The 121,896-nt window shown below is 41.4% G+C and overlaps 1 protein-coding gene across 1 annotated transcript; it reads left to right on the forward strand.

Moving 5' to 3' along the window:
- Window positions 1-23,738: 23,738 nt before the first annotated feature.
- Window positions 23,739-118,247, forward strand: slc6a2 (solute carrier family 6 member 2). The gene is made up of 14 exons (XM_034186346.1): window positions 23,739-24,665; window positions 31,325-31,456; window positions 36,761-36,998; window positions 58,100-58,238; window positions 71,386-71,520; window positions 75,375-75,478; window positions 81,374-81,498; window positions 81,716-81,828; window positions 93,614-93,742; window positions 94,813-94,912; window positions 96,040-96,140; window positions 111,040-111,207; window positions 116,130-116,201; window positions 117,624-118,247. Exons 1-14 carry the CDS (start codon window positions 24,365-24,367, stop codon window positions 117,645-117,647), a joined length of 1,881 nt encoding a protein of 626 aa, XP_034042237.1. The 5' UTR covers window positions 23,739-24,364; the 3' UTR covers window positions 117,648-118,247.
- The last annotated feature ends 3,649 nt before the right edge of the window (window positions 118,248-121,896 follow it).

The raw sequence follows: 121,896 nt of genomic DNA on the forward strand, positions 1-121,896 counted from the left end.
CAATGAACCAATGCAGCTTGGCAGGACCAAGTTAATCCCCGAGGTTAGACAGTGCAGGATCTAGGCCGGGGAGTGTATCTATTGTGGCGCCAGGGGGTCATATCATATGTGATTGTCCAATTTGGCCAAAACCCAACACTCACCTGTAGGTCCCAGGCTATGGGTGAGCCAAATCAGATTCATGGGTGAAAATTCAGTGCACACACAAATCCTGGCCACCGTTCAATTTCAGCATCATTCCATTTCCATACTGGCACTCATAGACTCAGGGACAGAGTGTAACTTTCTGGACACTAGGGTGGTCACTGAAGCACACATCTTGGTGGTGGAACTCAGCATTCCTCTCACGATTCACGCCATTGATGGCACAGGTTGCCTGTTATCACAATATATAGTAATAATAAAAATAATGATAATAATGTCACACATCAAACTGAACCAGTCACGTTAGTACTGTCAGGTAATCACCGGTAGACCATTCAGTTCTTTGTTTATTCGTCTTCCTCTCCATTGGTGTTGGGGCATATGTGGCTCACCCTCCATAATCCAGATTTTGACTGGCCATCCGGTACAGTCACATGGTGGAGCGAAGCCTTCCACTGCTGATGTTTACAGTCCTCCGTGCCACCTAGTTTAGATGTCAGAGAGTTTGTGAGTTCACCTGCGGATCTAACCACCATCCCTGATTGTTATCATGACCTAGGTGAAGTATTCAGTAAAGCATGTGTATTATCACTTCCACCTGACAGACTGTATGATTGCTCCATTCATTTATTTCCCGGCGTGTCCCTCCCCTCCAGTTGGTTATACAATCTGTCGTGTCCGGAAAGGGAATCAATGGAGCACTACATCAAGGACTATCTGGCCACAAGTCTTTTTCATCCTTCATCCTCACTGTTGGGGTAGGCTTTTTCTTTGTAGGCAAGAAGCATGGGACGCTGCGCCTGTGCTAGGGATGGGTATTGATATCAATACCATTATCAATTCTGCTTATCGATCCGATTCCTTATTGATACCTCTTGTGAATTTTTGTGTACTAAAAGTAGGCTTTACAGGTTTTCTATGTCAGAGGGTCAAAGAGCTTTTGCTTATCGTGCACCCACTCTGTGGAACGATCTTCTTGCGACCATGAGGCAGTCAGAGTCCGTGGACATTTTTAAGTCAAGACTTAAAGCCTATTTTTATTCTCTTTCTTATGAATAGTGTTGTGTGGGCCGCTGAAGAGGAGGTACTGCTGGCCCACCACCACCAGATGGTGCCCTGCTTGAAGTGCGGGCTTCAAGCATGAGAGGGTGTCATAGCAACCGGGAGTGACAGCTGTCACTCGTAATCAGCACTAGCTGTCACTCATTCACACCACCACCACCATAAAGGCCGGCCTGCAACTCCACCTCCCCGCCGAGAAATCAGCTACCATTCAGGTAACTTCTCTGCTGACTTAAAACTGAATAATAGTCTGAACTCTTTTGCAGCCGTTTTCCTGTGGTGTTTGCCTTATCTGTGGGATTGGCGTTTGGTGTGATCAGCGACGGCTTCGCTTCACACCCCAACCAGATAAGTGGTTAGACAGGAGCTGCACGAGTGTGTGATTGGAGGTGGAGGTGCTCCCTCCTACCTCAACACAGACTGTGGGATTACTGAGTGTGCGAACCCGCACTCATCAATACTGTTTCTGTTCTCTGCCAGCAGTACCGGGTCTGACTGCTGAAGACAGTGGCCACCTGGGGCGCAGGGCTTGGCGACTCCGGTGTTCTTCAGATCCGTTGGTGGTGGAAGCTGTGTGGGATCCGGCTCTTCTCTCGCCAGACGTCTTCTATCTTCGAGCCTGCCCACACGTCACCTTGTGTATAATTGACATTCCACCATATTGTTACTGTCTGTACTTCGTTGTGCGATTCACAACATTAAATTGTTACTTTTTGGCTTATCCATTGTCCGTTCATTACCGCCCCCTGTTGTGGGTCCATGTCACGACACTTTCACAACAAATAGTTTTTATTTTTAGCTGTTTTATTCTCTTACTTCTGCTTTTAATTATGTAATTTAATTTTTAAATTTAATTTATTTATTTTAATTTTTTATGTTGAACTGTTCTATGTGAGGTGCCTTGAGACGGCTTTTGTTGTTATTTGGTGCTTTATAAGCCGATAAATTGAAACTGAATTGAACAAGATTTTATTGAGTCTTAAAGTAAATAAATATGAAATTGGCTACTGGATCCTTAAACTTTGGACATAATAAACTCTACATGGTGGATGGATCCTTGATCTCTGGACATAAATCGAAATAAACAAAATCTGGAGTTTTTGCCAAAAGCATTTCCTTTAAGACATTATTGGCATGAATGTCTTTCCATACATCTGAGCTGAGCTCTTGCAGCTGGCTGCACTGCATGTCAGGATGTAATTTCTAAAGAACGCAGCACGTCTCATTTTGGGAGGAAAAAAATGTTTTAGTCAATTGTAGTTTCTTCTTTGTATTACAACGTTTGTAAGCTGTGTCATTTTATTCAAAGCGGCAATTCGTTTTGAAGTTCTTAATTCCAACTGGACTCTGTCTCAGCAGAGAGCTGCGCAGCGTTTGGAGCTGTGCCAACAGAACGGAGGACGACTGTTGTTTCTTGACTGCAACAAGACATGAGTCCCAGTTAGTGACTTTAATCCACACAAAGTGACTCACGATATTTTAATGGCTTTGAGAGGGGTTAAGAAACGGTCTTGCTGTTTCTGAAGAGCAGTGAATCAAAGAACCACAAGCCAGTGGATCAAAGCATTGCTTCATTGGTTCATGCTTCAAAGTGGTGTCGTATTGCAGAAACAGTTGATTACAGAGCCGCTGCAGGGTCTGTAAACAACATAGAGGAATGATCATTTTCCCAACAAACACCCTCAAAAACAACGGGCACTCTGAAGGACCGATAAGGGAATCGTTAAGCAAAAAGGCTATTGATATCGGTGGATCGAATCATTTCTTAACGATACTCGAAAAGAACCGGTTCTCGATACCCAACGGGGCAGCTATTTTCACTAAGTTGGATCTCCGGAACACCTACCATCTTGTCCAAGTCAAGGAAGGTGATGAGTGGAATACTGTGTTTAACAGCCCTCTCAGCCACATTGAATATCTATTCATGCCCTGCAGTCTCACCAACACTCCACACTCCAACATTTGCTGGAGAACCGTTTGTACGTCAAAGCAGAGAAGTGTGATTTCGACAGAGACACCATCTACTTGTTCAGTTTTGTCTTCTCTAAGAATCACACTTAAACACTGTTTCTCTTTAGCTTCTATTTTAATCCAGCCAAACCTGGACTGCATTTCATTATGGAGGTCGATGCCTCCCACATCAGGATTGGAGCCACTTGAGGCACTGGAGAAGTGGAGACACTGGCTGGAAGGTACTGCAGTTCCATTCATCATATGAACCGACCATAAAAACTTGGCATACATCCAGTCAGTAACATATTAACTCCAGAGAGGACAGGTGGTCACTCTTTTTTGGAAGGTTTACCTTCACCATCACCTACCAACCTGGTTCCAAAAATACAAAACTCAATGAACTTTCCAGACATTTCAATCCCGCAGACCAGCCCTCACCTCTTGATCAGATTTTGTCCACAGACCTAGTGATGGATGTCCTCAGATGGGACATTGAGAGAGTCATCAGAGAGGCACAATGCCACCACCCCAATCCCATAGGAGGACCTTCCAGATGGCTGTTTGATCCTCCTGAAGCCAACTCGAAGATCCTACAATTCTGTCACAACTCCAAGATCTCCTGCCACCCTAGAATTCATAGAACATTAGACATCATTTGTTGATGCAGCTGTGGCAGCAATTACAACCTTATGTGTTCTTGAATGTGATGCCACAAGCGTGGCACATCTATCCTGGCAGTTCTGCCCATTCCTCTTTGCAGCACCTCTCAAGCTCCGTCAGGTTGGATGGGGAACGTCGGTGCACAGCCATTTTCAGAACTTTCCAGAGATGTTCAAGTGGATTCAGGTCTGGGCTCTGGCTGGGCCACTCAAGGACATTCACAGAGTTGTCCTGAAGCCACTCCTTTGATATATTGTGGCTGTGTGTTTAGGGTCATTGTCCTGCTGAAAGATGACCCATCCCAGTCTGAAGTCAAGAGCACTCTGGAACAGGTTTTCATCCAAGATGTCTCTGTACATTTCTGCATTCATCTTTCCCCCAATCCTGACTAGTCCTCCAGTTGCTGCTGCTGAAAAACATCCCCACATCATGATACTGCCACCACTATGCTTCACTGTAGGGATGGTGCCTGGTCTCCACCAAATATGACAGCTGGCATTCACACCAATGGGTTCAATATTTGCCTCATCAGACCAGAGAATTTTGTTTCTCATGGTCTGAGAGTTCTTCAGGTGCCATTTGGCAAACTGTAGGTGGGCTGCCATATGCCCTTTATTAAGGAGTGTCTTCCATCTGGTCACTCTACCATAAAGTCCTGATTGGTGGATTGCTGCTGAGATGGTTGTCCTTCTGGAAGTTTCTCCTCTCTCCACAAGGGAATGCTGGAACTGTGACAATGACTATCGAGTTCTTGGTCACTTCCCTGACTAAGGTCCTTCTCCCCTGATCTCTCAGTTTAGATGGGCGGCCAGTTCTAGGAAGCGTTCTGGAGGATCAGAACTTTTTCCATGTATAGATGTTGGAGGCCACTGTGCTCATTGGGACCTTCAAAGCAGCAGAAATGTTTCTGCACCCTTCACCAGATTTGTGCCTCAAGACAATCTTGTCTCAGAGGTCTTCAGACAATTCCTTTGACTTCATGCTTGGTTTGTGCTGTGACTTGCACTGTCAACTGTGGGACCATATATGTCAGGGGTATACAACTTCAGTCCTTGAGGGCAGGTGTCCTGTAACTTTTACAACCCCTGGCAAAAATTATGGACTCACTGGCCTCGGAGGATGTTCATTCAGTTGTTTAATTTTGTAGAAAAAAGCAGATCACAGACATGACACAAAACTAAAGTCATTTCAAATGGCAACTTTCTGGCTTTAAGAAACACTATAAGAAATCAGGAAAAAAAAAAATTGGCAGTCAGTAACGGTTACTTTTTTTAGACCAAACAGAGGGAAGAAAATATGGAATCACTCAATTCTGAGGAAAAAATTATGGAATCATGAAAAACAAACGAACGCTCCAACACATCACTAGTATTTTGTTGCACCACCTCTGGCTTTTATAACAGCTTGCAGTCTCTGAGGCATGGACTTAATGAGTGACAAACAGTACTCTTCATCAATCTGGCTCCAACTTTCTGTGATTGCTGTTGCCAGATCAGCTTTGCAGGTTGGAGCCTTGTCATGGACCATTTTCTTCAACTTCCACCAAAGATTTTCAATTGGATTAAGATCAGGCCATGACATGGACCCTATGTGTCTTTTTGCAAGCAATGTTTTCACAGTTTTTGCTCTATGGCAAGATGCATTATCATCTTGAAAAATGATTTCATCATCCCCAAACATCCTTTCAATTGATGGGATAAGAAAAGTGTCCAAAATATCAATGTAAATGTGTATTTATTGATGATGTAATGACAGCCATCTCCCCAGTGCCTTTACCTGACATGCAGCCCCATATCATCAATGACTGTGGAAATTTACATGTTCTCTTCAGGCAGTTATCTTTATAAATCTCATTGGAACAGCATCAAACAAAAGTTCCAGCATCATCACCTTGCCCAGTGCAGATTCGAGATTCATCACTGAATATGACTTTCATCCAGTCATCCACAGTCCACGATTGCTTTTCCTTAGCCCATTGTAACCTTGTTTTTTTCTGTTTAGGTGTTAATGATGGCTTTCGTTTAGCTTTTCTGTATGTAAATCCCATTTCCTTTAGGCGGTTTCTTACAGTTCGGTCACAGACGACTCCAGTTTCCTCCCATTCATTCCTCATTTGTTTTATTGTGCATTTTCGATTTTTGAGACATATTGCTTTAAGTTTTCTGTCTTGACGCTTTGATGTCTTCCTTGGTCTACCAGTATGCTTGCCTTTAACAACCTTCACATGTTGTTTGTATTTGGTCCAGAGTTTAGACACAGCTGACTGTGAACAGCCAACATCTTTTGCAACATTGTGTGATGATTTACCTCTTTTAAGAGTTTGATAATCCTCTCCTTTGTTTCAACTGACATCTCTCGTGTTGGAGCCATGATTCATGTCAGTCCACTTGGTACAACAGCTCTCCAAGGTGTGATCACTCCTTTTTAGATGCAGACTAATGAGCAGATCTGATTTGATTAGTTAGTTTTGGGGATGAAAATTTACAGGGTGATTCCATAATTTATTCCTCAGAATTGAGAGAGTCCATATTTTTTTCCCTCTGCTTGGTCTAAAAAAGTAACTGTTACTGACTGCCACAATTTTTTTTCCTGATTTCGTATAGTGTTTCTTAAAGCCAGAAAGTTGCCATTTGAAATGAATTTAGTTTTGTGTCATGTCTGTGATCTGCTTTTTTTCTACAAAATTAAACAACTGAATGAACATCCTCAGAGGCCGGTGATTCCATAATTTTTGCCAGGGGTTGTAGATGTGTGTCTGCTTCAACCTATCTGAGTCAATTAATGAGGTCATTAGCAGCACTCTAGAGAACTTGACTGCATACTGAGGAGGTAATTCAGCCATTTGATTCAGGTGTGTTGGACCAGGGACACATATAGAAGTTGCAGGACACCAGCCCTTGAGGACTGGAGTGAATAGCCCTGTTATATCTAGACAGGTGTGTGCCTTTCCAAATCATGTCCAATCAACTGACTTTACCCCGGTTGATCAGTGGAAACAGGATGCACCTGAGCTCAATTTTGAGCTTCATGCAAAGGCTGCGAATACTTATGTATATGCGATTTCTAGGAATTTTATATTTTTAATAAATTTAAAAAAACAAACTTTTTTCACATTGTCATTATGGGGTATTGTGTGTAGAATTTTTAGGAAAAGGCTGTAACATCACAAAATGTGGGAAAAGTGAAGCACTGTGAATACTTTCCACTGTATCTGTACTGTATCTGAGGTTATCTGTTGAAATGACCCACAGTGAGGTCATCTGAAAAGGAAGAGCAGCTTTTGGACCTTTGCATGTTGCTGGGTCAGGCTCATGGGATAATGCAAGTCCCTTCGGCTGTTCCCTTGTTTGCACTCGGGGTCGCCACAGCAAATCCAAGGTGGATCTGCATGTTGAATTGGCACAGGTTTTACGCCGGATGCCCTTCCTGACGCAACTCCACATTACATGGAGAAATGTGGCAGGGGTGGGATTTGAACCCGGGACCTTCTGCACTGAAGCCAAGCGCATTAACCACTTGGCCACCACTCCTGCACTCATGGGATAATGTAAAACTATGAAAATATGTTTTTGTCCACATTTTTGTGGATACCAAGTACTCAAATGTTAGACAAGTCAGAAGAAGAAGAACATAAAAGCCTAAAGTAGAAAACTGCTGTGAGTCCACCCAAATGGTTGGGTCAGGAGGCCAGTGTGACTGCTGAGAGGATGTGTCTTGTTTCATTAGCTTCTTCCGAGGTCTGTGTGGGACAGGCTGAGCATGAAGACAGAGACCTGGGAGGATTCAAGGGTCATACGTGGTCAGAAATAAAGAACAGAGGGTGAAGATCAGTGTTAAAAGTGAAGGTTGATACTGGGTTATGTCCAGTCCTGTACACCTCAGTGGGCTACAGGTTCAATTCCCAAACATATGATGTCAGATCTGTACTTTTTTTTTTCATGGCACAGTGTCCATCAGGAAAACTAGTTGTTGCCTGCAGCCAAAAAGGCACAGCTGAGAAACTGGTCATCTGACTGAGGCAGGTCACGAAAGTCCGCTCACAGCAACAATCACCTGCATTAAATAAACATGAGAAAGTGTCTATATGTGTTTACTTTTCAGTGTTAAATTAACAATGAAAAAATTCACAAGGACAGTGTTGAAGTTAACATGAGAAAGTGTTAATTTACCACTAAAATGAATGGACTCCATATAGTTTCCAGTGTTAATTATCACTGGTGATTTTTTGGTAAAAATGTACAAAAATTTTTTAACAAAAATGTGCACATATCATACGTATTCATCAGCCAGGAGGCTGTGATGGATACAAGAAACTCAGCCCAGTGCAAACTCAGCCTCAGGTGTGAACTGGGTCCGGGGTAAACCCGAACTTAGGCCGGGTTCCCAACCCACGCAAGTTCTCGTTACCGCTGAATATGTCACTGAAATGAATATGGGGGATTTTCTCACTCACATTCACTTTCATCTTCAACAGCTTACTCCAATTAAGGGTAATGGGGGGCTAGAGCCTACGGACAATTTAAAGTTTCTAATCAACCTAAACTGCATTTCTTTGGATGTGGGAGGAAGCCGGAGCACCCGGAGGGAACCCACACAAACACAGGGAGTACATGTAAACTCTACAGAGAAAGACCACAAGTGGGAATCAAACCCATGACCTTCTCACTGTGAGGCAACAATGCTAACCACTAAGCCATTGTGCTGCCTGTATTTTCTTACTTTACAAAAAACCCTGCAGAAATTTGTCTTTGCCTTATTAATATTGTTATTCAACCGTAACCCTAATGCACATGTCTGAATGCTAAATGTGAAACACAAGTGGAAATTTCTAGGAATATGTGTGAAATATCACACTTAACTATTCACATTATATCACCCAAAATACATGATGACAATGTGATGATGACATTGTATACAAGATGATGGATTTTCTTCTTAAAAAACAAAACAAAGAAACAAACAAAAAACAAACAAAACAAAATCAATCCTGCAGAGATTTGTCTTGTATTTATTATCTATACAAAATCCTTACCTTAACACACCTTTCTGAATGCTAAATGTGAAATCCATATTGTGCATGTAAGTGGAAATTTGCAGGAAATATGCATAAAATATCACACTTAACTTTTTGCATTATGTCATCCAAAATTCTTGATGGCAACACATTGACTGAGGAGGGTATAGGTTATGTGACACCATGCATTTACCTGTTTTTTTTTTTTTTTTCTTCTTCTTTGTCAGGGAGACTGGGGATGGTTTTAACAAAAGGATGAGATTCATGTGATTAGTATCACTAATAGCCACTCTGTCCCTGACCTTGCACGTGAATTTGCATGGCTGTGTGAAGAAGTGTGCAGATGTTACAGCCAAAGGACTAATTTTTAGGTAAGAAAGTAATTTTTGAGACCAAATCTATATTTTGATAAATACTGATACTGTTGTATCAGTATTGGAATTGTGGAAAAGTTGGAATTGTGTAACTTGTATTAGATGAGACCATGCTGGTGCACCTCACTAAACAGTGACTGACGGGCAGGGATGATTGTAAAACCTTTTGATAAAGTGTTACAAACAACCCCATAATGACATTTCTAATATTTTATCTATCCTACCCCCGTATGCCAAGACAGTGAGTGAAGGAAAATGAATGGGAGTACCTGCACATGTACTTACAACCCCAGTTTCAATGAAGTTGGGACATTGTGTAAAATGTAAATAAAACAGAAAAAAATGATTTGCAAATCCTCTTCATCCTATAGTCAATTGAATACACCACAAACACAAGATATTTAATGTTCAAAGTGATAAACTTTATTGTTTTTGTGCAAATATTTGCTCATTTTGAAATGGATGCCTGTAACACGTTTCAAAAAGCTGGGACAGTGGTATGTTTACCACAGTGTTACATCACCTTTCCTTCTAACAACACTCAATAAGCATTTGGGAACTGAGGACACTAACTGTTGAAGCTTTGTAGGTGGAATTCTTCCCATTCTTGCTTGATGTACGACCTCAGTTGTTCAACAGTCTGGGGTCTCTGTTGTCGTATTTTGCGCTTCATAATGTGCCACACATTTTCATTGGGCGACTGGTCTGGACTGCAGGCAGCCCAGTCTAGTACCTGCACTGTTTTACTACAAAGCCACACTGTTGTAACATGTGCAGAATGTGGCTTGGCATTGTCTTGCTGAAATAAGCAGGGACATCCCTGAAAAAGACGTTGCTTGGATGGCAGCATGTGTTGCTCCAAAACCTGGATGTACCTTTCATCATTCATGGTGCCATCACAGATGTGTAAGTTGCCCATGCCATGGGCACTAACACACCCCCATACCATCACAGATGCTGGCTTTTGAACTTTGCGCTGGTGACAGTCTGGATGGTCTTTTCTCTCTTTTGTCCGGAGGACACAACATCCATGATTTCCAAAAACAATTTGAAATGTGGACTCATCAGACCACATCACACTTTTCCACTTTGCGTCTATCCATTTTAAATGTGCTCGGGCCCAAAGAAGGCGGCGGCATTTCTGGATGTTGTTGATCTATGGCTTTTGTTTGCATGGTAGAGTTTTAACTTGCACTTGTAGATGTAGCAACAAACTGTGTTAACTGACAATGGTTGTCTGAAGTGTTCCTGAGCCCACGCTGTAAGATCCTTTACACAATGATGTCAGTTTTTGATGCAGTGCCACCTGATGGATCGAAGATCAATGTTGGTTTTCGGCCTTGCCGCTTATGTGTAGAAAGTTCTCCAGATTCTCTGAATCTTCTGGTTATTTTATGGACTGTAGGTGATGGAATCCCTAAATTCCTTGCAACTGAATGTTGAGAAACATTGTTCTTAAACTGTTGGACTATTTTTTCATGCAGTTATTCACAAAGTGGTGATCCTCACCCCATCTTTGCTTGTGAATGGCTGAGCCTTTTGGGGATGCTCCTTTTATACCCCATTGTGACATTCACTTGTTTCCAACTAAACTGTTCACCTGTGGAATGTTCCAAACAGGTGCTCTTTGAGCATTCATCAACTTTCCCAGTCTTTTGTTGCCACTGTCCCAGCTTTTTTGAAACGTGTTGCAGGCATCCATTAAAAATGAGAAAATATTTGCACAAAAACAGTTAAGTTTATCAGTTTGAGCATTAAATATCTTGTCTTTGTGGTGTATTCAATTGAATATAGGCTGAAGAGGATTTGCAAATCATTGTATTCTGTTTTCTGCTTCCTACTGGGGATCTGGAGAAGGCATTCGACCGTGTCCCTCGGCGCACCCTGTGGGGAGTGCTCCGGGAGTACGGGGTCCGGGGTCCTTTGCTAAGGGCTATCCGGACCCTGTACGACCGCAGCAGGAGCTTGGTTCGCATTGCCGGTAGTAACTCAAACCTGTTTCCAGTGCACGTTGGCCTCTGCCAGGGCTGCCCTTTGTCACAGGTTCTGTTCATTATTTTTATGGACAGAATTTCTAGGCGCAGCCAGGGTGTAGAGGGGGTCTGGTTTGGGAACCACAGAATCTCGTCTCTGCTGTTTGTGGACGATGTGGTTCTGTTGGCTTCGTCAAATCAGGACCTTCAGTGTGCACTGGGGCGGTTTACAGCCGAGTGTGAAGCGTCCGGGATGAAAATCAGCACCTCCAAATCCGAGGCCATGGTTCTCGACCGGAAAAAGGTGCTTTGCCCTCTTCAGGTCGGTGGAGTGTCCTTGCCTCAAGTGGAGGAGTTTAAGTATCTCGGGGTCTTGTTCATGAGTGAGGGACGGATGGAGCGTGAGATCGATAGACCGATCGGTGCAGCGTCTGCAGTGATGCGGTCGCTGTATCGGACCGTAATGGTGAAGAGAGAGCTGAGTAGGGGGGGCAAAGCTCTCGATTTACCGATCGATCTACGTTCTGATCCTCACCTATGGTCATGAGATTTGGCTCATGACCGAAAGAACGAGATTGCGAGTACAAGTGGCCGAGATGAGTTTCCTCCGCAGGGTGGTTGGGCGCTCCCTTAGAGATAGGGTGAGGAGCTCGGTCACTCGGGAGGAGCTCGGAGTTGAGCTGCTGCTCCTCCACATCAAAAGGAGTCAGTTGAGGTGGCTCGGGCATCTTTTCCGGATGCCCCCTGGACGCCTCGCTGGAGAGGTGTTCCGGGCATGTCCCACTGGGAGGAGGCCCCGGGGAAGACCCAGGACATGCTGGAGGGACTACATCTCTCGGCTGGCTTGGGAACGCCTTGGGGTTCCCCCGGAGGAGGTGGAGGAGGTGTGTGTGGATCGGGAGGTCTGGGCGGCTTTGCTTGAGCTGCTGCCCCCGCGACCTGACTCCGGATAAAGCGGAAGAAAATGGATGGATGGATGTATTCTGTTTTTATTCACATTTCACACAACGTCCCAACTTCAATGGAATTGGGGTTGTAAAACCGTATTTGATGAGGTGAGGCAGGGAAAGACAGTAAGGCCAGACACCAAAAAGTACTGTACCATGTGATACTAAGCAAATACGTACCACAAGAAACTGCACATCTTAAAGAACAAGGCCCAAGATGGCTGCCCAGTGTGGGCAATCACAGTAGCAGTGTCCTAGGAAGGAATTAGTTATTTCTGTTCCTTATGTATACATACTCAGGTACCGTGAGATACAATTAACTAACTAGTTTTTCCATTTAGGTCACAGCGCAGCAGATAAATGCACATGTCATAAGAATCTTTAATTTTGTGACACAAGCACCAAAATTGGCACAATGTACTTATTGGTCTACGTTTTGCAAGAAATGCCCTTAGCCACTCCAATTTTCAAGATGGCGGCCACCCCCAAAGATAGCAACCGGTTATATGTATTTTTGTCATATATTTGCACAATCTTGGTTTATTTCAAAGTTGTACCTGTTAGATATTGTACTGTGGATGGATTGTATATGTTTTTAATAAGTGTTCATACATGTTGTAGAATGTGTATGCTGCAGAGCATGCAATAAATATTTGGGGTGTAAGGGTTTAATAGGAGAGGTAGTATTTTGCTTTTACAGTGAGCTATATCCTTTGAATGAACACAAGTCCTCACTGCAAACAGTTGACCAAATGCAGATGCAAGAGGCTTTGTAGAGGAAAATGCAAGTGTTACAACTTTGGGCTGAGCTACACAGCACTATGTAGCTGCAAATGTGAAATATAGACTTTGGGTACCATATTGTCATGTAATTCACAAATAATTAGATATAAGGCAAGTAAATTTCTAATAATCTGCAATTTTGATACACTTGTAGGCCTCATTTAATGTCATGTAGTGTCAAGAAAGTAAAATTACATGGACTGACTATCTGTGCTCAATGTAACCATGATTTTTTGTAAATTTTTGAGTTTCTCTCAATGTACAGCAGTATAAAATAGGTTCAACACACTGAACATACTTTTAAAAATGAAGATGACTCAAATTATATTTTAAAATGTTACATTTGGGTTTAATAGCACCACATTGGATGATTTAGTACCATAATCAAATATATCTGCTAACAAATGTGTTTTATTTGTTCAAACAAGCAATTCAAAAATTTTGTTAGGTGAGATGGTGGAAAGTGTGCCCAAGCATGAAAGAATGGCGATCGGAGCGGACTTCAGTGGGCATGGTGGCGAAGGGAAGAGAGGTGATGAAGAACTAATGGGTTGATATGGTATCAAGGACATGAATGTAGAAGGACATTTGGTTATTTTGCAAAAAGGATGGAAATGGCTGTGGTGAATACCTACTTTAGGAAAAGGGAGGAGCACAGAGTGACATATACAGTGCATCCAGAATGTATTTACAGCGCTTCACTTTTTTCACATTTTGTTATGTTACAGCCTTGTAACATGGAATAAATTCACAACCCCTTCAAAATTCTACCAACAACACCCCATAATGACAACATGAAAAAAGTTTTTTTTTATTTTTACACATTTATTAAAAATAAAAAACTAAGAAATAACTTGTACATAAGTATTCACAGCAGTTGCCATAAAGCTCAAAATTGAGCTTAGGTGCATCCTGTTTCCACTGATTAACCTTGAGATGATTCTACACCTTAATTGGACTCCACGTGGGGTAAATCCTGTTGACTGGACATGATTTAGAAAGGCACACAGCTGTCTACATATAAGGTTCCACAGTTGACCGTGCATGTCAGAGCACAATCTAAGCATGAAGTCAAAGGAATTGTCTGCAGACCTCCGAGACAGGATTGTCTCAAGGCACAAATCTGGGGAAGGGTACCGAAACATTTCTACTGATTCCAAGGTCCCAGTGAGCAGTGGTCCCCATCATCCATAAATGGAAGATGTTCCGGTCCACCAGGACTCTTCCTAGTGCTGGCTGCCTGTCTAAACTGAGCAATTGGGGGAGAAGGACCTTAATCAGGGAGGTGAGCAAGAACTTGATGTTCACTCTCAGAGCTCCAGCATTCATCTGTGGATAGAGGAGAACCTTCCAGAAGGACAATCATCTCTGCAGCAATACACCAATCAGGCCTGCATGGTAGGATGGCCAGACGGAAGCCACTCATTAGTAAAAGGAACATGGCAGCCCATCTGGAATTTGCCAAAAGCTACCTGAAGGACTCACACCATGAGAAACAAAACACCAGAAACACCAGATTTTGGTAACAACCCAAGTAATCCACACATACAAAGAAATCAAAGCATAACACAAAAATCCATAAATTGTGTGTAATGATGTGAAATGCCACAGGAAAAAAGGATTGAAAACCTGAAGAAAGGGAGGTGCAAAAATAAAGCCATGACACCAACTGAAATCTATCAGTAAATTGAAAGCAATCCTGCCCCTTGTTAGTGCAAATTAAGCTATTTCAGTCCCAACTGATGACCTATAAAAAGGGGTGTCATTACCAAGGTGTCACACAAGAAACATCTCATGATGGGCAAAAGCAAAGAGCTCTCTCAAGATCTTCTCAACCTTATTGTTGTAAAACATACTGATGGCACTGGTTACAGAAGGATTTCTAAACTTCTTGATGTTCCAGTGACCACTATTGAGGCCATAATCAGGAAGTGGAAAGAACATCATTTCACTATCAGCCATGACCATGTGTTCCTCGCAAGATTTCTGACAGAGGAATGAAAAGAATTATCCAAAGATTTGTACAAGAGCCAAGGACCACTTCAGAAAGACCTGGAATTAGCAGGTACAATTGTTTCAAAGAATACAATAAGTAATACACTCAATTGCTATAGCTGTGTGGATGCTCACCACACAAGACTCCAAGCATGTTTGCTTGTTTAAAGTTTGCTGTACAACATTTAGACAAGCCTGTGAAATAGTGGGAGAATATAGTCTGGTCACATGAGTACAAAACGGAACTCTTTGGATGCCATAATAAACATCATAAATGGCACTGCACATCACCCCAAAAACACCATACCAACAGTGAAGTTTGGAGGTGGGAACATCATTCAGCACTGGCAAATGTCATACAATAAATAAATAAATAGATAAGATTTTCTTGCAAGGACTTTGAGAACTGCTTTAGGGTCATTTTGGGGTGCTGAATCTGAATCTGAGCTCAGATTTCCTCTATCACATCACATTTTTTTGCAATCTGCATGTTCTGTATTGATGGATTACTTAAAAGTTGCTCATTCACTCATGTGTTTATCACCACTAATCATGCACAAAAGCAGCTTCAAAAGCATAGTTTTTAAACCAGGCTCACAAAACGTGAAGAAGAGCCATAATATTGTTTATGGCGCCGGAGAGGCATGTGGGACTTCAATGCTTGATACGAGAAATATGTTTTCATATTTCAAAAACTTGATGTGATTGGCAAAAAGATTCAGGATTCAGCGGCCCCAAATGATCCAAAATCTGCTGAAATACTCCATGCAAGAAAATTTGTGTTGACCAGTGAAAAAGATTGATTGGAAAAAATGTACCGAGACATTCTTGATAAAACAGGATGATGAAAATGTAACAAGGGTGGACATTTCAGCAAGGCAATGATCCCAAACACACAACCAAGGAAACTGCCAGTTGGTTTCAATGAATGAAAGTAAAGCTACTAGAATGTACTGGTCAGTGACCTGACTTGAATCCAATAGAAAATCTACGCAAAGAACTAAAGATCAGAGTTCATAGAAGATGTCCACAGAACCTTCAAGATTTGAAGACTGTTTGTGTGGAAGAAAGGGCCAAAATCACACCTGAGCAATTCATGTGACTAGTTTCTCCATACAGGAGGAGTCTTGAAGCTGTCACTACACTAAGAAAGGCTTTTGTATGAAGTATTACATAATTTTCAATAAGCATGTTCAATACTTTTCCCTGTGTCATTCCATTTTATTACACATAACTTAATTTCTGCACTTATTTGTTTTGGTTTCTATACATGTGTGGATTACATGGGTTGTTACTGACATCTGGTGAAAATGTAATTTCAATAGCACCTTTAAAAATCTATTTACTGATAAAAATGGTGACTGTTCAATATTTATTTTACCTACTGTATGTGGTCCTGCATTAGATCGGTGTCATGTCCAGGGTGTACCCCTGTCTCTTGCCCTGGCCTAAGCGGGTATAGAAAAATGAATGAATGAATTTTACTCTTACAACTTACCCCAGGTTGTGTTACAATTTACCCTTGTACACTCTAAAAAATGAGCCACTGTCTCAATGATGAAAATAGTAAATGGACTGCATTTACATCGCACCTTTCCATCTGTGTCAGACGCTCAAAGTGCTTTACAATTATGCCTCACATTCACCCATTCACATAGACAAATTTACACACCAACATCAGGGTGCTGCTATGCAAGGCGCTCAGTACACCCCGGGAGCAACTCAGTGATTAAGGACCTTGCCCAAGAGCCCTTTGTGATTTTCCAGTCAGGCTAGGTTTTAAACTGAGGATCCTCTGGTCTGAAGTCCAACGCTTAATCACTAGACCATCACCTCCCGGAACTGGAAGTTCCTCCTGGAAGGAACTGCTGTCTCAACGAGAAAAAGTGATGTGTCAATTTGCATAGATTTTTAAACCTTTCGTGCCTGAATTATGAGAACCTCATTCAAGAATTTTTTCCAAGGTGTTTCTATTTCTCTTTAGGCATGAAATTAACTGTGCAATTGAAATTTTCTTGTGTATCTATTTTTCATGGAGTTGCAAACATGTCCACTCAGCTTGACACCATGCATTTGATCTTTGAACCACAGAAATTTGGATTGAGAAAAAAAAAAAAAAAACAGTAACAGAAATGATATATTGTGTGAAAACTATGAACCATCATTAATTTACATCATAATAACAAACACCAAATGACTTACCCCCAAAAATTTAACATCAGACCAGCTTTACCAAGGACAGCAAAGTTAGCACACGTATTGCAGTGGAAATATAGCCCGTGACGCATGGCGTCCAATTTAATGGACATGTGATTAACTGCAAATTTCTCCCAATACAAAATAAACATCACCAAATTTTAATAATTATAGTATGCAACTATAACAACAAAACCCATGCATATACAAGAGAACAGCTTTTGAATAGCTGTCCACTGTAGTGACCACTATGGATGAAAGGGTTAAGTTATTTCAACTTAACTAAAGTTATTTCAACTTAACTAGAGAAGTCTTGTGGCACTAACTCAGTTGAAAGTTGAAATAACTAAGTTGAAATAACTTTTAAAAAATCTATGCAAATTGTTACATCAATTTTGCTCTTTGAGACATCAGTTCCTTTTTTTAGAATGTACTGGAAAAGGCTGTAACAATGGCCCTCCTTGTATTTGACATTCTGTAATACAGTTGGAAGAATTGAAAACATTGCTATTTGCAGCCGACAAATTAAGAAAATTTGAATGTGCCCTATCACAAGAATTCTACAAGTTGTACAACCCCAATTCCAATGAAGTTGGGACATTGTGTAAAATGTAAATAAAAACAGAATACAATGATTTGCAAAACCTCTTCAACTTATATTCAATTGAATACACCACAAAGACAAGATATTTAATGTGCAAATTGATAAATTTTATTGTTCCTGTGTAAATATTTGCTCATTTTGAAATGGATACCTGCAACACATTTCAAAAAAGTTGGGAGGGGGCAACAAAAGACTAGGAAAGTTGATGAATGCTCAAAGAACACCTGTTTGGAAATAGATGAGTGTCATGATTGGGTATAAAAGGAGCATCCCCAAAAGGCTCAGCCATTCACAAGCAAAGATGGGGCGAGGATCACCACTTTGTCAACAACTGCGTGAAAAAATAGTCCAACAGTTTAAGAACAATGTTTCTCAACATTCAATTGCAAGTAATTTAGGGATTTCATCATCTACAGTCCATAATATAATCAGAAGATTATATTATGGACTGAAGAAGTTCTACAGAAGAAGAACTTTCTACATGTAAGCCGCAAGGCCGAAAACCAACATTGAATGCCCGTGACCTTCAACCCCTCAGGCGGCACTGCATTAAAAACCAACATTATTGTGTAAAAGATCTTACCGCATGGGCTCAGGAACACTTCAGTAAACCATTGTCAGTTAACACAGTTCATTGCTACATCTACAAGTGCAAGTTAAAACTCTACCATGCAAAGCGAAAGCCATACAACAACAAGATCCAGAAACACTGCAGCCTTCTCTGGGCCCGAACTCATTTAAAATGGACAGATGTAAAGTGGAAAAGTGTGCTGTGGTCTGATGAGTCCTTCTTCTTTGTCTTTCGGCTGTTCCCGTTAGGGGTCGCCACAGCAGATCAATCGTTTCCATCTCACCCTGTCCTCTGTATCTTCCTCTGTCACACCAACCACCTGCATGTCCTCTCTCAGCACATCCATGAACCTCCTCTTTGGTCTCCCTCTTCTCCTCCTGCCTGGTGGCTCCATCCTCAGCATCCTTCTCCCTATATACCCTGGGTCCCTCCTCTGCACATGTCCAAACCATCTCAATCTCGCCTCTCTGACTTTGTCTCCAAACCGTCCCACCTGAGCTGTCCCTCTGATATGTTCATTCTTAATCTTGTCCATTCTTGTCACTCCCAAAGAGAATCTCAACATCTTCAGCTCTGCCACCTCCAGCTCTGCCTCCTGTCTTTTTGTTAGTGCCACTGTCTCTAAACCATACAACATAGCTGGTCTCACTACTGTTTTGTAAATTTTTCCCCTTCACTCTTGCTGATATTCTTCGGTCACAAATCACTCCTGCCACCTTTCTCCACCCACTCCACCCTGCCTGCACTCTCTTCTTCACCTCTCTACCACACTCTCCATTACTTTGAACAGTTGACCCCAAATATTTAAACTCATCTACTTTCACCACTTCTACTCCTTGTAACTGCACTATTCCACTGGGCTCCCTCTCATTCACACACATGTACTCAGTCTTGCTTCTACTGACTTTCATTCCCCTTCTCTCCAAAGCATATCTCCACTTCTCCAGACTAGACTCAACTTGCTCTCTACTCTCACTACAGATCACAATGTCATCTGCAAATATCATAGTCCATGGGGACTACTGTCTGATTTCATCTGTCAACCTGTCCATCACCACTGCAAACAAGAAAGGACTCAGAGCTGATCCTTGGTGTAATCCCACCTCCACCTTGAATGAGTCTGTCATTCCGACTGCGCATCTCACCGCTGTCACACTATTCTTGTACATGTCCTGCACTACCCTAACATACTTCTCTGCCACTCCAGACTTCCTCATACAATGCCACAACTCTTCTCTTGGCACCCTATCATATGCTTTTTCTAAGTCCACAAACACACAATGTAACTCTTTCTGTCCATCTCTGTACTTTTCCAACAGTATTCTCAGAGCAAACATTGCATCTGTAGTGCTCTTTCTCGGCATGAAGCCATATTGCTGCTCACAGATCTTCACCTGTTTTCTAAGCCTAGCTTCTACTACTCTTTCCCATAACTTCATGCTGTGGCTGATCAGCTTTATGCCTCTGTAGTTACTGCAGCTCTGCACATCACCCTTGTTCTTGAAAATAGGAACCAGCACACTTCGTCTCCACTCCTCAGGCATCCTCTCACTTTCCAAGATTTTATTAAACAATCTGGTTAGAAACTCTACTGCTATCTCTCCTAGACATTTCCATGCCTCCATTGTAATGTCATCTGGACCAACTGCCTTTCCACTCTTCATCATCTTCATAGCAGCCCTCACTTCTTCCTTGCTAATCTCTTTTACTTCCTGATTTACTCTCACCACATCATCCAGCCTTTTCTCTCACTCATTTTCTTTATTCATCAACTCTTCAAAATATTCCCTCCACCTTCTCAGCACACACTCCTCACTTGTCAGCACATTACCATGTGCATCTTTTACCACCCTAACCTGCTGCACATGCTTTCCAGCTCTGTCCCTTTGTCTGGCCAATCGGTACAAGTCCTTTTCTCCTTCCTTACTATTCAACTTCTTGTACAGCTTGCAATATGCCTTTTCCTTTGCTTTTGCCACTTCTCTTCTCGCCTTACGCTGCATCTCCTTGTACTCCTGTCTGCTTTCTTCATCTCTCCGACTATCCCAAAACTTTTTCGCCAACCTCTTTCTCCTTATGCTTTCCTGGACCTCTTCATTCCACCACCAAGTCTCCTTGTCTTCCTTCCACTGTCCAGATGTCATACCCAGTACTGCCCTAGCTGTCTCCCTCACCACATCTGCAGTACTTTTCCAGTTGTCCAAAACTGCTTCCCCTCCAACTAGTGCTTCTCTCACCTGCTCGCTAAATTTCACACAACAGTCTTCCTCCTTCAGCTTCCACCATCTGATCCTTTGTTGAGCTCTCACTCTCTTCTTCTTCTTTACCTCTAAAGTCATCCTACAAACAACCATCCTATGCTGTCTAGTGACACTCTCTCCTGCTACCACCTTACAGTCTGTGATTTCTTTAGCTTGCATCTCCTATAAAGAATGTAGTCCACCTGTGTGCACCTTCCTCCACTCTTATATGTTACCCTGTACTCCTCCCTTTTCTTAAAGTAGGTATTCACCACAGCCATTTCCATCCTTTTTGCAAAATCAACTACCATCTGTCCTTCCCCATTCCTATCCTTGATACCATATCTACCCATTACTTCCTCATCACCTCTGTTCCCTTCACCAACATGCCCATTGAAGTCTGCTCCTATCACCACTCTTTCATGCTTGGGCACACTCTCCACCACCTCATCTAACACACTCCAGAAATCTTTCTCCTTTATTTCACAACCTACCTGTGGGGCATATGCACTGATGATATTCATCATCACCCCTTCAATTTCCAACTTCACACTCATCACTCTGTCAGACACTCACTTAACCTCCAACACACTTTCAACATACTCTTCCTTTAAAATGACCCAAACACCATTTCTCTTCCTGTCCTCACCATGGTACAACAACTTGTACCCACCGCCGATGCTCCTGCTCTTGCTTCCCTTCCACTTGGTCTCTTGCACACACAATATGTCTGCTTTTCTCCTCTCCATCATATCAGCTAGCTCTCTCCCTTTACCAGTCATACTACCAACATTCAAAGTCCCCACTCTCATTTCCACCCTTCTAGTTTTCTTCTTCTCCCGCTGTTCGTTGCAACGTTTTCCTCCTCTTCTTCGTCATCTTCGCCCAGCAGTAGCCCAATTTCCACCGGCACGCTGTTGGGCAATAGCACCGGTGGCGGACGTTGTTAACCCGGGCCGCGACCGATCCGGTATGGGAATTTGATTCTGAGTCTGCATAGTTGGGTTGGCTTGTTTTACGCTGGATGCCCTTCCTGACGCAACCCTCCTCATTTATCCGGGCTTGGGACCGGCACTCAGAATGTACTGGCTGCACACCCCATGTGGCTGAGTTGTGGTCTGATGAGTCCACATTTCAAATTGTTTTTGGAAATCATGGACGTCGTGTCCTCCGGACAAAATAGGAAAAAGACCATCCAGATCGTTACCAACGCAAAGTTCAAAAGCCAGCATCTGTGATGTTATGGGGGGGGGGGGGGGGTGTTAGTGCCCACGACATGGGCAACTTACACACCTGTGATGGCACCATCAATGATGAAAGGTCCATCCAGGTTTTGGAGCAACACATGCTGCCATCCAAGCAATGTATTTTTCAGGGATGCCCCTGCTTATTTCAGCAAGACAATGCCAAGCCACATTCTGCATGTGTTACAACAGTGTGGCTTCATAGTAAAAGAGTGCGGGTACTAGACTGGTCTGCCTGCAGTCCAGACCTGTCACCCATTGAAAATGTGTGGCACATTATGAAGCGCAAAATACGACAACAGAGACCCCGGACAGTTGAACAACTGAAGTTGTACATCAAGCAAGAATGGGAAAAGAATTCCACCTACAAAGCTTCAACAATTAGTGTCCTCAGTTCCCAAACGCTTATTGAGTGTTGTTAGAAGGAAAGGTGATGTAACACAGTGGTAAACATACCACTGTCCCAGCTTTTTTGAAACGTATTGAAGGCATCCATTTCAAAATGAGCAAATATTTCCACAAAAACAATAAAGTTTATCAGTTGATGCACGATGCACATTCTGTCATGCATATGGTGATTCCAGGTGAGGCAGACCTCAGAAGACATAGGCCGATTGTGTGAGGACTGACATAAAAGACTGCAACCTGGAGAGCTGGTATGAGACATAGCCGCCTGCTGCCTACCCCAGAACCTGGGACAACCTCAGCAGATGGCAAATAAAAATTGGATGTTGTAGTAGTAGTAGTAGTTTGAACATGAAATATTTTGTCTTTGTGGTGCATTCAATTGAATATAGGTTGAAGATGATTTGTAAATAATTGTATTCTGTTTTTATTTACATTTACATTTTCATTTCATTTTTTTTTTTTTTTGTCCAAACTTCATTGGAAATTGGGGTTGTAGGCGCTGAGACAAAAAGTGTTCCAATCATCCCCAGTCTTCCCTACATTACAAGGGGACAAACAAGTCTATTTTCATTGTGCTTCAAACATGTCCTTCTTAAACACTGTGACATCAGACATTCTGCCCCCCCCCCCCCCCCCAAAGGTGTCACCAAGACCTTGGATTGTAACGTCAAAAAAAACAAAACAAAAAAAAAAAACCTGTGCCCTGTGAGTGCTTTCCTGTTGTAATCAAGGTCATTCCAATTATTTGATGAGTCCTCACTGGGAAAATAATAAACAACCAGACAAACAAACAAACAAACAAAGCACATATTCCAAATATCTTTGACAACTCGGCACAAAGCAACCAACAAACAACATCATAGCTCCTTGTTACCTGGTGCTTTCTTGCACCATCACTTCATTTAATCACAAACTAACTGGCCCAAATCAGGCCTGTTTGACTTTTGTAAAACAAACAGTGAAGAGCAAAGAGGACAGTTATTGACTTTAATAGGATGAACTGATCAGCCATATCTAATAGAAATCATTGCCCCTGGTAAAAGCTGCTGTGGAATCGAATTACCCATGGAACACAATGCTTTTACCGCTTCTTAGAAAACTGTAATTCAATCAGTTAAGTACAAAGAAGAAACAAACAAAGTATACATTAAAACACTGAAAAAGTTTTTTTCTGAAATTCAAGTACTATTTTGTCAAAGTGAGAACATCAAAGAGCTATAAAAATTTTAAAACCAAGCACCATCTAAAGCTCCAGACACTCTACCTTTACCTATATCCTGCAAAAATCTACATTCTGGCTTTCTGAGCGGAACATCCAGTGTTTTGAGGACGGAGAAGTCATATTTAACACATTATACTCTATAAAAATGTTGTGTTCCCAGCCGTTACAGTGAAGGTAGAAATACAGGAATAAAGTCATGGAAACTTTCGCTCAGACAAAAGCCGACCATGCCAATTTCACATCGAACCACGGAGAAATAGTTAAATTATGAAATATCACGTGGAAGAGAGAGAGGAAACCGATTTATAACATCGCATTTTATATCCAGTCTGCCTGAGAAGGCGAGTCTTGTAATTCCTTGAGGATATAGTAGCCACTCTTCCCTCAGACGCATTCTGGACGCAAGAAGCATCAGGTCATGGAGAGGTGTCCCTAAGATTATCAAGTGCGCGGAAAGCCTTCCCTTCCGGGGTTTTAAAGTACGGAACTTTATCCAGCCTGGACGATTAATGTTAGACAATCGTTTTATTAAATATTTAATGCGCTCGGTGCGCGCGGTGAGGATTTGGCGCTGAAGTTCTCCGACACCTGTTCCACACTTCAGCTGCGGTATATTATGTTACAGCTGTAGGTTTTTGTACGTGCACACATCGGCTTCGTGTTTAGCTGAAATAATGCCACCTGTTCCCCTCCTGACAGCCCAAAACTCTATTCTTCGCCGTGAGTGATTTTATTCGGGGAAACTTTTACGCACAAACTTCAAACGTCTCAAAACTGCTTTCCCAGAACGCGGAGGGACTTTCGGTGGACAGCATTCAATTTTTTCCCTAGAGATTTTCCAGCGGAATTCTTTTCCCACCTTATTTCCATCGCTGTCCAAACGCGCCGGCTCACGCCGTCACCTTCAGGAAAACCGCAGGGGGGCCGTGAGAGCACTGGGCCAGTGTGGGCTTTTTTTACGCACCGCAGAGAAGATGAACATCCAGGTTCAGCCAGAACACAAACTGTCGTCGGTGGCCCCGCTGAAGCAGTGTAACAGTGTGGAGAAAAAAGACGTAGAACTGATCCTAGTGAAGGACCAGAATGGCGTTCAGTACACCAGTACCTCCATCATTCCCGCGTCAAGTCGCTGTGCCGGTCCTCCCGGATCCACCTCCGAGCAAGACCGGGAAACGTGGGGCAGGAAAATAGACTTTCTGCTGTCGGTCATTGGCTTCGCGGTGGACCTGGCCAATGTTTGGAGATTTCCTTACCTGTGCTACAAAAACGGAGGAGGTGAGTGAGAACAATCCGTGCGCGCATACAAGATATCAAATCTTAAAGCACCACCAAAGGTCACAAGACTTTCCATTCCCATTAATTATCAAAGCAAACCTTCTAGTAATAACATGGGATTAAAAACCTAGATATTCTGCGCATTACTGAGACTCAATGTATATATTTTTAAATGATATAACAGTTCTATTTTGGGGGTGGAAAAAGTAAACATTGGACTCACACATAGTGGCTCAACTTTAAACAACTTGTAAATTATTCAAAAAAGTTGAAAAATATGGAGCTTAACTGTATTAAGTAAAAAGACAAAAAAGAGGATTTTTTTTAGTTAGATTTTTCAAAGTGGAGGTGAAATATTTTTAGTAATAAATAGTAAATGGACTGCATATATAGCTATTTTCCATGTGAAGCAGAAGCTCAAAGCACTTTACAAAGATGTCTCATATTCACACACACCAATGTCAGGGTGCTGTCATGCAAAGCGCTCATTACACACCGGGGACCAACTTGAGGATTAAATATGTTGCTCAAGAGTTATGAGTGATTTTCCGCCCAGACAGGGGTTTGAACAGAGGATCTTCTAGTTTCAAGCCCACTGTTTAACCACTAGACCATCACCTCCCCAATAAAGTAAATGGTATGGGGTTGTTGTATTGAAAAGGTGACATCAATTCTTTAAAAGTTTATTTTAAAACCCCTTCTAAGCCTGTATATCCCACCGATAGGAAATTTCACTTTTCCTTTATGGGATACTGACAAGCCAAAATAAGGCGGGTGGTAGGGGTTAAAACTTTACCACACAACAAAGATTTTTCATTTAAAAGTTCAGCAAATCCAAATTATAAATTGGTTTTCAAATTAATTATCAAGCTTTTAATTGGACAATTAATTTGAAAACCCATTTTCTGCAAAGGAACATCAAATGTCTGCAGATGATAAATAAGGACGCCTCAGGCTGTTTTTGAAACTTTTCCACACTGATGCTGCTGCATACAGGGACAGGAATTAACACGTGTACAGATGGATCATCAAAGGGCTGCGCTCCACAGTGTGTTGTTTCACGCTCACCGCTCCTGACAACAGCGTGCTCACTAGAAGGTGTGCCCCGTCCTGTGTTTGCCTGCGCGTCCATTCTCCGCCAGTCAACATGTTGTGACCCCCAACTGGTGAACTCTGACCCCTGTGCTGTCACTCAGCACAACACATTCATTTCTGTAGATTAATGGTTCATTTGTCATGAAAGTCAGCAACAACAATAAAAACCCAGTTGTGAGGGGTGCGCTCTCACAGCGCACAGTCTTCTTCCTCATAAGTTGTTTTTGATTTGTCGCATTTAAATTTTTTGTGCATTTATTTTTATTCATCTCATTTTCCCCCAGTGTGTACAGCCTGTTTAATGGGGGTATTTTATAAATCCAAGATGAAGTTAGATAGTTAGATATCTCAGAAGGTCTTAAATTTGACTTTAAGTATATTTTGCAGAAATGTGGGTGTTAGAGATGGGAACAGATTACTTGCATTTGAAGCTGATCCAAATCAGGCTGTGGCTAAACCTTTTAAAAACATTGTAATTGCATGCATCTTAATAACAATAAAAAGAGACATATGTATATTGTCAATGGTGTATCAATGAAAATGTGAAATTTCTTGTGGATCCAGGAAATAATCTGGATCATATTGGACAAAATATATATTTGAAGGAGGTGGAGGTTGAATTTATCCAGTGACTGTTTGGCACTAAGCAACATTGACTTAACACTAGCATTCATTTGAGACAAGCAGAAATCTCTGACATACAACCCATTTTGTCACATTGTACTGTATATTAGAAAGGAGAGTAGAAATGCTTTGCATAAGATTGTAGTGATGAGACCGATCCTGTTTCTGAGACTCCAACACATGCCTTTGTGTGTATTGTTCTCTGTATTACTTCATAGTGGTGCAAAACTTGTCAAAATATTTTGAATCCAGCTGCTAACAGTGATGACCACATGTAGGAAATCTGATCATGTTATTCTGGTGTTGGCCTCCCTTCGCTGGTTCCCGGTTCATCTGAGGATAGGAATCAAGGTTCTGTTGCTAACATATAAATTACTTAATGGTTTTAAACTTCCTTGTCCTATGAAACATACTGTATAGTGCCCTCTAAGTATTGGAACACTTGGTATATTTTGCACATTTTAATTTGTTAATGCCATTTAAAATACAAAAATACCAAAAAAATAAAAATAAAAATAAATAAATAGTAAGTCCCTTCGGCTGCTCCCTTGTTTGCACTTGGGGTCGCCACAGCAAATCCAAGGTGGATCTGCTTGTTGAATTGGCACAAGTTTTACGCCGGATGCCCTTCCTGACGCAACTCCACATTACATGGAGACATGTGGCAGGGGTGGGATTTGAACCCAGAACCTTCTGAACTGAAACCAAGTGCATTAACCACTTGGCCACCACCCCTGCTAAATAAATAAATAAATAAATAAATAAATAAAATAAAAATGTCTAAAATGATCTTCTTTAAACTTAAACTCAAAGCAAATCTCTACAACTTGATTTAAATTAATTAAAAATATAAAAGCCAAGATGATGGGTTGCATAAGTAATAGGCCCCTTTGATATAATACCTGTAAATTATTTTATTTTCAGGTTTCTTCAGACAAGTCAGGGGATGGAAACATAAACATTTCCAAGGCACCGAATATGTTTTGAACTTTATTTACATCACTTATGTAGAAATACAAACAATATGGCACTCTATGGTAAATCTGTGTGGAGTAGGCAGTTCTCAAAAACTGAGTGACTGTGCAAGAAGGAGAACAGTGAGGACTTTCTTAAAAAGAAGACCTGAAAGTTTAGCTACAATTTGCCAGAAGGTACATCTGAGATGCAAGCCTAGATTTGATGTTTTGATGAAAGAAAATACTCCTCTATATCACTTCATCATGAAGCTGTATAACTGAAGATACAAAATGCAAAACATGCACTGTGCACAATTTCTCCAACCACAGCCACAGAAGCCAAAACTTCTTCTGGGTTGTCTGGGTGTCTTGGTGGCTTTCTTCACTCTTCTCCTTCCTGCACAGTCACTTAGCTTTTGAGAACTGTCTACTCCATCAAGTTTGTATTTCTTTGTAATTGATATAAATAAAATCCAAGACATATTCAGTGACTTGGAAATGTTGATGTATCCATCCCCTGATTTTTTTTTTGAAGGAAGCTGTCAATAAATCTGATTATTTACCAATCCAGTCTCACAAGCTTTTTTCGTGCTCCCGTCAAGAAATGAGTCAAATTTTTGTGATTTTTTTTTTTTAATCTTACTATTACTAACCCTACCCATTCCCCTAACCCTCATTCAGTTGAAGTATTTAAGTATAAACTTAAGACTCTCCTGCTTCCCCACTCCCCTTTTTTCCGTGTGTCATTTTTTTATGTGTATGTTTTTCGTTCAGCTATTTATGTTTCAGATTTTTTTGTGTTGTAAAGCACTTTGACATCTCACATGTGACAGAACATTATCAATAAAATGATTCTTATTATAAGTTTGTGCTTGTGTGTGTGTGTTTGGGGGAGTGGTTATCAAGTCAAATATTCACTCATTCATTCATTTTCTATGTCTGCTTATTCAATTAAGGGTGACAGGGATGCTGGAGCCTATCCCAGCGGTTATTGGGCGAGAGGCGGGGCACACCTGAACAGGCCGCCAGTCTATCACAGAGTACAAGCCAAATATAATAAAAAAAATTTCAACTACATCAGAAAAATATGTATTTGTACATGCTGGTTGAACATCTGTAAAGGTAGAATCTTAATAATACCTCTATTTTTTTCTAAATTGTGATTTGGATGCCAAACCTGATATGGTGGAAGTGCTGACCTTTATTCCAAAAATGTTTAAAGTCACATGGATTTGCCAGGGGCTTCCTTGACATCTGGACTGGGAGGACATTTCTGTTTATCACATACAGACAGGAGCAGCCAGTGATCAAATCAACATTCTCAGCAGACTGAGACACACAGGATGATTGCTTAAAAATAAAACCCCTCATTTTCTACGACATTATCCATCTGCTCACTAAATTTCATCAACATCCTTTCACAGTTTTGTGAGTTAAAGCTTGCAATGCGCCAAAAGTTGGCCCCCTGGATGACTGCCAAAACTGAATCACTTATTTCCCGGAACATTATCTATCGGCATGGCCATTGTGGTGGATGAGTGGTTTGCACTGTTGCCTCACAGCAAGAAGGTTGTAGGATTGCTTCCCACCTCTTCTTTTCTGTATGAAGTTTGCATGTTATTCTTGTGGGTTTCCTTTGGGAGCTCTGGCTTCCCCCCTCTTCCAAAGACATGCGGGTTAGGTGAATTGGAAACTTTAAATTAACACTAGGTATGAATCTGTTTGTACACAGTAAAATCACCACTGTAAAACTAACACTGGTGATTTTACTGTGTATGTAAGTGGTGCTAACCTTAAATGGGTTTAGAAAATTGCTGTTGACATTTCGTGTTCGTGCCAGGCAGCTTCAAATCATTCATTATCATGTTGCTTTTCACAGTTTACTTCACACCTTGTTCACTGTTAAACCGAACACTCCATTGAATTAAGTTAATGTAACTCAAACTTTGAAAAAAGTTATAGCCACTCATTTCCATTAATGAAACTAACTCAAAAATGAATTGTTGTCATAACAACTCAGTTCCTTTAAGTGCATTTAAAGTTTTGGGGCATTTAAGTGTTGGTGATGTATTTCCAGTGCATTCCATTCACTCATTTTAATTGAGTTTATGTAATGGAGGCCAGCAGGTGTCGCTGTGCATATGTAGTTAGTAAACCTCACTCCCAACAGCTCAAAAGAATTCTCTGGTCACAAGGCCAGAGCCCTGGGTTTTAGCCTTCTGGTTAAAGAGTCTGACTTCCATGCCAGAGATCGTGAGTTCGAATCCCGAGGGGAGTGAATGACCAGAGTCATAACACAACGCAGAGTCAACAAGTGAACCAAATAATGCATCAAAAAAATCTAATTCAAAATGTAATGCAAATTTTTTTAGGCAGAAATTTGTCACTTTTTTAAACTGAAAAACATAAACTAGATTTACACAAGTTTAATTAACTATAAATTGTTAAGTTACTGCAACTTTAACAATTAAATTTTTGAAAATGATTTTATTTAAGTTGGCAAACTCAAATGGTTTAAGGCAATCGGTTTCCTCAAATGGTTTGAGTTTAACTAACTCATTGAGTTTTACAGTGCAGTTTTTTAGTTACAATTGCACCAATTCTGGTAAAAAGTGGTACTATGTACTTTGGTTCTGTTCATATGATCATGAATAGGACTAATAGTTTTGACTGATCACTGCTTTGGACACCAAGCATTTCACACAAACAAGGTCAATGTCTATGACATAAAATACATAAAATACAGACAGGGTACATTTAAAACACAGGTTTAAAAATGGGAAAACAATACCCCCCCCCCCCCCCCCAAAAAACAAACAAACAAAAAAACAAAACAAAAACAATAAAACTCTGGTCTAACTAAAAGCCTGTTTAAAAAGAAAAGTTTTAAACTGCTTTTTAAATACATCAACAGCATCTTGCGTGACAGATGTTGCAAACTATTCCTTTTTAGAACCCATGTAACTCAACCAACAATTTGCATCACTTTTTTTATACAAAAGAAATTAGAGGAACTTTATTTTTTAACCCCTGTACAAACTGAAATTGATACTTGTTACCATTTTTGCCATTTTAACCTCATAACCCCTTTATATCGAGTCAGAGATAGCCCAAACTACACCTTTTTGGAATCTTTACGGTCAGATAAATACTATGGTATACTTCTCGACATGACTGGAGCATTTTGAAATGTTGACCCCTGTGAAATGCTTCATTGACCCCTATCTGACTATAGCCACCCACCCTGTGATAGTTATCTTGCACAAATAATCACTATGGATATATAATTAATAAATTATGAATGTTACGTTTTTGCCATTATAGATGGTAGTAACACACCAACTTTCAGGGATCTGTCCCAAGGCCTAACTGTAGATTTTTGTTTATACATCCAGTCCCGTCTTCCTCTCTACCACCTTCTGTTCCATTTTACCACACATTTAATTAATTTTACCACCACCGAGTAGTCAGAAGTGAAACACCATAATAATCACATCCTCATCCATTTCTTTAATGTGTGTATGACTACAATGCTGTACTAAGTGGAACTGATAAGAGCCATATAAAAATTGTGTGTACTGTTTTATTTTGTTTAAAAAAACAAAAACAAAGGAACTGTTTGGATTGCAGGTAGTTCTTTTTTTTCTTAATGAATTGCATAGCCGTTAAATTGTCAAACATATACACTGGATTGCCTTTAATGTGTTTTGCAGCTTGCACCGTGCACGTATCTTATCTCGGAAAATCTAAATATTTGATTGGGATTCGGTATCTGCAGATACTCAATATGAAATGATCTAGATAAGGATCAGGGGCAGGAGCAAAAATTCTGGACAACTTGAATAATTCAAACAGTTTGGACACTGCGTTTTTAATGACTCTTTAAAATAGTTACTGTACTTACAACGTAGTATGTTATTCATTATAAAAAAAACTGTTGGAATGTCAAATGTGATGATGATGTCACTATGTGTCTCACTCCAGGTGCTTTTTTGATCCCTTACATTCTTTTTTTGGTCATTGCGGGTATGCCATTGTTCTACATGGAACTTGCCTTGGGCCAGTACAACAGAGAAGGAGCAGCCACAATTTGGAAAATATGCCCCATATTTAAAGGTGAGATATTCTCTCCATAACCTTATCTCTCTGCCTCTCACTGCCCAGTCACACTCTTCTTTTTTTTCATTCCTTATAGAGTCTTGTCCTTTTGATATATGGCTGTTTTTGTTCTTTCACGCTCACAAGTTGATAAATGTCACTCAGATTCTTTATCACTCGGGCCCTTGTGTAGCCTGAGATCTTTGAGCTTTCTTGATCATTTGCTATACTTGTTCTTTTCAAATGTCAGTTTGAAATTAGTGATGTTCAAACCAATGTAGCATCCACTGAAAGCAATCAAAACAGCTGCATTTATAGTTTTATGTAAAAAAGAAAAAAAGTCAAGAAATTGCAGCGGTCTCTCTTGCCTAATTGGGGCTCAGCCGCTTAAGATGTACAGAAGCACGGTCATGAGAGCCACTCTGAAAAAAAATGTGAATGATAACAGATTTTGATTATTTCACAGTTGAACAGATTTTTGAAGGGGAAGGGAAGGAAAACTTGATTTTTGAAGGGGAAGGGAAGGAAAACTTGCCAAATCAGTCCTATTTAGCCATAGGTCACTGGGTACGTGTTGTGAGAACCTTCTATTTTTTTAATACGTGATATGTGACAGTTTGAGAAAGTTAAGTTGCATATTTCATGTTCAAATGCAGTGCACAAAGGCAAAAATAAAAGTGCAGGATTTGTGTTTGATATGATTGCTTCATTAAGGCCAAAGGGACCCCCATGTTTTATATGGTTGCAGCAGATACATGGCTGCTATCAAGAAGTGGAGATGGACAACTGTCTGTCTGGGTGGCTGCCATCTAGCATCCAAGGTGGTTCCCAGACATGACTTGACAAATGGGCAAACACACAGGACTGTGTGAAAACTATGTGCTACCACTCCCCCTCTATCCACACATGTGGTCCTTCAAGGAAAGAATTTGGCATGTCTGTGCTCAGTATACAGCGACTTGCAAAAGTATTCAGCCCCTTGGTATTTCACATATTTTAATTTATTTATGTCCTTTCAATTACAAAAAGTAAATCAGGCTTCTCAATATGAAAATTTCTAAAATGATCTTCCTTAAACTCAAACTGAAAGCACATGTCTTCAAGTTGATATAAATTAATTAAAAATATAAAAGCCAAGTTGATAGGTTTCATAGGTAATAGACCCCTTTGGTATAATACATGTAAATAATAAGTTTTATTGCCAGTTTTCTTCAGACAAGTCAGGGGATGGATTCATGAACATTTCCAAGTCACTGAATATGTCTTGAACTTTATTTACATCAGTTATGAAGAAATACAAACAGTATGGCACTCTATGGTAAATCTGTGTGGAGTAGACAGTTTTCAAAAATGAGTGACTGTGCAACAAGAGTGAGGATTTTATTAAAAAGAAGACCTGAAAGCCACCAGGACAGCCCAGAAGAAGTTATAGGCCTCTTTGGCTGTGATTGGAGAAATTGTGCGCTGTGCATGTTTTGCATTTTGTATCCCCAGTTATACAGCTTCATGATGAAGTGATATAGAGGAGGAAATATTGACTGGACACTTGAGGCTGGCTCCAAAACAAAGCACATTCCCATAGGACTCCATGATAAAATGTCCAAATTTAGAACAGATATAAACAGGTTTACATCCTGGTACAAAACATGGCTTTGGTCTCTATAAATAGTTTTTCCTGTATGATAACTGTACACAGGGTGATTTTTTTCTAATTTCTTAGTTTAAGACATTATAAGCCATAAAGTGCTGTATAATTGTGGGTGTGGTTGGGTTGAGTAACAGCAGCCAAGCCCAGCATCTCTGCCTCTTGTACCATCTGACCATAACTCAGATTCCGCTGGATGCGTCGCCCGCCACTCCCAGTTGTGGAGGGCTATGTCTGTTTGTTTGGAGTATTTTATTCCAAACTACATGAATAATATGGCTTGGTGTGTGGTGAAATGTTCAAACAGATCATCTAAAACGTCTCTGCTGCAATGTTCCAAACTCTTGTCTTATTTAATGTTGCATAGTAGCAGAGTAAATTTTTCTCAGCAAAATTTCCTGTTTACAGTCTATGACTCCATGGCTGCACGTTAAAACAGGCATGTGGAAATTTGTAGCTGCTCGTGAAACTGTATGGATGGCATAAGGCTGCAAACTTTCTGATCTCTTATATAACGGTTTATTATTGAATGTGTCATTCTTCACACATTCCCACATTGTCTTCTTGCCTAACTGCCATGTGCATTGTCTGAGTACACCATGGGTTGAACACCAAAGTTTTTATTGGCTTCAGCACTGCAGATGCTTTTTTTGTTGTTCCTGGAAAGCATGAGTGGAACAAAACTCTTTGGGGAAATATGTAAACACAGTTTCATATTTTGGCAGCTTTTTAAAATGACATTTCCTTGTGTGTCCTGTCTGCTGCTGCCCTGTTGGAAAGATACCATATGTTCACATTATGACAATGTGGAGGCGCTATTAGCATACCGTGTTACTGTATTACATAAAAGCACCACAATATTCAGCAACATTACATAGCTTTTTTTTTTTTTACAAAAGTGGTGCTTTTCTGTGGCATCACAGCCGAGCCTGTGTATTCTTGTGTTAACCAAGAATGTTGTCTAGGTCCTACAATCTGTCCAATACTTCCATGGACAGGGTGTTGGGTAAGGTGCTTGATTACATGACTCAAGCACGTTTGGTAGCCACTGTAGATAAAGAACGGGTCACTGTTGTTGAGTTTGTGGATGATGTTGTGATCCTGTCAGGGTGACAAGGTTTGCAATGGTCCTGGATCAATAGTAAGATCCAATCTTTGCATGTCTTTCTGGGCTCAGTCATCAGAAGAGTATTTGTCATGAAAGCGATTCACTTGTAGCAGCAACACTAATGACTCTTGGAAGCCAGTCTTTGAGATCAAGAAGTGCCTGGGAAGAGTTTATAGAGTCACAAAGTTGTTGGACAGAGGTATTTGCAGAATTTCCATTCTCTTTGCAGGATAAAGAAGGTCCAAGTCTTTAGGGTCCTGGTGCTTTCTATTTACTGTGTAGTTGTGCGATTTGGACTCTAACCACTGGCCTAAGGTGATGACCAAATTGCTTTGGTACTAAGTGTTTCTAGAGAATCTTTGGGTGCTGCTAGAATGATTTTGTATAAAATAAGTAGGGAGACACAGATAAGGTGCACTGTGTACATTGTAAAGGAACACCCACTATGACTTACAGCTATGTGACCTGCTTTTCTGAGCATGATCCATCAGGTGCTGCCGTGTTGATGGCCCCAGCAACTGGAAAAGACCAAATAGATACCTATAAATCACCAGGCTGCAGCTGATAAGAGTGTTAGCTTTATCAGGTGGTGATTGACCAGTTGACTGTCTGAGGGGGTTGCCAATCAGTACTCAGGACAGATCAGCACAGTGGTGGATGCAACAATGCACAGCACCAGCACATGCGTTGAAACTTGACCTAATCTGTGCTTTTATCATCTCTGCCAAGGAGGTTATGTTTCCATTGATGTTTGTCTGTCTGCCCAGTTGCAGACATGGGGCCAAATACAAAAGTATTTGTATTTGAAAATACTTAAATATATTTTTCGAAGTATTTCTATTTCTATTTTCTGATTTTGAATTCAAAGTATTTGTATTTGTATTTCAAATACATCGCCGATCCCAAGTATTTCCAAATACTTTTATAAATACTTTTTCAAATACTTTTCAAACTTGGGAATCTCTGTGACACCGTGTTGAGACACACCAGATATGACATTTTATTATTGTTTTGTGATATGGTGGATACAAAAGGATACAATATTGATGGAAACAGAATATACATATATTGTGATAGTTTGATTATTGCCTGTGATATTATAATAGTGAATTTGTGATAAAACATTCAATTCTTTACTTAGCAATAGTATTTGGTAATGCTATTTTCACAATAAACTGTCACCAGTTTATCAGTTTTTGTGTTGATTTGTTGTTTATAGTTCATAGAAAGTATTTGTATTTGTATTTGAAATACTCAAAATATAAAGTATTTGTATTTGAAAAAGTTGTTGTTCACGAGTGAGGGATGGATGGAGCGTGAGATCGATAGACGGATCGGTGCAGCATCTGCAGTGATGTAGTCGCTGTATCGGACCGTCGTGGTGAATAGAGAGCTGAGTAGGGGGGCAAAGCTCTCGATTTACCGATCGATCTACGTTCCGATCCTCACCTATGGTCATGAGATTTGGCTCATGACCGAAAGAACGAGATCACGAGTACAAGTGGCCGAGATGAGTTTCCTCCGCAGGGTGGCTGGGCGCTCCCTTAGAGATAGGGTGAGGAGCTCGGTCACTCGGGAGGAGCTCGGAGTCGAGCCGCTGCTCCTCCACGTCGAAAGGAGTCAGTTGAGGTGGCTCGGGCATCTTTTCCGGATGCCCCTGGACGCCTCGCTGGAGAGGTGTTCCGGGCACATCCCATTGGGAGGAGGCCCCGTGGAAGACCCAGGACACGCTGGAGGGAATACATCTCTCGGCTGGCTTGGGAATGCCTTGGGGTTCCCCCGGAGGAGCTGGGGGAGGTCTGGGCGGCTTTGCTTGAGCTGCTGCCCCCACGACCCGACTCCGGATAAAGCGGAAGAAAATAGATGGATGGATGGATATTTGAAAAAGTACAAAGTATAAATAATAATAATAATGATAAAAACAGAGGTGTTTTAACCCCCGCAACACAATCTTGGATAAGTGGTTGAAGATGACTGAGTGAGTGAGTGTGATGTTTTAACCTTGCAGTCTATTGTCATATTTCTATACTTTCTTATGTTACACATGAAAAACACAAATATTAAGACTGTGAGTCAAAGTAAACACATTTCGTAAAATGTCATTGTGGGAAATCAAGCAAATGCCACCTGGTTTCACAAAGCTGTCTGTACAATATTGTAATACAAGATGTCTAAATTATTTTGAAATATGCATATTACAAAAGCTAGTACATTTAAATTCAACAGTCCTTACAATGTGGTTACGAGTATATTGTATGTAACAAGTGACCAGTACACTGGGCTCATGATGTTTTACAGGATTACACAAAACCCAAGCTTTTCTCCTTGACACAAAAGTCAACAAAATTTGGAAAAACATTTAATCATATGGCACCTAAGTGGCTCTACTCTACTCTTTTCTACTCTCCTATTTTACTCTTCCTTTTTAGATATTTAGATATACCCTTGTATACTGGCATAGTTCCACCTTAGAATTGTAATATAATATATAAGATATACCTTACTGAATTTTCATATAACAACTTGACAACTGCTGACATTTGTTCTTGTCCATCCTCTTGTTCCTTAGGTGTGGGCTACACTGTGATCGTAATAGCCCTGTATGTGGGTTTCTACTACAACGTCATCATTGCTTGGTCTCTTCACTACTTATTTTCATCCATGACTACTGAGCTGCCTTGGCTTCACTGTGGCAACAGCTGGAACAGTGAGAACTGTACTGACCCGAAATTCATCAACGGGTCTGTCCTGGGTAATGGGACGTCTTACGCCAAGTACAAGCTCACCCCAGCAGCAGAGTACTATGAGTAAGTGAAAAGCACATTAATTCATTAAAGTGCCATTCCACACATTTTGAGGTCTGTAATATTATTATGTTTAGCAGTTGCACTGAGTATAATGTTGTTTGGCTGTTGGCAACTGTTGACTTGTTGCTGAAAGTTTAGTTACATGGCTCTTCCTCAAACAAATATGAGCTATTCAGAGGAATACTGTGCTTATTGAAAGTAAATTCCTTAAAATTGGCTGCAGCTGTGAGATCCCAAAACCAGAGATTCAAACCAACAGCACATGTAGATGTGAAATGCTGTGACTCATTACTGATGGATCAGGGTGACTTGAGGATCGACACTGTTATCCACACTGGCTCCTGTTCGAAGTAAATCCTTTTGTGTTGCTGTTATATATTCTGCCTGTGTGCGAAGCAAATGAGAGCAACAATCATTGAGAATGAAGTTTAATAAAATGCATGATTGGAGGACTATGGTACAAAGAGGGGGCAATCTTATCACATAGAAACCTTGTAGATGACTATACACTTGTATCCTCCTTTAGAAAAACTTCACCACTTTGAGCTTTTCAATTTCAGAGCAAAGATGTCCTCCCCAAGATAGGTAATTGAAAATATAATGCAATGCTAAAATACCCTTGGCCATATGAGCATTCTCTTTTTTTTATAATTTGGAGTTGTTTATTTATTAAGATCTTATTGTCTGATGTACAATTTGTACATGTTCAATAAAGCCCCTCTATCAATCAATCAAGCAATCAATCATAAACAATATTTATGTGTTAATGCCGTCTGCAGAATGGTGTGTGTATGTGTACATGAGGTTTTGACAAGAGCAGATGTTAGCTTTGAGTTAGCGGTAGTTAGCATGCATGCTGTCATCCATGAAATGTGTTGTAAATTACTCCAGAGGTGTTATCGGGTTACAAAAACAGCATTTTCAGTTTTAGAAGTATTTATTTCTCGCTAGCTTTTACATATGAGAAAGGTTTTATATTTAGTAAAACAATGAAGCAAAGTTAGCAGTTAGCGACACCAGGAAGTGATGTCACCATGCTAACGTCCAGGAGATCATACCATAAAAATAGGAACCAAATGTGACTTTTTGGCTTCTTAAAATATCTCAAAATAGGTAAAGGTTAGCCATCTTTGAACTTGTCCAAGGCCTGTGTCCTAAGAATGTGTCCCTGTGAATTTGAAGACTCTGGAAGTAATAGGACTGGACTTATGCTGATGGCCATATTTGATGACCTCAGGTAAAAATGGGTTGTGTTAGATAGAATACTTGGAAGGTGAATCTCAGTGTGAGGGATCTGTCTCATAGCTTGCCTGCACCTTCTGGGGCTCAGACTAATACCTTACTGGCTGGAATAACAGATGAGAATCAGGAGATGGATGATGCAGGATAGAAAAGCTTAGGTAAATGCAGGAGGATGGGGCATCCAGTTATAGTGCATCTAGAAAGTATTCACGGTTCTTCAGTTTTTCCACATTTTGTTATGTTACAGCCTTATAGCCTTATTCCAAATTGGAGTCAATTTATTTTTTCCTCAATATTCTACTCATAATACCCCATAATAACAACATGAAAAGGTTTTTTTGTTTTTAATTTTTACAACTCTATTAAAATTGTATTAAAAAAAGAAATCAGTATGCGCAGCCTTTGCCATGAAGCTCAAAAACTGAGCTCAGGTGCGAAATCTCAAAAAACCTTTTTTCACATTGTCCTTATGGGGTATTGTGTGTAGAACTTTCAGGAAAAAATTAAGGGTGTAACATAACAAAATGTGGAAAACGTGAAGTGCGGTGAATACTTTCTGGATGCACTGTACATTAGGGTGGGCAACATGGTGCCATCTAGGGCTGAGACCCTGCAGGAGTTACTGGGAACTGATACCTCAACTTAAAGTCCTGATTATCTATGAAATGACCTACTGAGGTGAGAGGGAACCAGGAAAACCTGCCCTGTTTTGGTCCTTCATGCCCACCCCTGGGTTATACAGTAATTATTTGATCGGGGCATGCTGGTGACATGGCCCATTATGCCTGAACCTACAGTACAATCAACAACTTTAACAACATATATTAAGATCTCCAGTTCAGGGCAGATCTTGCCTTCTGGCCAGCTTTGGATTTTGTCATTTAGCACATGATTCACAACTCATTGCTGAATCCATGCTTTTTATGTTTAAATGAATTCCAGTGTGAGAGGAAATGCAATGGTTTCACAGTTTTCACCCAGATTTCACTGTCGTTAATAAACCAGTCAGAGACCAGCCAGGTTGTAGATGGGTTCAGTTCCTGTTGGACCTGCTTCTGAGTAAGGCCACAAAGGACAGACTGAGCACCGGCTCAGCATGAGCTTGGTCTGTTGCCTAAACCAGTAAGACATGCCAGCCCCAGGACACGTGGTATCAAATAAGCGAGGAAAGGCCATTGTCTGATGTGTGGTGTTACAAAAGGTCAAAACCTTTCCTGTTCGTAAATAAATACTCAGTTATTTGCAGAAATTCTTGGCATGTATTGCTCAGGTTGAAGTGAAACTGTGGCAAATACAAAGAGCTGCATCACAGGTAAAGATGAAATTAGTTGTACGTCTGTCCAACAGGGGAAAAGTAATTTATTTTCAGTCCAATAACTATTCAAGTTTGAGTATGATTCCAAGGAAAATTAAGAGTGGACTGGTCAACAATGAAATAAAACTGTCTCTTAAATTTCAAGGCGATGTGTCATATCTAGCCAATGGGGTGTGAGCGACCACTCCCACAGAGGAATTTTTTTTCAGCCCCCAATTATCTTTTAAAGTTACTTTAGGATCTCAATGAAAATGAAGTAGCAGGATCTAATGTTTTGGACTAACCAGAACAGTAGCTGTTACTGAAGGCAAAGATGTCCAGAATTATTCATAATTTCATGGCTTAGATAGCTGATGCGTACACACATGTACACACACACGTGGGCATCTGGCAAGGGTGTCCCAATTCATGCACCTGCCTAATTTTGTTTCAATAATTATTGCACACTTTCTGTAAATATTAGAAACTTCATTTCACTTCTCAAATATCAGTGTGTTCATCTGCTGTATGATATATTTTGCTGAAATTTCTGATCCAGACAACCAATGATATATATATATATATATATATATATATATATATATATATATATATATATATATATACATATATATATATATATATATATATATATATATATACAAGGTCTGTCCGTAAAGTATCGTACCTTTTTATTTTTTTCAAAAACTATATGGATTTCATTCATATGTTTTTACGTCAGACATGCTTGAACCCTCGTGCGCATGCGTGAGTTTTTCCACGCCTGTCGGTGACGTCATTCGCCTGTGAGCACGCATTGTGGAAGGAGTGGTCCCGCCCCCTCGTCGGATTTTCATTGTCTGGAAATGGCGGAATGAAAAGGACTTTTTCCATCAGAATTTTTTCAGAAGCTGTTAGAGACTGGCACCTGGAAACCATTCGAAAAATTTATCTGTCTTTCAGTGAAAATTTTACAGGCTTCACAGAGAATAAGGACTTTAACTACAGGTTTAAGGACCCCTTTAAAGGACGGTCGGTGCGCCGCGCTGCGAGCTGCGACGATGCGGCACAAACCACTGGATCATTTCTAAGCTGATGGCTCTGTGGATACGAGACCGTCGTGTGCTCTTTCTCTGGTTATCACAAGAGCTGGACATCAGCCATTTTCCGGCAGATTTCACTTTTAACAAGAGATTTTGTCATGTAAAGCCGCGCAGAGGCTTCGCGTGTCACGACCGATTCGCTGATGAAGCGAGACAAAGGAACACCTCCGTTTCGGAGTGTTAGAGGACAAGTTTGGACATGTCCAGCTCTCCACAAGTTCTTTTATACTCACTCGACTGGTAAGCACTGAAAGCCGAGATAGACCGTCCTTTAAAGGGGTCCTTAAACCTGTAGTTAAAGTCCTTATTCTCTGTGAAGCCTGTAAAATTTTCACTGAAAGCCAGATAAATTTTTCGAATGTTTTCCAGTTGCCAGTCTCTAACAGCTTCTGAAAAAATTCTGATGGAAAAAAAGTCCTTTTCATTCCGCCATTTCCAGGCAATGAAAATCCGACGAGGGGGCGGGACCACTCCTTCCACAAGGCGTGCTCACAGGCGAATGACGTCACCGACAGGCGTGGAAAAACTCACGCATGCGCACGAGGGTTCAAGCATGTCTGACGTAAAAACATATGAATGAAATCCATATAGTTTTTGAAAAAAATAAAAAGGTACGATACTTTACGGACAGACCTCGTATATATATATCCAATATTGTTGACTCACCCGATCCATCAACAGAAACATAAAACCTGGTGTTAGAAATACAAATAGATTAAAACTGGTACTATTATATAGACAGTCTAAGTGAGTTGACTGAAATACAACATGTGCAGTAGATCTTAATCCAGCCTTTATTTCTGTGACCTGTCCAGAAAATGTCAAGTCTACAATTCCAAAACTGTCCACCTATAAATATTTGCACTATCAAAGGTGTGTACATAAAAAGTTCAAATGGTGTCTTTGAAGTCCATGCAAAAGCTCCATCTGTTTATACTTCAAAAGACAGCCAACTCTTCTCCAGTTTCTGTGAGGACTCACTGTGCAGCCCAGAGGAAGTCTGTGGAATGACTTGGACAATACAAAGGACACACGCTAAGCGTGACGCACAGAATACATTTAGTGTGCATCCCAGCCAATAAAGGAGCTTGTTGAAGGTCCACTCCCATTCTGTTGCACTGCACTGTCTTGAAAATATCCCCCAATTTCTTGGAAATCTGTCTGAGAACCCTTTTGTGTTTTTCCTGCTCAGGAGCTCAGTTTTGTTTTGTGCAAGCTGCAGCATTATGAGCATGAAATTAAAATAAAATCTGCAGGACAGGATTCCACTTAATCTATTACCACTGCTCTTAAAAACCATCATCGTAGGTGGGTATAAAATGATAACACACTTGTAACCAGTTCTTGCGTGAGGTTAGGGGCTGCTGGAGACAATAAATCTGCCTGCTTAAATTGAACTTTGAATACAGGAGCAAAGCCAAATTTCTCTGGCTTCCCCTGTTAATTTCTGAAACAACCACAAACTGTTCAGCTGTTTTCAGTTACCACGAGTGCCAAATGCCAGAAAATTCAACTGTTTAAATCAAATTGTACAAATAACTGTGCATCACTTATTATTGTTCTAGATGTTAACTCAGGCTCCCAAAGGATATATTGCTGTTTGCAGATTTCTAAATTTATTAATGTGTTTGTCTTGGTTCTATTGTATCTCTAGAGGTATGTCATAAAAACAATGAACTGCAGTGTGTTTCTCAGCTATTGCTGGACAAGGCAAGTTTCTTTGTACCCAGATGAATGATTTAAATAAAATCTAGTAACCTAAAGTGGTAACAGGAAGTCTTTGCTTCATAATGTGATAACTTGCATGTGAGACTGTGTTGAATTACCCACTGTTGCATGATTAAAACAGATACACATAAATCTAAATCACAGTTATTCCCATTGAGCTGTTTGGGCTATGCATTTCTTTATTTTCACTCAATAATCTTGTTTACCTCAGAAAACACCACAATTAAACATTAACTTAAAGGCCTATTTTTAACAAAACATCCACAGCCTAAACAAAGTTAAATGTGACATTTTTCATGTCTTTCTATGTAATAGAAAATAAGTAGAAAGTCCTGTGCAGGGTGACACTGTCATTGTAGAGCTGACAGCGGTCAGCAATACATTAACAGGTATACATAGGGAATTCACTTTGATCGTGCTACCTGTCTGTGTCCTTGGTCAAAATACTTCAACTGCATTGTCTCAGTTACCAATCTGTAAATTGGTGTCAGCCTGGTCTAGGGAAGTGACCTGTGTAGATTGGCATCTCATCCTAGCTTCCTGCTAGGATTCGAGGGTTAAGCACCAGCACCAATGGGCTGACATAGCTTAGTTCAATTGCTTGAAGCATAAATTATTACACAGATTAACCCCCAAAGATTTTCATAACTCAGATCCACACTGTAAAAGCTAATGTACAAATTGTTGAAGAAGAGCATTTGTCAGTATTTATGAGCACTTGTAATATGTGGTATAAAACAGTTGCACTGTGTACCTAAAAAGTCCTTTTGTTTGAGAGGAACAAAGTGGTCAGAAGTAAAAGTTTAACACACTGTAATAGCACATGGCTTGAGTTGACGTGGGTGATGACGGAATAATATGCCCTTTGAAAAAGGTTCTTTGTGACATGTCATGTTAAGGGGGAACATTTGAAAACAGCCAAGAGATTGTTCTCTGCCAAAAATCTGACCTGAAAACAGTCAGCTGTTTGATTAATTTACATGTGCAGCATTAATAGGTAAAATTCACTTTCCAAATGTTCTCAATTACATTATTTTATCTCTTAGATATCCAGAAAGTATAATGTCAGTAATAAACCTCTTTCGGTACATTTTAACAATGATAGTCAACTAAAACAGTAGAGTTCATGAGGTTTTGTGAGAAGCCAGGCTAAACATTAAAGCCAAAGGTTTAGCAGTGTCACATTTTCACAGCAAAAAAAAAAAAGTACATTTAAATGACACTCAAAACTACTTGATTCTAAATGGGTCATTTTTTTGGTGAAAACTGAAAAAAAAAAATTAAGACAATCAAAAACACTTATGATGTTCCAATTAATCACTTTCCACAGGGAACAATGCTACATGTATTTAACAAAAATGATGGCATGCAACACATTATCACTAAATATACATTTAAAGCGCATGTCACATTTCACAATGCAAATTTTAGTTGAATAAAATAGTCCCATCCAAAATGGTCACTTAACATAGTGTCATTATCAAAACAATGAGACTTGAAATTCCAACTCTGCCAATAAAATATCTTTTGTATCACTTGCATCATTTGCTTTGGACATTTTTTCAGTTAAATGACATTATTGCAGCAGTCATGGAGAAGACGTAATGGGTATTGATATTTAATTAAAAATGTAGTCTATTTTGAAGAAATTTAAGTGACTTTAATACGTACTTTATAAAAACAAATTGCATGTATCCATTTTCAAATAACCAAATGAAGGGAATTACAAAGGCTACAAATTAAGTAATGCATATTTTTTGGACATTGAGTAGATAACTCAGCATGGTCTAGTGAACCTTGGTCTGCTTACAAATGAATCAAAGCATTATACTCCTCTAAACTTACACTTTGTTCCATCCTAAACATGGTTGGACTTCTGATTTCAGGATGTTACACATCCCTGGGCCTCATTTCTAGTGGCTAGTATGCTATTCAGCCAATTATTAGTGAGGTTGCAAAAGTGGTGAGACAGGTGAGGACAGGTAAACATCCAGGGATCTGTGGGTTTGGAGCTGAAGTCCTTTAGGTGAATGGAAATGCTGTTTTGTTGGCATTGCAACAAACCTTGTTTCAATCTGGAAGACAGATATCATGCATACTGACTGGGAGCGAGGATGCTTTGGCCATCTCTAGAAAGGAAATGGTAATGGCCTTGGCTGCAACAATTACACTGCTCTCTGTACCAGACAACATACATTGGTGTCTGGTACAACATGTATGGAATGGTTGTTCAAAATGGTTGTTCAAGATCCAACAGTTCCTCAGCAAGTCTGGTTTCATATCCAAGAAGTCAATTGTTGACCACATCCTAATTCTGCAAGTTCTCATTTAATGTAAACACGAATACCAGCAGGCAGCCTGGTCACTTTGTGGTTAGCACTGTTGCGTCACAGTGAGAAGGTCCTGGGTTCAAATCTGACTTGGTCTCTTCTGTGTGGAGTTTACATGTCCTCTCCATGTTTTTGTCCCTCTGTGAGCTCTGGCTTCTTCCCACTTGCAAAGACATGCAGGTTGAGTGGACTAAAAACATTACATTGACCATGTCTGATGAATTTGTTTATGTGTTAGCCTTGTGATTGACTGGCGCCCTGTACAAGGTGTGGCCTGGCTCTCACTCTATGATTATTGGGATACACTCCAGCACCCCCAATCCCCACCCCACCCATGATCCGTTATTAACAAATGACGAGTGACTAATATTGGCAGTGCTTCTTCGCAGCAGCCTATCTTGAGTTTTACAAAGCATTTGATTCTGTTGCTTTGATTTCCTTTGGGACATCCTCAGAGTTTGCCAGGATAGGCAGCCTATATAAAGACTGTGCAGAACAAGGCAGACATAATGAGTTTTTGCCAGTGAAATCTTATCTTATGTTTACCAGGGATGAATTGTGGCTACTGCTCTTTCAATGCTTGCATGGACTGACTGAGTGTTGGGTCAGTTTGTGATACAATTGTTGGTGAGGAAAGGTTTATTGACCTTGACTTTGTGAATAATGCTGATTCTGCAGGGGAGGTGATGGTCTAATGGTTAAGGCATTGGGCTTGAGACCAGAAGATCCTCGGTTCAAATCCCAGCCTGACTGGAAAATCATTAAGGGCTCTTGGCCAAGGTCTTTAATTCCCTATTGCTCCTGGTATGTAGTGAGCGCCTTGTATGGCAGCACCCTGACATCGGGGTGAATGTGAGGCATTATTGTAAAGAGCTTTGAGCGTCTGATGCAGATGGAAAAGCGCTATATAAAAAAAATGCAGTCCATTCTTTTTCCATTGTAACATGGTTATTCCTTTGATCCTTTCTTTTGATTGCTGGTCTTTGATCTTGACCTTTGAACTCGATTACCAAGGCTTGGTCCTGACTCTGAGTGTTTGATCCTGATTTCTCATCCTTAATTCTGATTATTGTCCTTAATGCGGCTCACTCATCTTTGATCCTAATTTTAGATTCTGATTGCTGAACCTTGGTCCTAATCACCTCATGTTTGATCTTGGTTGCTGATCTTTTATGCTGACACTGAATACAGGATTGCTGATTAGTTCAGTGACTACGATCATGAGTACCAGCAAGGGTGCCAAGTTGTGGTTTGTTTGTTCGTTTGTCTGTCAGCCTTGTGTGAATCCTGCAACAGTGATTACATGAATTATGAATACATAATTAGTTCAGCAATCAGGGTGATTGATCCTGATTACTGAATTAAATAACATTCCTGTTTACAGGATCAAAAGATTTAGGATCAAAGTAATCCAAATTGAAGATTAACTTTAGAATCTGGCTCTTGATCTAGATATGGACCAAAACTGAATCAGGTCTTCCTTGACCCAAGGCCAACCTCGCCACCAATCTGTTCATATTCTTTTGAAATATTTTGCTGCTAAGACACAGAACGACAGCTAGCCAGCGAGACAGACATACAACAACGAAAACATAACATCCTTGGTAGACATAATAATGATGACAGAATCATTTATCAGTGCATAAATCACCTTGACATTAGCGACAATCCATCAGCTATTATAATGTATTCCATGCTCTGTTTCTTGCTGTATATTCAAACTGCTTTCAACTGTGTGCCAGCCTCAAATATACAGAACATCTAATATAAACTCTGAGTGTGAGAGTACAGCAAGAAAACCAGCTCACAGAATCCCGATAAGATAAAATGTGTTTAGAGCAACTGGACCAAAGAGACTGAGACTGATGTTGCAGTGAGCATTTACTGGCTGTCCGCTATCAATGCTGTCAGATGAAGAAGGAGACCTTGGGGCATTGCAAGACAACACCGACACGAGAGATCAGGATCAGCGCACAGACTCTATGTTTCTCTAATTCAGCTGCTATCTCCATCCCCAAAGACATTGTAGCTTTGAACCATCAGCTCAAGATAAGTGACTGCCAAAGGGAACCTTCACAGATGCTTTAGTACCATCAGATTGCCACAGTTTGCACGGTCTTGAGGTATTTTAGAACTGGGCTGTTATGTAAGTGACCTGAGTATCAGATCCAAATGAAATTCCACTCTTTATCAACTCAAGACATCACATCAGAGAGCTCCAAGGAAATTGAATTAGCCTTGAGTAAAGTCTTAAGAAAAACAAAAATGCTTTTATAGGTTGAACTTATTATTAGAAATTAGTATAAACCTGTTTGTGATGACTGCTGGTGGGAAACCCGATCTATTACAGATGACACAAAAGCTTTTAATTTTTTAAAACAAAGACTTGGAAAAGCCACAAGCCCATGCTAGGCTGGACTTTGCAGACATTCCCTGTCAGACCAGTCTTTATTGGATGACTTGCTAGGGCTCACCACAGGCATGCAGCCTGTTGCCTTTACTTTTCATTATGTATACTTGCATCGTGAAGGGCATTCAGCTGCAACATTTTGGCCATGTGGTGCATTTCTTTGTACATGATCCAGCATACAGGTACCTCAGTGTTGAGGACCCCAGTGACTGAAGAGGTCCTACACCTACATTTCACCTGGTTGTGGAAGATAGTTACTTTTGAGAGGTGGGAATGGGCCCAGGCTTACCTGCCTGGGCAGTTGCCTTCCAGGACCCAAGGCCGCTCTGTGGTGTGGTGTATGATTCACACTTGACTTGATACTGATAGCTGTAGAAGTTCATGTGCAAATGACACTACACTGTTATCACTTCAAGTGAAACCATTCTGAGCCTCTAACTGATGGTTATGTAATAATAATAATAATCATGACAAATATTTTTTGGATCTGAAAGTGTCAACAATGAAATAATTGATTTTAGATACACTAAAGAATAGAGAGCGGGTGGCTCTGAGACATCATAGTTTAAATTGTCTAAGTTTAAATTGGCTGGGAATGTAACCTGCTATCGCCCCATATATACTGTATATGTTGGGACAGTGTCATGACACGGACCCACAACAGGGGGCGTAAATGAATGGACAATGGATAAGCCAAAAGTCACAATTTACTGTTGTGAAGTGCACAACGAGATACAAACAATTACAGTTTTTGGAGTCAAACAATGTACAATGGTGACGTGTGGGCAGGATCGAGGATAGAAGACATCCGTCCAGAGAAGAGCCGGGTCCCACACGATTTCCACTGCCAACGGATCTGGAACACACCGGAGCCGCCAAGTCCTGAGTCCCCAGGTGGCCACCATCTCCAGCTGTCAGATCTGGTACCGCTGGCAGGAAGCAGAAACGTGTGCCCTTTCATTTCTGCCCAGGCTCAAGAGCTGAAGGTATGGTTGTGATTGGCATTGTCATTCCGAAATCTGGTGTTTAGGGATACTTCGGCAGCTGACCATACGACCTCATAGCCCTATTTAGGTATGTTCTTTGTACCCCAACGCCGGGAGGGCACTAGAAAAGGTGTGCTAAAAAGACAACACCAGACCATTATTTCCTGGATCAACTCAAATTTTCAAATCTCAATTAACTCTTGCGACCTGGAAGGTTTGGCCTGGCCTAGATTCAGCCCTCTGAACCCAAATAAAATGGTAAAATGGTAAATGGACTGCATTTATATAGTGCTTTTCCATCTGCATCAGACACTCAAAGCACTTTACAAATAATGCCTCACATTCACCCCGATGTGAGGGTGCTGCCATACAAGGTGCTCACTACACACCGGGAGCAATAGGGGATTAAAGACCTTGCCCAAGGGCCCTTAGTGATTTGCCAGTCAGGTTGGGATTTGAACCGAGGATCTTCTGGTCTCAAGCCCAATGGTTTAGCCACTAGACCATCACCTCCTCAGATATTCATAAGACAGCTGTGATTTCCAAAGAATTGGACAGGTTAAACATTGATATTGCTGCTCTCTCAGAGACATGGATTGCCGATCAAGGGTCCATTCGGGAGGACAGATACACCTTCTACTGGAGTGAGAAACCTTCTGAAGAACGCAGACTCTATGGTGTTGGTTTTTCCATTAGAAATAAGATCCTTAGTCCTTGTATCAACCTACGCTTCAACACTTCCCTCATCGGATGAAGCAAAGGATACTTTCTACGAACAATTATCATCCATCATCAAATCTTTACCTCACACAGACAGTCTGTCTATATTAGATGACTTCAGTGCTCATGTTGGTGCAGACAACTCATCCTGGGAGAATGTCCTGGGGCCACATGGTGTTGGAAAAGGCATTGACCGTTTTCACAAACACACCACAACACAACACAAACAGAACTGTTGTGTGGGCCGCTGAAGAGGAGGTACTGCTGGCCCACCACCACCAGAGGGCACCCTGCCTGGAGTGCGGGCTCCAGGCACCAGAGGGCGCTGCCGCCTCACAGGAGCAGCCGGGGTGACAGCTGACACTCATCACCTGTGACAGCTGTCACCACTCATCTGATCTGCATCGGTATATCAGCAAGACGTCATCTCCACCTCTTTGCCGAGATATCGTTCTACCTGAAAGGTAATATCCTCAGCCTGACTGCTTGATAGAAAGCCCTTTTTGTGATTTTTGTGAGTGATAACAGACTTTTTCTCCAACGAGAGGTGGAGGTAGCTTCCCTGCCGTGCAGATTGCTGGGTGCAGACGCACCCACGTTTAATTGTGTTTTTGTTCCTCGCCAGCAGTACCAGGTCCGACACGCGGAGGCAGTGGCCACCTGGGAGTTCGGGACTTGGCGGCTCCAGTATTCCCGGGGTCTGGTGGCGGAGGAAATCGTGTGGTTCCGGTTCTGCTTTGGACAGGCGTCTCCTATCTTCGAGCCTGCCCACACGACACCTTGTAATTTGACCTCTGATCTGTTGTGTAATCTGTTGTGTTTGTTGTGCACGTTCGCAACAGTAAAGTGTTGTTATTTGACCTATTCCATTGTCCGTTCATTTGCGCCCCCTGTTGTGGGTCCGTGTACTTACACTTTCCCAACACAGAACACAAACTTAACCAAAACCAGAATTACTTTCAGATAAATTCATAACTGAGGAAACGGCACAAGGTACTAAAAGGACACAGGGGACAGACAGCAGGGACATGAACCATGACAGGAAGAACATTATTAATATTTGTTCAAGCTAATCAGCAGTTTAATCAGAAAGATTTGGGTTCCTTGTTCCTTTAGTGTAGCAGATAACTGAAACAGTCTTTCAAATGATACAAGCACCAAATACTCCTCAGACATTACTCTTGAAAAAAAATGACTGGCCACTTGAATTTTCAACAGGTAGCCAGGTAGGGGTCAACTGAAGAATTACACAGGGGTCAAAAAAAAAAAAAGCTTCAATCATATTGAAACCTATACCACATTATATTTTTTGTATATCACAAGGATTACAAAAAGGTATAGTTTGGACTATCTGTTATGGAGTTATGGGGCAAAAACAACAAGAAAGGTTACAAAGGTCGGTTTCAGTTTGTACAGGGGTCAAAAGTTAAATTTGCTGCAGTTTTGGTATAAAGTGGTGGAAGTTATTGGTTGAGCTAATAGGATTAATAAATGGAATACTTTTGACTGTGTTGAATGCTTGGTCTCCAAAGTAAAGGTCAAACAATGTTGACATCCATTGGATTCTATGACATGTGACATATGTTGTAGCCCCTTCACACATAACACAACTGAGGCTGAATGGCACACAAAGGAAGATTCGAATGCCACTTGTGATAAATCGGAGCCGCCTCAAACACCTTGTATGGCAGTTGCCATGTCTATTTGGGCACAGCACATGCACTGTTGCACTGAAAAACGATTTAAACGGCGGGCAAGATCACGTCACACTGCCATCTGATCGTGCTCACAACATTGGCATGGCATGTTGAACACAGGTCGGAACTATCGTGCCACGGCCGAGGGGCTGCATGAAATCATCGGCCATGTGGAACCCTGGCCGAATGGTCCAATCGAGGCAGCCTTCACATCAGCAGCCGAATGACGATGAATGGTGTGCAAGTGCCCATTCGACCTACTCTCGGGCCAGAATCGTCCAGAGTCCAGGTGCCACCCACGAACATCCAACACCACGCGCTGGGCACTTAGAAAAGTTGGGGCCATTCACGCAGCCAGCACAAAAATAGAGAGCAGGTGACCACTTTCGTGATGGCTGTGCGAATGGCCCCACATTTTCTAAGTGTCCCACAAGTGTGCCGTTACCCCTGAGCAACACAAATCGTGTGTGAGTGTGCGGTTGCCCCCGAGCAACACAAATGCCATGGGAGGGTGTCATGTGCTCCCCCAACACAAATGGCGTGTGAGTGTGTCTCCCCCCCCCCAACACCATGTGTCTACATTGTCAATGTGCAGCTGAGATGGTGAAGGCTTGAACGGTGGCTGGAGTGCAGTGCCATCGCTGTAAGTGCAGTGTGCACATCTAGACAGTTGTCATGTCCATGATGGAACAGCTCTGACAGCTGTGGAACGCCCATCACGGCATATCCAGCATGTCCCACTGGAGGTGGAATCACCAGCCAGCAGCATTCCCACACCACCACAACACAGATAAAATGAAAATCCCGCCACTCTGGCTGCGTGTCACACATGATCACAGCATCTGCACATTCCGTCCCTCATGTGACAGCCTGAGTAATAGCCTCACTGACCGATCATTGTTGTCAGCTTCTTTTGCCCCACATGCTGAAATTGTGAGCCCATTCATGTGAGCACATTGCTGCCCTGAACAGGTAGGTGTGTTGCCAGCAAGCTGCAGCAGTTGACCGCTGTGTCATAGCAACTCACAGCTGGAGAACACATATCGTAGACATATCGAAGAACATCACCTCTCAACCCGCCACTGCGATGCACATGTGTTGGCATGCTCTCCTGACATGGTTAAAAAAAGAAAAGCATATATCACCTTTGCAACGCGTCCAGCAGCGCCTCAGTGCACACTGGACACCATCAGCCAGGCTGCCCCGTGCGAAAATATCCGTCCGATCATGTGAATGGCCGGCGATCCAAATGTCACGTCCACCACGTGAGTTATAGTCTACATAACATGGTGTCCTTCAGTGTGCTGCGTGCTGGACAGCTGGACGTGCTGTGCTGGCTGATGTGTTCATGATATGAGCGCATCAATTCATTCATGTTAGTTCATTAATTCCTTGGCCATGGCCATGGTTGTTCATGACCATATTACCTTGTATTGTCTGTTCTTTATAACAGGAATTATTTTTTAACAGACAAAATGAAATCCATTTGTTTTGTCATTTCCAACACAAACCGTCCAGTCATCAAGTATCAATTACACATCATTACCAGTAACATGACTGTCTTACATTTGAACAGTACAGTCAGTTGTTCTAAACAGTTGTTCTTATAATATTCTGTGCTCTCATTATTTTGTCCTTACACATTTTTGTTGATTTATGGACATTTGTCCAACATTTAATTGCTGCCGCTGCTGTGTGAGCATGATGTGGTATCACACCTCTCATGTGGTTGCACTGTGTTTGTGCGCTTGCGCATGAGCATGCATGAAACAGTTGCCGCTGGATTGTACAGAATCCATACACGGCTGTCTGACCATCTGTTACTCCCTACAGCAGCTGGAATTTATCCTTCGCCAATTCATTTTTTGGGGGGCATTTTTTGGCCGATTTTGGCGTCATTTGCCCTACTTTGTGTTATGTGTGAAGGGACCCCTACCCATAACATGATGACACATGGTGCAAACTATTTCAGGAGAACTCAGCCTAGGATAGGTTTAGGGTTGGGGTTAGGTTTAGGTTTTGGGTGAGGCTTGGGGTTAGTTTTAGGTTTCGGATGAGGGATAGGATTATGGTTAGCCTTGGGTCCAGTTCACACCTGAGTTTGCATCGGGTCGACTTCTGCATCCTTTCCAATATTTCTGAACTACCAGCAGACAGCAGGACTCACAACAGTTTCAGCCCTGAAGCAGACAATTTTATATGTTACTTGGAGTCTGGCCCATCTCCACTCCTGTAAAACAGAATGTCAGGCTTCCTTTCCACTACTGTAAGCAGACATCCAAATAATATACTTGCTGCTGGAAACAATATTTATATAGGGACGGAAGAGACACCATTTGTCTCCCATTGTTTCAGCATGTTGTAATAAAACACTCCAACTTTTGAATGCTCACCTTCATCTGATAAATGTTTGGCTGATGTTGGATAATGATAAAACCAGCATGTGCGTATTTCATAGAGAGAGAAAGAAGGATAACGTGTTAGAAAGCACACATCAGATGGCTGGATGAACCACCGTCTGTTGACTTTTATCAAGACAGACCAAACTTCAGAAACTGGCATGACTGTTGAATTAAATATTTTAGCTAGTGATGAATTCAACTGAGCTGAAAAAGATTGTAATGACAACTGTAGTTGGAGTTCCGGCTTATACTGTTTTTGACATCTGATAAAATGTGAGCTGCTTTATTTGTCCTTCCATGGCTGAGATGAATGCAGATGGGCTATTTCTGAAAATAAATAAAACACCAGTAATGATTAACCATCAAGTGACCAAGCTATTGCACAGCTAAAATGACCAAGCGGGGTCATTTATGACCCAGTTATATTTTATACTTTTTAATGGCTCTACATATTTGTGTTTATCATACTGTTACTGCTTACTTTACCTGTGGCAGATATTCTAAATTGTTATAATGCAATTAATTATTTATTTAAAATATTTTCATGCAAAAATAAGTTACAATGCAACGTTTTAAAAATGTATTTGTTCCTACCTATGTCAATCTTTTAAATAATGCTGCTTGAGACTGCAGATATTGTGTAATAGTTTAATGGTGTTTTATTACTTCTGCCAATGAAGTTGTAAGAGGTTATGTTTTTGCCCATTTTTGGTTGTTTTTCTGTTTGTTTGTGAACAGCCTGGAGCCTACAGTCTTTCATATATCGTGATGAAGTTTTTACTGAAGATTCATATCCTGATAGGCAAGAATTGATTCAGTTTTGAAGATCATAGGTCAAAGCTCAAAGTCAGAAAAAATCTTGGAAAATTGGAAAAATCCCTGGCCCGTATGCTTGGTGCATCTCAAAGTCCCCTCAAAGAGCTCCTAACTTAGCCTAAAATATCCTGGCAAGGACTCCCAGCCTAAGAGAGATCCAAGAGGTGTCTGAGAGCAACTCTGGGCAAGGAGTTGACAGAAACTCCTATCTTAGTGAGGAGGCAGAATTGACCCCATTGCTAGGTATGATGTGGTCGTGTAAGAGCTGTGATTGGTTGTCACAGAAAGGAAAGGGGAAATAAAAAAATAAATGCACTCTTCATATGAATGAACAGTAAAATCAACCGATCATATAACTACCTTAAGAAATGTGTAATCGCGAAAATAATTTAATGTCATGATGATGATACTCAGCATATTTAATCTGGAGTGATCGCCAGGCCAGTCGCTAAACCTGTTAATTTATTGTGCTGCAATGTATTATGAGATTTCTGGGTTTTGGGGTTTTAAATGTTGTTATTGTGGTTCATGTTAGTTTAACAGTGTTGTTAGTGTTATTGATTTCTTGTGTTTTTGTAGTTAAGTTGGTTTAGTGACTTTAGCGTCACCATGTTGTCACCATAAGTGAAAAGTGTATCGTGTTTGATGCCACCCCTTCACCGTCTGTGTTGTTTTATCTGAAAAATAAGAGTGCCTCCTAGTGGCAGAGTGCCAAAAAATGCAGTTCACCACAAAATGAATTGTTACACACCTTGAAGATGTTTGAACATATCTCATTCACATGCCGAGTGTGCGTGAGTTTATTAATAAGTTCAATGTAAGTACATGATATAATTGTAAATATGCTAAAATTACATGCATGACACAAGAAAGTGAAAACACTTATTTCCATTGTGGTCCATTTTAAAATCCAGTCACAAAATAGAAGTAATCGTAAAATAAAATAATAGTAATATTGATAATAATAATAAAAAGAATAATAATATTAATGTGTGAATATGTTAACAGCAACCTAAACAATTTATAAATACATTAAGACAGTAAAGTAACATAACTGTCAAAAAACATCATATTTCTTTCATGTTTGAGACCCTTATGTGGGATGGTATCCATCATTGACTGACAAAGTTCGATCCGTATCACACACACACACACACAAAAACAAAAAATGGTCAAATGCAGGAACTAAATACATACTCCTGACACTTGATTACATCTAATTTAGCTTATGAAAAGCCACTTCTAACAGGACTTTGACCTTGAAAACTTTTTCCAAGGTAAACTTTTGTGGAATTGTAAACTAGTGTTGGCAGAGGTTTGCGCTCTGTAAGCACGGTGCTCTAGTTGGGATAAGTGTTATTTACAGGGTGCTGTTTGCTTGACCATGGGGGTGTATGCAATATATTTTATTATATTAATGTTTTAAATTTGCAGTGTATTGTTGTGCATGACACAACTGTTGTAATTAGATTTACTACCTGAGGCAAAAATATGGGCATCGGTTATTGCGAAAACTTTGCATGCCTCTGTCTGTCCATCCGTCCGTCTGTTTGTCCATCTGTCTGTGCTCAGCATAAGTCCAGTCCTATTACTGCCAGGGTCTTCAAATTCACAGGCAACATTCTTGGGACACAAACCTTGGACAAGTTCAAAGCTGACTAACATTCACCTATTCTAAGGGGTCAAAAGGTCACATTTTTTCTATACACCTCTTTCATTGATTACATGCTCATATGGCTGAAGGTATTTTAGCATTGCACTATATTTGTAACTGTGGATGCTTTTATGTGCAGAGCCTTGAGTAGCAGACACGTTTCCCTACAGGGACACACATCTTATCGTATTGTATCATACAATACCCATTTTTTAATTAATAAAATTACAGTATTTAGACATTCCTTGTCTGTTACTTAGAAAATAAATGTTCTTTGTTTTGTTTCAAAAGCACTGGAAAAAATACACATTTTTAAAAATGGTATTTTATTGCAGGGGTGGTGGCCAAGTGGTTAATGCGCTTGGTTTCAGTTCAGAAGGTTCCGGGTTCAAATCCCACCCCTGCCACATTTCTCCATGTCATGTGGAGTTGCGTCAGGAAGGGCATCCGGTGTAAAACTTGTGCCAATTCAACATGCAGATCCACCTTGGATTTGCTGTGGCGACCCCAAGTGCAAACAAGGGAGCAGCCGAAGGGACTTACATGCTAGTACAATTTTTACACTGAACTATAGATAAAGTGGTGACTTTGTATTACTTTGATCAACTCAATCTAACTGTCTTGGCCTCACTTCATTGGCTGCCTGTATGTTTTTTTAGGGTTCATTTTAAAATTCTTATGTTTGTTTTTAAATCTTTTCATGGTCTTGTCCTGCCTTACCTCTCTGAGTTTAATCATTCCTATACCTTGTCGGTTTCTCAGGTCAGCAGACCAGCTGTTCCTGGAAGTACCAAGATCTAGAAGGAAGCACAGAGGGGACAGGGCTTTCTCTGTCATTGTTTCTAAATTGTGGAATAGCTTGCCCTTGTATGTTAGAGAGGCTCCTTCACTGTCCACTTTCAAATTTGTGTTAAAACCTATTTCTTTTCCTTGGCTTTTGGCCCCAATGAGGCCAAGTGTTTATTTGAATGTATGTTTGAATGTTTTAATGTACATCGCTTTGTGTCAGTTGTGGTTGTTTTAAAGTGCTTTATAAATAAATATGGTATGATATGGTATGTTATATTGTTGTCCTCTCGACCTACCTGCTATATATATATATATATATATATGTATATATATATATATATATATATATATATATATATATATATATATATATATATATATATATATATATATATATATATATGTACAGTAGTGTTCAGAATAATAGTAGTGCTATGTGACTAAAAAGATTAATCCAGGTTTTGGGTATATTTCTTATTGTTACATGGGAAACAAGGTACCAGTAGATTCAGTAGATTCTCACAAATCCAACAAGACCAAGCATTCATGATATGCACACTCTTAAGGCTATGAAATTGGGCTATTAGTACAAAAAGTAGAAAAGGGGGTGTTCACAGTAATAGTAGCATCTGCTGTTGATGCTACAAACTCAAAACTATTATGTTCAAACTGTTTTTTTTAGCAGTCCTGTGAATCACTAAACTAGTATTTAGCTGTATAACCACCATTTTTCATTATTTCTTCACATCTGCGAGGCATTAATTTTGTTGGTTTGGAACCAGGATTTTGCTTGTTTACTAGTGTGCTTGGTGTCATTGTCTTGTTGAAACACCCATTTCAAGGGCATGTCCTCTTCAGCATAAGGCAACATGACCTCTTCAAGTATTTTGACATATCCAAACTGATCCATGATACCTGGTATGCGATATATAGGCCCAACACCATAGTAGGAGAAACATGCCCATATCATGATGCTTGCACCACCATGCTTCACTGTCTTCACTGTGGACTGTGGCTTGAATTCAGAGTTTGGGGGTCATCTCACAAACTGTCTGTGGCCCTTGGACCCAAAAAGAACAATTTTACTCTCATCAGTCCAAAAAATATTCCTCCATTTCTCTTTAGGCCAGTTGATGTGTTCTTTGGCAAATTGTAACCGCTTCTGCACGTCTTTTATTTAACAGAGGGACTTTGCGGGGGATTCTTGCAAATAAATTAGCTTCACACAGGTGTCTTCTAACTGTCACAGCACTTACAGGTAACTCCAGACTGTCTTTGATCATCCTGGAGCTGATCAATGGGTGAGCCTTTGCCATTCTGGTTATTCTTCTCTCCATTTTGATGGGTTATTCTTCTATCCATTTTGATGGTTGTTTTCCATTTTCTTCCACGCATCTCTGTTTTTTTTTTGTCCATTTTAAAGCATTGGAGATCATTGTAGATGAACAGCCTATAATTTTTTGCACCTGCATATACGTTTTCCCCTCTCCAATCAACTTTTTGATCAAACTACACTGTTCTTCTGAACAATGTCTTGAACGTCCCATTTTCCTCAGGCTTTCAAAGAGAAAAGCATGTTCAACAGGTGCTGGCTTCATCCTTAAATAGGGGACACCTGATTCACACCTGTTTGTTCCACAAAATTGATGAACTCACTGACTGTATGCCACACTACTATTATTGTGAACACCCCCTTTTCTACTTTTTTTGTACTAATAGCCCAATTTCATAGCCTTAAGAGTGTGCATATCATGAATGCTTGGTCTTGTTGGATTTGTGAGAATCTACTAAACCCACTGGTACCTTGTTTCCCATGTAACAATAAGTAATATACTCAAAACCTGGATTAATCTTTTTAGTCACATAGCGCTACTATTATTCTGAACACTACTGTATATGTATAAATCCTTTCTGTATGTGTCTACTTCAGGCGGGGTGTATTGCATCTCCATAAGAGTAAGGGTATCCAGGACTTGGGCCTGCCTCAATGGCAGCTGTCATTGTGCCTTGTTGCGGTGGTCTTCATCCTCTACTTCAGCCTCTGGAAAGGTGTCAAGTCCTCAGGGAAGGTAAAGAGCTTGATCTTGAACTTGAACTGCAACTTTTTATTATCTGTACTTTCTGATGACTTGGTCACCATTTTAACATACATTCCAATTTTATATTTAATTTGCATTTGAATTTGTATTTAATCATATGCTCTTGACATTAAAATGCACACAGCAGAAGGTAAGCACTACAGAAGAAGAAAATGAACTCACTGAGTCTATTTTGAGTTGAGTTCAATTGCTCATGAAAGCAAATATCTAAACAGAAAATGATGCAGCAGAAACTCTCATTTAGGCATGTAAATGTGATAAAGAGGGCAGAGGATCTCCTCTTTGTTAGCAGATGAGCAATAAAATTATTGAAATGTTTAAAAAAACAATGTTTCTCAAAAAATGATTCATAGGGGTTTGCATATTTCTCTCTCTACAGGGCATAATATAATTAAACAATTCAAGGAATTGTGCACATGCAAATATGCAAGCCTAATGAACACCCATGATCTCTGATCCTTCAGTCTATGCTGCATAAAAACTGCCATTCAGTAATAGCTGATATAACAACATGGACAAAGGATTACTTTGGAAAATCTCTATCAAGCACTATAATAATGAGTCTTTTGTTCACCTTTTTCAGAAGCATCCTTGATTTCTCTGAGCTCAGAGATATCTGATTTAGATCATCACATATTGGAAATGTGTATTTTCGATAGACAAATCAGTATTCCAGATTATATTTGTAAGAAATGGATGATGTCTACTCTGGATCAATACTCAGGAAAAGATCCAACCAGCCTGTTATTAGCAACAAGTGTAAAAGGCAGGGTGTGTCATTGTATTGGGTTGTGTCAGTGCCCTTGGTAATTTGTACTTCTTTGACAGCACTATTAAGGCAGAAAGGTACATTGGGATTTTAGTGCAGCATATGATGCCTTAAAGATGACATCTTTTTCCTGTCCATGTATTTTTCATAAAGACAATGCAACAACTATGTTCTGCACACATTATAGAGACATGGCTGTAGAAGTAGAGGTTACAGGTACTGGACTGGGTTGCCTGCAGTTCTGACCTATCTCCAACAGAAAATGTGCTTTTGCATCTCAACTTTTTTGGAATGTGTTGCAGGAATGGATGGATATTAACAAATGAAATTAAGTTGACCACAAAAAACTGATACTCTGATTTTAGGCTGTAGGTGCGTGAAGGTAGGTGGGCTGCTTTATTGTGTACATCTGTTTGGGTTTCATTTACCTGTATAAAAAGTGTTATTCACATAAATTCAGCAAAACAGAAAAATGTAAAAATGTTGCCTGGTCTTGAGGAATCTCAGTTTCTGCTGCAACAATTTGGCACAAACAACATGACAGCATGGTTTCATCCTATGTTGTATCAATATTTCAAATTGGTGATGCAATGATGTAGGGAGTGTTTCCAGCACTTTGTTGAATCAAGGCAGTTCTAAAGATGAAAATGGTCTAACATGGTATGAGCAAGTTGTCTATAATCTATTAGCCAGTGAGTGTAAATGATTCTTCAGAAAGTATGTACAGAATCCAACGGCCTACAAGGCATAATAGCAAATCAGGCAGCAACAGTAACCAAATACATATACAAACCGCAAATGGAGACGTTATGCCCTGCTACTAATCACAAACATGTTACTACTTATGTTTGCTTTTAAATGTGGGGAACATTGGTGGCATGTCTCAGGTCATTAGGGAGTTTCTACAAGACATCAGGATCAAACAGGTTAGTTTAGGTCAGGTTAGGAAAGAGGGGATGGACTATCAACTCTGGCTTTCTCCATGATCAATGATGCGTCTATAAAACAAGTGATTACATGTGAGATTGTGTTTAGAGCTGAGTCTGACCATGACTGTCTCCCTGTTATAACTGTAAGTAATAAGCAGAAGATCCACTGATATTCTTTTCAGGATTAAGGTATGACTGGCATCTGCTATTGTCCATCAGTTGCCCAACTGGTGCAACCTAACTGACATAGAGATTGCCTCTCCAACAATGTAGAGGTCCAGAGGGGCTAAGTTCAGAAGTACTATTAAAGCCGCTATCAGTGTTGTCCTGTGATGCAAAGTCAGGCCACTCTTTGAACATGAGCCAGCATAGCCCTCATAGTTCCAAGCTCCATTCTGGTCTCCCAAACTATTGCAGCATAACTTATCTCATCACACTGGGACTAGCTCCCTATCTTCTTCCGACAATATGATGGCACTGTTGTAAACTGAGAATTGCATTATGACATTTCTCAGTTATGTGTCTCTTCCAGTTAAGTTTGTCATCTAAATATACACCAAGGAACTTAATCTACTCAGATAGTCTTAGCTTGATACCACCCAATTTTGGTAGAGCTAAATCGAATTTGGTTCTCTTATTTGTGAAGAGGACCATAACTCTTTTGTGTGGATTCACAGACAAACCATTGGGCACACACCACTTCTCTACTATCCTGAGAGCATTCTGCATGAGTTCTGAAAACAGTCCCTCTAACAGAACCCCTCAATAAAGACTGCTAAATCATCTGCTTACCCTTGGGTGTACAGTCTGAGATTATTTAACTCAGTTGGAAGGTTGTCCACAACAAGTAACCAGCAAAAGAGGAGAAATAACCCCTCCTTGAGAACACTTGCGCTTCACTACCATCATCACTGTACTGTAACCAAGTGAAGTAATTGCCCTTCTACAATGAGGCATTGCAACAATCCATCTGGTGACAGTGCTGTTCACACATTTGGACTATAGAGCTACTTTGATAGAATCAACTGATACATTATCAAATGCTCCCTGAATATCCAGAAAACAACCTAATCTGTACTGTCGATGAGATAGGGTTCTCTCACTTCTCATAACAAGGTCATGCAGGGCAGTCTCTGTGGCGAGCCCTGCTTGATATGCATGTTGCCATACACTGAGTGGTGACCTTTTAAGGACACCATCTCTGACATATCTATCAATTAGTTTCTCTTTCAAAAGGAATGATGTGAGACTGATAGGTCTTAATACTTTAGCTTCTTTCTAAGAAGGTTTGCCATGCTTGGGTAGAAAAATCACCCTAGCTAGTCTCCACAATTTGGGAACACAGCCATTAGCCAGACATGCCTGATATATGTTAGAGTATTGATTAGCACATACAAGCCCTTCTGTAGAAGAGCAGGGAACATCTTATCAATGCCAGTAATTTTGTAAGGGCCAAACAAATTGATTGCCCATTCCACTCTAGTTTTATTAACTATCTTACCCGCTATATTCCAGTCTTTCACAGTGGAGACACAAAGAGGCTCATCCACTGGGTGCTCCTCATTAGCCCTCGGGAAGTGTACCTGGAGCAGATTCTTTAGGACATTCACCTTGGTGTTCAGAATGCCCTGTGGTGGACAGACAAACTGCAGGTGATTGACTGAATGATCCTTTTCCAAGATTCTGTACAGTTTGGAGGAGGCACTTTGTCCCTCCACCTCTCCACAGAAGGATCTCCAGGAAAGTCTTTTGGCTTTCTTAATGGCTGCTTTATAACAATTTTTTAGTCTTACCATGTTGCCCCCATCTTTTTCCAGATGTTTGAGCTGCCTCTGCGCCACTTGGCCCTGACCTCTTCTCGTAGGCTGTCAACACAGCCTCTTGTAAATTGGAAGCTTCTGTTTCTATATCTTGTACCGTTTTAATTCTGACAGTTCTATCCCCCATGAGGGATGTCAGGGTCTTATGATGAAGTGCTGCTTTTGATACTGTTGACCATAAAATTTTATTACAGAGATTAGAGCATGCCATAGGTATTAAAGGCACTGCGCTGCGGTGGTTTGAATCATATTTGTCTAATAGATTACAATTTGTTCATGTAAATGGGGAATCTTCTTCACAGACTAAAGTTAATTATGGAGTTCCACAAGGTTCTGTGCTAGGACCAATTTTATTCACTTTATACATGCTTCCCTTAGGCAGTATTATTAGACGGTATTGCTTAAATTTTCATTGTTACGCAGATGATACCCAGCTTTATCTATCCATGAAGCCAGAGGACACACACCAATTAGCTAAACTGCAGGATTGTCTTACAGACATAAAGACATGGATGACCTCTAATTTCCTGCTTTTAAACTCAGATAAAACTGAAGTTATTGTACTTGGCCCCACAAATCTTAGAAACATGGTGTCTAACCAGATCCTTACTCTGGATGGCATTACCCTGACCTCTAGTAATACTGTGAGAAATCTTGGAGTCATTTTTGATCAGGATATGTCATTCAAAACGCATATTAAACAAATATGTAGGACTGCTTTTTTGCATTTACGCAATATCTCTAAAATCAGAAAGGTCTTGTCTCAGAGTGATGCTGAAAAACTAATTAATGCATTTATTTCCTCTAGGCTGGACTATTGTAATTCATTATTATCAGGTTGTCCTAAAAGTTCCCTAAAAAGCCTTCAGTTAATTCAAAATGCTGCAGCTAGAGTACTGACGGGGACTAGAAGGAGAGAGCATATCTCACCCATATTGGCCTCTCTTCATTGGCTTCCTGTTAATTCTAGAATAGAATTTAAAATTCTTCTTCTTACTTATAAGGTTTTGAATAATCAGGTCCCATCTTATCTTAGGGACCTCGTAGTACCATATCACCCCAATAGAGCGCTTCACTCTCAGACTGCAGGCTTACTTGTAGTTCCTAGGGTTTGTAAGAGTAGAATGGGAGGCAGAGCCTTCAGCTTTCAGGCTCCTCTCCTGTGGAACCAGCTCCCAATTCAGATCAGGGAGACAGACACCCTCTCTACTTTTAAGATTAGGCTTAAAACTTTCCTTTTTGCTAAAGCTTATAGTTAGGGCTGGATCAGGTGACCATGAACCATCCCTTAGTTATGCTGCTATAGACGTAGACTGCTGGGGGGTTCCCATGATGCACTGTTTCTTTCTCTTTTTGCTCTGTATGCACCACTCTGCATTTAATCATTAGTGATCGATCTCTGCTCCCCTCCACAGCATGTCTTTTTCCTGGTTCTCTCCCTCAGCCCCAACCAGTCCCAGCAGAAGACTGCCCCTCCCTGAGCCTGGTTCTGCTGGAGGTTTCTTCCTGTTAAAAGGGAGTTTTTCCTTCCCACTGTAGCCAAGTGCTTGCTCACAGGGGGTCGTTTTGACCGTTGGGGTTTTACATAATTATTGTATGGCCTTGCCTTACAATATAAAGCCCCTTGGGGCAACTGTTTGTTGTGATTTGGCGCTATATAAAAAAATTGATTGATTGAATATCCCAGTCTGTCCCACTTGGGTTTCTATAAGTTACTGGTTCTGTAATTCCTGCCTTCAATATGAAGTGGAGTTATCCATGGTCTGACATTGACTCTTCCTTGGAAACAGACCAGTTACTGACTATACCTCTACTTCTATGGACCTCTAGATCCATAGAACCTACTGTACTATCAGTGTCCTCATCTTTGTTAGAAATACATAAAGTTGGTTCATTGCCCTGATTAAACACAACGAGATTATTGGCCACCAGAAATTCTAGTAAGACCCTACCCCTAGGATTTGTATTTGAGCCTCCCCAGCCTATGTGGTGAGCATTGGCATCACAACCAAGCAGGATAGGGAGATGTCTCTTTCTACAATAGTTAACTATACTAACTGGGGATGCACCGATCCTGAAAGCAGTATCGGGTATCGGCCCGATCCCGTATTCATTTATTCGTACTTATAATCATAAAACATCTCCGGTACTACGTCACCCGATCCCCTTTACAGCAGCGTGATGTCAACCACTCAATGGGGGATTTTCAAGCACAGGTGCCGTAATTTCTGAACTATAAGCCATTACTTTTTTCATATGTTTTGAACACTGCTGCTTAAACAATGATGTAGCTAATTTATGAAGTTTTACAGGCACACACAGAGTAAATAATAAAGTCTTACCTGTTTCAGTGGAATTCATCATCACACAATCCTGAAGAAAAATAATCCACATAAAGCCTCCTGAGTTTAGAAAACAACATCTGAAAATACTTTAATTCCTTGTCATGGCTGAAAAAAGTTCCTCCATGACTTTGGCACTTTATGCCAGTTCCTCCTTCAGAACTCAGATCATGGTTTCAGCGGTGGAGACTGTCCATCAGGTTGGTGAGTTTCAGTCTTTGGTGTGGGTGATCAGGCCACTGGGAGACCAGCTCAGTCCGCTACAGGTGTAATCCGTTTGTTGAATATCTGTGGCGCTGCGATCGGACACTCCACTCGCCTCCACGAGCTGCAATTTGCACCGGAAGTAGAAGTCACTGCACCTCATTAATGGCTCAGTTACTACAAGCAACGGGCTATTCTGTCTGAATGCGAGGGAATTATCCCATGATTCACAAAGAAAAAATAAAATAAAATAATGTTAAAATTACTCCATTTTGCCTCAGTGTGGTGTGAGACGCCATGCGGCACCATGTGTGCGTGTGCACGCATATCATGCTCATCAATAATTACATGTTCCACCTTTGGGGGAAAAAAAAAAAAATCACGTTTTTTATTTGTGTATGTTACCTCTACATATTTAATTAAAAGTTTAAAAAAAATTGTGTGGAGAGTGAAAGGTTGTTTAGCTCAGTGTCACACATTGTAGGTAAAACCAGAAACAGTCGCACAGCTGATGATACAGCTTCTTTTCATCAATAAAAATCTGCTCTCACATTTAGAAACAAAGGCTTAATCCTCAGACATAAATAATATTATTGATGGATAGTTTTAGTTCAGTTAGTGTTGTGAATTTTGTAGTGCTGAAGTCCACAGGTTACATTTAAGTGTTTATATCTGGCAGAGTCATGTTATTAAGAAACACACGATTAATGTTGAAGGACAATTTGTTGTAGTCAAAAAGTGAAGTTACATGATTTAAGTAAAATGTTTGTAAATAAAAACAAAGGTAATGATATTGTTAGCAGTTACAGTCAAAAAGTAAGGAACAACTGATGAACAAAGAGGTCTTTGCTGGTCATCACAGTATAGATAACAACCTACAAGTCTCCCCCACCACCAGAGACACGGGAGCGCTTGTTCATTTCTTTGTGGGCTGCTGAGCACTTCCTGACATGGAGTCAACAGCACATTTTTCGCTTACCATCAGTGGGCATGACAGCTTTAAAGGAGTACCCTGCGAGGTACCAGGAAGTGGCGAATGTTCAGCTCCCACCTCCAAAGAGGCAGGTGCTGACGCACCATCCCCAGTCCCAGTCATTTTTTTTCTGCTGCCATGAGGAGGTGGCAAAACTTTGCTCCAGGGAGAGTCCTCCCACACCTTCCAACAATGGACAGACATGATTCCCTTCAGAATTGCTGTCAGGGTTAGCATAATCTGAAGCCGAAGTCTCAGTCACAGCACTCCCTTCCTGCTCTTAGTTCCCCGCATGCAGGGCATGAGATGTTCCCATAGTATTAAGGACCCGGTCTCTGAATTGCTACTCATGATTGTTTTAGTCAATTTGCTGTAGGCTGAGGGCCCACAATTAACGGATGCTGACTACATCTGGGTGTGAATTCAGAGTTTTCCATCTCCTAGATGGGTGGACTAACGAGTCCCACCTGCACAGCCATTTTGGTCCATGGCCTACCAGGAAGCCCAGAACAAGTACCAGCCATACACGCCAGCCTGCCAGCCCGCCAGCCCCAATCGTTGACCAAGACCAACAGGCCTGCCCGCACAGCTACCCAAGTCCACGGCAACCAAAAGAAGCTCTCCCATCCCTAAGGAGAATGAAAGCGCCCCACCAGAAGTTTCTAACCAGAACCAGCCAGTCGACCAGCCCCGGTCATTGACCAATGCCAGCAGGACCCACCAACACTGCCAGCCCCAGCCCAAGCCAACCAGAAGACGCCCCCTCACCACCAAAGAGGAACAAGAGGTGGCCTCCCAGGAAGCCTCGAACCAGAACCAGCCATGCAGGCCAGCCCACCAGCCCAGTCTCTGACCATGGCCACCAGGACCTGCCCACACAGCCAGTCTCAGCCCAAGGCAGTCAATGGAAGCCCTCCGAACTTCCAAAGGAAAAGGAGTTGCCACAAAACTGTATTTTCACTATTGCGAATGAAGAGGTCAGTGCAGCAGAGACAGTTCATTAAAAACATGAAAGAATAGCAATCAAATTGTTTGAAGTTGTCTGCGTTAAAGTCCACCAATGTCTAAAAAATTGATGTGTGGAGTTTCAAGGTACTTGGTTTGTCTGCCTATGTTTCTTCCAGCTGCTCTGGTTTCTTTCCAACTTGAATGCACATTAGTTTCTTTTTCTTGTAGACATTAATTCAGATCAGGAAGAGCATCTGGCAGAAAATGTATGTCAAATCTAATGGAAATAAGTTATTGAGTAATGTACAGAGGATTTGATGACAGAGAAAATGTTTGACAGACTGAAAATCAGAGATATGAGAAATGTCGCTTCCAACCCTGCCGAACTGGAAATTTCAGAGTGAAGCAAGGGCATAGTTGTTGAGTATTGTTATGTGATAGTGAGGCAGGGGAAGTCAAAGTACATATACAGTGCATCTGTAAAGTATTCAGAGTGCTTCAGAACAACCTTATTCCAAAATGGACAAAATTCCGTTTTTTTCCTCGAAATTTGACACACAATACCCCATAATGACAACGTGAAAAAGTTTTTTTCTTTTTATATATTTTTGCAAATGTATTAAAAATGAAAAAATAAGACATCATATGTACCTAAGTATTCACAGCCTTTGCCATGAAGCTCAAAATTCAGCTCAGGTGCATCCTGTTTCCACTTATCATCCTTGACATGTTTCTCCAGCTTAATTGGAGTCCACCTGGCATAAATTCAGTTGATTGGATATAATTTGGAAAGGCACATGCCTGTTTACATATAAAGTCAGAGTACAAACCAAAGCATGAAGTCAAAGGAATTGTGTGTAGACCTCTGAGACAGGGTTGCCCGAGGCACAAATCTGGGGAAGGGTACAGAAATATTTCTGCTGCTTTGAAGGTTCCAATGAGCACAGTGGCCTCCATCATCCATAAATGAAAAAATTTGGGGTCCATCAGGACTCTTCTCAGAGCTGGCTGCCCATCTAAACTGAGCGATCAGGGGAGAAGGGCCTTAGTCACAGAACTGACCAAGAACCTGATGGTCACAGTGTCAGAGGTCCAGCATTCCTCTATGGAGAGAAGAGAACCTTTCCAGAAGGACAACCACCTCTGCAGGAATCCACCAATTAGGCCTGTATGGTAGGGTGGCCAGACAGAAGCCACTCCTTAGTAAAAGGCACATGGCAGCCAACCTGGTGTTTGCCAAAAGGCACCTGAAGGACTCTCAGACCATGAGAAACAAAATTCTCTGGTCTGATGAGACAACGATTGAACTCTTTGTGAATACCAGGCATCATATTTGAAGGAAACCAGGCACTATCCATACAGTGAAGCATGGTGGTAGCAGCATCATGCTGTGGGGATGTTTTTCAGTGGCAGGAAACGGGAGACTAGCCAGGATTGAGGGAAAGATGAATGCAGCAACGTACGGAGACATATTGGATGAAAACCTGCTCCAGAGTGCTCTTTTTTTTTTTTTTTTTTCAAAGTGACAAAGTTTTTTAATTCGGCACACAAAATATTCAAATAGAAAAAAATGAACAATTCCACAAACAAACACAGACAAAACTAGTGAGTCTGAAAGGGTGTGGGCTGAAGCAAAGCTTATTAGCGCCCACCCCTGCTAGTACAAGTCCAACAATTCTAATCAGTCATATTTACATAAATATAAATTCACTACTACATGTCGACACACAGACATACACATCAATATACTATTCACTTATAATTATATTTATATAGTACCAGATCATAAGAAAGTCGAATCAAGGCACTTTACGCCAGTAAGGACTAACCTTACCAACCCCCAGAGCAAGCACTAGGCAACTGTGGTGAGGAAAAACTCCCTATAAGGAAGAAACCTCAAGCAGACCAGGCTCTTGGGGGTGACCCTCTGCTTGGGCTGTGCCACATATACCTATATACATACGTATATACTTTACAAACATAAATATATACATACATACATATACACAGTCACTTATATACATATACATATACACCTACCCATATCTATATATCTACATATGCATATACATACCCACACATTCAAATATACAATAAGTCCCACTTATAAATTGAACATTCCATATAAATCAAATTATATTTGCTTCTTTATGATACTTAGACATAATGTTCTTTTTGAGTAGTTTCTTAAATCTTACTAAGGTACTACTCATTCTAACCTCTGTTGAACATTTGTTCCATTTCCTCACCCCAACCACAGACACACAAAAACCCTTTACATTTGTTCTTACTGGTGGTTTCATAAAAATTGCACAACCTCTTAAACTATATCTGGATTCCCTCAATCGGAACAGACTCTGGACATGTCTCGGTAAGGCTTGGTTTTTCGCTCGAAATAAAGTTTGAATTGTAATGTAATCGACCAAATCAATGAATTTTAATAAATTTAGAGACACAAATAGAGAATGAGTTGGTTCACGATATTGTTTATTGCAGATGATTCATATGGCTCGTTTTTGCAAAAGGAATATTGGATTGGTATTTGATTTATAAGTGTTTCCCCATGACCTCAGACTGGAGAAATGGTTCACCTTTCAACAGAACAATGACCCTAAGCACACAGGAGTGGCTTCATGACAACTATGTGAATGTCCTAGAGTGGCTCAACCAGAGCTTAGACTTGAATCTGATTGAACAACTCTGGAAAGATGTGAAAATGGCTGTGCACCGAAGCTCCCCATCCAACCTGATGGAGCTTGAGACGTGCTGCAAAGAGGAATGGGCAAAAAGCATCAACTAAGTATTGTGAGGAAGTGTGTGAATACCTATGTGGTTTCTTATTATTATGATTCTCACCAAATTTGCCTCACAGATAGATACTGGGGCATAGAAGACTCCACTCCACATCTGGATCCAGATTCTGGATCAAGATTTCATTTTATATAGGCTTTTAAGGATTATGTCAAAACTACACGGATTCTCACCAAATTTGCACCACAGATACATATTACGCCATGGAAGACTCCATTAAATTTTGGCGGTGATCTGGATCCGGATCCAGATTCTGGATCAAAGTTCACTTGATAGGCTTTTAAAGATTCTGTCAAAACTACTGCATGGATTCTCACCAAATTTGCACCACAGATAGATATTACGGCATGGAAGACTCCGCTGAATTTGGGAGGTGATCTGGATCTGGATTCTGGATCAAGAGTTCACCTTATATAGGCTTTGAAGGATTATGTCAAAACTTCTTCACAGATTCTCATCAAATTTGCCCCACAGATAGATATTGGGGCATGGAAGACTCCATTGAATTTTGGAAGTGATTTGGATCCAGATCCAAATTCTGGATCAAGATTTGACTTTATATAGGCTTTGAAGGATTCTGTCAAAACTACTTCACAGATTCTCACTAAATTTGCACCACATATAGATATCAGGGTATGGAAGACTCCACTGAGATTTGGAGGTGATCTGGATCCTGATTGGCAGAAGTCAGAAATCTCTGATAAATTTGCAAAAATAAAAACTAGAAGCACTCAGAGAGTGCAAACCTCCGCCAAGGCCATGGGGTCACTGACGCCATAACATCTACACGCCGTGGAATCATTGAACCTAAAAAAGTGTAACGATATTTGCTCAGTAGTAAAAAAAAGTTTCATCTGCTGTGACTGGATAGCATGTATCCTTAGCGCTTGGCATCACAGTTTATTGCAACTTGCACATTTCCCAGAAGCTACTGTCATCTGAGCACTGATATTGATATTGCATGTGCTTATAGACAAAAAGAAATAAGAGACAAAATTCAATTTATTATTCAACTAAACTGCAAATATATGAATTTTTTTTTAACATTTATGAAACACTTCTCTAACGAGGCCATAGGGTCACTGACCATAAAGAGTTTCCCTCCTTGGCACAGTGATCTATTTCTTTTTGTCTGTTTCTCTACAATTGTATATAATCATCATTAGATTATTAATATATAAACAAAAATAAATTTAAGAAATATTACAATTTGAAAACAAATGCACCCGAACATGATGACAGCTGCAACTGCTTAATGCTAACTTTTAACATTGAAAATGCCATAGACATGCTAACACGTTAGCATCGTGATCCGGATCGTGATCCGGATCACCACTAAAATTTAATTACTCGTTCCTCTTGTCATTTCCAACCACTCCACAAAATTTCATCAAAATCTGTTCAAAACTTTTTGAGTTATCCTGCTGACAAACAGACAAACAAACAAACAAACCCGACCGAAAACATAACCTCCTTGGCAGAGGTAACAACCCTTTTTATGCTGTCTTTATGGGGTGTTGTGAGTAGAATTTTGAGGGGGAAAAATAAATTTACTCCATTTTAGAATAAGGCTGTTATTTTGTTTTGTTTGGACATAACAAAATGTGGAAGCATTGTGAACACTTTCTGGATGCAGTGTATATGTACAAGGTATTTTGGATTTGTTTGAGCGTGCATGTGGAAATGGTTTGAGATGCTATCCTGCAGACATGTTTGGTGTTAGGCCACAAATTGGTTCCAGGAAATGTAAGCTGTAGCGTTGCGCATAACTTGGACTGCAGAATATTCCCTTATGTGCTATATTTCAGGTAAGCCAGTGTACTAGGGGTTGGACTGCCATTATGTAGATGTGGATTTGATTCCTGGTCATGCCTTCTGTCTCTGTGCATGATCCAAACCCTTCATCATCACTGTCCCAATCCACCTGACTATCAGTGGGTTCCGGCACTGGCTCATGACATAACATTCGATGGATTGTCCTGAACAAAAAGATTTGTGGACTCGTGTTTGTTTCACACTAAGCTAAATAAGCTCCCACAGTAATAGTCCTCAAGGCCTGGATTGGAATAAAAAAGGGCAGGGGAAAGTGCTATTTAGTGAATTTATGCTGCAAAGGCTTTAAAATCCTGGCAGAAGACAAAGGATAGACTTTACATGGATATTCATAAAAAGCAAGAGGACTATTTATTAATTGACTACAGACTGCTCAACATCATACTGCTTATTGACAAAATGGTTGAATAAAGGACAAAAATTTGTATTGTTACATTTCTAGCTGTTTGCTTGCATATCCTTTCATTCCCATGTTTTTGTGTACTCAGGTGGTGTACATAACAGCTACAATGCCCTATGTGGTTCTTTTTGTGCTGTTGATTCGAGGTATCACTCTACCTGGATCCATGGATGGCATCAGGGCCTACCTCCACATTGACTTCAAGCGGCTCAACAACCTGGAGGTTAGAGATACCCTGGTTTACCCCCCCCCCCCCTCAAAAAAACCAAAAAAACAATAAATGTTATTTCAAAAAGGTAATATCAGCACCTGATTGTAATCACAATTAGGCACAAAAGCAGTATGTACAAAAACATCTACTTGTGCATGAAAACAGCTGATTTCAATGATTAGCTCATCTACCTGCCTGAAGCGTTGAACTAAATAGAATCAGCTGGTTTACTGGGTGGATGGAAGAACTATGAGGTTACAGTTTTATTCAGGCCAGGTTTTTCCACCGCTGCTTTCATGGATGCTGCTTTTGTACCATATGATTACAGTAACCTGCTGACATCACCTTTTTGAATTTTAAGTCTTGGAGGAGACAAAATGTGCAGAGGCTCTCCAGTTTGTCAACAAATTCATGAGAAAGTTACTGAAATGTTTAAAAACATGTTCCTCAAAGAAACTTGGGAAGGCATTTGCATATTTCTCTCTCTGCATTTTATGATTAATTACCGGTTCAGAAGAAAACGTTGCCACACCTGGATGACTTCAGCAGCTTCAGGTAGGTGGCACTGACATCGCATCTAATCAAGATCCTGGAAAGGCTGGTCTTTGCACATCTCCACCCCCTGGTGAAATCATCAATGGATCCACTTCAGTTTGCATGCCAGCCTGCCATCGGAGTGGACGATGCTGTCATCTACCTCCAACATAGAGCGCTGTCTCAACTAGAAAAGCCTGGGCGCCTGTGAGAATCATGCTTGTTGATTTATCCAGTGCTTTCAATATACAGCCAGTGCTTTTGAGGAACAAGCTGGAGATCACGGGTGTGGATCCCCATCTCTCATCTTGGTGTACCTCACAGAAGGCTCGGGACTATGTCTCTGACATGGTCATCTGCAGCAGGTGGGCCCCGCAAGGAACCATCTTGGTTCCCTTTCTCTTCACTGCAGACGTCATGTACAACTCTTTCAACTGTCACCTGCAAAAGTTCTCTGATGACTCTGCAATCATCTGTCCCATCAATGATGAGGATGACAGAGAGTACAGAGGGGTGACCCAGGACTTTGTGGATTGGTGTCAGTGGAACGCCTCCACATCAATGTACGGAAAACCAAAGAGTCGGTGAAGATCCAGGGAATGGATTTTGAGATATTGGACTCTTACAAGTACCTGGGTGTTCACCTAAACAGTAAACTACAAAGTAAATTTTGCTGAGTAAAATTTACTCTGCTGGGATAACATTTGGTCCCAGTCCAAATAGAGTTAAATATACTCTATCACAGTGCTAAATCAGCTCTATAACAGGGTAAAAACAACTCTTATTGGAGTAGAAACACTTGATAGGACAAGACGGTAGAGCTGATTTCAATGTACAATAGAGTGCATTTTACTCTATTTAAACTGGGACCAAATGTTATCCCAGCAGAGTAAATTTTACTCAGCAAAATTTACTGTGTAGACTGGTCAAACAACTGCACTTTATAAGAGATGTCAGAGCAGACTCTACCTGCTGAGTTGACTCAGGTCCTTTGGAGGGGGACTCCTGAAGACCCTCTTTGACTTTGCAGTGGCATTAGCCATTTTTTATGGAGTGGTCTGCTGGAGCAGCAGTATCACAAGGAGGAGACAAAGTGATTAGGAAGGCCAGCTCTGTCCTGGGAAGTCCCTTGGACTCAGTGCAGGAGGTGGGAGAAAGGAGGATGACGGCTAAGCTGTCATCCCTGCTGGAGAACGCCCCCCACTCCATGCGTGACACCCTGACTGTTCTAGAAATCTCCTTCAGTGTCTCCTAATTTCCTGCTTTTAAACTCAGATAAAACTGAAGTTATTGTACTTGGCCCCACAAATCTTAGAAACATGGTGTCTAACCAGATCCTTACTCTGGATGGCATTACCCTGACCTCTAGTAATACTGTGAGAAATCTTGGAGTCATTTTTGATCAGGATATGTCATTCAAAGCGCATATTAAACAAATATGTAGGACTGCTTTTTTGCATTTACGCAATATCTCTAAAATTAGAAAGGTCTTGTCTCAGAGTGATGCTGAAAAACTAATTCATGCATTTATTTCCTGTAGGCTGGACTATTGTAATTCATTATTATCAGGTTGTCCTAAAAGTTCCCTTAAAAGCCTTCAGTTAATTCAAAATGCGGTGACAAAGTTTTATCTGTGTTTGTTTGTGGAATTGTTCATTTTTTTTCTATTTGAATATTTTGTGTGCCGAATAAAACTTTGTCACATTGTCACAAAATGCTGCAGCTAGAGTACTAAGGGGGACTAGAAGGAGAGAGCATATCTCACCCATATTGGCCTCTCTTCATTGGCTTCCTGTTAATTCTAGAATAGAATTTAAAATTCTTCTTCTTACTTATAAGGTTTTGAATAATCAGGTCCCATCTTATCTTAGGGACCTCATAGTACCATATCACCCCAATAGAGCGCTTCGCTCTCAGACTGCAGGCTTACTTGTAGTTCCTAGGGTTTGTAAGAGTAGAATGGGAGGCAGAGCCTTCAGCTTTCAGGCTCCTCTCCTGTGGAACCAGCTCCCAATTCAGATCAGGGAGACAGACACCCTCTCTACTTTTAAGATTAGGCTTAAAACTTTCCTTTTTGCTAAAGCTTATAGTTAGGGCTGGATCAGGTGACCCTGAACCATCCGTTACTTATGCTGCTATAGACTTAGACTGCTGGGGGGTTCCCATGATGCACTGAGTGTTTCTTTCTCTTTTTGCTCTGTATGCACCACTCTGCATTTAATCATTAGTGATTGATCTCTGCTCCCCTCCACAGCATGTCTTTTTCCTGGTTCTCTCCCTCAGCCCCAACCAGTCCCAGCAGAAGACTGCCCCTCCTTGAGCCTGGTTCTGCTGGAGGTTTCTTCCTGTTAAAAGGGAGTTTTCCTTCCCACTGTCGCCAAGTGCTTGCTCACAGGGGGTCGTTTTGACCGTTGGGGTTTTTACATAATTATTGTATGGCCTTGCCTTACAATATAAAGCGCCTTGGGGCAACTGTTTGTTGTGATTTGGCGCTATATAAATAAAATTGATTGATTGATTGATTGACAGGCTGCTCCACCCAAAGTGCATGAAGGAGCGATACCACAGGTCCTTCCTTCCTGTTGCTGTCAGACTCCACAGCCAACAATGTTCCCAGTAGATCACTCGAATCACTCAAATCATTAATATCATTAAAGTAACAATTTTTTATCCATTTGCAATAATACTACACATTCTGTGCAATAATACTTGTACACTTGTGTACAACATCATTTGAACACTCGTGCAATATTACGAAACATTCTTTCTGCTTGTATATAGTGTAATTTATTTTACTATATATATTGTTATTCCGGACAGAACTTGACTTCCATATTTTGGTAATTATTCTTCTTTTAGCTTATTTTTGCATAGTTGCACTGTTGTTCTGTGACTGTCCCTGTGCTGCTGTAACATTGTAAATTTCCCTGTCATGGGACTATTAAAAAGTACTATCTGGTCTTATCTTATCTTATTACAACATGTATTGAGGGTGATAGTAAATTTCTGCAGGTAATATTCACTAAGTTGGACAGTGACCGGAGTTTGATGCAATAGTTGATATAAATAGAATTATTTGAAAAGTTGCAATGAGCTGACTATATTTCTTCACATGCTATTGTAACAGTTGTTAGCTCATGTAATTTCATTGCCATTTTGGTCATACAGTAGAGCTTTAATTATTGGGAAGGCCCAGCACTTCACTATCACTGATTTCTTCTGAAACAGATTGCAAAAAAAAAAAAAAAAAGGATATCTTACAAACATGTTAATTTATCCTTGTTCTTAGTTTCTGTATGCATTTTCTTTAATCCTGTTTGAATTTTCTCCAGGTGTGGATTGATGCTGCCACTCAGATATTCTACTCACTTGGTGCAGGATTTGGTGTGCTCATTGCATTTGCAAGCTACAACAAATTTGACAATAACTGTTACAGGTAAGAGATTTCCTCTCTGCTGGTAACAGCTACAGCTTTAAAAGAAGTGCCTCTGGTTGGCAGGTCAAATTTAGGATGAATGGAATCAGTTAGTCAGTGAGCCAGGGAGAGTGCCCGCAAAATTTCTGCATCCCCATAAAAACTAAATATTCAGAATCAGAATCAGAAACAGAAGTTGTTTATTGCCATTGTCAGTGAACAGGATTCACAGACTAGGAATTTGCTTCGGTACAATGTTGCAACATTAAGAAGAGATAAAATGCTAGGATAAAATATAACATAAGATAAAATCTAAGATAAAAAAAAAGAAATATGAAATATGAAAGGCTGTGTGCAACAGAAAAACAGAGAAACAGAAAAAAAACAGTGCAGTGGGAGGAGTGCAATTAAAAACCAAAGTACACTGTCTAAAGTGACCCGTGATAAAATGATAAAGTGACAGAGTTAAGCTTAAGGTGACTGAGTTATGAGGAGTTCATGAGTCTAACGGCAGAGGGGAAGAAACTGTTCTTATGGCGGGAGGTTCTGGTCCTGATGGACCGTAGCCTCCTGCCCGAGGGGAGTGGTTTGAACAGACCATGTGCAGGGTGAGAAGGGTCAGCTGTGATCCGACCTGCTCGGCCCAGAGTCCTGGAGACGTGTAGGTCATGGAGAGATGGAAGGCTACAGCTGATCACCTTCTCAGCAGAGGCCACAATGCGCTGCAGTCTGTGTCTGTCCCTGGCTGTGGCCCCGGCGTACCACACCGTGATGGAGGAGCAGAGGATGGACTCGATGATGGCCGTGTAGAACTGCACCATCAGCTGGACAGGCAGCTTGGCCTTCTTCAGCTGCCGCAGGAAGTACATCCTCTGCTGGGCCTTCTTGATGAGGGAGCTGATGGTTGACTCCCACTTGAGGTCCTGGGTGATGGTGGTGCCGAGGAAGCAGTGACAGACCACAGTGGTGATGGGGCTTTTGGTGAGGGCGAGGGGGGGTGGGGGGGCTGTGGCTTTCCTGAAGTCCACAATCATCTCCACTGTTTTCTGGGCTTGAGCTCCAAGTTGTTGCTGCTGCACCAGGTCACCAGCCGGTCCACCTCCCTCCTGTAGGCAGACTCATCCCCATCCGAAATGAGTCCGATGAGGGTGGTGTTGTCCGCAAACTTGATGAGCTTTACAGAGTCGTGGCTGGAGGTGCAGCAGTTAGTGTAGAGGGAGAAGAGCAGAGGGGAAAGGACACAGCCCTGTGGAGATCCTGTGCTGAAAACCCGAGTGTTCGAGACATTTTTTCCCAGCCTCACATGCTGACTCCGGTCTGTCAGGAATTCTGAGAAGTCTGAGAGTCAGAAATGCAAGACTAAAATAGTTTGGGTATGTGCAGAGCAGGGACCAAGGGTATATCAGGAGAAGGATGATGAGGATGGAGATGCCAGGCAGGAGGAAAAGAGGAAGACCAAAGAGGAGATGAATGGTGAGAGAGGACACACAGATTATTAGTGTGACAGAAGAATATGCAGAAGATGGGGTGAGATGGAGGCGGATGATCTGATGTGGTTGCCCATAATGGGAGCAGCCAAAAGATGAAGAACTCAGTTAAAACTGTGCCATATTCAGCTCCGAAATACTGAGTTCTGATAATTAGCATTTGGGAATCAGTGAACCTCTAATTTTGAGCCCTCTCTGATCATGCATAATGACTATGCCATGAAGACAAACAGTCCCATCAAGTTGCTTATGAAGGCTTGATTGTAATCTCAGGGCTTTGGTGGCCACTGGAGGATACTGTTGCTTGTTAAGCAGCTCATTTTATGAATGGATGATGTAGCAGCTGAGGTGAAGCTTGTGTAACAATTGTTAGCACATAAAACAGGCTACAGCTTTTCATGCATGAATGTGTTAGCAATGTCAGCGCTATGAGGAGCTTTTTTTCCCTTTCTTTTGATTTTTTTATGAAGGACTTCCCTTTCATATCAGTAATCTCACAGTGAACAAGATGTAATGCAAAGTGTCACATGCTTTCTAAGTTTTTGTCTCCTGCTGTCCCTCATTTACTCTGTCTTCTTGATCCCAAAAAGGGAGTCTTTTGCTTTCTTGCTCCATTCAGAGTGATGTGTGAGGATTGTTTACAGGAGGGATTTTCATTGTTCCCACAGAGGGACAAATTAAATTTTTTTTAGATAATTAAAAATATGTAGTATAGCCAAGGAAGTACTGACCATGAACAGTTTGAACACATATGGCATGTTATAGAGCTCGATCAATGTATCAGTAGGCCGACAATATTGGCCAATAGGAGCCTTTCACAAACACATCAGTATCAATGTCATTTTTGCTGATATCAAAACTTAGCTTACCAAATTAACATTGCAGGGAAACATTATTTTCGGTTTGAAATGGTGTTGTCCTGTGCCCAGCAGGGGTTGCCGCAGCGAAATTGTTTGCAGTGCTGTCAATCATAGCTTAGACTCCCATCACCCCTTGCTCACATTATCTACAAGCGACAGAGACAAAGTGACTGGCTGCCATTCATTTTCAGTCAGAGTGGGTGTTTTAGAGCATTGATATAAGTGGTTGCTATGCTACAAGCTGGGCTTGACAAAAATTGATGAGAATTTTTTTTTACACAGATGCTGAGGCTAGTATCTCACTGGCACATGATTGATGGAGGGGAGGCGGTGATGCAACATCTTGCAAAAACAGGCAAAAAGGCGATAACTTTCTCATGTGGAATCTCACTGACTTGGTCCTTCTGACACATACGAGCATCGCGACTGAGTCTCCGCCATGTATCTTCTGACTTTGTCTCTAAACTGTCCCACCTGAGCTGTCCCTCTGATATATTCATTCCTGTCCATTCTTGTCGCTCCCAAAGAGAATCTCAACATCTTCAGCTCTGCCACTTGTCATTTTGTCAGTGCCACCGCCTCTAAGCCATATAACATAGCTGGTCTCAATACTGTCTTGTAGACTTTCCCTTTCACTCTTGCATATATTCTTCTGTCTCAAATCACTCCACCTTTCTCCACCCACTCCACCCAGCCTGCACTCTCTTCTTCACCTGTCTACCACACTCTCCATTACTTTGGACAGTTGACCCCAAGTATTTAAACTCATCTACTTTCACCACATCACCCTTGTTCTTAAAAATAGGAACCAGAACACTTTTTCCCCACTCCTCAGGCATCCTCTCACTTTCCAAGATTTTATTAAATTATCTGGTTAGAAACTGCCATCTCTCCAAGACATTTTCATGCCTCCACTGGAATGTCATCTGGACCAACTGCCTTTCCACTCTTCATCCACTACTAATCTCTTATACTTCCTGATTTACTCTCACCACATCAACCAGCCTTCTCTCTCATTTTTTTCATTCATCAGCTCCTCAAAATATTCTCTCCATCTTCTCAACACACTCTCCTCACTTGTCAGCACATTACCATGTGCATCTTTTACCACCCAAACCTGCTGCACATCCTTTCCAGCTCTGTCCCGTTGTCTGGCCAATCTGTACAAGTCGTTTTCTCCTTCCTTACTATTCAACGTCTTGTACAGCTCACAATATGCCTTTTCCTTAGCTTTTGCCAGTTCTCTTTTCACATCACATCGCATCTCCTTATACTTCTATCTCTCTGACTATCCCAATTCTTTTTTTGCCAACCTATTTCTTTTTATGCTTTTCTGAACATCTTCATTCCACCACTCTTTTTGTCTTGTTTCCACTGTCCAGATGTCACACCCAGTACCTTCCTTGCTGTGTCCCTCACCACATCTGCAGTACTTTTCCAGTTGTACAAAACTGCTTCTCCTCCATCCAGTGCCTCTCTCATCTGCTCACTGAATTTCACACTCGTCTTCCTCCTTCAGCTTCCACCATCTGATCCTTTGTTGAACTCTCACTCTCTTCTTCTTCTTTACCTCTAAAGTCATCCTACAAACCATCATCCTATGCTATCTAGCTACATGCTCTCCTACCACCACCTTACAGTCTCCAATTTCTTTTAGCTTGGATCTCCTACACAGAATGTGGTCCATCTGTGTGCACCTTCCTCCAGTCTCATATGTTACTCTGTACTCCTCCCTTTTCTTAAAGTAAGTGTTCACCACAGCCATTTCCATCCTTTTTGCAAAATCAACTACCATCTGCACTTCTACATTCCTGTCCTTGATACCATATCTACCCATTACTTCCTCATCACCTCTGTTCCCTTCGCCATCATGCCCATTGAAGTCCGCTTCTATCACCACTATTTCATGCTTGGGTGCAATGTTCACCACCTTATCTAACTCACTGCAGAAATCTTCTTTCTCCTATATCTCGCAACCTACTTGTGGGTCATATGCACTGATGATATTCATCATCATCTCTTCAATTTCCAACTTCACACTCATCACCCTGTCAGACACTTGCTTAACCTCCAACACAATCTTAACATACTTATTCTTTAAAAGCACCCCAACACCATTTCTCTTCCTATCATCACCATGATACAACAACTTGAACCCACTGCCTATGCTCCTGCTCTTACTTCCCTTCCACTTGGTCTCTTGCACACTCAATATGTCTACCTTTCTCCTCTCCATCAAATGAGTGAGCTCTCTCTCTTTACCAGTCATACTGACAACATTCAAAGTCCTGACTCTCACTTCCACCCTTGTAGTTTTCCTCTTCTCCCCCTATCTGTGTACACGTTCTGCTCCTCTTCGTCTTCACCCAGCAATAGCCCGATATCCACCAGCACCCTGTTGGACAACAGCACCGGTGGCGGCCATTGTTAACCCAGGCCCCTACAATCCGGTACGGAAATTTGGTTCTTAATCTGGATGGTTGGGTTGGCTTGTTTTACGCCAGATGCCCTTCCTAACACAACCCTCAACATTTCTCCAGGCTTGGGACTGGCACTCCGAGTGTACTGGTTGGAAACCCCATGTGGCTGGGTTAGAAAAATACATAAATAAAACAGAAAATCCAGTTCATGGCCAGGCATGGCGCGCAAAGTATGCCTATACAACTGGGCTGGACTTTCACAGCCAGACCATGCATGAAACTGAGTTCCATTAGATGGTACGGCTCTGCTGTTGCAGGACAGGATGCATGGGCATTATGATCCTTTGGGGGTATGTTAACCCCCAAAAATGTGAATCAGCTGCAAATCATGAATTATCCACAAATTTGCAGCAACAACGTAGTGAGGGGTATGAGGTGGCTGAGGATTTGGTGAGAGAGTTCATTGCGGCAATTTTTTTGATTTGTTAAAAATCAAGTGATGCTTGGGCACAACTGAGGCGAGGAGACTACTGTCTCGGAGGTGTACAGGCAATTCCTTTGACTTCATGCTTGGTTTGTGCTCTGACATGCACTGTCAACTGAGAGACCTTATATGTAGACAGGTGTGTGTCTTTCCATATCATGTCCAATCAACTGAATTTACGGCAAGTAGACTCCAATTAAGCTGTATAAATATCTCAGATGATCAGTGGAAACAGGATGATGTACCTGAGCTCAATTTTGAGCTTCATGGCAAAGGCTGTGAATACTTACGTACATGTGATATCTTAGATGTTTTTTTTAATTATTTAATAAATTTGCAAAAATCTCAAAAAACCTTTTTCACATTGTCATTATGGGGAATTGTGTGTAGAATTTTGAGGGAAAAAATGAGTTTCATCCATTTTTGGAATAAGGCTGTAACATAACAAAATGTGGGAAAAGTGAAGCGTCGTGAATGCTTTCTGGATGCGCTGTATATGCCTGTATACACTGTATATGTATAATCAGAAAACATTTTCATTGGAACCACAAGATATGCAAGCTTCTCAGCTGTGTTCTGTGAGCTGTGGCCAGATGAATAGTTATGAAGTGGAAATATGGTGAATCTGTTTAATTTTGAGGTCTTTGTGCATTTTGTTTCTATAGGGATGCACTGTTGACCAGCACTGTGAACTGTGTTACGAGTTTTTTCTCAGGATTTGCCATTTTCTCTGTGCTTGGATACATGGCTTACAAGCATGGAGTAAGAATAGAAGACGTGGCAACAGAAGGTAAGCCCCTGCTGCAATGTCACTGACATTTTACTGGCCCATAAAATGTAAAGTTGTGTTTTAGTTCTTCCACTGCATTAGATTTCATGGCATTCTTTATCTAATTCCATTATAAAATTGACTTCACTATGACTTTACAAGCAACAGAACTCTTACATGTTTCGGAGTGTCATATATCTCTATTTGTATATTTGTGTGTGTAAATTTGTACATGCAGGGGCAGGACTGGTGTTTATCATCTACCCAGAAGCAATTTCTACACTGCCTGGTTCCACATTTTGGGCTATTGTGTTCTTCATCATGTTGCTAACGCTTGGGATTGACAGTTCGGTGAGTTCATCTATATATAATATCCAAGTGGCCTTTGTGTGCATGTGTACGTGCGTGTGTATGGCTTTGATCACAAAGAAACTGGGGAGAGCTAACATTTGCCATTTGGTATGCTGATGTATTTTGAGTCAAGGATGAATGCTGTGAAAACGGAAAGGTGATAGGACTAATATTTTTGGAACAATTACCGATATTAACTAGCCAGTGAACAATGGATCTTGTGCTGCAATGCACCATGGAGTTTGGGGCTTTGGGATTGTAAATGTTGTTATTGTGGTTCATGTTAGGTTAACAGTGTTATTGAGCTTTTGTGTTTTTGTAGTTAAATTGGTTTTGTCAGTTTAGTTAAGTGGCATGCTGCCGTTACCATAAGTGCGAAGTGTCGTGCATTTGTCGTGCATTCTGCCACTGTGTCTGTATGTGGATGTGTAATAATAAAAGTATGCAGAATGCAGAAAACACAAAAAGCTCTGGCTTGGTTTTTGTTCTTCCACGTAGCTCGCCATGCATGTGTATAGGTTTGAATACAGACAAACTAGGGAGAGCTGACATTTGCCATTTGGTATGCTTTTGGTTCAAGTATGAACACCACCGAAACCGAACATTAATAGGACAAATATTTTTGGAGAAACTACAGATATTAGCTACCAACACTGAACAATGGACTTTGATAATTACATTCTGGACTCACATGCCATTCCAGCAGTCATCTACATATTAAAAGTGAAGTGGCACCTGTGTATGTGAATGCGTGCATACACAATTTTATTTAGTAAGTTCAATGTAAGTGCATAATACAATTCTAAATATGTTAAAAATACATGGACGACACAAAAAATGAATTAATTCAATTTATTTCCTTTGTGGTCCATTTACCAAAATAGAAGTAATAATAAAATAAAATAATAGATAATAATAATGATAATAATGATAATAATAGTCTGTATATGATAACAATAACCCAAACAATTTATAAATATATTAAGACAGTAAATTAACATTTAGTAATTAACAGGAATAAAAGGGTTGTGTTCTTCCTCATAAAACTGTTGAGGTCTAAGGTTCTTAAAACATTCTGGACTCACGTCATTCCAACTCAATATAGAAACTTTGCATACATTATTACCACCCTTGAAAAATGTCAGCTAACTATTTTATAAACACCATGCAATCTGGAACCCATGGATCCCCATGGGCAATGCACTGGTATTGTTATGTGGGCCGCCCGAAGAGGAGGTACTGCTGACCAACGCCAGAGGGGGCCCTGCCTGTAGTCGGGCTTCAGGCACCAGAGGGCGCAGTCACCACCCAGGAGCCAGGACTACCAGCTGTCAGAAATCATCTCATCATCATCCCATCCCATATAAGACTGGAGGAGACACCACATCTCTGCTGAGATATCAGTTTACCACTCAGGCAAAACTCTCAGCCGTGTCTGTGCTGAACGCACGTATCATTGTCTGTTGAAAACCTTTGCAGGAGTACCAGTTATCTTCAGTCAGCTGGGAGCTGGGTTTTGGACGTAGAAGAGTGACGGACTTCACTCCTCTTTCCAAACCAGAGAAGTAACAGTTGGTCTCTGCACGTTTCTGTGTTTTTGTGTCGGAGGTAGAGATTCTCCCACAAAAGGAACTGAAGTGAATTGCTGATTGTTCTGCTGGGTGTGCACACACCCACCGTTAACCTGTCTTCTGTTCCTGCCAGCAGTACTGGATCTGACAGCTGAAGTAGAGGCCACCTGGGGACTCGGGACTTGGCGGCTTCGGTTTGCTGCAGGTCTTCGTTGGCGGCGGAACCTTGTGGGCCCCGGCTCTTCTCTGGATAGGCGTCTCCTACCCTCGGACCTGCCCACACGTCACCTGTTGACTTTTGTAATTGACTGTCTAAAAATAGTATTCGCCCTGTTGTGCACATTTGCCACAATAAATTGTATTTATTTGACTACCCATTGACCGTTCATTTGCGCCCCCTGTTGTGGGTCTGTGTCATTACACTTCCCCAACAGGATATCTCGGCCAATGTCATGGATCCCGAGGGGCGTCAACCACCAGTTGAACAGCCAATGGAAGAGCAGGGTGCACAGGCGTCTGCAGGATGCGTGATTGGTGAGTTGCAGCAAATCCTCACCGCCTTTACTGCTCGGTTGGATCTAATGACCGAGCAGAACGTCATCCTCAATCGTAGAATGGAGGCTCTCACCGCCCAGGTGGAAGCGCGCGCTCAGGGCGCTGCTGCAGCTCCTCCTCCTGCTGACCCGGTGTCGAATATAGACATTCCACTGGTCATTCAATGACCCCACCCACCATCCCCTGAAGCATACATAAGTCCCCCAGAGCCGTACGGGGGCTGTGTGGAGACGTGCGCGGACTTTTTAATGCAGTGTTCGCTCGTCTTTTCACAGCATCCCGTGATGTACGAGTCGGACGCCAGCAGGGTGGCTTATGTAATTAATTTGCTTCGAGGCGAGGCATGCGCCTGGGCTACGGCGCTCTTGGAGCAGAATTCACGGCTTCTTACCTCTTATACTGGGTTTGTGAGGGAGTTCAGAACAGTCTTTGATCACCCAAACAGAGGTGAGACTGCTTCTACGACGCTGCTGTCAATGAGACAGGGGCGTCGGAGTGCAGCTGAGTATGCGGTCGATTTCCGCATAGCGGCTGCGAGGTCCAGCTGGAATACCGCTGCACTCTGCGCCGCCTTCGTAAACGGACTGTCGTCAGTCCTGAAGGAGCATCTGGTGGCTAAGGATGAGCTGTGGAATTTAGATGGGCTTATAGATCTGGTTATACGGTTAGACAACCGATTGGAAGAACATCGACGGGAGCGAGACGAAGGACATGGCCGGGCACGTGCCGCTCCTCTCCCTTCCCATACCGAAGCAGCCCCGCCTTCCCCACGCTCCAGAGCCCGAATGCTCCGTGTGACAACAGCTCCCCCTGCTGACGAAGCTATGGACACGAGCAGGGCCAAAATAAAATTAGAAAACAGACAGAGGAGGCTGGCCCACGGAGAGTGCTTTTTCTGTGGCTCTAACGAGCATCTGCAGAAACAATGCCCCAAGCGGTCAAACACCAATGCTCACCCTTAGAAACTGGGCTAAGGGTGGGCCATAACACACACGCGGGTACTGCACAAAAATCCGCACGAATCCCAGTTGTGATCCTCTGTGGGGATTTAACCCTTCAAGCCCCAGCACTGATTGACATGGGGTCGGAAGGGAATCTGCTTGATAGCAGATGGGCTACAGAAGTAGGGCTCCCTCTAGTGGCTCTTCCTTCACCAGTGAGGGTACGTTCACTAGATGGCACCCTTCTTCCATTAATCACACACCAGACACAGCCCTTAACACTGACTGTGTCTGGGAATCACAGGGAGGAGATTGTGTTTTTTGTGACACCTTCTACCTCCAGAGTAATTTTGGGCTATCCATGGATTAGTAAGCACAATCCCTGGATCAATTGGCCGTCTGGGGTTGTGGCTCAATGGAGCGAAACCTGCCACCGGGAGTGTTTACGATCCTCGGTTCCACCCGGTGTGACTGCTAAAGAGGAGGTTCGAGTCCCCCCCAATCTCACCACCGTGCCTGTTGAGTACCATGATCTTGCTGACGTTTTCAGCAAAGATCTGGCACTCACTCTACCCCCACATCGACCATACGATTGTGCCATTGATTTAATCCCGGGTGCTGAGTATCCGTCCAGTAAACTATACAACCTCTCACGCCCCGAGCGAGAATCAATGGAGACCTACATCCGGGACTCATTAGCTGCCGGGTTGATCCGGAACTCCGCCTCCCCGATGGGTGCAAGTTTCTTTTTTGTGGGCAAGAAGGACGGCGGACTCCGTCCATGCATTGATTACAGAGGGCTGAACGAGATCACGGTTCGCAACCGATACCCGTTGCCCCTGTTGGATTCAGTGTTCACGCCCCTGCATGGAGCCAAAATATTCACTAAATTGGATCTTAGGAATGCGTATCACCTGGTTTGGATCCGGAAGGGAGACGAATGGAAGACGGCATTTAACACCCCCTTAGGTCACTTTGAGTACCTGGTCATGCCGTTCGGCCTCACTAATGCCCCCGCGACGTTCCAAGCATTAGTAAATGACGTCTTGCGGGACTTCCTGCATCGGTTCGTCTTCGTACACCTAAACGATATCCTCATCTTCTCCCCGGATCCTGAGACCCATGTTAGGCATGTACGTCAGGTCCTGCAGCGGTTGTTGGAGAACCGGCTGTTTGTGAAGGGCGAGAAGTGTGAGTTCCACCGTACTTCTTTGTCCTTCCTGGGGTTCATAATCTCCTCCAACTCCGTCGCCCCTGATCCGGCCAAGGTAGCGGCGGTGAGAGATTGGCCCCAACCGGCAAGCCGTAGGAAGCTGCAACAGTTCCTCAGCTTCGCTAATTTCTATCGGAGGTTTATCAAGGGCTATAGTCAGGTTGTTGGTCCCCTTACAGCCCTGACCTCCCCAAAAGTTCCCTTCACCTGGTTGGATCGGTGCGAAGCCGTGTTTAGGGAGTTGAAACGCCGGTTCTCTACTGCGCCAGTTCTGGTGCAGCCTGATCCTAGCCGCCAGTTTGTTGTGGACGTAGATGCCTCTGACTCAGGGATAGGAGCTGTGCTGTCCCAGAACGGGGAGTCCGATAAAGTACTCCACCCCTGTGCCTAATTCTCCCGCAGGTTGACCCCAGCAGAGCTGAATTATGATGTTGGCAATCAGGAGCTCCTGGCAGTGAAGGAGGCCCTGGAGGAGTGGAGACACTTGTTGGAGGGAGCTGTGGTTCCATTCACGGTCTTCACCGACCATCGGAACCTGGAGTATATCTGGACCGCTAAGTGTCTGAACCCCAGGCAAGCCCGTTGGTCTCTTTTTTTTTTTAGCCGTTTTGACTTTAGGATCACCTATTGCCCTGGGACTAAGAACCAGCGGTCGGACGCACTGTCCCGGGTGCATGAAGAGGAAGTCAGAGCAGAGCTGTCGGATCCACCAGAAAACATCATCCTGGAGTCCACTATCGTCACCACACTGACGTGGGACGTGAAGAACATCGTCAGGGAGGCCCTGACGCGTCAAACGGACCCCGGCGGTGGACCACCTAACCGTTTGTACGTCCCAGCAGATGCTAGGACTGCAGTTTTGGACTTCTGCCATGTTTCCAGGCTCACCTGCCATCCAGGGGTGCGGAGGACCGTGGCAGTTGTTCGGCAGCGGTTCTGGTGGGCGTCTTTGGAAGCCGATGTCCGGGAGTATGTCCGGGCCTGTACCACCTGTGCCAGGGGCAAGGCAGTCCACCAACTGGAGAAGGGACTCCTCCAGCCGCTGCCTGTGCCTCATCGCCCCTGGTCCCATATCGGCCTGGACTTCGTCACGGGTCTCCCTGCGTCCCAGGGTATGACAACCATCCTGACGATAGTGGACCAGTTCTCCAAGGCGGCCCACTTCGTGGCCCTCTCGAAGCTCCCGTCGGCCCAGGAGACTGCTGACCTTCTGGTCCACCACGTCATACGTCTGCATGGTATCCCTACGAACATCGTCTCGGATCGTGGTCCTCAGTTCTCCTCCCAGGTCTGGAGGAGTTTCTGCAGGGAACTGGGGGCCACCGTGAGCCTTTCGTCCGGGTACCACCCACAGACCAACGGACAAGCAGAGCGGGCTAATCAAGAGCTGGAACAGGCCCTGCGGTGTATGACCTTCACGCACCCGACGGCCTGGAGTCAACATCTGGCCTGGATCGAGTACGCTCATAACAGTCAAGTTTCCTCAGCAACCGGCCTCTCCCCGTTTGAGGTGTGTTTGGGGTACCAGCCCCCATTGTTTCCGGCGGTGGAGGGAGAGGTTGGGGTTCCCTCAGTCCAGGCCCACCTCAGGAGGTGCCGTCGGGTGTGGCGTACAGCCCGCTCTGCCCTGTTGAAAGCCCGGACGAGGGCAAAGAGCCATGCAGACCGCCGACGTGACCCGGCCCCGGAATACCAACCCGGGCAGGAGGTCTGGCTGTCAACAAAGAACATTCCTCTCAACACGGAGTCGCAAAAGCTGATGGACAGGTATATCGGACCATTTCAGATCACCAAAATAATCAGTCCAGCCGCAGTGAAGCTGAAACTCCCGGCTTCACTGCGGATCCATCCTGTTTTTTATGTCTCCAAGATCAAACCATACCACACCTTGGACCTTTGCACCCCCGGACCTGTGCCGCCTCCTGCCCGCATCATCGACGGCGAGCCTACGTGGACTGTCCGCAGGCTCCTGGATGTTCGCCGGAGGGGTTGGGGTCTCCAATATCTGGTGGACTGGGAGGGTTATGGACCTGAAGAACGCTCCTGGGTGAAGAGAAGCTTCATCCTAGACCCGGCCCTCCTGGCCGAGTTCTACCAGCGACACCCCGCGCCCGTTGAGGGGGGGGGTCCTGTTATGTGGGCCGCCCGAAGATGAGGTACTGCTGGCCAACGCCAGAGGGTGCCCTGCCTGTAGTCGGGTTTCAGGCACCAGAGGGCGCAGTCACCACCCAGGAGCCAGGACTACCAGCTGTCAGAAATCATCTCATCATCATCCCATCCCATATAAGACTGGAGGAGACACCACATCTCTGCCGAGATATCAGTTTACCACTCAGGTAAAACTCTCAGCCGTGTCTGTGCTGAACGCACGTATCATTGTCTGTTGAAAACCTTTGCAGGAGTACCAGTTATCTTCAGTCAGCTGGGAGCTGGGTTTTGGACGTAGAAGAGTGACGGACTTCACTCCTCTTTCCAAACCAGAGAAGTAACAGTTGGTCTCTGCATGTTTCTGTGTTTTTGTGTCGGAGGTGGAGATTCTCCCACAAAAGGAACTGAACTGAATTGCTGATTGTTCTGCTGGGTGTGCACACACCCACCGTTAACCTGTCTTCTGTTCCTGCCAGCAGTACCGGATCTAACATCTGAAGTAGAGGCCACCTGGGGACTCGGGACTTGGCGTCTTTGGTTTGCTGCAGGTCTTCGTTGGCGGCGGAACCTTGTGGGCCCCGGCTCTTCTCTGGATAGGCGTCTCCTACCCTCAGACCTGCCCACACGTCACCTGTTGACTTTTGTAATTGACTGTCTAAAAATAGTATTCGACCTGTTGTGCACATTTGCCACAATAAATTGTATTTATTTGACTACCCATTGACCGTTCATTTGCGCCCCCTGTTGTGGGTCCGTGTCATTACACTTCCCCAACAGGTATATCAATATACATACCTACATACAGTGCATCTGGAAAGTATTCACAGCGTTTAAGTTTTTCCACATTTTGTTTTGTTCCAGCCCTATTTGAAGATGAATGAAATTCGTTTTGGCAAATTTGTAAAAAAAAAACAAGCAAAAACTAAGAAATCACATGTACAGAAGCATTCACAGCCTTTACCATGAAGCTCAAAATTTAACTCAGGTGCATAATGGGGAAGACATCAATGGTCTCAAAATTGCGTAATGGACGACATGAACTTTTGTGTGGAGAAAACCGTACCCACCAGGTCTGTTCAGTATATTTCCAATAACAAACCCTGGCTCATTCCTGATCTTAAGGCTCTCCTCAGGGAGAAAAAGTAGGCCTTCAGTTCAGGAAAAAAGGAAGTGCTGAGGGCTGTACAGAAAGAGCTGAGGTGGAAGATCAGGGAGGGGATAAACAGCTACGGGAGGAAGATGAAAGACCAGCTACAGCAGAATAACATCAGGGGAGTCTGGCGATTCCTAAAATCCATCTCTGGTCACAAGGAGATTGATGCCCAGGCTGCAGGGGATCTGAAGTGGATGAATGACCTAAACCTGTTTTTCAACAGGTTTGATCAGCCCCCAACCCCACCCCCCGGCTCAGTCATCTCTGCTGCAACCCATTTCATCTGTGGCCCTTATAAACTGCCCCACCCCCTTTCAACCCCATCCCACTCCACACAATCCTCAGCTCACAACCACTCCCTGCTGCCCCTCCTACCAATAGTCCCACCACTTCACCCCCACTGACCAGCACCCAACAACCCTGCCTGTTCCTCTCATTAACTCAGGTGAGAAATGACCTCAAAAAGATCAAGGTGAAGAAGGCAGCTGGCCCTGATGGCATCAGCTCCAGGCTCCTCAAATCCTGTGCTGACCAGGATTATGAAGCACATCTTCAACATGAGCCTGAGACTTGGGACAGTGCCCAAGCTGTGAAAGACCTCCTGTTTGGTACCAGTTCAGAAGAAAAGGTTGCCACACCTGGACGACTTCACCAGCTTCAGGCCGGTGGCACTGACATCGCATGAAGACCATAGACAGGCTGGTCCTTGGACATCTCTGCCCCCTGGTGAAATCATCAATGGATCCACTTCAGTTTGCCCTCCAGCCTGGCATCAGAGTGGACAATGCTGTCATCTGCCTTAAACATAGAGCTCTCTCTCACCTTGAAAAGTCTGGGAGCACTGTGAGAATTATGTTTTTGATTTCTCCAGTGCTTTCAATGCCACTAATAGCACTAATGCCACTAAGCATGGTGGATTAGTGGTTAGCACTGTTGCCTCACAGCAAGAAGGCCAGGGGATTGATTCCCACCTGTGGCCTTCCTGTGTGGAGTTTGCATGTTCTCCGCGTGTTTGCGTGGGTTTCCTCTCGGTGCTCTGGCTTCCTCCTACATTTAAAGACATTCAGGTTAGGTGAATTGGAAACTTTATAATTGCCCAGGTTTCCTTTGCGAAAGAGATCTTGATCTCAATTTGACTAACCTGGTTAAATAAAGGTTAAATTAAATAAAATTATAACCCATACAACCGGTGCCTCTGAGGGACAAGCCGAAGATCACAGATGTAGATCCCCATTTCTCATCTTAGATCTTGGACAACCTCACAGAAGGACCACAGTACATGAGGGCTCGGGACTGTGTCTCTGACATGGACATCTGCAGCACGGGGCCTCGCAAGGAACAGTTTTGGCTCCCTTTCTTTTCACTATCTACATCGCAGACTTCATGTACAGCTTTGTCAATTGTCACCTGCAAAAGTTCTCTAATGACTCTGTAATCATCTGCCTCATCACTGAAGAGGACGACAGAGAGTACAGTGGGGTGATCCAAGACTTTGTGGATTGGTGTCAGTGGAACCTCCTCCACATCAATGCAGGGAAAGCCAAAGAGCTGGAGGTGGACTTCCGCAGGCATAAGTGCTCTCCACCGACACTGGTGAAGATCCAAGGAAGGACAATGAGATCGTGGATGCTTACAAGTACCTGGTTGTTTGCCTAAACAATAAACTGCACTGGTCAAACAACACTACTGCAATTTATAAGAAAGGCCAGAGAAGACTCACGTCTGCCCTAAACCCACAGACAAGATATCAAAGGAGTGGCATCAGGACAACTCTGAATGTCTTTGAGTGGCCCAGCCAGAGCCCAGATTTTTGGAGAGATCTGAAAATGGCTGTGCACTGATGCTCCCCATCCAACCTGATGGAGCTTGAGAGGTGCTGCAAAGAGGAATGGGCTACAGATAGGTACGTCATCAGGGCTGGATCCAGAGTGAAAATCTGACAGATGCATGTTTTCCCAATGATAAAATAAAAATTGTACGCGTCTTGTTATTCAATAATCTTCCTTCTTTTATTCCTGTGCAACATACACTGTCACACTTCTTTTAATATATTTATTATACTTCATGGATCATAATGAACACTTCTTATTTGTATAAATATGATGTCCTAAAAAAACAACACTATAACAAAAATTGACTGTAAACAGGATTAGATTTATTGCCAAAATCTTTCAATTATACTTGAATCTATATATGATTTTTTTTTAATTGATGAAATCAATAAAAATATGACTGCATATATTCTTAATAATAATATATTGGGATACAGACAGTTCACAGAAGACATTTTCCATTGATACCAATCAAAATTAGAAACAGTCCAGCAGGTAACAATATTCATCATGTCCATGACTAAATATACTAGTATATTTAGATTTTGTTGTGATTTGGCACTTTATAAGCCGATTAAGTTGAAATTTAATTGAAATTGAACATTTTATTGAGTCTTAAAGTAAATAAATATGAAATTGGTCACTGGATCCTTAAACGTTGGACATAATAAACTCTACATAGTGGATCCTTTATCTCTGGACATAAATAGGAATAAACAAAATCTGTAGTTTTTGTCAAAAGCATTTCCTTTCAGACATTATTGGCATAAATGTCTTTCCATATATCTGAGTTGAGTTCTTGCAGCTGCTGTGCTTCACTTCAGGATGTAATCTGTAAAGAAATACAGCACGTTTCATTTTGGGAGGAAAAAACGTTTTAGTCGATTGTAGCTTCTTGTCTATATTACAACGTTTGGATAGAGGTGTCATTTTATTTAAAGCGGCAATTCATTTTGAAGTTATTAATTCCGACCGGACTCTGTCTCAGCAGAGAGCCGCGCAACGTTTCAAGCTGTGCCAGTGGAACGGAGGACGATTCTCGTTTCTTGACTGCAGCAAGACAAGAGTCCCAGTTAGTGACTTTAATCCACACAAAAGTGACTCACGGTATTTTAATGGCTTTGAGAGGGGTTAAGAAGCGGACTTGCCATTTCTGAAGAGCATCAAATCAAAGAACCAACGAGCTAGTGGATGAAGCATTGCTTCATTGGTTCATGGCTTCAAAGTGGAGTCACGCTGCAGAAATGGTTGATTACAGACCCGCTGCAGACCAAACCCTGAATATCCAACTTTATTTGTACGTCCGTATGACTCTGAAACTCAGAAAAATCCGTATAATTTATGGACAATAGGTTGACATGAAAACCACCGAAAAGCTGTGTTCACCGCGTGGACAGGTTCGGCACTCTTCGGGATTATTCAAGATTTTTTTTTTTTTTTTTAACAGATGACGAACGTTGCGTAAAAAAAATTGACCGATGCAACTGCATCGGTCCAAACCTGGTCTGGATTCAGGTCTGGTCAAGCTTGTGGCATCATATTCAAGAAGAGTTGAGGCTGTAATTGCAGCAAAAGGTGTATCAACAAAATACTGAGCAAATGGCATCAATGCTTATTTCATTTTTTCATTATGTAGTGTTGTGAGTAGAGTTTTAAGAAAAAAATAACTCAAATTTGGAATAACTCTGAGTCAAAAATTATGGCAGGTAACCATGCATGAATTTTAAAAAAAATGAAACTAGTTGAAGTACACGGTACCAGGCATGCACATAACGGGTGCACTTATACATCCTAAAAATAAATGATGCAACGCATAAAACTCAGAAGAGAGCACTTCTCCTGCAATATGTTATCAACAATTTACTTCTGAGAAACATTTCCTTCCATGTTCTGCTGTGCATCATTTATTTTTTAGCATGCACATGAGCACCAGTTATGCTGGCTATTGCTTGTGAAACAGTGGCTTTTAATCAAGGTATGTTTGGTGGACAAACACTGGGCCTATAAAGTGTTGCTAGAGCAGCGGGTTCTCTAATTAAGATGGAGAAGGCATTGGCAAGAAGCAATTATGGCAAAAGAAAACAATACAGGACAGAATTGTTATTCCCGTAACAAGGTCAGGTCTGGGAGCCTGCACTGGTCCCATGTGCCCCTGCATACACCACACTATGGAACCATCTTATGTTCTGGATAGCAACCAAACAGGCATAATTATAAACCTTCAAAGATAAGAGCACTCAGAGCCTTGGTTGCTACTAAATGTGAACAAAGCTGTAAAATAGTGTACTCATCCTGTCAAGTGTAGCAACCCTGAACCGTACACTGGCCACCGGAAGAAATGTGTGACTCATGTCTCTTTTTGTGTGTACCAGATGGGTGGCATGGAAGCAGTTCTCACAGGCCTCACAGATGACTTCAAGATCCTCAAGAGGAACAGGAAGCTCTTCACTTTTGCCACAGCCTTTGGAACCTTTCTGATGGCCTTGTTCTGCATTACTAATGTCAGTGTCATGTTTAATAATGCCGTGTGTTATGCCCATGCTTGCTGATGTCACACTTTCAACATAATGCTTAAGGACAGAACAGCCATTTCTCCATGAATTGAAAACTGGTGTCCAAAACCAGATCACATGCCTTTGAAGCACGTTACCTTCATGATTGACATGGGTTCCATGAAAGCATTGTGATTTGACATCTTGGACTTGAGACTGGACTCAGTCTTGCATCCTCAGTATTTATACCACAGATGTCTTTCAGAGAAATGACAAAGTGAGCCAATGCAACAGAGTTTGATATCTTTTGATCACTAATTAAATTAATGGAGTTCCCACGAAGCAAAAAGACTCAAGGTTTTGAAGTTTCATTGTATTTGTGATCCACTGATCGGTCAAGTATTGAACTGAGCCTGCTCAACTGAAATACAGCCTTTCATATGTTTTTGTATTGTATTTTATCTTAAAATATAATCCTATTTTCACAAGACCTGTCCACTCAAGCCATTATGATATTTCAGTGTTGACACTTTGACAATATCAGCAAAAAAGAAGCCTATAATGCAAGATTCCCATTATTGGTATTTGACACCTAATTATGCATATTATTGGCACAAAAATAAATGAACAAAAATTTAATATGCAATTGGTGCTGAAAAATGGGGTACAGCATGTGGTAAAAGTACCATTGTGATCAAACAAAAAAGTTTTAAACATGTTTAAAAAGTTTGTGACATCATTAGAAATTGTCATCCAAAAAATGTGAGTAATTGGATGTAATTTGTGCAGATACAGGGTTAATATTTAGCAGATGTCAGGGCATGTGAGTGGAGTGAGCATGGCCCAGAATGCCTGGGCCTCCTATTTTAGTAAATAGGGCCCAGTTTTCTTATTTTTGGAATCAAGATGCAAATTGGGGCCAAACATTTACCGTGGGAGAATAGCTTAAGACCCATTACATTATCCTATTTGACATTGATTGCACATCAAATTTGTAATTTGTGAAACAATGACAATTTATACCACATCCACAAAATCCATTCAGTCTCTGTCTGTTTCCTGATTTCCTCTTTTTTTAGGGTGGGATCTATGTGCTGACCCTCTTAGATAAGTACGCAGCAGGGACCTCTATATTATTTGGGGTGTTGGTCGAGGCCATTGGCGTGTCATGGTTTTACGGTAGGAAATTACCCTTTACATTTTCTTCCGCTTGAAACATCACTAAAAATGTCTGTGATACAATTTAAAGCAGATGAATATGATATGAACAACACTGCAAACAGTTTTTCAATACACTCAAAAAACTGATGGAACTCAATTCAATTACGAGCAGGATTTCCATCTAATAAATTTATGTAGCCCCAACTCAAATAAAGCACATCCATGCCTACAAAAACTTATTAGATGGAACTCCTGCACATAATTGAATTGGTTCATCCAATGAGCCATTTTTTGAGTTGGAGGGGAGACCACCGAGTATCTCAAGGATATTTTTCAAAATATGGGCATTGAACAAGCTCAGAATAGTATGGGTCAGAGGCCACAGAAACATCCATCCATCCAACCACCCATTATCTGAATCTACTTAGTCCAGTTAAGGGTCACGGTGGGGGGGTCAACACTATGGTTTAATGCATAAACTCACAACATTACTGCATTTTTAAGAAAACTAGGATAAACAGAAAAAACCTGATTGAAATGGGACATTATGCTGTGAACATACACATTCTTTTGATTGTCAGAACCAGACAGTTGTACATCTGCAGCCAGTCCTGATCAATGCCCATTAAACCTTTAAAAAAAAAACCTTTGTCTTAAGCTCTGTACTTCTTTTATGAATTAGATTTCCTCCACCTGAGAAGGTTTGTGGCAAATCAGACCACTGTGTTTTTTCCTTTTCCTGGGTCTGAGCATGGTGATCTTAACTCAGGCTGGCAACAAGCACAGACAGATGACTGCGATGTTGATTTAGAGAGACTGACCCATGCTGGTTTCTTGAAAAAGCTGCTTAATGAAGCGGGTACTCCTGGTCAGCTTTTATTTTGAGGGCACAGCTATGCATTGTAGCGTGGCAGAAATATCTGGTAGTTTGCCAGAAAATCTTATAGCATAGCACATCAAACGTAAAGCATGTGAGCAGTAGAAACTGAAGGGAATCTCAAAACATGATGCGTTCAGACTGTCATCTTACCTCCTACTGGGTAGCTAAACAGGACATTTTGAGCTTGTTGTAGTCTAAAATGACTAAATGTTGCCTTTACATGACTTATTTGCCTAGTAAGTTTGACTTTTTGTCTTCCCTCCAGGTGTGGACCGGTTCAGTGAGGACATTGAGCGCATGATGGGTTTCAAGCCAGGACTCTATTGGAGGTTATGCTGGAAATTTGTTAGTCCAGCTTTCCTTCTGGTAAGATGAACACAGTGCATTTCCATAGCTAAAATTTCTCCAGCAATAATTATTAAAAATGTTTTGTATTGTATGGTTGAAAAAGTAGATTAACAGTCAGTTCTTGTAGTGTCTGCCATCCACAGATATTCCATCCTCACTGCTAATTAGGCCCTTCTGAGATTCCATTTCTTCTAATGAAGGAGGTAGAAAGAGATAAGTTCTTACCTAAAGCCAAGACAAAGATTTCTATGTGTAGTGCCAGGAAAGGGAAGCTAACCCTCTGCATGAAAATGTCTTTTCCAATTAATTCTTGAATCTGACAGGAACCAATGATATACTGGCAAAATCCACAATCCAGATTGTCTTTATCACTGTGACAACCTCAAAAAAAAATTTTTTTAAACCTTTGGGAGCATGTACCATCACTGCTGATGTCACAGACAGCATTGGTGGAATTTTCCATCATCTGCTTATTTAAAACAATGGAACATCCACTGTACCATCTATCACATATGTGAACATAGTATCAGAAGTACGTTTTGGGGGTCGCCTATGAGGTACTGGGAATGAATAGAAGAATAGTGATAGATATCAGGCTTGGTAATCAGAGACGTCTGGACAGAAATACAAGACTCAAGTTCACAGCTCTGAAGGTTAAGACAGTTTACTTGCAGTGAAAGGCAGTCAAAAATCAACAACCAAATCATGAACATCAGACGAGAAGGCGTGGTCAGAAAAACAGGCAGTAGGTCCAAAAACACTAGGAAGCAGGCACGGTGAGGAAACACAAGGTACAGAGCTGGAAGCAATGGCAGAAAGCACAGTGATCTGGTGAGAAAATAGTGCAACCAGTGAAGTTTATATACACCCTGGTGATGAGCTACAGATTAGGAACAGGTGTGTGGAAATCTCCAGAATAAGGGTGTGGCCAAACAGTGGGCACCACCGACCACCAAGCACCAAGAGAGACAGACAAGAGAGATAGGAACATAAAAAGACCAAACAGGAAAAACCTAAATAGAACAGAGCAAAAAAACACTAGTAAAACCCCAAACCCTGACAATAGATATATGTTATAGATACCACAGAAGCTGTGCCATGAAATTGGTTCCAGGATTTATCTTATGAGGACTTGACCACACTAATATTTTGTCAACTGAAAGGGGGCATGACACATGTTTATAAAATCCTACATTAAGATTATAAAGTGGACGTGAGAAAATTTTGCCTTTGAAACAAGATACAAGGACAAGATGGCACTCCCAGAGCTTGTTAGCCAGTTGTTTCTTACACTAATTCAATTGGTAACATCTAAATGAATTAAGTTATTTGAACTTAAGTTAATAAGTTAGATCAGCTCTAAAGCCCCCGTCACACATAGCAAGAATGTGCAGGAACCAGGCCAAAATGGCAAAAATTCCCATAATTGGACAAGTAGCGAGGAAAAGAGGCGTGGCCACCAGTGTCAGAACGCAGCCAGACTACCTTGTCCACACCTGCATGGTGGCATCCAACGCATTTGTAGACAGATAGATGACACAGACTGCTCTCAGACAGCCATAAAAGGTGCAGAAGACTGTCTGATGTCCAAACATCTGGATGGCAAACACGGAACTGGAGTGGGAGGCAGCGCTGTGTTCCTCCTTTTGCACAGTCCCTGCTGGTACTGGACATTGGAGTACAACCAACATATGGACCGGACTCACACCATATGTGTCAAAGCCTTTATGGTGTGGTCACTCACTCAGTCATGCAATCACATCTGCGCTTGTCCTCCCCTTACCAGTGCTACTGACCCTACTTGCGTGTGCGTGCTGAAATTATCAAGCTGTGTGTGCATGTGTTCATAACGGCTGAATGAGCCAGTGAGCGTGCGTACGTGTGTGTGGCTGAAATGATTACTCAGCTGTGTGTGTGTGTGTGTGTTTGTTCATAATGGCTGCATGAGCCACTAAGCGTGCGTGTGTGCCACTGGACACCTTTGCTGAAAGTTTTCTGGCAGTGGGCCAAGCAGTCATACCATGCATCAGACGCAGCCTTTCCAGCGAACTTTAATTTCTTTTTTCTTTTTTGCTCACTTCAGCAGCACAACGCAACTCAGCACACCATGATGTCGGTTGGATTATCACATGGGATTTATTTTTGCCGTGGTTATTTGCAGCACACAGCAGCTGGGTGAGGCTTTTCATCACAGGCTGTGATTTCTGGATCTGTGCGTTCTGTGCTGTGAAATGATCGTGGTTCCATGCTGGAGGTGAGTTTCATGTTTAATAACGTTGTCATGGCCCGGCGATACAATTCCATGTCACACCTCCTGTTTAGATGTTGATCGAGTAATAAATTGTTTATTACAGCGGTGAGATCCATTCAGCTCTGATGCATGCGATGATGTATTACTGCGCATGAGAGAACAGAGAGGCGCAGTGGCACACCGTGCTTTCGGTTTGATAGCACTCTGTTCACATTCACTGTATATGATGAATGCCTGCCACATACATGTTATTACATATCAACATTTCCTTTGCCCTCCCTGGCCGGAGTCCAGTGGAGGTGGACATCCACGGCACAACATACTGGCAGGCTTTGCTGTGACCAATCGATCTCAGAGCTCAGTCAACCATGAACAGTACATTTCAGATGCTTTTTTGATGTCGTCAGAATATGTAGACTCCGATCAGATGACCACTGTTAGGTGTGCGTCCCATCTCGATGGCGCCAAGAGTGTTTTGAACTGTGCAACACACTTGGGACAGACAAGTGAATGGGACCAAATATGTATCTGTTGGTCATCAGACCGCACCTTAATATTCCTGATTGTGGCTGGATGTGTCATTCTGACACCATTTGGCCTTTATTGGCGTATGTGTGACGGGGTGTAACTGACAAACTTAAGTTCAAACAACTTTATTCATTAAGATGTTACCAACTGAAACAGTTAATTTAAGTTGGTTCAGCTATTGTTTTTTCAGTGTATGGGTGACGTAACCTGATCAGGTATAAATTAGTTATGATTTCTAAATAATTATAAATTAATATTCTGCACAGCTTCTGAGTTTAATCACGAGCTTCACTCACAGAAATATTTACCCTAACTTTTAAGATGTATGTAATTTATTACATGACAAATTCCCATTTACTTTTTAGATAATTTTAATACAAACCTACCAAATAAACCTTACATGATGCATATTCTTTACTGTAATAAATCCTATTCATTTGAAATGTATAAGCCTCAGCTTTATGTATTCATTATTAATAAAATATAATTACTCTAAATCAATAATAATGACAGTATTTATTTAAAATACATAAAGTATATTTTTTGAATTGCATAATAATTATGTTACCTATACAAGATAAATGGCATTGGTAACATAATTATTATGCAATTCAAACAATATACTTTATGTATTTTAAATAAATATTGTCATTATTATTGATTTAGAGTAATTATATTTTTTAATACGAAATACATCAAGCTGAGGATTATGTATTTCGAATAAATACGATTTATTACAGTAATGAATATGCATCATGTAAGGTTTATTTGGTAGGTTTGTATTAAAATTATCTAAAAAAAAGTAAATGGGAATTTGTCATGTAATAAAATTACATAAATCTTAAAAGTTAGGGTTAAATATTTCTGAGTGTTCAATACTGCAGTACTTACAAGTGCAGTTAAGTAAAGGTTATTGGTGAAAATGTTTTATGGGAATGAGTTGGAATGCCAAGAGTGTGAGCACAGTCGGAAACCCCAGAACAGATAATGTCACAGATGTAAACGCTGAACAGGTTTTATTTTTAGATTTTGTAGTTACAGTGCTTACGCGTAGCCAGGGGTGGGCCTGGATGGGCCTGGGCCCGCCCACTTGTCAGCCAGGCCCGCCCCATCCAATGAGAAGGCTGAGTCAACACTCGACAGTCACCTGTTGTTGCCTCATTGTATTCCTATGATATGGTATTGCACTAGCACTGAGCAACTAATCAATTTAAGCAATTAATAAATTTTGTCAAAAAAATCTGGTTCATCTTCTGTGATTTTTAGTAGTTCATTTTCAGAGTACAGTGGTCCCTCACTATAATGCGGTTCACTTTTCGCGGCCTCGCAGATTTTTTTTTTTTGTGCAATTTTGCATCGTTTTTTTGTTTTTTTTTACGGCGCATTGTTGTGCGTCCTTATCAGGCGGGTCGGTCGCGGCACCGGTCGGCATCACCATGATTGCTCTCACTGGCTCCGATGCGCTATCTGCGGGCTTGGTAAACGCAGCAGCGGGCCACGCACACCGCCCTCCTGTCTGCTGTGCGGAATTGCACCAAATCTGGCAACAGGTCCAGAGACTACGCTTGCTGTTTTGATGCGGATGTTGACCGCAGCCTCAGAGCTCCGTGGCCACCGAGAGAGGACTTGGATTCTTTGCGGGTCCTGCATCCGTACCTCTGGAGGCAGTGAGCGAAGGGAGAGCCGCGCATTGTGTTCTGCGCGTGTCTGTTTATAATCTTCTCGCACAGAAGAAAGAAGAGAGTGTTTACACAAGAGAGAAATGTGAGAAAATGTTAATGCCTGTTTGAGAAAAGTGTATAAAGTGTGTAGTGAGGGGTTTTACAGTCTTAAAACATCTATAATAATTGCAAAAAATAATGCTGACTACTTCGCGGATTTCGCTTATCGCAGGTTATTTTTGAACGTAACTCCCACGATAAACGAGGGACCACATTTTTCCTCAAATAAATAGTCTTCTGCGGGCCCTCATCACAATGCCAATAACAACATGCACTGTCGAACGGCTGTTTTCTACTCTTAATCGGATAAAAACGTCCACCAGAACATTCATGTTGACTCACAGACTGAATGCCCTCTCCGTGCTTTCCCTTGAAAGAGAACTGACCGAATCGTTGGACTATGATGACGTGATAAGAGTTCAACAAAAAAAACCCCATCGTCTCCTGCTGTAGCATTAAAAGGATTCATCAAATGTAAGTGTGAGACCATTAATAACTTTTTTCTTCTAAAAAGGCCTAATTGTTAATATTATATTGCAACTGCCACGAATCATGTTGGTGTCCGTTCTGATGGTTTTTAATTTGGGCGCCGAGCCATGGTTTCCATTGTTTATTAATTTCATAATTTGGCCGCCGAGCCAACCTGTTTTCATGTTGCGGATATATTTTGAATTTTTATTTTAAAGGACTTTACATGACTAAGCGTTGCGTTGCTGCTTGCATTGTCCATGGGGTGCTTGTATCTGACACTTTGCATCTGTGTAACTGTGCACACAGCGTCTGTGCATTTGAGATGTCTTCATCATTAAACTTGAAATTCATTTTTGAAACAATGCCTTATTTAAATACCTATTGACGTTTTGGGTTTAGGCCGATTCAAGCAGGCTACCAGACTTGCACTGAATGCGCGTGTGTGTGTGTGCATGTGTGTGGCGCTGCACTGCAGCTTGCATTATCCATGAAGAGTACTTATGTCTGACGTGCAGCGTCTGTGTGCTCACTTTGCCAGTGCTGTAGGCTAAGTGATAACGTTGCTTGCGATGTCCAAACGAGGCATACTTTTTCAAATGGTGTATTATAATACCTACACCTTACCTACAATCCCAAAGGTTGGGCCCGTCTGATTTTTTTCTGGGCCCACCTGTTTTATGATTTCTGCCTACGCCTCTGTTACAGTGTTCTGGATACAGTAAAGAAAGAGTCCATACAGGAAATATGTCTGGGCAAGAAGACAGGTGGGTTACCTGAAGAGACAGGCAGTCAGTCAGAAAACACCAGGAAATCAGTCCACAATGTGTCAGTGTCCGTGAGGAAGTAGGCAAACAGGTTATCCAGTAAACTAAGTGTAGGTGGTTCATAACACAGGAAGCAAGCATATCAAACAGAGAATCCAGAAGACAGCAGGCTGAACTCAAGCTTTGGCAACTGATGATTCAAACCAGGAATCAAATGGGAGAAGCAAAACAGCCTGGCACTGGAGTGAAAGAACAGCAGTGGTTAAAATACATTAAAAACAATTAAGGAAACCAGAACGAGAACCTGGATGCCTGTGAACAGGAAGTAAAGCCACTGAAAATGCACACAAAGCAGATAAATAAGAGTGCATGAAATAATAAACAGGAGCACGGTGGTTTAGTGGTTAACAATGTTGCCTCACAGCAAGAAGGTCATGGGTTAATTTTGCACCTGTGGCCTTTCTGTGTGGAGTTTGCATGTTCTCCCTGTGTCTGCGTGGGTTCCCTCCGGGTGCTCCGGCTTCCTCCCACATCTAATGACATGCAGGTTAGGTGGATTAGAAACTTTAAATTGTCTGTAGGTGTGTGTGCAAGTGTGCCTGTGTTTGTTTGTCTGTATGTGGCCCTGCGACAGATTGGTTTCTTGTCCAGGGTGTATCCTGCGTCATGCTCTATGACTGCTGGGATAAGCTCTAGCTGACCCCCGACCCTTATTTGGAGTAAGCGGTTTAAGATGAGTGAGTGATGAGTGAAATAATAAACACACAGAAAAAATACACAGGAGATGACATTAGAAATAGAAACCCAGATATCATAAATTAAACACCAGAAGCGTGAACCATGACAGGAGCAGCGGTAATTTGAAGTCATGGTGTTTAAGGTGACTTTTTAAAATTACTTTGACAACATACTATATAAATTTTGTTGTGAATAAACACAGCCTACAGCTAAGCTCTGTTTGGTCAGACACAGAATAGAATTTTATTATTTGTCCAGACAGTTGAATTTCATTTTTAGTGAGCCAGAAAATTATATTTCCAGAGGTATATTGTCTCCTGTCTGATCTGGATACTGCATCCTTGTCAGGCTGCAGGTGCATTGTGGCTGGATACAAATGCAGGACTCCAGAACACAGAGATTGGAATAATAAAAGACTTTATCATAAGACATAGCAGGGATTCGGTACACAGTATGGCAGGCAGAGAGGTGGAGGTACAAACAATCGAGAGGTTGAGGCGTGGACCAGGCAAGCAGAGGTCATAACACAGTGCGACAAAATACAAGGCCTAGACAAAGACGAAATCCAAAAATACAAAGCGAGGTTAAAAAATACAGAGAGGCAACAGGACAAGAAACAAAGGCTGGAACATGGATAATAAGATCTCAACAAACTGGCACCGGAGTGAGGGAAGTGAAGAACTTAAATAATACAACCCCTGGCAAAAATTATGGAATCACTGGCCTCGGAGGATGTTCATTCAGTTGTTTAATTTTGTAGAAAAAAAGCAGATCACAGACATGACACAAAACTAAAGTCATTTCAAATGGCAACTTCCTGGCTTTAAGAAACACTATAAGAAATCAAGAAAAAAAGATTGTGGCAGTCAGTAACGGTTACTTTTTTAGACCAAGCAGAGGAAAAAAATATGGAATCACTCAATTCTGAGGAAAAAATTATGGAATCACCCTGTAAATTTTCATCCCCAAAACTAACACCTGCATCATATCAGATCTGCTCGTTAGTCTGCATCTAAAAAGGAGTGAACACACCTTGGAGAGCTGTTGCACCAAGTGGACTGACATGAATCATGGCTCCAACACGAGAGATGTCAATTGAAACAAAGGAGAGGATTATCAAACTCTTAAAAGAGAGTAAATCATCATGCAGTGTTGCAAAAGATGTTGGTTGTTCACAGTCAGCTGTGTCTAAACTCTGGACCAAATACAAACAACATGGGAAGGTTGTTAAAGGCAAACATACTGGTAGACCAAGGAAGACAAAGCGTCAAGACAGAAAACTTAAAGCAATATGTCTCAAAAATCGAAAAATGTACAACAAAACAAATGAGGAACGAATGGGAGGAAACTGGAGTCAACGTCTGTGACCGAACTGTAAGAAACCGCCTAAAGGAAATGGGATTTACATACAGAAAAGCTAAACGAAAGGCATCATTAACACCTAAACAGAAAAAAACCAAGGTTACAATGGGCTAAGGAAAAGCAATTGTGGACTGTGGATGACTGGATGAAAGTCATATTCAGTGATGAATCTCGAATCTGCATTGGGAAGGTGATGATGCTGGAACTTTTGTTTGGTGCCTTTCCAGTGAGATTTATAAAGATGACTGCCTGAAGAGAACATGTAAATTTCCACAGTCATTGATGATATGGGGCTGCATGTCAGATAAAGGCACAGGGGAGATGGCTGTCATTACATCATCAATAAATGCACGTTTATGTTGATATTTTGGACAATTGAAAGGATGTTTGGGGATGATGAAATCATTTTTCAAGATGATAATGCATCTTGCCATAGAGCAAAAACTGCAAAAACATTCCTTGCAAAAAGACACATAGGGTCAATGTCATGGCATAGGGTCAATGTCAATGAGCAGATCTGATTTGATGCAGGTGTTAATTTGGGGGATGAAAATTTACAGGGTGTTTCTATAATTTTTTCCTCAGAATTGAGTGATTCCATATTTTTTTCCTCTGCTTGGTCTAAAAAAGTAACCGTTACTGACTGCCACAATCTTTTTTCTTGATTTCTTATAGTGTTTCTTAAAGCCAGAAAGTTGCCATTTGAAATGACTTTAGTTTTGTGTCATGTCTGTGATCTGCTTTTTTTCTACAAAATTAAACAACTGAATGAACATCCTCTGAGGCCGGTGATTCCATAATTTTTGCCAGGGGTTGTAGGTGATGTAATCAGTGTAACAAGACACAGGTGTTAGTGAAGATTCTGGAAGGGGCTGTGGTCTGGTGAAGCAGAGAAGAGAGTCAAGAGGGTTAGTGAGTGAGAAACAAAGAGGCGCAACGCAGGAGGAGTAAGTGACAAAATAATGTGCCTAAAGACCAACAAAGGGGCAAACTAGGAAAACAGACCTAAAAAGAGAACAAGAACAATAAAAGATATAAAAACTACAACAGGACTGAACATAACTGAAGTATAAATGCAATAACAAACTCAGAAAATAAAATAGAAAAGGCGATAACAAAAACTAGTATAAAACTGAACATGGCAGAAGGATAAAAGTAGCAGCAAAACAATGATAGTAAAAAAGTAAATCAAACTAAAGGTTAAACAGGAAATAAATGGTAACCAGAAAACCATTACTCCAACAAACAACAAAAGATAAACCCTAACAGAAAACAGGACCATAACCAGATAATAAAATGAAAACTAAAGATAAATGAGAAACCAAAGCCAGAGAATACCAAAACATAAAGGAAAGAAATAACCAGAGCTAAACTAAGATTTAAATGACAAAAAGTATAACTGTATGAAAAACAAAGCATAAGAGTCATCAGAGAAAACCTGGACCTGGAATGGGGAAAAATCCAGATATCAACCTGGAACCTGACAATCCTTATGTAACCTACTTTGTGTCTGTCCTTCACTGGACTCAAACTCGTGATCTCACGTATGGGACATGGATTTAAGGGAGAGTAAAAGTCAAGTGTCCTGACATCTGTTGCTGGAATGTCTTGGTCATGAAGACTGAGGTTTCTTCACTGCAAAGTACCTTCTGGCCACTGTAATGGAAAGTTAATGTTACTCAAAGTAGATTTAAAGAGATGTCTCTCCAAAAGTTAGGGATCATCAGTCTTCACCAAGCACTTACATTATACTAAAAATGACCTCCCTCACTGTTTTCTGACTCATGCTATCTTGATAACATGTCGAAATCTATAAAACCTGACAGGACCTAGTGATGGTTCACAGTGAAAAGGTTGCTTGTGCATGTTTTAGATAATGCTACAGAGAGCCACAAACAGAAATGAAGCAGTATTATAGATCTACAGCAAAAGAGTTTAAATTGCAACACTCCTGTTGCTAATTTAAAACAAAATATGTCTATCAGAGGACGGCACAGTGACTTAGTGGTTAGCACTGTTGCCTCACAGTGAGAACGTCATAGGTTCAATTCCCGTGGCCTTTCTGTGTGGAGTTTGCATGTTCTCCCCGTGTTTGCGTGGGTTTCCTCCGGGTGCTCCGGTTTCCTCCCACATCCAAAGACATGCGGGTTAGGTGGATTGGAATCTTTAAATTCAATTCAGTTCAATTCAATTTTATTTATATAGCGCCAAATCACAACAAACAGTTGCCCCAAGGCGCTTTATATTGTAAGGCAAGGCCATACAATAATTACGTAAAAACCCCAAAGGTCAAAACGACCCCCTGTGAGCAAGCACTTGGCGACAGTGGGAAGGAAAAACTCCCTTTTAACAGGAAGAAACCTCCAGCAGAACCAGGCTCAGGGAGGGGCAGTCTTCTGCTGGGACTGGTTGGGGCTGGGGGAGAGAACTAGGAAAAAGACATGCTGTGGAGGGGAGCAGAGATCAATCACTAATGATTAAATGCTGGCGTCCTGTCCTGGGTGTACCCCGCCTTATGCCCTATGACTGCTGGGATAGGCTCCAGCCCCCCCGCGACCCTTAATTGGACTAAGCGGTAGAAGGTGAATGAAGGTGAATGTCTATCAGAGTCCAGGAGATGACTTACAACAGCACATTTACAGTGTGAACCAATATTGTGGGGAATAAATCAACCTGCACTGTTTAATTAATTGCATTTGAAGTCTCAGATCATGTTGCTCTTTTTGGACAAAAGGTTAAAACTCAGATCTTTAACAGATAAAGATACACTTTCCAAATTGTACAGTAGTGTTCAGAATAATAGTAGTGCTATGTGAAATCCAGGTTTTGAGTATATTACTTATTGTTACATGGGAAACAAGGTACCAGTAGATTTAGTAGATTCTCACAAATCCAAGAAGACCAAGCATTCATGATATGCACACTCTTAAGGCTATGAAATTGGGCTATTAGTCAAAAAAAAAAGTAGAAAAGGGGGTGTTCACAATAATAGTAGTGTGGCATACAGTCAGTGAGTTCGTCAATTTTGTGGAACAAACAGGTGTGAATCAGGTGTCCCCTATTTAAGGATGAAGCCAGCACCTGTTGAACATGCTTTTCTCTTTGAAAGCCTGAGGAAAATGGGATGTTCAAGACATTGTTCAGAAGAACAGTGTAGTTTGATCGAAAAGTTGATTGGAGAGGGGAAAACGTATATGCAGGTGCAAAAAATTATAGGCTGTTTATCTACAATGATCTCCAATGCTTTAAAATGGACACAAAAAAACCCCCCCCCAAAAAAACAGAGACACGTGGAAGAAAACGGAAAACAACAATCAAAATGGATAGAAGAATAACCAGAATGGCAAAGGCTCACCCATTGATCAGCTCCAGGATGATCAAAGACAGTCTGGAGTTACCTGTAAGTGCTGTGACAGTTAGAAGACGCCTGTGTGAAGCTAATTTATTTGCAAGAATCCCCCGCAAAGTCCCTCTGTTAAATAAAAGACATGTGCAGAAGAGGTTACAATTTGCCAAAGAACACATCAACTGGCCTAAAGAGAAATTGAGGAATATTTTGTGGACTGATGAGAGTAAAATTATTCTTTTTGGGTCCAAGGGCCGCAGACAGTTTGAGACGACCCCCAAACTCTGAATTCAAGCCACAGTTCACAGTGAAGACAGTGAAGCATGGTGGTGCAAGCATCATGATAAGGGCATGTTTCTCCTACTATGGTGTTGGGCCTATATATCGCATACCAGGTATCATGGATCAGTTTGGATATGTCAAAATACTTGAAGAGGTCATGTTGCCTTATGCTGAAGAGGACATGCCCTTGAAATGGGTGTTTCAACAAGACAGTGACACCAAGCATACTAGTAAACAAGCAAAATCCTGGTTCCAAACCAACAAAATTAATGCAGATGTAAAGAAATAATGAAAAATGGTGGTTATACAACTAAATACTAGTTTAGTGATTCACAGGATTGCTAAAAAAAACAGTTTGAACATAATAGTTTTGAGTTTGTAGCGTCAACAGCAGATGCTAGTATTATTGTGAACACCCCCTTTTCTACTTTTTTTTTTTACTAATAGCCCAATTTCATAGCCTTAAGAGTGTGCATATCATGAATGCTTGGTCTTGTTGGATTTGTGAGAATCTACTGAATCTACTGGTACCTTGTTTCCCATGTAACAATAAGAAATATACCCCAAACCTGGATTAATCTTTTTAGTCACATAGCACTACTATTACTCTGAACACTACTGTACATGGTTAAAGTACAAGAGAAAGTAGTAAGACCCATCAGGCCAGTGCTTATCCCTGAAGTGGATAAGCCTACAACTACCTCTAGATGGGGTGCCAGTCCATCGCAGGTTACTTCCATAGCTAAGGTTAGTACCCATTTATAGCTGGTTGGAATGAGACAATGCAGATGAAGTCCCTTGTTCAAGGTCATAGACAGGTAGCCTGAAGCACATGCATGGAGTCAAATCCCTGTGTACTGTATAGAGTGGTAGTCCAACTCCTATCCCACTGAAGTTTAAAATACTGTAGAAGAAGGACTAGTAAGTCCTATAAAGGCCCAGCAGGCCAATGATTATCTCTGGATCCCATAGCATGAAGTAAATACAAGAGTATGACTACCCTTTGATGTGATGCGTCCATCACAGGTTACTAATAAATCACACTTTAATACCTGTAACTCTACATATATTGACACACTGAATGGAGTATTGAGTAAAACGCTGAGCTCAAAATTGTTCTGAGTATGCATGGAAGCTTCTGGCAATGTTGTGTGAACATCATTGTATTGCGTTACATAAAGTCAAATGTGTAAATGTAATAAGGTATTGTTGCGCTTTGTTTGGCTGCATCCTTGTCATAAAGTACCACACCACCAAAAATGCAACAGTGAGTGAGTGTTATGCATTCCACATCAATGTCATTGAAAAAATAATGCCATGTTTATTATAGTCTACTTCAGCCAACCTTTTGTTGACCTCTACTGCTGTGAACTCCACTTTTCTTAATGAAAGTATGTGATGTGGCTTATGTAAGCTTTAGGTGTCTACCTGCACATGATGTGTTGCTTTGTAGTGAATCAGACCAATGAGTGGAAAATCCAACTTTGTGGCCCCGAGAGGCTTTGCTGTGCTTTAATAGACTGACAAGGACTTGACAAAGCATCTCATATTCCAATAGAGACCTCCTTTCTGTCATTGCCAGCACATCTTCATGCAGCACTTTGGCCTTATTAGAAGTAACATTTATCTTGGTCAAAGAAAAAAGCTACAGCCTTTGGCAGTTTTCAAGAAAAGCAGGGGTATACTGACCTCTTCATCATATTGAACAGCTGGTGATATTTTCAGGGGTCAGAGTTCAGTCATTTTCTTTGCTCAGTTATAATGTAAGGGAAAATCAGATGATCTAGTTTACAGAATGGACAATTGCAGTACAGAGAGAGAGACAGACCCCAAACATGGGCAGACGTGTCTCCAAATACACTAGCCTTCTTTTGGCTGCTCCTGCTTTGGTTAGGGTCACCTCAGCAGATCTGGAATGGACTGCATGTTGATTTGGCATGTTTTACACCAAATACCATTTCAGGTGCAACTCCAGATGTAGATGATTTGAGAATGGCACACAGGTGGCCTTGAACCAAGGAGCTTCTGTTTGGGAAGAAAGCACACGTAGCCTTTTATCTCACTGAACTGTGATTGAAGGAGAAGAAGTGGAGACACAAAATCATGTGAGAAAAGACAATAAGGCGATGTTTTGCCATCTGGAGTAGCGGTGAAAATACGGCCATAAATCTTGAGCAGTCTGCTCACATACCACACAAGAGCCACTGGCATACCGTGTGGCACACACGTGAAAGTCGGGTGGCACTGGTGTGGCCTTTGCAAGCACAAGGATTTGCACGCCAATGGAATGCTCGCAGATGTTCAGCGTCACTGATGTGGCTGAAATGACAAAACATTTTGTGCACACAGTGCTCAGAGTGGCTGTGGACTATTACAATGTTATTGTGTGAAAGAGGATGTGAAAACTCACCGATTTTATGCAGAAAAAGCACTGAATAATAATAAAAATAATAATAACCAAGAAGAAAAATGTAAACAACCACTCATGGGCTTACAGAATGATGTCCAGGAGCAGCGTCGTTCGACTCCCATTGATGTCCTCACAGACATTGAAAATAAAAACAATAAATCTGGGTTGCCTCGTCCACATTCTCCACGTGGGTGTAGCCAAAAAAAAAAAAAAAAAAAAATCCAAATTCAAGAGCTGATAAGAAATCAAATGTGGCCTCATTTTTATTTTAGTGTTTCCAACACTGTGGGCCAACAATCAGTATTCATCTGTATCAAGAACCATCCAATATGTAGTCCAATGCAAGTTTATTTGTCCATCTTGCTTATTTTTGGAATTTAAAAGTCATTTTGGTACACACCACAGGCTGACAGCTTCTTACAAAAATCTAATGGTCACATCACCATCTGTGTTAATTTAATTTTTGCGTTTGTCCAAACTGCATTAAATAACATCCACTATGTTGTCCAATGCACTTTTTTGTCCATCTTGCTTGTTCTTCAAATTTCAAAGTCTTTATGTTGCATTGCATACTATGGCGTGCAATGTGCTACTGAATTGTTTTTGGTTTTTAAACTTGTCCCCAAGTAAATGTTTTGTTAAAAAGTGAGTTTCACATACAGACAACACACACTCATTTTCAACCACTTATTCAAGATTGGGTCACAGAGGGCTGGAGCCTATCCCAGCAGTCATAGGACGTGAGGTGGGATACACCCCGGACAGGATGCCGGTCTGCTGCAGTTGTGCCATTGTTGTCAGTTAAGAACAGGAAAGTCAGACAGTTCAGGCTGTTTGTATTGGTATCATGCTGTGGGACATGTGTCCTTTCATGTCAATATGGACCAAAAATCTTGGAGGAATTTTCTAGTATCTTTTAAATCTAGGCCACCAAGAATTAAGGGGGGGCTGAGGGCACCAGGGGGTTTAGCGATCTAGATGTGCCTAATAAATTGGACAAGGTGTATAAATCTCCTTTTTCTCTCTTTCCCCTTTTGTTTCCAGTTTGTGGTTATTGCCAGTACTTTGACATCATCAGGCCTGAAGTATGACGACTATGTCTTCCCTCAATGGTCCAACCTTCTGGGCTGGGCTGTGGCCATGTCCTCCATGCTGTTTGTCCCTTTCTACGCCATATACAAGTTCTTCAGCCTGCCGGGAACTTTTAAAGAGGTCAGTATGAGAATACGTCATGCATGGTGAAAACTAAGCTGCTTTATGAGAGCTGTTTAGCTGATGTGGCAAAAGCCGTACAGAGCACTGACTTGAATCACATCAAGATTATGAATGTATGGGGCAGGGTGTTATAGCAACAAGGACTGCAGTTTACACAAGCAATTTCTTTGAATGCATGTTCATATTTTATGTGGACATACGGAACAAGAATAGTGACACTGTGTACAGTAACTGCTCTGTAATCCCTGGTAAAATGTACATTTGGAGGTGTAGCCATGCAGTCGATCCTTGCCATTGAACTAATGCACTTGTTTGATTTCCAAATGACCTTTTCATCTTCTGCTTGAACATTCTAGCACTGAGGGAGCATTTACAGATTAAATGAAAATTTAGAATTCATAATCATAATCATCAAAGCACCTCAGAGTTAATTTTTTGTTACTCTGGAATCAACTAGGCAGCTTCATGCTGCTGCAACAATTCCTGCATCAATATGACATTTCTTATTGGCAATCAAAGATGAATATTCTTCATCTGTTATGAAATCACAGCTTCTTCCACAGGGTTGAATTTACTTTGAAGGGTTCCTCAGGAAGTCTGAAAAGTTCTGCATGAATTATTTACACAAAAACCTAAAATAACTGTTGGATTTGATTCTGTTGGATACCACTCTTTACAGGCCCAATCCAGTCACACCTTTGTCGTGCTCCCGTCATGAAATGAGTTGCATGTTTGTGACGCATTTTTTTATTTTACTATTTCTTACCCTAACCATAACATAACCTTCTCCCTTCTCCTAACCATAACTTCCTCAGACCCCATTACCCCCCCCCGTGTCATCCCCTGTTTCATGCTGCTGTCACAAAATGAATTTGTGCTCCCATCATGAAGAGTGCTGCATTTTTGTCACGGTATCACAAACTAATATGTCAATTTACTTTTCTTCAGTGGTGGGCGCAGCTAACCAAAAAGTTAGCTTCGATAACCATTAATCCAATAACTGAAAAGTTATCTTTTATGACGCTAAACTGATAAACTGCTAAAAATTAGCTTTATTACAGATAATTGATAACCGATAGCTTTTAGTATTTGGACACGGCCACATCAGATTACACTGTTGGCTTCTGATAAACCAATTTCACTTTTCGCTGCGTGGTAAATTCAAGGATCACAAACACATAAGGATGCACAAAAATGAAGGAATGAAAAAATAAAACCACAAACACTATCATAATCTTTCAAAAGCAGTAAAACACAGTATTAGAAGTGCAAACTAAAAAGCTGCTGCTTTTTTCCACATGCTTTGGACCCTGCGGCTTAAACAACCTAAATACGTCCATTAATGCATTAATTGGCAGAGTAAAAGACACATAGTAAATATATATTCTTACCTGTTAATTTCAGTGGGATTCATCTGAATAAATAATCCACATAAAGCGTCCTTTTAAAAAAAAATCCAAAACAGTGTCTAAACAGTGAAGAAAAGTCCCTCTGTACACAGCTGCACTGTGAGAGCACCTCTCCCCCATCGAGTCTTGGCGATTAAATTATACCGTCAGCCACAAAGAAATAAAATATGTTAAAATTAGTCCATGTTGTTTTTGTGTCGATTATCAAACTCTTAAAAGAGGGTAAATCATCACGCAATGTTGCAAAAGATGTTGGTTGTTCACAGTCAGCTGTGTCTAAACTCTGGACCAAATACAAACAACATGGGAAGGTTGTTAAAGGCAAACATACTGGTAGGCCAAGGAAGACATCAAAGCGTCAAGACAGAAAACTTAAAGCAATATGTCTCAAAAATCGAAAATGCACAACAAAACAAATGAGGAACGAATGGGAGGAAACTGGAGTCAACGTCTGTGACCGAACTGTAAGAAACCGCCTAAAGGAAATGGGATTTACATACAGAAAAGCTAAATGAAAGCCATCATTAACACCTAAACAGAAAAAAACAAGGTTACAATAGGCTAAGGAAAAGCAATCGTGGACTGTGGATAACTGGATGAAAGTCATATTCAGTGATGAATCTCGAATCTGCATATATCACCCCAATAGAGCGCTTCGCTCTCAGACTGCAGGCTTACTTGTAGTTCCAAGGGTTTGTAAGAGTAGAATGGGAGGCAGAGCCTTCAGCTTTCAGGCTCCTCTCCTGTGGAACCAGCTCCCAATTCAGATCAGGGAGACAGACACCCTCTCTACTTTTAAGATTAGGCTTAAAACTTTCCTTTTTGCTAAAGCTTATAGTTAGGGCTGGATCAGGTGACCCTGAACCATCCCTTAGTTATGCTGCTATAGACTTAGACTGCTGGGGGGTTCCCATGATGCACTGAGTGTTTCTTTCTCTTTTTGCTCTGTATGCACCACTCTGCATTTAATCATTAGTGATTGATCTCTGCTCCCCTCCACAGCATGTCTTTTTCCTGGTTCTCTCCCTCAGCCCCAACCAGTCCCAGCAGAAGACTGCCCCTCCCTGAGCCTGGTTCTGCTGGAGGTTTCTTCCTGTTAAAAGGGAGTTTTTCCTTCCCACTGTTGCCAAGTGCTTGCTCACAGGGGGTCGTTTTGACCGTTAGGGTTTTTCCGTAATTACTGTATGGCCTTGCCTTACAATATAAAGCGCCTTGGGGCAACTGTTTGTTGTGATTTGGCGCTATATAAATAAAATTGATTGATTGATAGAAGTTCAAAAAATGCAAAAATGCAATTGGAGCAGTTAGGGGGCTATTCAAACAGGCCAACTAGTAAGATATCACTCCTGAAAATGATCTTTGCCATATCAGGTAAGGTAAATCTGCCCTACAATTGGATTTTGTAAAACCATGTGACGGAGAACCAATTCCGATTGGACAATCACATTGCGCATGTCATCACACATCTTCTATGAGGAGTACCAAGATGGCCGATGGTGGATTGAAAGTCCACGGAGTTAACTTTTCAGAAAAAAAGAGTACGTTTCTATCTCATATCATTAAAAAGTTATTTACAATTTAGTAAAGCTTGGTCCCAGCCGTCATATACAACGGCGTCAGCCCCAGAGGGTTAATGGCGAACGGCAGTAATTCCCAGAACCCTTCCGGACAACCAGTGAATCTGAATGTTTCAACCTCTTAGCAGTAAATGAAAGTTTTTCATGCTAGAAATAAGGTCTACACAACGTGGGCTTAATAAAAAGCGTGACTGACACAATGAAGCACATTTGACACATTACTACATAAACTGAGCTAATCAAACTGAGTTGAACTAAAACGGGAGAAATGTGGGGTGAATGTAATCGCAAAGTTATTACAAACAACATCCTTATAAACTTACTTGTATGCTTTTGTCAGCTGATCAGTGCAGTGTGACGGCGAACTACAGGGCCGGTAATGAACACATTTAAGTAGGGGTGTAAGCAGCTCTCAGTTGAATGGAGTCAGAGCTCCATCTACTGGACAAACGGTGCAAGGACATTTTAAATTGCAGACAAACATTATTTCAGTATCTGTTCTGTTTATGAGAAATTATCGGCGTTCTATCGGCAAAATTTTGGCCGATAGTGAGTACTTTTAAAAGGGCTTATATCGGCCGATATATCGGTTGGTGTTGTGAAAGTGTAGTGACACGGACCCACAACAGGGGGCGCAAATGAACGGTCAATAGATGAGCCAAAAAAGTAACAATTTAATGTTGTGAAGGTGCACAACGAATATATAGACAATCTCAGAATCTGATAACAGTCAATCCACAAAGGTGACGTGTGGGCAGGCTCGAGGATAGAAGACGTCAGTCCTGAGAAGAGCCGGAACCACACGATTTCCGCCGCCACCGAACCTGGTGAATACTGGAGTCGCGAAGTCCCGAATTCCCAGGTGATCACCGTCCCCGACTGTCGGATCTGGTACTGCTGGCGAAGAGCAAAGACAGTCAAGTGTGGGTGTGTGTACACCCCGTAACAACAACGGTGGGAATGCCACCTCCACCTCTAACACACACTCGTGCAGCGTCTGTGTAACCACTTATCTGAATCTGCAGGCTGAGAAGGTTACCTCCATAGAAGTACGATATCTCGGCGATGAGGTGGAGATGACGTCTGGGTTTTATGGAGTGAGATGATGAAGTATGAATGAGTGACAGCTGTCAGGAAATAATGAGTGACAGCTGTCACTCCCGGCTGTGTCCGTGGCGGCATCGCCCTCTCGTGCCTGAAGCCCGCACTTCAGGCAGGGCGCCCTCTGGTGGTGGGCCAGCAGTACCTCCTCTTCTGGCGGCCCACACAACAGGTTGGGCTCTAATACAGATGTATGTAGTCCAGTATTTGTTCATGGACCAAAAGTAATTGGACACTGTTTCATGGCCACATGTGCAGCATTTTCTGTATTTCATTGTCACGTCATCAGGTTACTGCTCAGAAGTTGATTTCAAGGGTTATTGATTTTTGAAGTTCAAATAAATCAATCATTAACAAAGGATTAAAGTAAACATCCAAAAACTAAATTACTGGATCAGACAACAGGTTATATCTGTTATGCCTATATGTTTAGGCTTTCTATCGAAGCAGAATCAGTGGGCCCAGTTGCCTTTATTCACCCAATCAACTGATTACTCCTTTCAACACCTGGACACAAACAAACAAGGGCCATGACATGGTACAGAGCAAACGTAACCTCAAAAACTAGTGAGGGAAGCCACCAAGACACCCATGCTGACTTTGAATGACCTACCAGCTTCAGTGGCTGTGACTGGACAGACTGCATGTGAAAATTTCAAACAATGACAGCTTCATGATACAGTGTCACAGACAAATACAGTGCTAAAAAGAAAGCATTTGAAATCTAGGCTAGAGTTTGCTAGAAGGCAAGTGAGAAAATCAAAACAAATTACCAATATTCAAATGTACAATACATGGTTCAAACTAAATGTTGTGTATACTTGTTTTACAGAGGATAGCTTATTGCATCACTCCAGAACACGAACATGACATGGTAGCTGAAGGGAATGTACGACAATTCAAAGTAAGGAATAACCTTTGTGTGTAATTGCTTTGTACACATTAAACAGAAATGTGTAGTGAAAATTGAACAGAACAAGAAGTTGTTTGCAAGCATTTAAAGCCTCACTCACAACCCACTGCATGTGTGTTGGACAAGCACATGTTGCAGGGAGTAGTGGGTTGCAGCCGTGCTATCCTGCAGCACAGAAACTTTGTGAAAGAGTACGGGCGTGGTACTTTTCATGTACAGGCTGCATGGCTGTCATGCACAAGAATATTGCACTGTCAGGCCTTGCCAAGTGTATGTCTGATGCATTTGATCAGTGCATGTGCAATGCTTTTGGAGTGTGTGTGACTTGCAAATTACCACCCCAGTAAGCCAGGAGTACAGGCCGCCCCTGTGATGCAGGTTGTCTGCACGAGACAATCATTCCTGACTAGCGTTTGACACAAGAAAGGAGTGCATATAATAAACCTACCACCACCTCTGCCGCCTTGCATTCCGACGTCGGTGTTCTCGTATTAGCACAGCCAATATAGGGTTGTGCCTCTGGTCAGCTTCTATCATCTGCCTGTGAAGGTCCAACACCCTGATACGTTACGGCGGTATGATGACAGCCATTGATGCTGTCAGTCGAAATGCTGGACACACTGTGTCTACATTTTTGTCACGGCTTTATTTGTGAAAATCATTCAATATTCCAACAATAAAAATTGTTTGTGTGGATACGAAGCATCCTTTGGATATGAGCTTCGAGGCTGCGTTGCTGTCCAATGTGCTGAAGGAGTGTAAACGCCCGCTGTGGGTCTGTGCTGCATTACAGCACAATGCTCCAGCACTCAACACCATAGAGGTCATGTTTAATCGCATCAGACATGATCATAGACTGCTCCAGTTGTGAGTGAGGCTTAAAAGACAAATTACACTATGTAACAAATTTTTATTTTTGTTTTGTTCCTGGGTACACAGTGTGTTTTCCTAACCTGTTATTCCTTAAATAAATAGAAAATAGCTGTTATTCCACAGAAACTTTGCTTTTGTGATCAGGACAATGATATTTTGAAATTTGTCTGTTTTCAAGAATATTCTCGATTCGCCTTCACTACTACTGAGTAGTCTTATAATATATTCTTTAACTGCTAGAACTGTCCAGAATTTTCTAGAAGTTTCCAGAATTATCTAGAAATTTCAAGAAACTTTTAGAACTTTCTAGAACGTTAAAAAAAAAAAATAAAATCAAAGTTTGTGCTGAATGTAGTCATTTTTCCATAGACTTTAGACATAAGCAGTTGAAATATAACAGAAGCCAGGAACAAAAATTGTGTTACATAGTGTACATACTTTAGGATGTGCATGGATTTTGAATAACATGGAAAAAACAATAATGATGTAACATTTTTTAAATATGTATCTAAGCAAACAGTTTTCCTTTATGTTTTTCAGCTCAGACATTGGTTGGCCATCTGACAACAGATTCTGAGAATTCCATCACCTAGTCCCATGTCTGGAGTTACTATGTTCAGCCAGCAGGTGGACAGGCAAAGAGAAGACTCGCCTCTTAATGTTCCTGGCAGGCTCCATCTTCTTTCTGTCAAATTCTTCCTCAAGGCCTTTGTTGTCAACCATCATTATTTAGCACTTTGATTTCAAAGCTATGCCTATTTGACAGCTTTGTGTCGCTCATAAGTCAAGGGTACTCATGTACTACTTTGACTTGCACAAGGATATCTTATTGGACTTTATACATACTATAATGATGTGCATCTGCACATCTTTTTATCCATGAGTTTACATTGTTTGCCTTTCGCTAATTAGCTGCTGCAGCGATAGTGTTTATGTGATGTCATATATCTGCCATCTTGGAGGGCAAACAAAGAGGTATTTAATGGCACAGTGAACCAAAAGCAAAAGACAAACCACAATCCTGGTATTGAGTAGCAACTACATTGCATTTTCCTATGTGGTTGCCTAAATATCTGAATAAAAATGTTATGCAGCACACCTGATCTTATAACATGTAGGGTGTTTTGAATGAAAGCACCAGTCCAGAGAGGCCACCCAGATGCATAAAAATGTGTCTTTTCAGTCCTTTGTAGGCTTTTAGATCTTCGTAAGTTAATTGGAGGGGAAAATAACCATATATATTTAAATATATATCAGTTTTTCAAAATGACAATATGGGGCAAAATCCTGGGTGATCTTGATTTTCTGCACGTTTTCTGTGTCCACAGTCTGCATCCTGTTGTTTGCAACTGAATGCATGTGCTCCCATTCAGAGATACCAAAGACTGTGTTATCAAAACCCTTTGCAGTCAGTGGATCAATGCATGAAGTATCTCCGAATACAAATGAAAGACAAACTTTCTCAAAAATAGAGTTTCTGAGAAATCTAATGTACTACTTCCTTTAATGCTATTTGGTTTTGAGAGTGAAGTTGTGAGGTTTTGGCTACTTTTGGTCAAGTTTACAAAAACACACCAACTATTTCTTGGAAGTGCGATCAGGCTGACCAACTTTGAAAAGCTATCGCATGTCACTTTAATATGCTATATTCTAGACCAAGAGGGGTATCGGAATGTACCATTTGAAAAGTCCCACTTTGAACCATAAAGCATTCAATCTCCCTGACCACCAATGTAAATGAGAAAATGTCTGAATGAGCATTACTTTTATTAGTGTTCAACATTTGTGCAGAAGAACGAATCCTCTGGAAATATTTACACTGCACGGATTCAATCAAACTTCAGTCAAATCAATCAAACTTTATTTGTATGTATTTGTATGAACCAAAGTGCTTCACATCAATGCATAAAATCAACAACAAATGAACAACCAAAATAAAACTATGTACTAAAAGCAACTCTGTACAAACAGGTTTTTAGTTTAGCTTTGAACAGAGATAGAGTACTTATCGTTTCACTATTCGGAAAAAGGTGTACCTAGTATTATTATACCTTCTCAGTGCATATACTAAAAACCAATAGAAAGCAACTTTTCTGACATGTTTAACTTTAATCTACATGTATAATTGTTTTTTTTACTCGATAAAGCACTTTTTAATTGCAGTAGCTTACAGGAAAACAGTTAGTTGGCTGTTAGCCGATTATTTACGTTGCCTTCCAGGATTTTGCCATATTCTGCAACATAGGAGAAATATTTCTTTGTGAACTTGGGGTGGATAAAATTCATGCTGGAATACCAACTCAAAGTGTCATGCCAAGTATCATGGAAACGCTTCACACTTGATCCTTACTGTGTGGAGTTTGCATGTTCTCCCCATGTTCATGTGGGTTCCCTCCAGGTGCTCTGGCTTCCTCCCACATCCAAAGACATGCAGATTAGGTGAAGTGAAAACTTTAAACTTGACCATAGCTGTAGTTGTATGTACGAGTGTGAATGAGTCTGTTTGTCTATCTGTGGCCCTGTGATAGACTGGTGTCCTGTCCATGGTGTACCCTGCCTCTCACCCCATGACTGCTGGGATAGGCTGCAGCCCCCCCCCCCCCCCCATTGCCCTTTAATTGGAGTAAGTGGGTACAGAAAGTGGATTTTTTAATTTAGAATTTTTTTTCAGTTTTATAATTATTTAAAATAAAATTTAAAGCAAAGTTTTTTTCTCTGGTAAAGCCTTGTTGATGTCCATATACTGTTATAATGTCCTTACTGGAAGAAAAATTCTGCTCTGAGTGACTTTTCTGTGTCAGTGCCTTAATAAGTGAGACACTCTGACAGTCCTTATAACAACTGTGTTGACTCAGGAACCCACAGAATCAGACCACAGTTTGTGGACGGCAATCTCTTGGTTTTGTCCCAGTTTTTTGATATTTAATGCAAAGAGTTGAAGATCAACAGCACATGAAGGCAAAACTATAAAAGAATATAAAAAAAAACAGTTAATACCCCTGTAATAAAATTGTCTTGTTGTGTTACAGCAATTGAAATAATGCACGTATCGCTAAGAAATTCTACAAGACTTTATTCACCTCTTGAGCCAGACTCATCACCAAGTCCATGTTTCAAAGACAAACCTGATTCCTTGTGCAGGTGATGTTGGGAAATTTATCAAACCAAATGCTGCAGTTGTTACAGCTTTGTGTTCTTTTTGTGTGTATTATGCTTTCACATTTTGGTCTGTTTAGGATTTCTAAGGAGAATTTGCGGTTTTTCCTCCAAAGAAAAAAGTCAGAGAGAGAGAGAGAGAGAGAGAGACCGTCTGTGTTGTGGTTTTGTTGCCTATACTGTGTGCTGATCATGGTCAGCACATTTTGTTTTTACTGCATACTAACAATCATGTTAAAAGTGAAAAATCTTGTCATTTTCCAATATTTTTTCAAAATCATCTTAGAAGTGCCAACATGTTCCATTTGGAATGTTTTTAATTTTACTTTTTTGTAATTTATGGAATTATAAGAAATTTGACATTGAACACCCTTGTGTAAAGGACTAAAGCCACAAACTGTCAAATATATGTGGAATATATAGGACAATATAGGATATATTCTTTTGTTATATATCTAATCTTGTATTTATCAAATGGTTTATAACAAAACGTGAATGTAAAGTATTTTAAATGTAACTGTCTACTGTCATAACGCAGTGTTTAATGTATAGCAAAGAAAAAACTTTTGTAACCCTGGACTATATGTCACATATTAATGTGGAATATACACCCAGGCTTTGCTGGACTATGTTTACATACTGTGTACATTACCTAAGTCCTGTTGAACGTGAGTGACAACTATCTATAATGTAAGAAGTGTTCACACATATGCGAATAAAGAATTTCTTCTACAGACTCAAAGAACACGTGTTGTGATTGATCATATTTTATTTTAAGTTTTTTGATACTTTGAAATTTCCCTTTTTTATTATTTTGGTAGACCTATTGATATAATGGTTGTGAGCACAGTGCACATTCACGAATAAAACAATTATATTCCCAAAACAAAAGCAGTAGTATCTGAATATTTATTCATGACATCATCTAATTTATTTGCGGTGTTAAGCCATGGTGCGATGTGATATTTAATATGATACAAATATTTATCTAAGAGGGTTTGGACGAGTCATAATAGTCAACTACAATTAGCTACTACCAGAATAGTTGACTTATTGTCTTGTAGGTGACTAGCTGGGTAGTTCTACCTTGCAGACGAACCCAACTATCAAATGTAAAGCAGTTTTTCTATAGTGCATCATCAGCCCAGTCTCACTTTTTTTTCGTCCTCCCATCACAAAATGATTTAAATTTTCATTACAGGTTTTTTTTAACTCATTATTATTAACCCTACTCCGACAAACAACCATAACCATAACCACCCTGAATATTAAAATATTATTATTATTATTATTATTAAATATTAGCTCAAGTTGCCACATCTGCTACACAATGAAAGTATCCTGGGTCCAAGATAGCAACCACAGACAACTGGTATATCACCAGCTCCTGAAAGCAGCCACCTGTCTGTCAGAGCCAGGCGACACCAAAGGCCCAAAGGTGGCCTTTTCCAGTTGCTGGGTGCCTCTGCACCAATTTACCTGCACACTGGCTCATGCCCAAAGAAAGACACCACGTGGCAGTAATGCTGTAGCTGATGTTTCCTTATAATGCAAGTTGTGCTATATGTAGTGCTCAGTTAGACCATACTACACTCAACAAAAATATAAACGCAACACTTTTGGTTTTGCTCCCATTTTGTATGAGATGAACTCAAAG

This window comes from Thalassophryne amazonica, chromosome 2, assembly GCF_902500255.1.
Source record: "Thalassophryne amazonica chromosome 2, fThaAma1.1, whole genome shotgun sequence".
Lineage (NCBI taxonomy): Eukaryota > Metazoa > Chordata > Actinopteri > Batrachoidiformes > Batrachoididae > Thalassophryne > Thalassophryne amazonica.

Bases quoted from the DNA above. Each gene is read 5' to 3' on its own strand.
- slc6a2 (XM_034186346.1), top strand. From the start codon at position 24,365: ATGAACATCCAGGTTCAGCCAGAACACAAACTGTCGTCGGTGGCCCCG. The intron at 36,999-58,099 runs GTAAGTGAAAAG...TGTCTACTTCAG, and splicing joins CCAGCAGCAGAGTACTATGA to GCGGGGTGTATTGCATCTCC. The intron at 81,499-81,715 runs GTAAGCCCCTGC...TTGTACATGCAG, and splicing joins AGAAGACGTGGCAACAGAAG to GGGCAGGACTGGTGTTTATC.